A 137,710-nucleotide genomic window follows, 5' to 3' on the forward strand; every position below is an offset into this window, starting at 1 on the left:
ACAGTGTGGCCAGGCGGCCAAGAAGGCCAACACCATCCTGGCCTGCACCAGGAATAGTGTGACCAGCAGGACCAGAGAGGTGATCGTGCCCCTCTGCTCGGCCTTGGTGAGGCTGCACCTCGAGCACTGGGTGCAGGTTTGGGCACCAAAGGATAAGAAAGGACATGGAAGTGCTGGAGAGGGTGCAGAGAAGGGCATTGAGGCTGATGAGGGGTCTGGAGAACAGGTCTGATGAGGAGAGGCTGAGGGAGCTGGGGCTGTTGAGCCTGGAGAAGAGGAGGCTGAGGGGAGACCTCATTGCCTTCTACAGCTTCCTGAGAGGAGGTTGTGGTGAGGTGGGTGTTGGGCTCTTCTCCCTAGTGACCAGTGATAGGACAAGAGAAATGGGGTCAAGTTGCTCTAGGGGAGGTCCAGATTGGGTATTAGGAAAACCTTCTTCACAGAAAGAGTGGTGAGGCCTTGGAACACGCTGCTCAGGGAGGTGGTTGAGGCACCATCCCTGGAGGTGTTAAAAAAATGGGTAGATGTGGTGTTTTGGGAGATGGTTTAGTCAGACTTGATGATCTTGAAGGTCTTTTCCAGCCTTAGTGATTCCAGGATTCTATGAATCTCATATGGATCCCAGAGGAGATTGTGCTTCAATGCTGAAAAAACCCCATTCTTTTATATCTTGCTTGAAGGGTTCTGGGGCTGCTACTCAGGACCTCAAGTAGATAAAGCAGAGGTCAGACTTCAGAAGATGCCTGGGAGGAGTTTCAGGTGGATCCCAGAGGACAGGAGTAGCTTCCTTGGATGTGTCTGGGGCTACTATCTGGAATTCAGGTCCTGATTAGAAGATTTGAAAAGACTCTGGGAGATGCCCAGGAGGAGTCTTGGGTGGATCCAGGATGAGATTTTCCTTAAAGTAGTGGAATAATCTTGGATATGTTGTTTGGAGAAGCTGGTGGTGTCTAGCTAGCATGGGTTCATGTCCCTGAAGCAGATGTCAAAACCCTCTGGGAGATGCCTGGGAGGAGTGTCATGTGGATCCCGGAGGAAAGCGTGTGCTGGTTTGGTTCTGGCATAGTTTTGGTAGCAGGGGAAGGGCCCCAGCAGTGCCTCCTGTAAGAAGCTCCTAAAAGCTCCTCTGGCTCAAGCGGCCAAGGCCAGAGCCATTAGAGAGACAATAGATGCACCTCTGCAATTAACAGATGAAAGAACTGATATAAGACCTGAGAGCAGAGGGGCAGGTAGAAGAGCTGATCTGGAGAGGTGAGAGCAGTGCCAGAGTGGAGATGCCCAAGTTGGTGAAGAAGAAGGGGAAGGATGTGCCTGAGAAGTTCCCCTGCAGCCCATGGTTAGATGGCAACTGTCCCCCTGCAGTCCTGGAGGAACAAGGCAGAGCATCCCCTGAAGGTGCCTGGAGGAGCTGCAGCCCATGGAACTGGGGAACAAAGTGATTTGGACCCAGGAAGAAGGGAGGGGTGGGGTAAGGTATTGAAGGACTGGTCTTTGTTTTCATAGAATCATAGAATGGTTTGAGTTGGAAGGGACCTTATAAATACCATCTAGATCCAACCCCCCCTGCATGGGCAGGGACACCTCCCACTAGACCAGGTTGCTCCAAGCCCCATTCAACCTGCCCTTCAACACTTCCAGGGATGGGGCAGCCACAGCTTCCCTGGGCAACCTGTTCCAGTGTCTCACCACTCTGACACTAAAGAATTTCCTCCAAATGTCCAACCTAAATCTCCCTTCTTCCAGTTTTGATCCATTCCCCCTTGTCCTCTCACTATAGCCCTTGTCAAAAGTTCCTCCCCAGCTTTCCTGGAGCCCCTTCAGGCACTGGAAGGTGGTCTGGCTCCCTGGAGCCTTCTCTTCTCCAGGGTGAACGTCCCAACTCTATCAGCGTGTCCTCATAGGAGAGGTGCTCCAGCCCTCTGATCATCTTCATAGAATCCTCCAGACTTTCTCCATGAGCTCCAGGTCCTTCTTATGTTGGGGGCTCCAGAACTGGACAGAAAACTCCAGGTGGGGTCTCACAAGAACCAAGTAAAGGGGGAGAATCACCTTCCTTGACATGCTGGCCATGCTTTTGATGCAGCCCAGGACACACTTGGCTTTCTGGGCTGCAAGCACACATTGCGGGCTCATGTTGAGCTTCTCGTCCACCATCACTCCTAAGTTGTTTTGTCTGTGTCCTGTTTGCATTTGACTAGTTAAATGGATGTTTTTTTCCCCAAGTTGAGTCTGTTTTGCCTTGGCTGTAATGAGTGAACATCTTTGACCCATGAGCTCCAGGTTTTCCTCCCCATCGCACTGTGTATGGCATGGGTGGGAGAGTGGCCATGTGGCTGGTTTTTATTGTTGGTTAGACCCAAACCATGACAGCGCTTCCCCCAGATGAGGCCCAGCAGCTCAGGCACCTGCCTGGGGGAACCATTGGTGGCTATCTCAGATTGCAGTGACCTGCCAGAGGAAGAAACCTGTCTCAGGTGTCCATGCTGGGAAGGTCCTGAGGTACCTCTAGTGGAGGGAGGAGGTGGGGCAGTGCTGGTGTCCCCTAGAGCTAGGTGAGCCCCAGGGGGCAGGTGGTAACCCTTTTTCACACTCAGATAGCAGCCAATTGCCAGCTCAGGGGGGTCAGTAAGGAATTTTTTTCCCCAGGCAGATTGGCACAGATCCCTGTGGTTTTTTTTTCCACCTTCCTCTGCAGCACTGAGCACAGCCCCTGGCCAGGGCTCTTCAGGGTCACTTCTGAGCAGAGCTCCCTGCTGTTGCAGAACCAGGAGTCCAGCTGTGTCCTCCATCCCTCTGCCCCTCTTCCCTGCACCTGGTTGGCCAGGGAACCTCAAGGTGTTCCATGCATGAGGTCAGCTAGAGGGGACAGGAGTGTCACATGTAGTGGCTGTGTCCCCATCCTTGAGCCCTGCAGTGCCAAGGCAGGCACATGCACAGCTCCCAGCAGTGGTGGGGAGCTGTAGGCACCTGGGGCTGCTAGCCCTGCTGCAGGGATATGGGAATAGGATTGGGTGCTCCCATCCAAAGGGTTCCATCCCTGCCCACAGGCTGTACCTGACACAAGTTGGGGGCTGCTGGGGTGGCATTGTCCCCCCTAAGGGCAGTGCCACTGCAAGAGGTCACCTCTCCTCCCAGCAAGCTGCTGCTGCACCAGGGGCAGCCCCTGGACCTGGGGGTTAAGCCAGTAGGAGCTGCCTGGCTGCACTGCACTGCATCACCTAATGTCAGCTCCTGCTTCCTCAGTAGGGAAGGAGCAGGCACTGACCTCTCTGGTGACCATTGATAGAACCTGAGAGGAGGGTAGGAAGATGTGCAGGGGGAGGCTTAGCTTGGAGATTAGGAAGAGATTCTTCACCCAGAGGGTGGTGGAGCACTGGAATAGGCTTCCCAGGGAAGCAGGAATGACACCAAGCCTGACATTTTCAAGAAGCATTTGGACAATGCCCTCAGGGACACAGTATGAATTTTGGGGTTGTCCTGTTCTGGGGTGGGAGTTGGACTGGGTGATCCAGGCTGTCCAAGGAGGTGGTTGAGCCACCATGCCTGGAGACATCTAAAAAGAAAGATGTGGTGCCAGGGGACAGGGTTTAGTGGTGGATGTGGCAGAGTTAGGGTACTGGTTGGACTCAAACTGAAGGTATTTTTCAACCAGAATGATACTGTGATACTGCAGCCTCCCTGCTCCCAGGCAGACAAGGGAAAATGACACAGCTCAACCACCCCAACTGCAGACATGCTGCTCCCCCCCATCCCCAGGAAGGACATCTGCCTTCTAAAATCCATTTACTTAAGCAACTCAACTTTAAAAGCACAGCTGGGGGTCAGCACTGACCTGTGGGGGTCAGCACTGACCTGTGGGGGTCAGCACTGACCTGTGGGGGTCAGCTCCAGCGCCTCCTGCCTCCAGCCCACTAGGCCAGGCAGCCGGAGCAGGACAGCCCTGGCCCCAGCCCAGGTCCTGCCCTCTCTCCCTCCCTCACTGCAGGAGGGGTGTGCAGCTTCTCAGAGCCAACAGGGTCCATGATCACCCTCCTGTGGACATGAGAGCAGGGCCCCCGTGCCCCCAGTGACAGGTGCAGGCAGAAGGAGGAGCCCCCCGCCTCAGTGGTGGAGCAGGGGGTTGGTGTGCAGCAGCCACTCGGTGGTTTCCAGTAGGTAGGCCATGCCATAGTGTCGGGCGATGTTCTGGAAGACCCTGATGTGCTCCATGAAGGTCTAGGGAGAAGGGGACAGGGAGGGAAGGAGGCTGCCCAAGACCCCGGTGTAGCTGGGCAGGGCTGGGGGGGCAGCACAGCAGGTCCCAGGGCACAAGCAGAGAAGAGAAGCACAGCAGCGCAGGGCTCCTTGTCTTTCCTCTAGGAGCTGCCGGCATGGGGCTGGGCAGGAGGGTGCAGGCCTACCTGGGAGGAGATGGTGAGGGCAAAGTCTCCAGCACAGCTGCAGTACACAGGCATGTGCGTCTCCTTCACACCATGACACTTCTGGCACTCCTGGAGGACAAGGTGGTTGATGTAGGCTGGGAGACAAGGCCAAGTCCCACTGCCAGAGGCAGAGTGAATGTGTCTGGCCCAGGACAGGCAGAGCTGGGCAGCCCTGCACTCACCAGGTCCTGCAGCATGAAGGCCATCAGCTTCTTCTGCAGGGCTTCCACCAGTGCTGCTTCAATGGCATCAGAGTCGTACTGTGCCTGGCAGTTGGAGCAGATCCAGCTGGGTAGCACTGACCCATCCTAAGGGCAAAGAGGAGGGAGGTGAGCACTACGAGGCCCAAGCACTGGGATGGTGAAACTGGTTTCTGGAGAGTACAGAGCATCAAGCCAAGGCCAAGGTATGCTCAGACCTGTCACAAGCTGCTAGAAAAGGAGCTGAACAGAAAATGGCCTTTAGGTGAGGTTGGTCACCAGCAGCAGAGCTGCAAAGGAAAAGGGTTGAGAGAGAAGATGGGGAAATGTGACTGACTGGCTTCCAGCATTGTCATGCTGGGGTCTCTGGTGTCCCCAGGAAAGCAGCTGCACCTGGGAGAGGGCAGGGTCTTTGCACAGGTCCAGGTCCCTGCAGAAGTTGCAGTTCCTGCAGATGACTTCAGGGAGCACGTAGGAGCGGCAAGGGTCCCGAAACTGGGCTTCTTCCGAGAACTCGCCCACCTCAATGAGGCGCAGCAGGTCCCGGCGCAGTTTGTTTACTTGGTTGGTTATGTTGGTGTCCAGGGAGAGGACCTACAAGAATAAGAGCCAGGTGAGCCTACCAGCAGAGAAAAGGAGTGTGTTCACCACAACAGCCAATATCCTTGTGACCTCATATGGATGTATGGCAAGACAAAGTGTTTGTAGATCAGTCCTGGAGAAACGGTGCTGCAAACATGAGCCATTGGAGCCTTAACCACACACCTTCAGAAAAGTGGCCTGGCCCACCCTGCTGACCTTGCAAACACTTTTTATGAACTCCAGAGCTGGGTTGTTGAGTGGCAAGTGGGAACCAGGCAGCACTGGAAACATGTCTGAAGGCTCAGTGGCATTACGAGAACCAGCCATCTTCTTCTGGATCTTCTGTGTGATGGTGAAGAAGCTCTGGGTGAGCTCATTGGCCACATAATCCTGTGAGAAGGTGATCATGCCTAGAGAAATGGAGCAAAGCACACTTAAGGTGTAATGGTGGGATACAGGGACAGCAAGGTGGGTGGCTCTCTGCCTACAGCGGGGCTGCCCTGTGGCTCAGCACTCACCAGGCATGGCCCCCATCTCCCCCAGGGCCTCCTGGAACACCTGGCTGGTGCTCCTCCTCTTGACAGGGGTGCTCCCAGGAGCGTTGCGCCGCAGCTCCTCCTTCATGCTGTGGTACACGGCCACAATGTAGGCTGAGAAGACACGGGCAAGACCCCAGCTCCAGTCAGCACCAGCAGCTGCCACACTGTGGGCTCTCCCTGGTACTGGGGAGGTACAAGCCATCTTATCCCCTCCTGGGACAGCTCACCTGACACGATCATCAGGAAGTAGCTCTGGCAGGAGGCAGCCTGGGGTAGGAACTGCACAATGTTCCAGCTGTTCTCCAGCATCTCCTCCACATTTGGCTCCCCTTCCTCCTCCTCTTCTTCCCCTACAGCTGCTTCCTCCTCCTCCTCATCCTCGCTGGCCTCCTCCTCCAACATCTGCCTCTTGCTGGTGTCCTGCTGGAGAAGCCAGGGGTATTGCAGCAGTTCCTCATGCCCAGCCCCATCCCCAGCTCCCAGGGCACTAAGCTCTTCCCACCTCTTACCTCCCCGTAATGGATGTGAGAATTCACTTTTCCCTTGATACCTCCATAATTTGCTGGATCCATCCAGAGCAGGAACTCCCAGCAGCGGGAGAAGGAGATGGTCAGAGAGTGGAAGATCTCCTTGGAATGGATGCTGGAGGAAACAGAATGCAGTCACCCACACCATGGGCATAATCCCTAGTTCAGAGCCTTCTCTGGGGGAGACTTCAGGGAGGAGGCAGTGCTGGGAAGGAAAAAGGGGGTTCTTCTCTCCCATCAGCCACTGGCAGGGACCCCAGGGGAGCTATGCCCAAGGAGTCATGGGCGAGGGGATCCTCAATCCACCCCACTGCCACCACTTTGAGGCCTCATGGAGGATTTCAACAACCCTGACATCTGCTGGAGAGGCAACAAACACAGCAAGGCACCAGCAATCCAGGAAGTTCCTGGAATGCATTGATGACAACTTCCTCCCCCAAATGGTAGCAGAACCAACAAGAAAAGGTGCTATGCTGGACCTTGTCCTCACCAACAAGGATGGTCTGGTGGATGTGAAGCTTAAGGGCAGCCTTGACTGCAGTGACCATGAAATGATGGAATTCAGGAGCCACAGGGCAACAGAGGGTCCGCAGCAAGCTCATTACCCTGGAATTCAAGAGAGCAGATTCAACCTCTTCAGAGATCTGCTTGGTACAATCTCATGGCATAAAATCCTGGACAGGAGAGGAGCCCAAGAAAGCTGGTCAATAGTCAAAGATTAACTCCTCCAAGCCCAGGAGCAATGAATGCATTCCAAGAGGAAGGCAGGCAAGAATGCCACAAGACCTGCATGGATGAACAAAGAGCTCCTGGACACTCTTAGATGAAAAAAGAAAGTCTTGAGAGGATGGAAGCAAGGACAGGCAGGCTGGGAGAAATACAGAGAAGTTGTCTGAGAAGCCAGGGATAAGGTTAGGAAAGCTGAAGCCCAGATAGAGTTAATCCTGGCCAGGGACATCAAGGGTAATAAAAAGGGCTTCTACAGGTACATCAGTGATGAGAGGCAGAACAGGGAAAACATGGGCCCTCTGCAGAAGGAAACAGGAAACCTCGTCATGCAGGACATGGAGAAGGCTGAGGTACTGGAAGACTTTTTTGCCTCAGTCTTCACCGGTAGGAGCTCTGGTCACACTGTCCAGGTCACAGAAGGCAGAGGCGGAGACTGGGAAAAGGAAGATCTGCCTACTGTAGAAGAGCAGGTTCAAGACCATCTAAAGAACCTGAAAGTGCACATCCTTGGGACCTGACAAGATCCATCTGTGGGTATTAAGGGAGCTGGCAGATGAAGTTGCAAAGCAACTTTCCATCATATTTGGAAAGTCATGGCAGTCTGGTGAAGTTCCCACTCACTGGAAAAGGGGAAACATCACCCCCATTTTCAAAAAGGGAAATACGGAAGACCAGGGAACTACAGGCCAGTCAGTGTCACCTCTGTGCCCAGCAAGATCATGGAGCAGAACCTCCTGAAGGCTCTGCTAAGGCATATAGAAAACATGGAGGTCGTTGGTGGCAACTAACATGGCTTCCCCAAGGGCAAATCCTGCCTGACAAATTTGGTGGCCTTTTATGATGGGATCACAGTGTTGGTAGACAAGGGAAGAGGAAACTGATGTCATCTACCTGGACCTGTGCAGTGTTCGACACTGTCCCACATGACATCCTGGTATCAAAACTGGAAGGATATAGATTTGATAGATGGACCACTTGGTGAATAAGAAATTGGCTGAATGGCTGCACTTGGAGAGTAGTGGTCAACGGCTCAACGTCCAGATGGACACCAGTGATGAGTGGCGTTCCTCAGGGGTTGGTACTGGGACCAGTGCTGTCTAACAACTTTGTCAGCAACATGGACAGTGGGATTGAATGCACCCTCAGCAAGTTTGCTGATGACATAAAGCTGTGTGGTGTGGTTGACACCCTAGAGGGAAGGGATGTCATGCAAAAGGACCTTGACAGGCTTGAGAGGTGGGCCCATGCCAACCTCATGAAGTTCAATAAGGCCAAGTGCAAGGTCCTGCACCTGGGTTGGGGCAATCCCAGGCACAAATACAGGTTGGCCAGAGAATGGATTGAGAACAGCCTCAAGGAGAAGGACCTGGGGGTGTTGGTCAATGAAAAGCTCAACATGAGTCAGCAACATGTACTTGCAACCCAGAAAGGCAACTGTGTCCTGGGCTGCATCAAAAGAAGTGTGGCCAGCAGATCGAGGCAGAAGATCCTGCCTCTCTGCTCTGGTGAGGCCACACCTGGAGCCCTCAGCACAGGAGAGACATAGAGCTCTTGGAGCAAATCCAGAGTAAGTCACAAAGATGATCAGAGGGCTGGAGCAGCTCTCCTATTAAGACAGGCTGAGTGAGCTGGCACTGTTCAGCCTGGATTAAAGGCTCCAAGGAGACCTTACAGTGGTCTTCCAGTATCTGAAGGGGCTACAGGAAAGCTGGGAAGGGGCTTTTTACAAGGACTTGTAGTGAGAGGACAAGGGGTAATGATTTTAAACTGAAAGAGGAGAGATTTAGGTTAGACATTAGGAAGAAAGACTGTAACAGGTTGCCCAAGGAGGTTGTGGATGCCCCGTTCCTGGAGGTCTTCAAGGCCAGGTTGGATGGGGTTTTGCGCAACCTGGTCTAGTGATAGGGTTCCCTGCTTATGGCAGAGGGGGTTGGAACTATATGATCTTCTAAGTCTCTTCCAACCCAAACTTTTCTATGGTTCTCTATTCTGAGTCTTGGCTCCCTGTGCTTGTGTGAAGGTGTCTGTACCATGGCTGGGATGCTGAAAGCCAGCGATGGGATGAGGTGCTGGACACCTTGGGTTTTCCTGAACATCTCTTCTGAATTGAATCCCATGAGTATTCTGGGAGTAATACATAGAGAGGACAGCTAAGGGACTGATCCCTACCCTAGGCATGACAACAAGAGAACTGGGCAGCCTTGTCTCTTCAGTAGCTTTGCCAAAAAAATTGTAATGAACTTCAGTGTTGAGGCCCTCAAAAGGCATAAAACCAGCCTTGTCCTTCCTGGCCCCAAGGCATGCTCAGCTCCATCAGCCAGAAGCCTTGGCTCCAGGCCCAGCTGGGCGAGTGCATCCCCACCTGTTGATGATGTACTCCATGTAGCTGATGGCATCCTCGATGCGCCGCTTCTTGGTGCACAGAATGATGCGGTTGAAGTTTGCGTAAACCACCGAGGAGCCCAGACGCTTGAACTCAGCCACCAACCTGCAGACACAGGAGCAGGAGTCAGCGAGCAGGAAGGTGGAGCCCAAGGAGCAGATGTCAAACATGTCAGCCATGGAACAGCCATGTACAGGAGGTCCACCCTTCTGCCCACCTCTCTGGAGGCTATGGCAGAGAGGAGTGACTGTTGGTGCCAACAGCATCTTAGGCACTACCACCATGCCTGTCCCCTCCCTGTCACCAGCCTGACATGCTCCAGGTATCACTCACTGCAGGAAAAGCTTCTTCATCATGTTGTGGAGTGTGCGGTGCAGCGCTGGGTCATAGAGAAGCGAGGAAGGAGAACGGAGCCAGCGGTAAAAGTGAATGACCTGGTTGTCGGCGTAAATGTTCTGATACTGTGTGATCTCCTTCACCCAGCTCACCACCATGCTCTTCAGGATCCTGACAGGGAACAGAGACCAGCATCACCTCACCAGCCTCGAGTGACCCCCTCCCCCTTGCAGACAGGGACACATTTTCAGATATGCTGGAGGACTGAGAGCAGGAACTCCGCCAGAGCAGATGTGTGAACCCTTGACACATGAGCCACAGGGTAAATATGTGCCTCTCTAGCCTGGTAGAGCACAAAGAAAGGAGAAACAGGAAAGGGCAAAGTTTTCACAAGCATCCCCATGCATCTGCTCACTGAGTCACCAGGCAGTTCTGAGACTAGGACTTTCAAAAGGCTGTTGGGGAAGATGCTCACCCTGCCCTCGAGACCTGAATTCCTGTTTAGAGCACCCCACAAGCCCCATTGCTGGCACAAGTCTGAGCAAGGCTAAAGCCAGGAGGGAATGAGCAGCAGGTCCCCTCCAGGACCTGGGTGGAGACCAGATACTCCACCTCCTGCTGGGTCCTAGAGCCATACCTGAAAGTGTTGGAGCAGAGGGCAGTTTCATCATAGCTGGCCGGGATGTTGGCAGCCTGGTTCCCTGTCACCATGTCTTCTAAGGATGCTTGCTGAATCACATCAAAGCTGATGCACGTGCTGGAGCCTCCTTCCATGTCATTGATGTGGTGGGATTGTAAGACCGTGTTTACAGCCAGGCTCTGGATGTCCAGCTCCAGACACACTAACAGCAAAGACAACCTCTCAGCAGGCAGGCAGGGCAAGGAACCAACAGGGGCACCCTCCCTGCCTCTCTGCCAGAAATACTTCTTCAGTTATAGGGGTGATCTGACTGGGGAAATGCTTTCACAAGCATGACTATCGTGACTGGCACTTGTCTTCCAAGAAGACTTGGACAAACTAACCCTCTGGTGACAACAATTTTTTTCTGGAACCTGGAGCAGAGGAGCTCAGAAGAACTGACTCAAACTGCTTCTGCCTGAGAAAAGCCTGTCCAAGGGTCACCAGGAATGACCAGCTGAGCTAGTCTGTCCTTGGGCCGACACACTGCAGGTCATCTTGAGTTTTGCTGCTGGTGGCCATGAGTTGGGAAAGAATCTGCATTTGGATGCCTGCAGACATTGCAGGCAAGACCTCTCTGCCCCAGGACATGCCCCTTGCACACACCTTGCCCAGATAGCTGCTGAAATGCCAAAGCTGCTGGTGAACAGTCATCACAGAGACTATTTGGAGACCACATCCATACTTCCACAAGCTTTACAGAGCAGGATCCAGCTCTGCCCCTCCTCAGTGCTACCACCCTACTCCCTCCTCACCGGTGGAGTAGCAGCCAGGGTTGTTTATCTCCACAGAGGCTCTCTCATCCAACTCCATGACCAGGCGATTGTCATCGGCCTCCTTACCCCCCAGGTCTGGGCGGGCTGTGGGCGAGAGCCACAGCAGGTGGTTGTGACGACGGAGGTGGCGTGAGAAGAACAGGTCAGAGCCGAAGGTGGAGATGTCATCAGGGAGGTTGCCAATGGGGACATGGTAATACCTGGGGCATAGAGAGGCAAACGGTCATCAGGGTGACAGCAGCTACAGAGAAGACAGGGACCTTGGCCTGCTCCCTCGAGGGAAGAGGCAGCCTCCCGTGGTCCCATCAAGGGCACAGCAGCCCCAGGGACAAGCAGCTACCCCAGGCACCTGCTCATCTCGAATGCTTGGGAGAGGCAGGTGTCCAGGTTGAGGTAGTGGCGGATCATGCGGCGGGCAGCATGGCGCTGCCAGTCCAGGACCGAGTAGCTGATGTCATCTACCAGCCGGATGGGAACCAAGGGGAACTCCTCGATGATGGGGATCCCGCTTGACAGGCGTTTCAAGTCCCAGTTAGACTGCACAGCAATCAGCGTGGGGCCCCGGCGCTCATCCTGCGGGAAGGACACATCCTGGTGCACCTCTCCAGCCAGCACCTCTGCTCAGTGGGAAACCAGCAGTGCCAGATGCCCTGTCCCTGCAGCAGGTCTCCATGTGGGGGACACCACACCCCAGCAGGTTTCCATGGCAGGGACACCACACCCCAGCACTTCAGAAGCACCCACCTCCATGCAACCAGCTCTCCAGCTAAGCACAGGGATGGGGCAGATGCTGGGGTGGCCTCTCTGCTGGCAGTGCCTTAGGCAAGCCACCCCAAGCAAGACAAAGCCCTTGAGCAGCACCCACTTCTACCCTTGACCTTCAGGCCAGCAGCTACATGCAGGCACTGTAGGAAGTGGTGTCACGCCCAGTGCCTTCCACAGCATCCTCCCCTTCCCTTGTGCCTGCATGACAAGGTCCTGCAGGGACCTTCCTGGCAACTGCACCTCACCTTGTAGCCCAGCAGCAGCCGCTGGACAGCCCTGTAGACGGCTTTGGGGTCGGTCTCAGCGCGCACTTCGAAGGTTTGCTTGTCTGGGGGCAGCAGCTCCTTGCCCACCTTTCCCAGCAGTGCCTGACGCTCCACTGAGAAGAGGGTGGTGAGATTTGGCATCTGGTTGCTGCGGACCTGCACCCAAGGGACACTCAGTTGGAGCAGCTGAGAGGGACCCTGGGCTGAGCAGACTTGGGGTGTTCTTCCTTCCACGCATCATGAGGTGCCTTCTACTGAGACCTGACAAAATGCAGCAGGGATGCACGGAGAAACCTCCCGCTGCAGGACCCCATCACAGAAACACAGAATGTTTCAGGGTGGAAGGGACATTTAAAGGCCATCTAGTCCAACCCTCCTGCAGGAGCAGGGACAGCTTCAACTACATCAGGTTGCTCAAGGCCCCATTGAGCCTCACCTCAGAAGTGTTTCCAGGGATGGGGCATCTACCACCTCTCTGGGCAACCTGTGCCACTCTCTCATCCCTCCCATTGTAATAAATTTATTTCTTGTATCTAGTTTCAATCTTCTCTCTTCCAGTTCAACTCCATCACCCCTTGTTCCATTACTACAGGCCCTGCTAGTGAGCCCCTCCCCAACCTTCTTATAGGCCCTTTAAGGACTGAAAGGTTGCTATAAGGTCTCCCTGGAGCCTTCTCTTCTCCAGGCTGAAGAATCCAAAACGTCTCAGCCTGTCTCCAGAGCAGAGTGACTCCAGCCCTCAGATCATCTTCATGGCGCTCCTCTGGACTTCCAATAGCTGTGTCCTTCTTGTGTTGGGGATCCCAGAACTGGATCCAACACTGCAGGGGGGGATCACCAGGGTGGAGTAGAGAGGGACCTGCTGGTCACACTGCTGGTGATGCAACCCTGGAGCTGGTTGGCCTCTGGGCTGTGAGCACACGATGCCAGCTTGTGCTCAACTTTTCATCCCCCAGCACCCCCAATCCCTCCACCCTCCCAAGTCCCACCTCACCTTGTCCAGCACAAAGACAGCAGCTTTGCACTGGGAGGGAATGAAGAGGCCCAGGAGCGCCCTGCTGCCCTGGGAACTGTGGTAGAGGTAGATGTGGCGAATGCTTCCTAGGGACACATCAGAGAGCATCAGTGGGACCATGGGTGCCCAGCCCCAGGTGCCCCCCCAACCCCTCTCCCAGGGGGCCTCACCTGGCTCCAGGTAAGTGAACTGGGCCAGTGAGCGCATCTCCAGGTGCTCGATGTCAAAGGCGTCAGCCTCTCGCCCTGCCAGATGCCTGACCAGCTGCCTGCTAACCATGCACACACAGCCCAGGTGGATCAGGGCACGGAGGAGGAGTGGCACCTGCAGTGACAGGCAGAGACATGGTGGAACAACATTCTGCTGCCAAGCTCCTTTCAGGGGTTCTACACCCAGAACAACCCAGCTTACAATCCACAGGCAGCACATTCCTAAAACGCCTCTGGCATCAGTTTGGTATTATCACCTTTGCCAGTGCTGGAGATACAGAGCAAGTATCTTAATTCTTAACTCACATGTGTTCTTGTCTAGCCCCAGATGCCACCAGGGCAGTAGTGGTTACTTTGGAAGATGTGTGGAGCAGAATGGGCCATTTTACAGCTCTGCACCTTGTGGTTTGGCAGTCCCTTGAGACAAAGGCTTCATCTGAACCATCTGATCATCATCCACCCTGTTTCATTAACCCTACAGCTGTAAACTCCACTGCTGCAGAAGACATCTCCTGAATGCTGCAGGACCTAGTCCCTAAACAGTGTGAGGCAATAAACAATCCTTGCCTAATCCCTCTTCCCTCAAGCCAGTTTTGATTTTACAGACCCCATGTAAATTCCATTTTCTGATCTCTTTAGCATGCCCAAGCATTCCCATGTCCCCAAGTCCTACCCCTGCAAGGAAGCTGTTCCCTCTCTTGAATCCCCTTACTCCTTCTCCTGTGTTAGTCCTGCTACATTTTTTTGGAGACAAGTGCTCGGAATTGCTCTGCAGAATTTTAAAGATCAAGACAGATCTTTCCTTGCCTAGGACTGAGTCTAGCTGGGCTCTTTGTATTTCCAAGGCCAAACTGCACAAACATGTGGGTAACCCACTTGATCACCACAGAATTCGACTGGTTTGGGTTGGAAAGGATCTTAAAGATCACCCAGTCCAACCCCCCTGCCATGGGCAGGGGCACCTCCCACCAGCCCAGGTTGCACCAAGCCCCATTCAACCTGCCCTTCAACACTTCCAGGGATGGAGCAGCCATAGCTTCTCTGGGAAACCTGTTCCAGTGTCTCACCACCCTCACAGCAAAGAATTTCCTCCTAGCATCTCACCTCAATTTCCCCTCTTCCACCTTGAAACCATCCCCTCTTGTCTTATCACTTGACACCCTTGTCTAAAGTCCCTCCCCAGCTTTCCTGGAGCCGCTTCAGGTACTGGAAGGTGCTCTAAGGTTTCCCTGGAGCCTTCTCTTCTCTGGGCTGAACAACCCTAACTCTCTCAGCCTGTCTCAATTGCAGAGCTGCTCCAGCCTTCAGAGAGCATCCTTATGGTCTCCTCTGGACTCGCTCCAACAGCTCTGTGTCCTTCTTGTGTTGGGGACCTCAGAACTGCACCCAGCACTGCACTGGGGGCTCACCAGAGCAGAGGAAAATAATCTCTTCTTTTGACCTGGTGATGCAGCCCAGGACATGGTTGGTTTCTGGTCTCCCTTGCAGGAAAAGTTTTTTCTGATGTTTACCCAGAATTATCTGTTTCACTCTATGCCTGCTGCCTCCTGTTTTATTCCTGGGCTCCTCTCCTTTCCTCCTCCCATTCCTCCTCCAGGCTGAGCAGTCCTAGCTCCCTTAGCATTCCCTTGCATGAGAGATGCTGCCACCCCTTGCTTTCCTCATTTCCTTTTATAACTTTAAAACATCTCCATGCCTCTTGCTTTCCTTCAGTTGCTAATTTTAATTCCCTCTCAGCTAGCTGCCTCTCGATTTTACCCACTCATTAAACACTTTGGTAGTGAAGAGGACCCAGACCTGCCAGCAGAGGATCTCCTGCAGATATGATGAATTTGTGTACACACTAGTCACTTTAGCAGTCATCTGAAATAAATGTTGGGTGATGCTTATGAAACTAAGAGCTGTGTGTGTCTTGCCTTGTGGGACCTTTATTCACATTTTCTAAAAGCAGAAGTTTAAGGTGATTAACATGGTTTCTTTCATTACATTTTCCAGGCTACACCAGTAACTTGGGTAGCTGAAGTCTCCAAAGTTTCTGATACTCTTTTTGGCCCTGCAGCCTCTTGCATTCCATGAGACATTTTTTAGCTAATGGCACCACTCACAATAAGCTAGTCCTACTCAAGCGAAGACATCTGATGCACGGTAATTCTATGTTGCCTTTTTAGTAGCAAACTCACTTGCCTTTATGCTTTAACATACAGCTCAACTTTTATAATGGTACAACCAACTCTGCCTTCTGTATAAGTCAGGTCCTGACACTACAGTGTCTTCTTGATTAAACTCCTGCCACCAGGTTTTGAGCTGCTGGTCGAACCAGTGGCCTCATTAGAAGCGGGCATCCCAGCTTCCCACCTTAATTTTCAGGCTTTCAGCATTAATAGTGCTGGTTAATTTAATTTTGGGTTGATTGTTTTGTACTGACCTTGGTTTAGGTTGTTCTTGCTCTTCCTGAACTTTAAAGCTATATCCTATTCTTCTTCTTCAAGCTTTGATAACCTCACTTCAGAGGACAGGCCAACCAGACTTACATACCACTCCACGCACGTTGGGTTTTTCCCCCACAGAACCACAGAATCATCAAAGTTGGAAAAGACCAAGATCATCAAGTCCAACCATCAGCCCTACACCCCCATGACCACTGAACCATCTGCTGAAGCACCACGTCTACCTGTTTTCTGAACATCTCCAAGGATGGTGCCTCTACCACCTCCCTGAGCAGCCTGTTCCAAGGCCTCACCACTCTTTCTGTGAAGAAGGTTTTCCTAATACCCAATCTGGACCTCCCCTAGTGCAACTTGACCCCATTTCTCTTGTCCTATCACTGGTCACTAGGGAGAAGAGCCCAACACCCACCTCACCACAACCTCCTCTCAGGAAGCTGTAGAAGGCAATGAGGTCTCCCCTCAGCCTCCTCTTCTCCAGGCTCAACAGCCCCAGCTCCCTCAGCCTCTCCTCATCAGACCTGTTCTCCAGACCCCTCATCAGCCTCAATGCCCTTCTCTGCACCCTCTCCAGCACCTCCATGTCCTTTCTTATCCTTTGGTGCCCAAACCTGCACCCAGTGCTCGAGGTGCAGCCTCACCAAGGCCGAGCAGAAGGGCACAATCACCTCTCTGGTCCTGCTGGTCACACTATTCCTGGTGCAGGCCAGGATGGTGTTGGCCTTCTTGGCCGCCTGGCCACACTGTTGGCTCATGTTCAAACAGGTGTCAACCAGCAGCCCCAGGTCCCTCTGCTGGGCAGCTCTCCAGCCACTCCTCCCCAAGCCTGTAGAGCTGCCAGGGGTTGTTGTGGCCAAAGGGCAGGACCCAACATTTGGCCTTATTGAAACTCATACAATTGACCTCAGCCCATCGATCCAGCCTGTCCAGGTCCCTCTGCAGAGCCTCCCTGCCCTCGAGCAGATCAGCACTCCCACTCAACTTTGTGTCCTCTCAGACTTACTGAGGGTGCACTCATGGGTTTTCCCCCATTTTTACTCTCAACTATCCTGCCTCTTTCCTGGTTCTAACACCAGCTGACTGGTTTGATTTAGAGGAATATCACCCTTTCTGCTTCAATGTCTTCTTTCCCCAAAGTTTCCTAACTCTAAATATACTGATCCCCCTTTCCCTGACATGCCTCAGACCATCTGCCGATGCTCAGTACCTCTGACCATTCAAACACGGGTCTATTCCCCAGTAGCTGCTGTGCAGGGTCCTTGGGTTTTGGTGTCTCACCAAGCTGCTGAAGTTCGAAGTGCCAGGTTCCTCCTGTGCCACTTTCACTTGAACTAATGAGCCACCACTCAACAAGCCTTAGAAACAGACACTCAGAGGAGTTACCTGCGTCTCATACACCCCCTCGATGTCCGGGGCGGAGAGGTCTGCATTGATCTCATTGATGTGCTCTTGGTACATGTCTTCAGGGACAGAATATTCATACAGGTTGTACACTACGTTTGAGCGGGGTAGGATCCTGTTCACCTGCCGAGGCAAGGAACCTGCTCAGCAGGGCACGTCACACCACGTGGCTCTGCTGCCAGGAGCTGGGGCACTTCTGGGCCTACTCTCTCCTAAGGAAATCCCTGTCTTGTGCCCATGCATGTTACAAATTCCCACAACAGAGAACCTGCTTTCTGAGCAAGACTGGGCTTAGCAGAGGGACTTCATGGAGTGGAACAGTTATGCTCCACAAGGCAGATACTTGTTGTGGAGGTGAAACACCTCATAGAATCATACAATCGTAGGGGTTGGAAGGGACCTGTGAAGATCATCAAGTCCAGCCCCCCTGCTGCAGCAGGAACACCCAGGGCAGGTCACACAGTAAAGTGTCCAGACAGGTCTTGAAAGTATACAGAGAAGGAGACTTCACCTCTCTGGACAGCCTGTCCCAGGGTTCTCCCACCCTCACAATCAAGAAGTTTCTCCTCATGTTGAAGTGGAACTTCATGTGTTGTCACTTGGTGGCATTTCCTCTCGTTCTATCACAAGGCACCATTGAACAGAGACTGGCTCATCCTTGACATCCACCCTTCAGATATTTGTAGACATTAATAAGGTCCCCCATCAGTCTTCTCTTCTCAAGACCCCATCTCAATGCAAGCAGCTGCTTTCCCTTCCAGAAGGGGCAGGTCCTCACCCTCCTGTAGGCTGTTCCCTCCTCTGGCTTTGGGACACGCTGGTTGACGTAGAAGACGCGGGGGATGTTCAGCCTGATGCCGTGCAGATCGCTCCCGATCAGCGCCCACAGCCTGAACTGCCCAGGCTGGCTGGTCTCGGCGATCTGCAGGACACAGGACACAAAGTTAGAGGAGCAGGGAGATCCATCACGTTGTCAGTGCTTACGTCAGAGCTGTGGAGCTCGAACCATACAATCATGTTGGTTGGAAAAGACCTTTCAGATCATCGAGTCCAGGTGTTAACCCAGCACTGCCAAGGCCACCACTAAACCAAGGCCCTCAGAATCACATCTACACAGCTTTTCAATCTCTCCATGGATGGTGACTCCACCACTCCTCTTATCCCTGGGCCTGACAACCCTTTCCATGAAAAAAAATCCTAATATCTAAACCTCTCCTGGGCAACTTGAGGCTATTTCTCCTGTTTTATCTATATGGCTAGTTGGTGGCCACAAAGGGAGTAGGGGGCTTAGAGTCATGGCTGGAGTCCCTGTGTGCTGCTACTCTCCCAGGGCACCATGGAGAAAACTCTCTGGCTAAGGCTGGCCAACCAATGCAAGTGTACCTTTGATGTCAGCCAAGTCACTCTGAGGGCCTGGACCAGCTGTCCCATCTCAAGATGCCTGGAGCCCTGAAGGCCCTTCTGGAAGATGAGGTGGTGAACAAGGGCTGGGATCAGATGGCTATGCCTGATGGGGATTTGTGAAAACACCTGGATGGCACCAGCACACCTCAGCATTTCTACTTTGGCTGCTTCCAGGAATCACTGGAATCCTGTGTCCATCACAGGCACTCTGTGCCCTGTGCTGGATTCCCCAGTACAGGACACATGGACATACACCCTACAAGGATGAAGAACGAACTGAAGTATTTTTCACACAAGGAAAGGCTGGGAGAGCTGGGACTGTCCAGCCTCCAGCAGTGCCTGCTCAGGAAGATGTCATGGGTGTATAAAAGATCTGAACGGAAAAGGATGAAGCCTGGCTCTTCCCAGTGCTGCCCAGTGGCATTACTAGAGATCATGGACACAAACTGGAATACAGAAGGTTCTCTTGGCATGTCAGGAAATGCTGTGAGAGTGACCAAGCCCTGATACAGGTTGTCTAGAAAAGATGTGGACTCTCCCACCTTGGAGATACTCAAAAGCCATTGGACACTGTCCTGGGAAGCTGGCTGTAGGTGGCCCTGCTTGAGCAGCAGGTGGGATCCCATGGATCCTGGAGTTGCCTCCAACCTCAGCTGGGGCTTTTGTGGTGCTGTGACTACCACACGGTGCTGCCCAGGAGCCGAGCTGGAGCTGCCCCACTGGCAGATCTACATACACATCCCAGATTCACCACCATCACGTGGGCTCCTGTTTCCATACGAACATGGTCTCCCCCAAGGTGGCCAGAGTGCCATGCAGGCGTCAGCAGTCCCTGAACTTTAACCACTGGAGCACAGGCAGTGTCAACTTGAGGCTTCAGCCCCAGGCTGCCCATGGTGGCATGTCCCCTCCCTGGTACCTGCACGATCTGCCAGGGCAGGTCCAGGATGCTGCGGGCGGTCCTGCGCAGGTAGCTGCTCAGCCCTTTGGAGAGGGTGTCACGGACCACTCCTCCACCTGCTCCCACCTCACCGTCCTCCAGACGCCGCCTCTTCTGCCGCTCCCGCCGCTGTCGAGCCTGCAGCTCCCACTTCTTCTGGTGGTAGCGCAGCCAGACCAGCTGCTCCTCCTGCATGGGGTGACTGCTTGCCTGAGCTGGGCCAGGAACCAGCACAGGTATCAAAGCTCCCAACCCCCCAGCCCCACACCATGCCCCTGCCCCAGCTGTGAAGCCACCCCCTCCCCTTTTCTCCATCAGGGGTTGTGTCTCCATCTCCTGGTTCTGTTTCTCCATGTAGCCAGCCCTGAACTGCAGGTATGCAGAGGGCTTCAGGAGACCCACAGCTTGCTCCTGGCAGCTCATAAGCTGCTTGAATGGATGAGCCCACTCCTGCCCACTCTGCTTCACCTACCTTGGTGGTGCCCAGGGGTGGAGGTGGACCCAGGATCTCTCGCCAGGACTGGGATAGCTCCAGGTACTGGGACATCTGTTGGCTTTCCTCTGACGCAGGGACTCGTTTCCGCTTCTTCGTGATGGGAACCAGTGGCTGAAGGGTTTTGGCAGCTCCCAAGTCCTCTATGTCACCAATCTGTGAGCTCGACATTCCTTCTGGGGGCTGGCTGGTGAGGACCTGAGGGAGCGCAAGGACAGCAGGAGGACATGGGTTGCAGAAAAGCCCCACTGGCACAGCCAGAACCTTTCTCCCTCACCCTCTTTACCTGTCTCTTGCCTTCTGAGGTGAAGAGCTCATTGATTTTCTTCTGTTTGTACACATCATTCTTCTCCAGGAGTTTCTTGTGGAGCCAGTCTGGGTGCCGGACCCGTGGCACTGGGTTCTTTACCTGGAGAACATCTTCAAATCACATCAAGTCCCCTGACCAAAACCCTCCTCCTGCTCTCCACCACCCTGTACCTGCTGCAGGGCTGCAGGAATGGTGATGATCTTCTGGATGGTGCTGCCCAGTCTCTCGATGTAGTAGTCCCAGTCCAGGATCTGTGCAGAGGGCAGAGTGGCGAGTAGTGAAGAAAGCTGAGTAGAAGGCCACCAGACACAGGACCAAGAATATGTATCTCCAGGACCCCTGCCCCCCAGCATTCTGCTTTGCCAGCAGAAGTCTGAAGACACGAGCCCTGGTCCCAGGGCAGGGATGACCCACGCACCGCACGGATGTTGAAATCCTGCAGTGAGGGGCTCTTCAGCCATTTTCGGAGGTAGTGTTTGCGCACGCTGGGCTCGGCTTGGAAGATGGCGAGGGGGATGGCCCTGGGGAAGGCAAGGAAGCCCTTACTACCCACCTCGAGCAAGGTCTGGCAGCAACACGATCCCCTCTTCCAGCCTGTAGAGACCATCCAGGCTTCTACCCCCACCTCTGTAAGGCTGCTGCACAGCAGCTGCACGGCATCACCCACTGCTCATCTCACCCACAGTCTAGACCAGCAGCCAGAGGACCACCTGGCACACCACAGCAGCTCCTGCCACCCTGTCTCCTGTTGGTTGCCCCCACACTGTCAAAAGCCCTGGTCCCTCAAGATGGGGCTACCTCTCAGTGACAGGAGACCCTTCAGGTTTCTTGGAAATTATGAACCGGCAGCTCAGCCCTGCATCCTTCACCATCTGGTCCCCCAGGAACTCTGCCAGGCGCTTAGCAGTGCTGATGGAGGTGGACTTCTGCTCCCCATAGTCCTCCAACTTGCGTGACATGGACCGGTTCTCTGCAATCAGCTCAAACAGCTCCGAATCTGGCATGTTGTCAGCCTGAGAGGGAGGGGGAAAATCCCAAAGCTAGCAAACATCTCATGATCAAACCTTGCTGCTATGAGGTCCAGGAAGCACCTAAAGCGAGTTGGTGTGGCTCTATGTGGGGCTCCTGGGCACTGCTCCCTGTTGCAGCTGCCAATGTGACCCACTGAAAAGGAGAGGGTGGGTTTGCAGCTCATGTCAGCTCATGCCATGGCTGGGCTGGGGCTGCAGGGCTCTGTGCTGTGCACACCCAGTAGCTGGGCTACTTCCAAGACCTTGTTGTACAAGGTTGTTGCACAACAGAAGGACTCAGCCAGGCTCTTGGTTCTTCTAACCCCCCAGTTTCTTGCATTTCTCCATGTCCCCGTCACTGTGACTGGTGTCCCTGTGCTCCCCATCAAACACTCCGCAAACAAGTGGCTCTGTCGCTCTCTGCCTCAGCAAATGCTCTTCACCAGCATCCTTGGGGATGAGGGCACTAGAGCAGCTCCGTGAAGGAGATGGCCGGAGAAGGACACCACTCACAGAATCACAGAATCTTAGGGATTGGAAGGGACCTCAAAAGATCATCCAGTCCAACCCCCCTGCCAGAGCAGGGTCACCTGGAGTACATCACACAGGAATGCGTCCAGGCGGGTTTTGAATGTCTCCAGAGAAGGAGACTCCACCTCTCTGGGCAGCCTGTCCCAGTGGTCTGTCACCCTCACAGTAAAGAAGTTTTTCCTCATGTTTATGTGGAACCTCCTATGTTCCAATTTGCACCCACTGTCCCTTGTCCTATCACTGAGAAGAACCTGACTCTGTCCTCCTGACACTCGCCCTTTATGTATTTATAAACGTTGATGAGCTCACCCCTCAGTCTCCTCCAAGCTAAAGAGACCCAGCTCCCTCAGCTTGTCTTTGTAAGGGAGGTGCTCTACTCCATCATCTCTGTGGCTCTGCACTGGACTTACCCATAGTTACAGACAAATGAAGAGCTTTTGCACTGAAAGACACTGAAGAGCAGCCCTAGAGAACCCAAGCAACAGAAATAAGGTGGAAGTGACCATCACCAGACCACCTACTGTGTGCAAGTAAAGTCCACCCTCACCAGTGCTCCACCAAGAGGTGATACTGCTCCAGCTCCACCTTGGGAGCACAAGACACATCTCAGCTGTGCTTACCTTGCTGTAGAGCACATCCAGCCAGTAATCAGCCACCTTGGCCACAGAAGCATAGACCTCCTCCAGGGTGCTGCCTTTCAGAAAGGCTTCAAATACAGAGGACTGGAAGATCTTCACTAGCTGCAGCTCTCCCCGGCGCTTCACCTCAAATCCCTTCAGCTCAGCCAGGGACCCATCTTCGTTGAACACTGCATACCTAGGAGACATTGTGGGCAAAGCCTGGCCTGTGCCAAGGGACATGTCCTCCAGGATCCCGCTGGTGTCCCATCCTCCCTGCACCATGCCACCACATGGCGCGTTCAGCAAAGCCATGGTGCTCAGCACGAGGATGATCTTAGAACATCTACAACTGGTCTGCAAACCATTTCCGCTTGGTCTGCAAAGGCATATCAGCTCGTGCCCTGGCTCATCCTCACTGATTGGGTCTTTATTGCACCTGACTGAAGGGTGGGAGGCAAGTGCCCAGGTGGGGAAAAGGAAGAAGATATTAGGAAAAGGTTTGGTGAGAAGAAGGAAACTTTGTCAGCCCAGAGGCTGGGAAAGGGGTTCAGAGGAAACTGGGTGTAGCCATGACATGACTATAGGAACACTTCTCTCTCTCACCTTTTCTCTTGCATTCTTTTGTATTTCACAGCCCTGCCAATGATTTGTATGTCTCAAGAAAAGCCTTATGGGAACACCAGCCAAGAGGAGAGAGGGCACAATCCAACCTGTACAACTTGCACTGCCCTTCTCCCACCTGACTAGTTCCGGTGGGCACAGCCTTCTCTTCTTCCATTGATGATGGTGCCTGCCAGGCACCTCCAGGCTGTTTCAGTTGGAGAGTGACCAGGAAATAAATGCACTTGCTAACATCTCCACATGACAAGAAACCAAGAAGCCCTTACATAAGAGTAGTAGGAGCAGAGCCTGCTCAGTGCTTGGCATCACTTCGATTCCTGTGCAGACTCACTGTCTGCAGAAAGACCCTGACAGGAGATGGTGGATGCTGGAGCTCATCCAATTAAGCACGAAAGAGCACACAGCTGTGAGGACAGTGGGTGCTGGAGGGCGCTGACAGCATTCCTTGGAGCCAGACCCAGGTCTGTGGGCAACACTCTAGTTGATGGTTGCTACTGCTCTGGCTTGCAGACAGGTCAGTGAAGTTTAACTATTCAGTAATGGCATGACCTTCTTCTAGATGGAGAAGGAAGGGAAAACATTTAAGGGCAGCATTACAGCAGGTCTGTGAACTCCTGAGAGGTGAGAAGGCAGGAACTAGTGAGATTACACAAACTAGACTGGATCAGTCGAGTCACTGAGTGGAGCTGCTCCAAATCAGACCCTCCCTCTGGCAGGGAAACATGAAGGGAAAGGAGTCACAGAGGAGGAGCTGGCAGCTCTCTTGAGACGCTGACCAGACCTGGGCACTGCTGGAGCAATGGCCACCACCCCGCCTGGAACGAGCACCCCTGGGAAGCAGGGTAACCCAAGCGGGCAAACGGGGCAGGAGCGGCAGCTCATGAGGGAGGGAGAGCGCTCCCCTCCCAAGGGAGAGCTCCAAGTGCATCTGCAGGGGTAAGGGGTGCATGTCCTAACAAACAGAGGACAACATGGTGGGCCCTCAGCACAGAGCCAAAGCTGCACCTATGGCTGGGGGGTCTGCACCATCCACCCTGGTGATGACAGATGCCTCCACCCAGAGACAGCGAAGAAGGAGGTAACTACACAGGCTGTAGGAAGCACACAGTCCTCTACCACAGGGCAAAGGCTGGGGGTAATTCTGCATGCAAAGGTGTACACAGGTGGAGGACCTTCTGCAGCAGGTGGCTGAACTGCACGAGATGGTGAGAAGGCTGAGGAATATTAGGGAGGCAGAAAAGGAGAGAACTGGCTCCAGATACACAGCCTAAAGCCACAGAGACAAAAACCTCCCCCATTAACAAACATGGAAAGGAAGTGAGTGAATAAAGCGGAAAAAGAGACAGAAGAATGGAATACTGATAAGTCAAAAAGCCAAAGGAAGAAGAGACTTCCCTCAAAACCTAAGATGCACCTGCAGATTGAAGGGGAAGAACAACCCATGCAAGATAAGCTGCCAGAACCAACTAAGGCATCTTGCTCAGAGCATCATGTAATGAGTGCTCATAAGAAGCAGCAACAAGTAATAGTTGTGGGAGACTCCCTTCTCAGGGGTACTGAGAGAACACTTGCAGACCAGTCCCACTCAATAGAGCTCTGCAGCTTACTGGGGGCTTGAATGAAGGACATAACAAAAAGATCACAAACTGGTACAGCCCACTGACTACTGTCAACTCCTGTTGTTTCATGTGGGCACCAATGATGAAGACAGGAGTAACCTGAAGACTATCAGGAAAGGCTATAGAGCACTGGGAGTGGCAGTGAAGGGCTCAGGAGCACAGGCAGTGTTCTCATCCATCCTTCTGGTCAAAGGGAGAGGGCTGGAAAGTGTTGACTGAATTGGAAAAGTCAACAATTGGTTAAAGGAGTGGTGCCACAGTCAGGGCTTCAATTACCTAGACCACAGGACTCACTTTGAGAAACCTGGTATCTTGTGGGCTGATGGGGTTCACTTGTCTGAGAAAATGGAGAGCATCTTTGGCCAGAGTCTTAGAGAGAGTCTTTGGCTGTCCAATTTAGTTAGGAGGGTTTTAAACTCACAATGCTGGAGGAGGGGACCCTCAACACATCCCACACGCACCACATTGAAGACAGAGCCAGTAACAGACACCCTGGGCCTGCAGGAGGATCTCAGGCCAACAGGAAAGCATCTGACCTGCAAAATGTGATCCCTGCCAGCACAACTGCTTCCAAGGAGGCCCATCTGAAATGCCTCTATGCGAGTGCATGGAACATGGGGAATAAACAAGAGGAACGGCAGATGTGTGCAGCCTGCAGGGCTGTGATGTTATTAGCATCACTGAGACATGGTGGGATGACTCCTACCACTGGAGTGTGGGGATGGTTGGGTAGCTCTTTAGGAAGGACAGGCAGGGCATAAGAGGAGGGGGTGTCACCTCTACATCAATGACCAGCTGGAGTCTGTGGAGGTCCACCTGGGGGTGGAGGAGAAGTCAAACATGACCTTATGGATCAGGGTTAAAGGGAAAAAAGGGGCAGGTGACACCATACTGAGGGTCTGCTACGGGCCACCTGACCAAGACTGAGTGAATGAGGCTTCTACAGGCAGATAGGAGCAGCTTCACGTTCACAGGGCCTGGTCCTCATGGGGGACTTCAACCACTCCAATATCTGCTGGAGGGACAACACAGCAACGCACCAGCAATCCAGGAAGCTCCTGCAGTGCATTGATGACAAGTTCCTCCTCCAAATGGTAGAGGAACCAACAAGAAAAGGTGCTATGCTGGACCTCGTCCTCACCAACAGAGATGGGCTGGTTGATGATGTAAGACTTAATGGGAGACTGGGCTGTAGTGACCACGACATGATTGAATTCAGGATCCTTAGGGCAGTGAGGAAGGAGACAAGCAAGGTTGCTGCTCTTGATTTCAAGACAGCAGTTGGTCTCTTCAAAGGTCTGCTTGGTAGGATACTGGGACAAAGCCCTGGAGGAAAGGGGAGTCCAGAAAAGCTGCTCCACATTCAAGGATCTCCTCCATGCCCAGGAACAATATGTCCCAGTGAAGAGGAAGGCAGGCAGGAGAGCCAGGAGGCCTGAATGGATGACCAAGGAGCTCCTGGACACAGTTAAATGTAAAAACAAGGCTTACAGAGAGTGGAAGCAGAGCCAGGTGTCCTGGGGGGAGTACAGACAAGTGGTCAGAGAAGCAAGGGATCGGATAAGGAAGGCCAAATCATTAGACAGAATCGGATCTGGCCAGGGATGTTAAGGACAACAAGGAAAGTTTCTACAGGTATGTCAGCAATAAGAAGATGAGGCCCACTTCAGAAGGAAACTGGAGACCTGTCCATGCAGGATATAGAGAAGGCTGAGGTGCTCAATGACTCCTTTGCCTCAGTCTTCATCAGCAAAGGCTCTAGTCACACCGTCCAAGTTAGAGAAGGCAAAGTCAGGGACTGGAAAAGGAAGATCTCCCCACTGTAAGAGAAGAGCAGGTTTATGACCATCTGAAGGACCTGAAGGTGCACAAGTCCACGGGACCTGACAGGATTCATCCTCGGTTCCTGAAGGAACTGGCTGATGAAGATGCAAAGCCTCTGTCCTTCATATTTGAAAATACTTGGCCGTCTGGAGAAATTCCCACTGACTGGAAAAGGGGAAACAACTCCCATTTCCAAAAAGGGAACAAAGGAAGACCCAGGGAACTACAGACCAATCAGCCTCACCTCTGTGCCCAGCAAGATCATGGAGCAGATCCTCCTGAAGGCTCTGCTAGGGCATGTGGAAAACAAAGGGGTGACTGGTGACAGCCAACAGGGCTTCCCCAGGGGCAAATCCTGCCTAATTTGGTGCCTTTTACAATTGGGTCATGACATCTGTGGACAAAGGAAGAGCAACTGACATCATCTACCTGCACCTGTGCAAAGCTTTTGACGCTGTCCCAAAAAACATCCTGGTATCAAAACTGGAAGAGTACAGATTCAATGGATGGACCACTTGTTGGGTAAGGGACTGGCTGGATCATCACACTCAAAAGAGTGGTGATCCATGCCTTGATGTCCAGATGGAGACCTGTGATGAGTTGTGCTCCCCAAGGGTCAGTATTTGGACCAGTGCGATTTAAAATCTTTGTCAGAGACGTGGACAGTGGGATTGATGCACCCACAGCAATTTTACTGGTGACAGCAGACTGTGTGGTGAGGTCGACATGCTGGAGGGGAGGGATGCCATCCAGAGGGACCCTGACAGTCTTTAGAGGTGGGCTTGTGCAAACTGTATGAAGTTCAACAAGGCCAAGTGCAAGGTTCTGCACCTGGGTTGGGGCAATCCCAGGCAAAAATACAGGCTGGGTGGAGAATGGATCAAACACAGCCCAGAAGAGAAGGACTAGGGGATGATAGTGGATGAGAAGCTCAACATGAGCCAGCTGCATCCACGTGCACCCCAGAAAGGTAACCATGTCCTGGGCTGCATCAAAAGAAGTGTGGCCAGCAGGTCAAGGGAGGTGATTCTCCCCCTCTGCTCTGCTCTTGTGAGACCTCCCTGCAGGACTCAGTCCAACTCTAAGGTCCTCAAAACAGGAAGGACATGGAGCTCGCAGAGTAAGTCCAGAGGAGAGCCATGAAGATGATTCAAGGGCTGCAGCACCTCTCCTGTGAGGACAGGCTGAGGGATTTGGAGTTGTTCAGCCTGGAGAAGGCTCCAGGGGGGATCTCATAGTGGCCTTCCAGTATCTGAAGGGGGCCTACAAGAAAGCTGAGGAGGGACTTTTTTTTACAAGGGCATGTAGTGAGAGGACAAGGGGTAATGGATCAAAACTGGAAGAGGGGAGATTTAGGTTAGACATCAGGAGGAAAGTCTTTAGTGTGAGGGTGATGAGACACTAGAACAGGTTGCCCAGGGAAGCTGTGGAGCCCCATCCCTGCAAGTGTTCAAGGCCAGGCTGAATGGGGCTTGGAGCAACCTTGTCTAGTGGGAGGTGTCCCTGCCATCCAAGGGGATCGGTACTGGATGGTCTTCAAGGTCCTTTGCAGCCCAAACCATTCTATGACTATGACCTGGTGTTAGGCACTTGCCATTTCAAGCTAACAAATCGAGCATGCTGCCAGCTCCCGGGACAAGGATCAAGATGCCCCACATCCATGAAGTGAAAGAGACCCTCAGCCTCTTACCTGGGGAAGTGATAATATTTCAAACCTTGAAACCTCACCTTTTCTTCAGCTTCTTGCCCTCCTCCTTGGAAGCTGGGAGGATCATGGCCAGGTATGGTCCATCCACTTCAAAAAAGATGCTGTTCTCTGAGCGTGTGACATAGGTGAGAGAGGCTGGGTCCTGCAGCTCCTGGTACTGATCATTTGTGAAACCTTCCTACAGGCACAGCCCCAGGAGAACAGCTTCACACACCAGCCTGGTTACACCAGGAGGTGCCCCTCAGGCACACCATGCCCAGAGGCATCCTTGAACAACCCTCTGAAAGCTACCACAGGATTTAGGGCTCAAAAATCAAAACACCTGTCCTGCCAGTTGAGAAGAAATATGCTTTAGACCCTAAAATTGTGTTCTTTTGTCTTACAGAAGCTGGAGCAAGCGGAGGATGGGCTTGGCCCTTGCTCTAGTCTGGACTCCGAGAGTGCCCAAGTGAGCAGGCACACCCCCACCAGCCCCTTGCCCACCTCCCTCTCTGCTGCAGTGGTGCCTTCCACCCAGATGCCCTTGGGGCACAAAGCAGTCATGCACCAAGCAGAGCTATTAGCCCCCATGTCCTCAACACAGGGAGCAGAGATGGGTGAGAGGCCCTCCTCTTCCCTTCGCAGTCCTCAACCTCCTTTTTCCCAGTCTGCAGAGCTGGCCTGGATGGGTGCAAGCCTCACCTTCACCAGGATGTTCAGCATGGCACCTGGGTAGGAGATTGTCACTTTTGGCTTCTTGGCATTGGTTGATGTGATGACAAAGTTCTCTGGGAAGCTGTTGGGAAGGACACACCAAATCCCATCAGTATCCAGTTCCAGCGGTCTCCTAGGGAAGGAAGGTCACTGTCAGGAGTAGAGTGGATGGTAGGTGAGGATCAGCTCTGTGTCCCCCAGAAAGGCAGAAGCAACCTGTGGCATCCCTTCTGCAAAGCAACCCCTCAAAATAACCCCAGGTCCAAAATCTGACCCTTCAATACTAACTGCTGTGCTTCATGTTCTCCTGCATCTGTCCCAGATGTGAACAGACCTTTTTCCCCAGCTCAGCATACTCACCCGATCTGCTCAATCAGCTCCCTGGCCTGGGTGATAATACTTGCTCCTGTGAAGCAGACGATGCCAGCCATCTCCATGGAGTACCAGCGAGCTCTGCAAGCATGGGGGTCAAAGTGAGGAGCATGAAGTGCTCCCTCCCAAATCCAGCTATGAGGAGGGCAAGAGGACCCTCCAGAGGGAGGGCAAGGAACAGATTAACACTGACCCTCAGCAGATTGTTCTCCTCACCCTAGTTATGCTTCAGAAAAGCTGGAACCCCACTAACAGACTAGATTCCCCTCACTTTATGCCCAACACTTCTGTCTGGCAGGAGTCTCCAGGATGAGAAGTCATCGGTAGAAGCAAGCAGAGTGCTACAGGCAGCACCCACCTCTACCCTGGTGAAGCAGGTGAAGCAGGTGAAACAAGTGACAGCCAACCTAGGAAAATACCAGTCCCCAAGGGTCCTCCAGCATCAGCAGGAGGGACTCACCCTTTCCGCATGACGTAGCCATAGAAAGAGTTGAGGATGCACTTGTGGGCCAACTGCAGGGAGTCATACAGGATTTCCATGTTCTTGCAGCGCTTAACTTCAGAGGCATCTCCTGTCTCCACTGCTGCAGACAGCTTCTTCTTCCACACCTGCAAACAATCAGGATGATCCCACACATCGCTACTGGTGGTATCAACCACTTCCTCCTCAGTCCCAGTACAGCAACATAGCTCTAAAGCAGTGTCTTTGCTAAAGACCAGCAGCATGATAACGATCCTTTTTCTTTTGCAGTAGAGCAGGACTTGGCCAGAGGCACTTTGCACATGTTGGAGGCACCAATCATGCCTCTGAGGGTGACGATCAGAACTGCAGCAGCACCGGCAGCACCGCCCACCCACACCGACCAGGTGCAGGCAGGAGCCACGCACACTGCCTGGGGGTGTTGGGGTGACCACGAGAACCATCTGGATAAAAAAAGCCTCTGGGCCAGCTCTGTGGTTCATGGGGCAAGAGGCAGCTGGAGTAACCACAGAGACAAAGGCTCATTAATTAACTCCGCCAGAGGCAGAATCCCAGGGCGCCACGACTGCCTTCAACACACTCCAAGAATAATGTGCCCTGGTCTCCTCTAGCACCACTCTCAACCAGCAGAGAACTAGAATGTCCTCTTGGAATCAAGTGTTCCTTAAACTGAGATCTAGACCTTGCTTCTCAGCTCGTCTTCATGTAGGAAGAATGCCCCAGGCTGAACACCCCCAAATCAGCCGTATCAGAATACAGACCAGCTGAGGACTTGCTAAACCCCCCGAAAACTGGAGGTAAAGCTTTGGTCCAGACAGCAGCACAGAGGCAGCAAGTGCCACAGCACTGCTGAAGCAGTCACAGCTGTCAGGACCTCCACCAGGCCCTTCTCGAATACAAAGAAGTAACCCTCTAGGGCTCAGATTTTCAGTTTGCCAAGGTCCCCAGCCTTGGCAAGACAAGTTAAGGCAGAAGCTGAGCTGGGTACCTTGTGCAGTCCCTTGAACTCGTAGCGGCGGTCCCGGAAAGCCCGCACTGTGTCCACATAGAAAGAGTTTTCTCGCTGGCAGATGGTGGTGACTCGTTCCTCCACCTTGGTGACATGAATCTTCTTGTATGCCTTGCGGCAGTAATCTTGTTGAGGGAAGAAGCAAGAAGCAGCTTCTCAGGGATGGATGCCCCACTACAGACTAAGGGACAGGCACAGTATGGACAGGGAGACATCTAAGCATCAGGCCTGGGTGAGCAGGGACATTCCTACTGCAGATGGGGGAGGAGGAGGATACCAAGATAGCAGCACCTTGTCACAGAGATGCAGGGACAGGTTAGGGGAATAAACTCATCATGAGGCATGTATGGCCCACCCACAAACCTAGGTTCTGTCCCCAGCCAGCTGGATGGTTCTGCTGAACAGCATCACTCCAGGTGATGGATAATGTCATGTTTTCCTTCCATTAACAGCCTTTAATTAGAAGCCTTCCAAAAACGGAGCTTTTTACATTTCCACTCAAATCCATGGATCTCCACAGGCAAGAGGAGAAAAGCTGACACAGGCACCTGGCCCCTCTTCAGGAAGGACAAGGGAGCCTGCTAGGAGCCTGGAGGTCTCCCAAAACATGGTGTGAGACCAGGCCTAGTCTGAACTAACCCCACAGCCACAAGAGAGGTTATTAATGGTGAGCTATGCTCACAGGCTGGGTCACAAAACACCACTCCAGATCCTGATGCTGATTTATTATACGTTTTTTTACCTGCTAGCCGCTTCTTCTCGTATTTGGCCTGTTCTTCCCGGGAGAGCTCATGGAAGGCACGAGGTGCTCCCTCAGGGGACAGGGGAGGGAACTTCTCTGACTCCAGCTGCTGCTGGATGCGGTGGTACTCACTGCGGCTGGCAGGCACTGTAGGGGAGGGCAGATCTCAGTTTCCAGAGGAGAAGCAGGAATCTGTCCCCTTCTGGGTGGGCCAGCCTGCATAGTCCATCCAACACTTACTGAACTCTCCTCTCCACTGCCACGTCATCCGGCGCTGGCAGTTGGCACCCGGCTTGTTGAAATCACAGGCAGCACACGTGGCCTCATCCACCATGGCTGAGGGCTGGACTCAAGGAGACACATGAGCATTAGAGGGGACAGGTCTCCAGACCATGGCTCATACCAGAAAAGGTGCTGGGTAGCAGAAGAGCTCAGGTGCAAAGAGCAGAGATGGGACCCCGTGAGTTCTTCTCAGAACCCTTTGGGAACACAAAACCCACAAAAACAATAGCTGTTTTTTTGGGAAAAGCCCTTGCTAAAATTGTAGTTCAGCCTCTGCAGACCAGGTGTCCATGGCAGCTTGACTGAATTTCACATCCAGCTTTACCTGCTCCCCCTGCCCTGAGCAGAAAGTTGTTGTTTAAGGGGATCAAATTAAAGGAATCACCAGGATCATCTGAAAGACAAATTAGGAGACACAAGATTGATGTTACCCACCTGCAACCTGTTGGTCAGAATGATGTTGGGGTACATGGCCCCCACATCTAGATGGTAGATAAGGGGACACTCAATTCTGTTCGGAACATCCTTCAGCGAATTCAGTTTGACCTTGATTTCATCACAAACCTGTGGAGACACAAAGAGAAATGAAACTTGGACAGGAAGGAGTTAATGAGTCAAACACTTGTTGAATTTGGTCCTTTCTCCTGCACAGAGACACATGCCACTGACTCTGGAAAGGATTTAAAGGACCAAAGAAGCAGCTTTAGGTACTGGTACTTTAGGTTTTGTTCTGGACCTCCAAAGCTTTATCTCTAGGAGCTCATAGAAGTGAAAGCATCCTGAAGGTTACTTGATCAAGGACCTTTTCAATTAAAATGGGTTAATGAAGACAACAGTAAAGACCAGAAGTCCCCCCCTAACTGATTATGCCCTCCAAGAAACTCTAGACTCTGCTTTGGGGAGAGGCAACATGCACTTTGTTCTCTGCTTCTGATCAGCTAGAAGAGGATCATGAGTATTTGAGATATCTGAGGGGTCTGTCTTCTCACTAAATCCTTTCCCAGCTCCCTCAGAGCTTTGGGCCCTCAGCCAGAGCAGGGACCCTGGAGCCCAGGGCTGGGCTCCAGCAGCCAGGCAGGGGAAGCCTGGCTGGGGCTGCTCATAACACCCCTTAACACCCTCTACTCTGCAGATGCCCATGGATGGGCTGCTTGGTCTCTCTCCGTAGAGCATAAAATGACCCCACACAGGCACTTGAAAAGCTGCAGTCCCAGCCTGGCAGCTCAGTCCTCCCTGCCCAGCCTCTCTGTGATTTACCTCCTGAAAGTTGGTGACCTGCTCCAGTGGCAAGCCCTCCTCTTCCTCGATGGCGTGCCGCAGCGTCTTCTCCACGTGCTGCACCAGGAAGTCGAAGGCAGCTGGATTCTGCAGGGCCATGGGGACAGCACTGAGACCATGGGCTCCAGCCCTGCTGCCCATGTCCCTGCCTGACTCAGGGAGCTCTCAGCATGTCCCCACAGTGCAGGGTGGCATATTGAGGCACAGGTGGGGCCCAGATCACTGACACCACATCAGAAAACAAAACAACAAAGGGAAGAGATGAGGGCAGCTCATGTGCAGTGGCTGCACTTGTTTGGTAGCACAGCACCACTTTCATGGCTGCCTGCTGGCTGGTGCAAGGGTCCAAGATTCAGACATAGCCCAGACCCTTCCATACAGCCAGTGCATGCTCCCCCATCATCATTCACTACATTATATCTACCTCCTGGAGAACAGAAGGCTGAGGGGACACCTTCTCACTCTCTACAACTCCCTGAAAGGAGTTTGGAGCCAGAGGGTGTTGGTGTCTTCTCCCAAGGAACAAGTGATAGAACCAAGAGAAAATGGCCTCATGTTGTGCCAGGGGAGGTTTAGATTGGATACTGGGAACCGCTTCTTCTGTGAAAGGGTTGTCAGGCCCTGGCACAGGCTGCTCAGGGCAGTGGTGGAGTCACCATCCCTGGAGGGATTGAAAAGCCATATGTGGTTCTGAGGGACATGGTTCAGTGGTGGCCTTGGCAGTACTGGGTTAATAGACTTGATGATCTGAAAGATCTTTTCCAACCAAACCAATTCTATGAAAACGTCCCACACTAACTGTGGTGCATCAAACGTCAAGAGTGAAGCCACCTCTGAAAACTGAAGAGTTCATGAGCACAACACAGGCATGAAACACGGCAAGGGAAAGGTGATGGAGATAGCAATGTGAACCAGAAACAGGTTCACAGACACCCAGAAAGGGTTCAGAAGCAGCTTAATATTGGTGGGAGAAGCACAGAGGGAAGACAGGACCCCAAGGAGACCAAGGCCCTGTTCCATGAAGCTTCAAGTGCTCAAGGTCTCCTGCAGCATGATGGGTACTGCCCATGCCCAGCCAGGACCCACAGGAGGTGTTAGCCCCACCAGAGGGGTACTCCTCACCACCATGCTCTGCAAGGACAGGGGCTGGCAGCATGGCCCTCACCATTTTGAAGCGGCATGGGATGTCACTGCGGAACACCCCTGACTCCAGTGCTTCCACGTGGCCTCCCACGTAGGTCTCCGAGTCCAGCACGTGGCCATCTTCTGTGAGCTTGTTGAATTCCTGCTCCTGCTTGTTGGGGAAGATGATATTGGCATGATAGGCCTGAACCATCAGCAGTGCCTCGCACAGTGTCCCAGATCCTTTCCTTAACACCTGCAGGAGAGACATCAAAGCTGATGTTAAACTCAAGAGAAGATTTATATTAGATATATGGAAAAAAATCTTTCCTGTGGGGATGGACATTAGGAAAAAGTTCTTTGCTGTGAGGGTGGTGAGACCCTGGCCCAGATTGCCCAGAAAAGCTGTGGCTGCCCCATCCCTGGCAGTGTTGAAGGGCAGGTTGGATGGGGCTTGGAGCAACCTGGGCTGGTGGGAGGTGTCCCTGACCAAAGCAAGGGGGTTGGGCTAGATCTTTGGAGGTCCTTTTCAATTCAAACCAACCTATCATTCATCAAGAAATCCTGAACCAACACTGCTGGGACTGCACTGGCCTTACAGCCACATCAGTGATCTGGTGGCTTCAGCTGGTGACACACATGACCATGCCATGGGCAGAGCTGTAGCCCATAGCAAGGATGATGGGAGCAAGTGAGAAACGAACTCCACCTTCTTCGTGTTGGCTGGGAAGAGAGCAGGCTACAGACAGAGCAAAGACCTCCAGACCTCTGCTGTCATCATCTCCTGACACTACTCCACTGTCAAGCGCCTTTTGTAAGCTAAACCAGGTGGGGACAGAGGGACAATTCCACAGACAGTTCCTAACCATTGTCCCTGCAGCTGACAACAGCTGTCAGCAGACCCAGCTTTGCATGACCATGACTGCAAGTACACTTGGCTGAGCATGGAGCATTAGCCTCAGCCATGCTTTCTTGCTCCAGCCCTGTCCTGCCAACAACCCAGGGTTGTGAAAAAGAAAGGAAGAGTCTCCAAATCCCGCTTCCTCCCTCCTTGAAATAGCTGGAGAAGTGCCTGAGCAGTGGGACTCAGGTTGTGTGGCCAGAGCATCCTTGAGCATGGGAGACAAAAATCACTATTTCAGGAGTCCACCCACCTCATCAGGCTCCATGGGAATGATGGTGCACAGGGCGAAGATGAAAGGGTGCACGTACTTCATGTACATGTAATAGGTAGCCACTGCGTCAGACACGGAATAGGTGGCCAGGGTCTGCCGAGAAAGTGAGAGGCAACTCAGTCCCAAGCGCAAGGGGACAGAGCGGCTCAGAGACAATCATCTGTCATTGCTGCCTGCTGGACACACATCAGCAGGAAGAAGGGAAGAGTGAATTTCTCCCTATCTGCTGCAAAGAAGAATCAGTTCAGTTCCATGGACATCTTGCTCTAGCTGTCATCGCTCAGTGACACCTCACCTTTGAATGAGGAACAGGGAGGGTGAGCTCACTGCACCGATGTTGCCCTGTCTGGGAACCAGGAGGTGGCTCCAGCAGGAATGCCCTGCCCACTACACCTGGAGCATTAAGCCTATTCCTTGCCCCTCCGGCAAGTCATGGCTCTTGGTGTTTCTGATCTAGGTGGTGCATCTCACTGATGTAAATACATACAGAAAATACACAGTGCAATGCCAGTGCTAGAACCACTTCAAAGAAATCCTGTCCTGTCTCCCCATAGCTCAAGTGCTTCTAAGCATCAGTAGTTTGGGAAGGCAGATTGAGTTACTTTCTCAACCCCCCTCCCCCCTGTTAAAGCAAAACCATTTGATAACACTTTAATGGCAAGAATCATGCTGCAGCAGCTCAAGGCTTGTTTTCCAATTGCTGAGGGGAGATCCAGCACAGGGAGGGAATACCTGGGGCTCCTCTGTAGCCATCCGGCACATGTCTTCAGGGTCCAGCTCCACAGGGTCATAACCCAGTTTTGCTTTAGCTGCTGCTTTCAGGTTGTGACTTCCCACTGGGAGGTAACTGTCTCTCTTCACCCACCTGAACAGAACCACAAAAATAACAATTGGTGCAGGGAAACCAGCCCTGCCCTCCAAAGAGGGTCTCGAGCTTCCAAAGGGGAGCTCAGTTTTAACAGGGACATTGATGGCAATGGGGACTTCTCCCTGAGAGCAACCAAGAGCCATGCATCCAAATACAATGGAGTAAGAGGCTGCTCAGCTTAGGTATCCAACATCTCTACCAATGCCTTTCAATCTCAGCCAGGACAAACCACACCATCCACACCATCACCACTGCTCACAATCACCAACTTCCAGCTCCTGCTGTGGCTTTAGGATAAACATTCAACCACTGGAGGAGGAGGCACCACCAGGACTGCAAGGACAGTCAGCCACTTTCCAACGTCCAGACATGGCTCAAGGGGAGGAAACCCAGAGAAAAAAAACCCAACTTCTCTCTCTCCCATGCAAACAATGTGTCCTTTCCTCTTCTGGCTGTGCCAGGAGGCTGTTGTTCCCCATTCCAATAGCCTGATCTTATCTCACCCCTTCTCTGCTTGCCCAGCTCAGAGCTCAGACAGCCAAGGCCAGGCACCAGGGGACTGCAGGGAGACAGACAGCCTCAACAGCCCTCCCCAGGGAAAGCTTGGCAGCTCCTGGGGCACACAGAGCACCCAGGGGAAGAAGTAGCACAAAGACATGGACTGTCATGCCAGCCTTGAGGGGTGGGACACATGAAAGCTCCAACAGACATGAGGAGGACAGTACTCAAATACAACCGCAGGTATTTGATATAAATTTAAGAGACAAAGATGCAAGTATATGGTAGAATGGCAACACTTGGTACCTTAGACAGTCCATGTGGATGCACTGGGATGCTTTGTACTCTCCCTGGCTGTCCTTCTGAAATCCAATTTCCTGGTACATATCAATTCCATGAGCTGCTGCTCTTGCTTCCACAAAGGGCCTGAGGAAAGAGGCAACATGAGAAAGAGGAACGGAGCAGCTATTTCCCTTCATCTCTGCCTCACAACTGCTTTGTCACAAATTACCTAAAGAACTGTTCTTGCCATTTCTCTGTGCTATCCAGCCATGTCTGGCCATGGGGAGAACTTCCTGCAGGACAGAATTTCAGCATGGCCCAAGACGCAAAGCTGACTACTTACACCCTGCAGCAGGAGTTGAAGGCACATGGTCTCTCTCCCCTTTCTTCCTGAGGGCTTGCCTGTTGCCCCCTCCTCAATATCCTCCAGATCTCTTTTGACCCTCTCCCTGCTCTCCAAGACTGGGTTCACCCACACACCAACAACCCCACACTGATGGGGATTTAGAGCAGCTCAGCCAAGTGGACAGGACTCTACAGGAGTTCATGCTTCCAAGCCAACAACTACAGGACTTGGCAAGGTGCTCAAGCTGGCCAGACAGCCCGCACAGATCACACAGTCACCATGTCCGAGCTATGGAAGGACCTTACCCTGCCCCACAGCTCAGGTGACACCTTGCCAGCTTAGTTCTCATTCCTGATCTTACCAGTCAAAGAAGTCTCCATTGTATGTGACAATGATGGTGGGTTTGGTCTCCTGGACATGTTCAAACCACCTCTGTATTAAATGAGCCTAGGATGAAACAGAAGGGTAGAAAAGGTATCTATATAAAGTAACTTCACCTCTTCCATGGAGAGCTGGTAGATACCACAGTTTTTTCCAGCTTTCCCCTCTGTAGCAGGATGCTCTATCTCAGTGTGCCTGCTTCAGTTTCCCTTTGTGATTCAATTGCTCTGTGTCTCTTGGTTTTACACCCCCTGGCCTGGGGTGGAAAGATTCCCAGGGGAAAGGGCCTAGCAAGCACTGAACTGGTAACAACCTTGAAAGGTACAAACAGAGGCCAACTGACCTTCATAACACCAGCTGCTCTCTGGTGTTGAAGAACACAGAGTCCAGCCTAGACACAACTAGGCCCAAAATGGAGACAAAAGAATGAACAGATAAACAAAAAGAGTTTGCTTGGTGAGAAAAGGGCCTTCTTGGGTTTTTCCTTTTATTCTCCAATGAGAGATTTTAGAGGTATGGTTAAGTAGCTAAATGACAAGACTCAATCACTTTATTCTATAAAAGCCTGGTTCTATCTTTGATTGGGGAGAAACCTGAACACTTTCCCTAGGAGGTGTGCTGGGACTTCTTCCCTCTAGCAGGGACACCTGCTCGAGTGGCTACTCCTCAGAGGTTGTGACAAGGGACACCTGTCTGTAGCCACAAAAGGGTAAGAGATACCAGCTCCCTATTCATCAGTTGGCTTTAAAGAAACTTTTCGCTGTTAAGTTCTAGAATTTTAAGACCTTCAAATCCTGTCAGATAATTGCAACCCTTGTATTATCACCTTACTTAGTTACAATTTTAATAATTGTTTTAGGTCTAGTATAAGACCTACTAGTACCTAAGTTCCTAGCACTCAAATAGTTAACCTTTGTCAACTGACTACTGTGTATTTTATTGTTAAGATACATCCCTGTGTTATTGCTTTAACACTCCCTTTGCTACCCCAATATCCCAACACTCCCACAATCCAACTTGTGCCTTTGTAGTTCAATAGTTAAGACCCTAGTGCTGTTTGCAATTAATCTTGGTTTGTGCACATCCATCTTGTCTGCTCTCTTGCCCCCTTTTGGGACACCCTCTCCACCCCACCTAGCTCAAACCTGACCTCTCATACCCTTATTACCCAGAAATGAAGAATGACCAGCCCCCTGGGGCCCCTGCACTCCCCAGCAAGGAAGCTGACCCAGCTCTCTTTGGTCTCTTTGGCCAACAAGAGCCCCAGGCAGGTCAAAAGTCTGGTGGGGCAGAACTGACTTACTTCATCTGGTTCATTAAAGACACAAAATGGACCCTCGTACTCTGGTTTGGGAGTAAACTCAAAGTCTTCGATATCCTCAGAGACGATCTCCCTGTTTGTTATCAGGTAGCCCTAGGGAGATAACAGGACAACAGTTAGGACTGGGCTTGCAGGTAAACCAAAAATGCTGTCCACACGATGGGATGTTTTCCTCTTGAAAAGCTTCTGTCAAGGGGGAACAACTGTTTGGGAGTTTGCTGGTAGTGCTGGCCATATGCTAATGAGGCCATGGGGAGACAAGGTGGGCCAGCAGAGCTGTCCCTGTGCTCTCTAAGTTACTGCTGCTCCTGTAGAGGAGCTGGAGTAACCTGAGCTGGGCACCATAACACTAAATACCTTGCGTATCATTCTTAGGTTGGGTTCATGTGCACAGCTCCACGCCAAGGCAAGCCAGGAGCGGGTGGGGCTGGAGGCAAAGCACTCACCTGCTCCTGGTTTCCCTGATGGAGCAGGGGGGAAACCACTCTGCTGGCCCTTACCTGCCCATCAATCATGTAGGAGATCATCATGATCTGGTCTGTCTCCGCATCAGGAAACTTCAAAGGGAGTTTGGTAGTTTCAATGTCAAAGGCGAGAACAACAGGATCCTGAGCAGAAACAAATCCATTAGAAAATATTCCAAAGCAGAATTCCAGAGTGACTGCCATTAAGCCCAGCGCTAGCCCAGCAAGTGAATCAGACCCTCCCCAGTAATCATTTAATTGCTTTATCCATCCAAAAATCATGACCCCAGCCCAGAAAAAAAGCACTCCCACCAGCAGCTCCCTGGGGCGATACCCCAGCCCCACATCAGCACTGACACCCCAACCAGTGCTCACCGGTCGCTCCACCAGGTCATCTCGGCGGGTGATTTCAGGGAGGAAGGTGCTGCCCCGATAACGCACATTGTACCAATGAGCCTGGGGAGAGGGGAGGGCAGGCAGGGCCTCACTGCAAGGCCAGGCCCCTGCAGCACTTTGGCTGCTGGGGACAGAGCTGTGCCAGCTCAATGCAGCCCAGAAGAAAGGCTGGAGCAGTGGCTGTGTCAGTCATTTAACTTTTCTGCCTGACCTTCACCAAGGAGAAGGCCCAGAAGCACAGGACTGAGCTTTACACAGGAACTCACCATCACCTCTGCAAAGGGCCTGGAAAGAAAGTGCTCCCTCCCTGCTGGCAAGCCAGGAGTGCAGCAGCAGGGAAGTGAAGCTCTTCTGGATTCCCTAGTCCTCACTCACCACATGGATCTTCAGGTCAATGGAGAGGCGAACATGGTAGGGTACGTCGTACTCCCGCATGTCCACAATGTTGTCCATCTGGCTGGCAACCTTTCGGGAGGGTCCCTCCTCCTCCGTGCTGAGGCTGCCCCCACTCAGTGCGCTGCCAGGAGCAGAGCCAAGCAACCTCCTCAGCCCAATGTGCAGCTCGGCAGGGACAGCCCCACCGCACCGGTGACAGCCCGAGGGACAGCAGGGGACACTGGGGACAGGAAACACTTCCCTGCCACCCACACAGGTGTCCCCAGGGTGTCCAGCACACATAGGCCCTTCATTCCTGCCTAAAGTCCCTTTTCTCATGTTTCTGCCAGAGGTACAGGCATACAAGCCACATGTGCCTGAACACCCAACAGTTCTGCCATTTCTAAGTTGGGTAATGAGTATGGATGACGTGGCAGCCTGGGAAGCACTGTGAGCAGGGACCACATGCCTTCCAGGGGAGCAGAGTGCTCATCTCACTTCATTCTTCTCAAGTTTCAACTGAAACCAGAGTCAGGCAAATTTTTCATGTATGTGTTCTGGGTGACTTTAAAAACAAAGTTGTTTGTTGATTTTTTTTTTTCTGCCTGCAACTGTGTTTCCATCTTGTGAACAAGTGTCTGGCTTCTTATTCCCATAGAAAATGTTTGTTGGGGTTTTCTTCTCCCTTTAGTCACACAGCTAGAAGGTTGCCCAGCTCAGCATCCTTTTACAGGGGACAGGGAATTGATCTGAGAGGCAGGCAGAGGTACCCGCACAGCTCTCCCCATCCCAGAGGAACCACCTTGCAGACAGTTGTCAGAGAGGCACAGCTGGGCTCAGACCCCAGGCAGGACAACATCACTCTGAGGACAGCTAAGATATAATTAAGGGAGCTTAATTATTAACACAAGGTGAGCCCCCACCTTGATAGCATGGCCGTGTAGACATCGCTGGCCTGGTCTCGCTCCCTGTTCTTCCTCACAGCAGGAGAGATCTCCTTCCGCACCTTAACCAAGTCATCCACTGTGTTGAAGGACAGCTTGATGTAGTTCCTCTTCAGGCCTACCAAGTGGTTTGGCTGCAAAGCAGCAAGACAAGGCCAGCTCAGGGGATTGAGTATGGAGGGATGGCCACATGAAGAGAGGGTGGGAAAGGCAGACTAGACTGATGCAAGGTGGAAGAATTGGCCAAAAAAGCAGCATCAATGGGTGAGTGAGCCAAGTGCAAAGAGAAGGCTCTGGTGGGCAGGTCAGGGGAGAGTGCAAGAGCTGCAAACAGAATCACAGAACCACTCTGGTTGGAAAAGACCTTTAAGACCATCAAGTCCAACCCACACAGCAAGGGCCCAGGCAACTCTGCTACCCACACTGGCAGGACCAGGAGTGGGATCCACCTGGGGAAGAGGAGGAGTAGGTCAAGCACAAGCACCCCCTCCTCCTCCAATCATTCATTAATTCCTGCAGCTAAATGCCCTGAACACGTGAGACAGCTGATACGCTCCAGGAGAGAAATATAATTACTACTGATATACAATTAGCTGTAACTAACCCATTTCTGACAGGCACCACCAGTGATACTAGGAGATGGGAGCCAAGCCCACTGTTTCACCTCATGGCTCAGTCTCTTCCTCCCTTGCTAGAGCTGTGCAAAATCCAAACCCAGCCTGTCACTCAAGAGCACAGAGCAGAGGAATACAAACCAGGTCCAAGTCTTCCTTGGGGACAGTCTCCAGCTTTGCAATCTTCCCTTGGAACTTCTTGGAGAGGAATGAGGACACTTCCCGCTCACAGCCCTGCCAAGAGACCCTGGGGCTGAGCAGCGTGGCTCTGTCCCTTTGGAGACCACCCCAAAGTAGTATGCCCATGAGGTCTCCTGCTCCCCAGAGACCTGCTGCCCCCTTCCCTGGGGACCTCAGCCCTCCCAGGGACCCTTTCTCACCTTCTGGGTTGCGATGTAAAAGTAGGGCTTGTAGGGTAGGGCCACCTAGGAGAGAGCAGACAAGTGACAGTGGTGGGTCCCTCTATGTGACCCTGTACCCCGCCTGGCCCCCTCTCCCGGGCACCAACCTTGAAGCGATTCCCGTCCTCCTGGATAAAGTAGTAATCCACAGCGCTCACGGACCGTCGGTCCTCGTCCAGCACTTCCGTCTGCATGCGGGCACCAGGGACTCAGCGGCACCCTCGGGGCCCCTCCAGGGGACCCTCCCCAGGTCCTACCACGGGTCACTCGGAGGGACTCCACCCCCTGCCCGGGCCCTACCGGAAGTATCTCCGCCGGAACCCCCCAGGTGCTGCGGGGGTTTCCCTAGAGGACCCTGCCCCGGCCGCTACCAGAGGTCTCTCCGTGGGACCCTCCTGCCCTTTGCTGGGCCTCCCCGGGGGACACGCCCACGCCCCCTCGCTTGGGTGCTCGCCCCCGTCCCGCCGGTCCGTACCGGGTGCATGTTGATGAGCCAGCCCGTCCGCTCGCCGGGCTCCGCCGGCCGCTCGAAGCCGAACAGCGCGTCCAGCCGATCCGTGCGCTGCGATCGCTCCAGGCGCTTGACAGCGGAGAGCGCGGGGCCATCGTCCCTGCCAGGCACCGCGCCCTCACCCCCCGCCCCTGGCTCCCGGGGCCCGCCCGCCCGCCGCCCTCGCCGCGCTCCCTCGGGGCCGGCACCCGCCGGCTCGGCGCGCCGCGCCCCGGCCCGCAGCGCCATGGCCGCACGGCCCGCAGCGGGTTTCCCGCGCGGCTCCTGGTTCCCGCGGAAGAAGCCTCACGCCCCGCCCCGCGGCCAGAGCGCCAATCAGAGAGCGGCCCCGCCTCCCCGACGAGCACTCTCACCAATGCCGAGCGAGTCCTGTGCCCCGCCCCGCGGCCAGAGCGCCAATCAGAGAGCGGCCCCGCCTCCCGCCTTTGGAGTTTCCCGGTGGATGAGCCGCCCCCGCCGCCCCCGCGGCCGCGCAGCCTCGGGCGGGACGCGTCTGCATCCCCCGCATCCCCCGCCGGGCCCCCCGCGCTCCCCGGCAGCAGGCCTGGGGACACCTCCCGGCCGTGGGCCATCCCAGGCTGCCAGCAGCCCCCGGCACAGCGAGGCGGGGAAGCCAGAAAGCCTTAACAAAACGTTTAATAAGGGAATATAAAAAGACCGGCCGGTTTGGACCAGAAGGGCCTCTGGGATGCACCTTCCAGCCCCCGCTCCATCCCCATAGGCTGCTCCACTCCCCCCTGCTGCGTCGTCCTCCCCCCACTCCACACATCGACCCTCCGGGACCCCAGCCCAGGGCGGTCTGTCCAGCCCGGGCACTCGGCCGTCGCTGGTGGCCGGTCCCCTCCACTGCCCCTGCATCTGGCCACCAGCCCTGTGTCCCTCCATGGTCAGGTTTCCACCTTCCTTCTTCCTGTGTCCTCCTTGGCTGCTCTGAAGGTCCTTTACCCCTAACGGAGCAGGTTCCAGCAGCTATGTGCTCTCCAAGTGTCCAAGAGGAGTAAATATGAGGCAATACTCAAGGCAGCAGTCTCATCTCCACCCTACAAAGCTACAGAGCATGTAGTGGGGCCTGTTCCAGCCCACAGCCCCTGCAACTTCCTTTGAGCTTCCAGAAGTGGGTGTCTCCTTTTGGCAAGTCTGAATTTCACCAAAGCTTGAGCCAAAAAATCTCTCTATGGATACTGAGCATGAGAGCAGACTGCTCCTGCCTGCCTGGCACGTTTGACAGCACAAGGTTGCCATCACTGAACACATCCACAAGCTCCATAAAATGTGAGGACTCTGATTTTAAAATAATCTGCTGCCTTTCTTTCAGAATGTAAAGGGACTGCTATTGGGTCAGACCTTCCCTGAAGATACTTGAACCTGTATCTCTTATCTTTGCTATTTTTCATGGCTTCTTTTATGAGGGGCTTATCCACCTGGCTGCTGGTGGAGCAGGATGGTCAGGATGGTAATTTGATCCTTCAGTGAATTTTGGTCATTCAGGTAAACCAGACTGGAGAGAAACGAGGGGCAGTTTTGATGTTGATATGGGTTCCCATCAACATCTATGGATTGTTGTGGCTTATGCATGAGAACAAGCCTTTGCAACTGGCTCTGTGTGGCAAAGCAGCTCTGTTCTTCCAGCTGTGAGAGTCTGGAAGTGCTCATGGACACTGAGGACGAGGAGGCTGAGCTATAGGTAACTGTTATGATAGGAACTCCTCTTCTAGCAGCTACCTGGAACTTCTGGAGGGGCAAAGGCCCTGTCTCAGGGAGGCAGACAGGTCTGAGGTACTGGCAGTGGATTGGAAACCAAGGTCTTTGTTCCAGCAGGGTCGTGTGAAGGCAAAAAGCTCTGTGTGTGTGCGTGTGACACAGATGTCTGGTGGAGGAGGACCCTCTCATTGAAGTCACAGGATTTCAGTCTACAGCCCCCTCCAACAACCCTCATATACCTCATATACCCTCATATACCTCAACAGCCCTCATAGGTGGGCTGCAGTCTGACATCCCAGAAGGTAACCACCAGTTTATGACTGAAGAATCGGGTGTGTCTGTGTGTACAACCACTTAACAATGTCTGTTCCACTGTCCCCACATGACGCCTGCTAGGAGGATGTGTTCACCAAGTGGCTAATAGGAAGCACTTTGATGGAAATGTGAGGTGATTTATTAAGGCAAGATGTATAATGAATTAAAAATAGCTATGGATAAATGCACTGACTACAACAGTGCTACTAATACAGGTTAATATTGCTAGCTGTCCTTCCAAGAAAGTTAAAACAAAGCACAGTACAAGTTGTGTTTTCCCACACACAGCTTCTCACCAGCAGTTGGTGGCACTGGTTATCCATGGCTGGCAACCAACTCAGCCAAGCAAGGCGGGCCTGCCACCAGGCAGTTCAGAAGGCTCATTGCTGCTTTGCACCATGGGTTTTGCACCAAAAGGTCAATGTTGGGGTGCTGATCAACCTGACTGCCCTTCTGTTGCTGTCCTTACCCAGCAGTGGCAGCAAACACACTCTGCTTTCATAGGCCTAGCTGTACCTGTGCAGGTCTTCGACAAGGTACAGGTCTCTTGTCTGGAGGATCTGGTAGAGCTGCTCCTGTGCCTCCTGCCCTTTCTTCTCAACTATCTCCAGCAAAGCTCGGTTCCTCTTTTGCTTTGTATCTTGACCCTTCACCTCCTCCTCTTCATTACTATTAATGATGTTTGCATCCTTCAAGTGTAGCAGAATTGTGGAGAGCTGCCCCATCCTGGAGCAAAACTTGATCTTGTGCTTCTTCATGAAGGCTGTACCTAGCAGACACCAAGGCCATGTCACTGTGCTGCACGTGGCCAGGCAGCCAAGATGGGAGACCCGATGCGGCACATGGCATCCATCCAGCAGACACCATGGCTGTGCACCCTGCCCCTCCACCAAAAAGGGTGGGCACCTCCTGCTCCAGTGGTAGGAGCAGCAGAGGCCAGGCAAAGAAGGCGGCAGGAAGGTCAAGGTCAGAACTGGGGGAGGTGAGGCTGGTGGCAGCCCCTATCAGCTGCCATCAGCCATTGTCCCCTCTGGGATTCCTACGGGATCTGGGTGTGAAGATACCATCCCACCCCTGCCCAGCATGGTGAGCAGCTCCTAACTCAGAGCACAGGTCACTCAAAGCCCTGGAACCTTGCAGGATCACAAGAGGTTTGTGGAGATGCAGAGCTGGGAAGACAACCAAGACCAGCGACGTGCTGAGCTGTGGGGCAGTGCAGTGGGCAGTACTGTCGGGCTCCTCATCTCAAGCCTCCACCCAGTCCTTTTAGGCAAGGCTGGAGTGGGCACCCACACTGGCCTTTCCTTGGGGATTCACAGGGTGGTTTGGGTTGGGAGGGATGTTAAAGATCACCCAGTCCAAACCCCCTGCAATGGCAGGGACAGCTTCCACTAGATCAGGTTGCTCAGAGCCCAGACCTGCCTGCCCTTGAACACTTCCAGGGATGGGGCAGGCACAGATTTTCTGGCCAACCTGGGCCAGGGTCTCACCACCTTCAGCATAAAAACCATCTTCCTTATGTACAATCTAAACCTGCCCTCTTTCAGTTTAAAACCAGTGCCCCTTGTTCTGTCCTTGCTCTTGTCTGCCACCCCTCTCTCCTGCTGCCCTCAGGCAGCTTGTAGGCCAGTGTGGTGACTCCACCTGCATGGCAAGGAGAAAAAAAGAATAAACCTGTGAAGTCCAAGTTTGTGTCTTAGTGAGGTCTATTGGTCTCAACCTGTGCCTTAGCTGCCTAGTGTTCTGGAAACAGAAGTTTAAGGTGGCAGCTTTCAAGGCTTTTTGCCTAGAAACTATCATAAGGATGGGAAGAGAGGCTGATGCCCACTTTAACCCAGAGGATGGTGAGCTCCAAAGCAATAGATGCACACTCCAGTAGTGCAGCTCTGAAACACTGTACTGACCTGAAAAGCTCTTGGAGACATGGTAGGAGGGTCAAGATCACCTGAAAGAGAGGGGAGAGAGATCATGGAATATGTCATCACATCAATGATGGTGCTTAGTCTTCCACAACATCTCCCTGAGGTGTCTCATCCTCCATGAGCTGTTAGCTATTTCTGCTATGTTCCTGCCTGTCTGTGGAGAACTCAATAAAAGGTCCTGGGCTGTGAATGGTCATAGGTATTACTTTGAGAGGGTGTTGGGTTAGACCAAGAGAGAAGGTTCTCAGGGCATGCTGAACAGTACCATACTCTGTGCCTTCATAATGCTGCTGTCCCCAGCATCTCTGCCAAGCTTTCCCACCAGGGACCCCACAGCTGGGTGTTGCTATGTGAAGATAGCCACATGTGGTGGCTGCTGAGCCAGCAGAGTTGGGCAGAGAGGTATGGGGATGAGGAGCCTGCCTTGTCCTCCCAGGAGACACACGGACACAAGTCTTGGCACCTGCCATTGCCAACCTTGCTCCTTCTGCCTTCATCATCTGCTGTCCTGGCCTAAGCTCTGCACAGGACCCAGGTTGGGACAGTTGGCCCTTAAGAAGAATAGTTGTAAGCAAGGGTCTTTTGATGCCCCAGGAGAGCTGCCCCATTGCTGCATGCTGCCTCGGTGACACTGCTGTGAGCAGAGATGTGGTGTGAGCAGGCTCTGCTCCACCCTCTTCTGACCCTGTGTACTCTGATTGTTGTTTCACCCACTGGTGTCTCACCCAGCAGGTCTGGGAGAGTAGTGCTGGCTGGAACATGGAGCTTTGTAAGATGTTGATCTTCACTAAAAAGCTGGTGCTCTCCTTCCTTCCTCTGCATCACACAGTGGGGTGTCCGTGGTGTTCATTACATTAATAGACTTCTAAAAATAAGTCAGATTTCTATGCAAACAGTAGCCAAGAGAACAGAGATACCAACACTGCATGTCACAAGCCCAGCATCTGCAACTCCACCTTACATCTTAAGGTCTACTGACATCATCTTATCTACTGACACTGGGGTGCCCTTCCAGGTCCCTATTTTTCAGTGGCTAATCGCTGCATACGCAGGGTTTGTTTTCCCTGCAGGACACGTGGATGACTTTCACCACAAAATATGTGAGGCCTGCTTGAGTGGTGCACCTCTGCTCTTGCTAAGGCAAATGAGCACCTGGATGGAACTGCTGTTCCTACCTGGTCTTACTGATGCCCTCCAGACCACAGTGTCACTGCTTTTCTCTGTCATAAGGAGCCCAACTTACTTTGCCATGTTCCTGATGTAGATCTCAACAAAGAACTGCTGTTCCTTTGGACTCTTGTAGAAAAATGGAAAGTCTTCCTGCAATAGTAAGAAGCAAGTTGAGTCTCTCTCACCGTGGGGAGCTGCAGAGTTTTGCATACATCATCCTGTGCTTCCTGGCCATACTAGCATGAAGAAAGACAAGGGAAGATGCATACATCAGGGCTCTGTTATGCTGCCAGCATCATAGATTTTGGTGGAAGAGATCTCTGGAGTGTCTTAAGTGACCTGCTTCTCAAAGATGGACCAATATCAGGTTTAGATCTGCTTAGCCGAGGCTTTGTCTAGCTGAGTACTGAAAAACTCAAAGAGCTGAGATTCACTCACCAATGGGAGTTGGATTTGGTGATCCAGGCTGTCCGAGGAGGTGGTTGAGCCACCATCCCTGGAGACATCTAAAAAGACAGATGTGGTGCCAGGGGACAGGGTTTAGTGGTGGACGTCGCAGAGTTAGGGTAGTGGTTGGACTTGATGATCTTGAAGGTCTTTTCCAACCAGAGTGATACTGTGAACTTTCTCTGATGGCTGCATCTCCACCAAACGATATATTTTTTCCTAAAATTTGGCCTGAGCTTCCCAGATTGCAGCTTACGGCTCTTACTGCTTTGACCTGACACCGTCGAGAGCTCCACTCTGTCATCTTTACAACTGCTCTTCAAGGCAGAGCATGCAGGTACTATCTGGTCGTTCCAGGAAGTGGGAAAACCAAACCTTACTTCATGATTAATGGGTTTAAAACTGTCCCTCCATTACACTGAAGCTGTGGGGGGCTGTGCTCAGCCCAGTAGCAGGGTTGTAGCTTCACAGGGGGATGAAGAATAAGCTGGAGGGGAGGGACATCATCAGGGGAGCCTTGAAGAGCTGGAGAGCTTGGCTGGAAGGAAGCTCATGCAATTAGGCAGAGGCAAATGTCATCCCCTGGGTCTAGGATGGAATAGCCCCACACCAGACAAAAGCCTGGACACTGGGTGGACACAGAGACCAGCTTTTCAGTAACGACCTGACCTATTCACTCCTGTGACCAATGACAGGACTGGGGGAAATGGCAGGAAGCTGAATCAGGGCAGGCTTAGGCTGGATATCAGGAAAAGGTTTTTCACCCAGTGGGTGGTTGAGCACTGGAACAGGCTCCCCGGGGCAGTGGTCACAGCACCAAGCCTGCCTGAGTTCAAGAAGCCTTTGGATGATGCTCTCAGGCACATGGTGTGATTCTTGGGGTGCCCTACACAGGGACAGGAGTTGGACTTGATAATCCTGATGGGTCCCTTCCAACCCAGCATAATCTATGATTTGATGATTCTATGGCCTGCTGGGCACATAAGTTGAGTCAGAGTTGGTGGGCCCTGGCAGAAAAGGCTGGCTGCATCCCAGGTGGTGTCAGCAACACCAGCACAGTGAGGTCAGGGGTTCCTTCATTCTGTTCAGCATTTGTGAGACCACATTTGGCACTGGGTCCAGTTCGGGCCTTCCCAGTAGAAGACAGACATGGACATCCTGGAGCAAGCCCAGCTCCAGGCTGGAGCGCATGATGTGCAAGCACAGGCAGAGGGAGTTGGATTTGTTTGACATGGAGAAGGCAAAGTCATGGGGAGAACAAATCACTGTCTTTAACTATGTGAAGGGGGACCAAAAGAAAGACAGAGTCAGCCTCCTGGAAGTGCACAGTGAGGAGGCAAGAGGCACCAGGCAGCAGCTGCCTGGATGCTGCCTGCATCTTAGGATGTCACAAGCTCCTGCGACAAACAAATAACCACAAGGACTAAATACCCAGATCTTTCCCAGCCATTGCAACCTGATTGCCACAGGGCATGTGCTCAAAATCAGAAACCCTCCAATGGAGTTTCAGTAGGGAAAGAAGTCATGTCACATGGTGGCATTAAGGAGAAGGTCTCTCTCCACTTGTGCTCCTAAACTGAAGGAAACTCACTGCAGAGATTAAGGACTTGGGACCACACCTGAGTCAAGATCTCTGAAATTCTAGATACACAGCTATGGTATGTCCAAGAAGTCCTACATCATTATGGAAAAACAAACACGGCCTGTTCTGGGCTGTGGGGTGGGCTCTGTGCTCTTTCTGGAGATGTCTCATCTCTGTGCCTGAGAAGATCATTGAGCAGATCCTCCTGGAAAGTCTGCTAAGGCACACGGAAATTAATGAGGTGACTGGTGACAGCCAACATGGCTTCACTAGGGGCAAGTCATGCCTGACCAATCTGGTGGCCTTCTACAACAAGGCTACAGAGATGGCGGATGGTGGCAGAGCAACTGATGTCATCTACCTGGATTTCTGCAAGGCGTTTGATACTGTCCCACATGGCATCCTGGTCTCCAGACTGACAAGGCATGGATTTGACAAATGGACCACTCGGTGGATGAGAGGTTGGCTGGATGGCCCCACTCAGAGAGTTGTGGTCAATGGTTCAGTGTCCAAATGGAGGCAGGTGACAAGTGGTGTCCCTCAGGGGTCAGTACTGGGTCCAGTGCTGTTTAACATCTTTGTTGGAGACACAGACAGTGGGATTGAGTGTATCCTCAGCAAGTTTGCTGATGATATCAAGCTGTGTGGTGTGGTGGACACCCTAGAGGGAAGGGATGTCATGCAGAGGGACCTTGACAGGCTGGAGAGGTGAGCCAGTGCCAACCTCATGAAGTTCAACAAGGCCAAGTGCAGGGTCCTGCACCTGGGTCGGCACAAGCCCAGGCACAAATCCAGGCTGGGGGAAGAATGGCTGGAGAGCAGCCCTGAGGAGAAGGACTCAGGGGTGGGAGGAGATGAGAAGCTCAACATGAGCCGCCAGTGAGTGCTGGAGCCCAGAGGGGCAGTTGTGTCCTGGGCTGCATCAAAAGAAGTGTGGCCAGAATGGCCAGGAGGGGATCCTGCCCCTCTGCTCTGCTCTGGTAAGTCCCCACCTGGAATACTGTGTACAGTTCTGGTGCCCTCAGCACAAGAAAGATATAGACCTGTTGGAAAAGGTCCAGAGAAGGGCCACCAAGATGATCAAAGGCCTGGAGCAGCTCTGCTATGAAGACAGGCTGAGAGAGTTGGGGCTGTTCAGCCTAGAGAAGAGAAGGCTCCAAGGAGATCTTAGAGCACCTTCCAGTACTTGAAAGGGGCTGCAGGAAAGCTGAGGAGGGGCTTTTCATCAGAGAAGATAGTGGTAGGACAAGGGGTGATGGTTCTAAACTGAGAGAGGGGAGATTTAGATTAGATATTAGGAAGAAATTCTTCACTCTAAGGGTGGTGAGGAACTGGAATGGGTCACCCAGGGAGTGTGTTGATGCCCCATTCGTGGAGATTTTTAAGATCAGGTTGGATGGGGTTTTGTGCAACCTGGTCTAGTGGTGGGGTTCCCTGCTCATGGCAAGGGGCGTTGGAACTTGATAATCTTTAAGGTCCCTTCCAACCTTAATGATTCTAGGATTCTATGATCCCATGTGTATCATCAAACACCTTTGCCACCGGTAACCACATCCCTGGACCTCTGGCTCTGAGACCCAGTAAGACAGATTCTGGCAGCAGAATATGGCTGAATTTAGAGACTTCTTGTATTTTCTATTTTACTGAAAAAAAATGATGAAAAAAAGAAGAGTCCCACTTACCTCAGGCATTATCACCACAGGCTTTCTGCTGGTCACCTGGAATCTGCTGCCGAAAACCAGAGGCTGAAATGGATGAGGCTTGGGAAGGAGCTTTGAATTCCATTTCATTTCTTGTTTTTCAATGGCCTGTAAACATCAAGCATCGCTCTTGAGAAAGGAAAAAAAAGACACCTGTGAACTGAAGGTAGCCCTTGGAAAGTCAGAAAGACTGAGGCAGCCAGCCCAGGGCACTGAGTGTGTGTTACGGTGCTGTGCTTCAGGGCCCCAGAGATCCTGCTGGGCACAGGCAGGGACCTGCCATGAGCAGGCAGGAACACGAGCAGGATAATGCCCTGTCGCTCTGTGAAGGAGGGGGAGGGCTTCTACACAACAGGACAGAAACTGGAATGCAGCCACAAACTGCTGTGCCTGGCAGTGGCCAGCAAGTCCTACATCTGCTCTGTGTTGCCCTGTGCCACGGCTTCCCTCCTGCTAGGACATGCTGTCCCAGCTGAAAACACGGAGAGCAATTCCTGGAGGCATCTGGGAAAGTGGAGACTGGGCATGTTGGGAGCAAGGATGCTGTCCTGCAGTGGGAGATGGGACACAGGGCTGTGTGTGAACCAGAGGCTGCTGGCAGAAACCTGCGAGGCATCTGCTTATCAAATCCAGTTCCTGCTACTGCAGCCACCCCAGATGTTGTCCTTTCCTAAACTGGTCAAGCTCCATCCCCCTTACCTGCTTCACAGAGCTATCATCTGGGATCAGATAGAGGTGAAGAGTTGTCTTTGCTCACTGAGCTGCTGGAAGATCAGCACCAAGGAGTGACCTAGTGATCAGAGAGATGGTCCTCCAAAGCACCCCAAGCAGAGAGAAGCTGGGCTTCTCCAAGACAGCAGTGGAAGTGGTCAGTCTGGTTGGTCTCTCCACGGTCAATTTCCCAGATTTAAAAGGGGCAATGAAGCATCTGGGTTTCTGTGATTGCTGCAAGAGACAGCAAAGGTGACAAGGTTCTGTTTAGTTGTCCTGGCACTCTCGCAGGCTACCTCCTTCTCTTGAAGGCTTTAGCAGCAGGAAGGAGACATGTGCCCACACCTGAGGAGATGCTTTAGGTCACATACATGCCCCATGCTTTTGGGCTTCAGCAGGGAGTTGCAGGCCTTTGGCAGTCTTAGAAAACTACAACTCTGAAGGTGGCAGCTTGGGACCATGAAAACTGTCAGACTGCATCCACAAAGCATCCTGCATGCAAGTGCCAGACCACCAGGTGCTGGGGTTACTGGGGAGGCAGATGGTCACTGCAGGATGGGTTGCTCTAGTTGTTGATCACCAGAGCAGCCTGAACATCCCGAGGTGACATCCATAGGGATTGCTGGGTCAGAGAGGTCAGTCACTCAGATCATCTCTGGAGCTCTCTTTGCTGTTAAGCTGACAGACTAATATAATGACAGCATTTTGCTCAGCACGTACATGTCAGGCTAGAGAAGAGTGCCTAGAGCCACTTCTCGGCAGATGTGACTGTGCTTGCGGGCCCTGGGCGGGAGATGGAGCCACGCAACAAGAAACCCTTTCACAGCGTGAAGAGGACACGGATTTGCCAGGAAGGGTCGCTGGGCCAGGACAACCAGTGCCTGTGTGAGGACCCCTAGCAAGAGGACTGGAACTCCCCTTGCACGCCCTGCAGCCCAACTGCGGCTGCTGAGTTTCCTGCTCCACTCATTAGCAGCGGCTAGTTAAGAGCACTGCAGGGCAGAGGACCCAGGTCTAAGCCTTGAGGCTCCTCAGGTTGCCTGGGTGAAAATGGACAATTTCATTCCACTTACTCTTCTGATCTGCGGCATCCCACCCCGGGGTGGTCCAGCCTGTGGGTGGGCTCCTGGCCTGCTGGAGCAGCATCAGCCATCGCCATTCCCAGCCACCACAGATGCAAAGAGCTGAGAATGTCTGTGGGGGAGGTGGAGGTTGATCTGCAGCTGGGCTGAGGGAGAGCCTGGGGGTCCTCACAGCAGCTGGGAGGAAAGGATGGGCCAAGAAGGGCTGGTGGGGTGGTGGAGCTGGGGAAGGGCCCCACTGCTTGAGAAAGGCTTGAGAGAAAGGGAGGGCAGGATGAAGGATAGCAAAGCAAAGCAGAGGAATACAAAGAGCTGGGGGACCTCAGTGGGAAGGGAGAATCTGGCCATGTCTGGAGAGAGGTCTCCAAGGAGACAGAGACAACCCCAGGGGATGACAGGCTGAGGGATGGTGCCTTGTGAGGCCCAGGTACCTGCAGCTGCTGTACCTGCTATGCAAATGAAGTGGGGGAAATGCACCACCTGCACAACCTCCTTGATGTGGAAGAGGGGTCCAATGGGCATCCATACTTCCAGGTCAGCCTTGCTCAGGTGCCTGGTCCAGGTGACAAATCTGTAGGTGATGGTCACTGCTGACTTCACCTCAAAGCCAAGGCCTGTAATGGAGCACTGGAAGATTCCTTTACCAGGGAGGTGAGCTCTGCAGGTGGGAAGAACAACAAGCTGTTGTCATCTGGGACAGGGCTTTTGGAAGGTGCTCCCACCTTGCCCACCAGCTCTTACTGGTACATAGTGTGGTCCTTCTCTTGGGTTGACTCTGGCATCACTTCTGGAAGATGCTGCAACATAAGGGTGGCCAGTTTGGGACTGAATGGGATGTTGCACCTGGGTGCTGCTTGCAACAGGCTTGCTGGGATTTACAGTGAAGCACAATGCAGCTTGGCCTGGGAGCTTAGAGCCTCACAAGCAGCAGCAGATCTGAGCAGCTGCTGCCTTGTGCCTAGAAAGGCATCACTCTCATCACTAACTGGCAGCTTCTCTGCCCTGAGATCCAAAACAAGCACTGGCTGTGTCTGAGGCTCACAACCCCTTTAATGTGGATCCCTGTAGTGGTGCCCAAGAGAAACCCTGTGTGCAGGCACAGCAAAGAGGACTTGGCCCCACTTGGGTAGATGCCACAGGGGTGGGGCAGGCATCAAGGTTATTCCATGCATCCCCCATGCATTGGTGGGGAAGATAATGGGTGGACACCCATCTTTGGAACTCCAAAATACATATTTCACCCATGATTTTAGGGTGTATTTTGCAGATGGAAATTGCAGATAGTAAAGTTTCTGTTCCTGAGAGAGAAAGTGTTATTAGCTGCTGGTGTTCTTGTCAGTAAAGCCTGGGCTGTTCCCTCTCTGCTATGGTGAATCAGCAGGGAGGACAGTGGCCACAGGCAGGCAAAATGTTTAGCAGCAAGAATAATCTTGGGATGTGAGCAAGTAGGATTTGCTCTTTCCAGGAACTTGAAAACTGGAGCAGCGCGTGCTGAGTCAGTGTAGCAAAAAGAACCATACTCTTCTGGAGGATGAAATGTTGCTGCAAATAATGGGTTTTGAAGGCTCACCCAACCTCCCAGGTGACAGTCCCTGGATTCCTGCTGTGACATTTCCCTTGGGTGTGACAGTGCCCTGCCAGGACCCTTACCTATCTCTCGCAGCACAAGTTGTTTCCCTGTGGTGGTAAGTCTGGGTTCAGCGATTCATCACTGTCCAGTGGTGGGGAAGGGGATGAGAAGGGAACACAGGGGAGAGCACTCACAACCTGTGTTTCTGCCCTCCAGCCATGCTTGCCTGCTGGAGGCAGGAGCAGAAGTCTTCTGAGAGCAGGGGCAACATCCCCAGTGCAAGGTGTAGTGCTGGCCCTGCTCCCTGCTTCAGCAGGGGCAAATGGGCCGGCACGGGAGCTCTGCCCTGGAGCACCGTCAGGGCCAGGGACCACTCATGGGACCACGTCAGCACCCACAGCTCCTGCCACCCAATGTGGTGCTGGGATGGCCATGGGCAGTGCAGGACACCCCATCTGCAGGGCTGGCTGTGAGCCCACGCTGCAGCCAGGCTTTCCTACCCAGCTCCATGGTGGTCCTCACTTCAGTATCCCTGTCTCAGGCACCCTGAGAGACCTCAACTCTGAGCTCTCTGAGGACTCTGGCAGAGATTTGTGTGGGTGCTCCAACAGCTTCACTGCAGCAAAGTCTGAGACCAGAACAGGAAGAGATGGTCATTTTTGCCTCACATCTGGGAGAAGAAGCCATCCTTAAGCAGCATTCCCTCAGGCTTCCTGATCCCATCAGCCGCACTGATCCCCTCATGTACCAGCACATGCTCCTGCATCTACCGCAACTCCTGCATCCATTATCTTCCCCACCTCCATGAACAGTGGCAGGGACATGCTCACCACCATGCAGTGAGCTGAGGTCCTACACTCACCATTGTGCATCTCCACCAGCCCCTCTGTACCAGGTTGTCAATGAGGACCAGGGCACGGCCTAACCTGGAAGATCAGGCTGGACCACTTCACCACCACCTTGCACTACAACAGCAACACAAAGCAGAGAGCTCAGGTCATGTCCAGAGGAGTACAGAATCATAGAATTGTTTTGGTTGGAAAAGACCTTTCAGATCATCAAGTCCAATCATTAACCCAGCACTGCCAAGGCCACCACTAAACCATGTCTGTCAGCACCACATCTACACATCTTTGAAATCCCTCCAGGGATGATGACTCCATCAGTGTCCTGGGCAGCCTGGGCCAGGGCCTGACAACCCTTTCCATGAAGAAATTGCTCCTAATATCCAATCTAAACCTTCCTGGCACAACTTGAGGCCATTTCCTCTTGTTCTCTCACTTCTTCCTTGGGTGAAGAGACTGACACCCTCTCCCCCCCCAGCTCCAAGCTCTTGTGACATCCCTCAGCTCTGCACACTCTAGGGCAGACAGATTCCTAGACTGAACTCTCCTGGGAAAATGCTGCCACCCAAATATATGGCTGCAGGGTGTGCCCTGCTCCCACCTCCTGGTGGAGGTGTGCCCAGGTGGAGGAACTCCAGGTGATGGAGCTCCAGGAGGAGGTGAGTAGGTTAAGAAGCCTCAGGCACTGCAAGAAAGAGATAGGTCACTGGAGCCAAAACCTGCCTTCCCTGAAACAAGCCCAACAGGTTGACATGGCTCATGACACATTGAGGTCCCTCTCCTCTCCTTGCCTGGATGAACATGGTGACTTAGTGGACAGGGGTAAATGGCAGCAAGGTCCTGCCTGGCACAGCATATGTTGCAGGCATGTAGCTCCAGCAACTCAGCAACTCCAGCAACCTTCCCAGTTGCCCTTGCATAATAGGTATGATGCTTTGCAAGGGGAACTGAACGCTGACAAAAATGATGGTTCACCCAACTTGGAGGTGTCACCAAGACTGAATCAGACTACACCCATCAGACGTCTCCAGTAAATAAAAAAAGGAGAGTGACTGTCATAGGTGACTCAGTTCTAAAGGAAGCAGAAGGTCCCATATACCGACTGGACCTGCTTTATATGGAAGTCTGCTGCCACCCTGGGGCCCAGGTTAAAGATGTTAATGAAAAGCTCCTTCCCTAATAAAGCCTTCAGATTACTACCCTTTGTAAATCTTTCAGGTAGGTAATGATGAAGTAGTAATAAGAAGTCCAAAGGCAATGAAGAGAGACTTCAGGGCCTTAGTGCAAATGGTTAAGAGATCAGAAGCATGAGTGGTGTTCTCTGTCCTTCCAGTTGAATGGATCGATGAGGGAACAAACAGGAGGAGCCAGCAGAAGAGCCAACAGCCAGCTGTTGAACGTGGCTCCAAGACTGGTGTTACCTGCAGGACTTGGGTTTTTTTTACCACAGGTTGATTTACATGACACCAGGCCTGCTGGACACAGATGCAGTGCACTTGTCTCAAAGGGAGAAGAGGATCTTGGCACAAGAGGTAGCAGGGCTTGTCAAGAGGCCCATCCTCTCACTCTTCTTCACACCTTTGCTATGAAACCTCTTCCTGCTGGTTTGTGCCCAGTCACACCAAGCTGTCAGGCACCAGGAATCCCCTCAGGTGCGGGTCCCAGCCAGGCACCACCACAGGGATGATAACACACTCCCAGCCTCCTCCTCACCATCCCTTCCTGCTGCCACACAGAGACCAGATTTCTTGCTCAACTTCCAGGAGCAGAGTCCTTCCTCTCCCTCCCGCATCAGTGCATCCCTCCCCACTTCCAGTGCAGGAGTCCTCTGGCAGCACACACCACATCCACCTTCCCCCTCCCTCCTGCCTGCAGTCCTGGCCAGGGTCCCTCCTCGGGAGACACCCTGATCTGAATCCACTCCCCCTCTTCCACCTCTCCAGGGTCACACAGCACGTAACTATTTTGGAACTAGTGCAAGAAGGAGTTGGGAGTGACTTTCTGGTGTCACAGGGCCAGGTTGTCCCACATCACTGCCATTGCAGACCAGTGTTAGCCATTCGGGTCAGGGAAAGGTCCAACCTGGACTTGAGCTCCTGCATGGTGTCATCCAGAGATACTGGCAGCGTGAAGGTTTCCCTGAAGAAACTCTTAATGAAGACACTGAACTTACAGGGGCTGTCATCCCAGGGCTCCTTCTCCACCATGGCGCTTCTTTCATCTATCCCAGAACATAGCAGGTCTGGCTCTGTCACTTCATGAGAAACCAAAAGCACTGTGTGACATCTGACCTGGCCTGCTGCCAAAGCAGCTTCGAGTGTTGGCTCCTGCCTGCCCCCCAGCTCCCTCCTGCCTGCCCCCAGCTTTCTACCTGCCTGCACTGGGCTTTTTTCCCTGCCCTGCTCCTGTCTCCCCTGCCCTGCTCCATCCACACATCTTATTTCCCTTTCCCCTTCTTCCCCCACCCAGCTCCTATTCTGCCATTTCCTTTCAAGGGCAGACAGCACAGGGATGGGCAGGCAAGGGCAGAGTTTTTCCCAAGGGAACAGAGTAGAGGCTTGGATCCAGCCTGGAAAGCAGGTCTGGGAGTGCCAGAGGGTCCCCCACTGGGTTACAGGGTCACCCCAGCACCTGCCCATCACCCTCCCCGTGCACATCCTTGCCCTCCCTTTCCTGCCAGTCCAGCCAGTGCCTGGGATGGGCAGGACATGCTTTGCCTGCCCCAGGCTGTGGGGGGACATGGGGCATGTCAATTTGGGGGTGGTGGGAGGTGCTGGGCTGTGTGTTGTCATGTCCTCCTTGGCAAGGAGCCAAGGGTAGGCAGCATGGCGGGCAGCTGCCTGACACTCCTGTCCCAGCCCTACCAGCCCCCTGTGAGGCCCTGCTGTCCCCTCAAAAGCAGATACACAGGCCCTGCCCCACAGCACCCACTGCCCCACCAGCAGCCCCAGGATGGCTGAGCACCCCAGGGTGCCTGGGGCAGGCCAGGAGCTAGGCCAGAGGGGCAGGACCTGCTGGCCACAGTCAGGGCTCCCTCTGCCTTGCCAGAGAGGGATCAAGGACATTTTGGTAACCAGCCCTGTGGTCCAGGCAGTGCCCAACGTGGGAGCAACATCAGGGTGATGGAGTCAGCGTCTGGAGCCCAGGGCCACAATGCAAGGGGCAGCAATGACAGGGGCACGTACTGCCCAGCAGGTCTGTGGCATTTATGCGGTAGGGAGGCCCCACAGGCATCCCGCAGAGCTGGGACTATCCCTGCCTGGACCCAGACACCCCATGGCAGGCAGAGATGCATCTCCTGCTGCTCCTGAGGCATTGCTGGGGTCTTGCTGGCCCTTCCCTGCAGCGATACCCTCAGCCCCAGAAGGTGGGGTGAAACAACCCCAAACTGTGTGCTGATAGTGTCAGCTGAGCTGGGCTGCCCACAGCCTGTCAACAGAGCTTCCTGAAGGGATCATCCCCTCAAAAGTGATTTATTTACTCTTTCCAAGGCCCAGTCCTTGCCCTTTGCTTGACAGCTGCATGGGAGTGGTTTTCCATACCAGAGGTCAAAAATCCTGTGTGCTGGTAGGAGTTGGCTGTTGGCTGCCCTGGGTCCCTGCTGCCAGCAGTACCACATCCCATGGGATGAGCTCTGCACCGTGCCCAGCGAGACTCAGCACCACCTGCAGGGATGCTGCTGTTCCATTGCCTGCAGACATGCCCACTGTCCTGGTGTCATTTCATGGCTGCAGCTCCAGAAGGATCCACACTCCCTCTTGCAAAGCTTGGGGACATGTGGCTCCCTGCAGCTCCCACATCTGCAGGCTCCATCTGTGGGAAATTTTTTCAGCTGAACCGCCTGGGTAAGCCTCTTGTCTCATTTGGAGCAGGGAGCAAGGAACTGAAGCTGTGCCTGTGAATGGCCTGGAAAACCTCTGGTAGTCAGGATGCAAGACAAGCAGTGACCCAGTCTGTATTCAGATTTCAGAAAAATCCTTCTGCTGTATACAGGGATGGTCTCAAAAGTCATCAAGGGCCACCCAAGGACGTATTCGGGGCATGCAATATGACACACAGAGAGATGCTGACGCTTCCCAACAGGTTATGGTGGAGAAGGAAAAGAGTTTCTGGGGACAAGAGAGACTTGCCAGGCAGGCAGGAAGGGGAAGGGATGCCTCTCTCCAGGGGAGAACAGAGAAATGGGAATCCAGAAGGAAAATGTGAAAGGAGCGACCTGGGAAAGGACGGGACAGGTTATTGCCAAGGAGCAGGAATAACCGCGCTGGTGGGTGGCGATGCCCGGGACCAGCGCGTCCACGTGGGTCACGGGGGTGGGGGGTGCGGCGGGGACCCCCAGCTCGGTGGCTGCTCCGCCCATCCCTGCTCCGCCCCCCGCCCGCCGGCGCCGGCCGCCGCTGCCCAGGTAAGCGCGGGGGGAGCAGGACCCATCCCGGGGGGGTCCCGGTGTGGGGCTGAATTCGCGCCTGTGGCTGGAGTATGGAGAGAAGACCAGGGGCGGCGGGGAGCAGCACGGGCCCCGAGGGCTTCTCTGCAGCGGGAGCTGCCGGGGAGAGCGGGGCCGGTGTCCGCCGCAGCGGTGCGGGAGCAGCGCTTGTTTCTGCATCTCTCTCCATGCAGCAATTGCTTAAGAAATGAAAGCGGAAAAACAAAAACAAAAACAAACCACAACCCAAAAATCAGGGCTGTGATTGCTGTGGGGGGAAAGCCGCGTTTCTCCTGAACGTCAGGTGATGGGGTCGCTATTCCTCGGGCCAGCGTGTTCCTCAAGTTTGTTTGTCCCTCTTTTGGGGGACCGGAACCCCACCTGGGCAGCAGCCCTGGTGTCACAGCCCAGCAGCGACAGCCCGAGCTGTGCTTGGCAGGTGCAAACTTGCCTTTGCTTGAGGGCGTGGCGACCCGGCGGTGGCCAAAGTGTGGGAGGCTGCACGGGGGGGTGTGGGGGGCTGCACGGGGGGGTGTGGGGGGCTGCACGGGGGGGTGTGGGGGGCTGCACGGTGCGGGGGCCTGCAAGGTCTTCTGCAGGGGAGAACATTTCCTTCCCAGGGCGGTGGGTGGCAGCTGGCATTCGGTGGTGCTGTGCTTCAGCTGTTAGTCTTGGAAAACGTCCTGGTGATAACTCCTTTTGCACTGCTTGCAGTTTCTGCAGGGAACACGGTTTTCTCTTGTGCAATGGTGAGCTGGCCGTTACAGCCAGCAAGAGGAGGACTTGGCTGCCTGTAGCGGAGCAATACAGAATTAAAACTCTGCTGTGTTGTGAAATGTTTTAATTTTTGCATCCAGCAGTCTGCACCTCGGGAGGATTTTCAGCATTTGTGCTTTTTCATTGAGTATCTTTGAGATCTGAACCAAATCTCATTGCTTCATTATTGATTGCAGAGTATTTCCAATCCAGCTGGTGGGGACGTGTTTGGAGGGGTGTCAACGGCTGCGCCGCCGGAATGAGCCTTTAACCTGGAGCCTTTAAATCGCTGCAGCAGCAGCCAGGCAAGCAATTGTGGCTAATTGCAGGCTGACCCCGCTGCGCTGCCTGGGGAGCCAGCGGGACACGTCAAACGGCAGCTTCGTGCCTTTGTGCTGCCGCTGGCACAAGCCCCTGGTGACAAGGTGCCAGGACGCGTCCTCCGGGTGAAAACGGGGCCGTGCAGACCCTCGGCAGGGCTGGGAGCTGCTCTCAGTGCTTTGCAGCGTAAGTTTTGCTTCTGTTTCTTGGGGCCGTCCCAAAGCGAATCACCCGGCTAAGCCAAAGCCGCTCTGTGCTCCGGGTGGGTGCGAAGCAAATGTGGGTCGCAGCCAGGAGGCAGCTGAAGAGGGAAGGGTTTGGTGGGGAGGGGTGTGCTGAGTGGTGGGCTGGGGGCAGCCAGGAAACAATGTGGTAGAAGGAGCAGGAGGGGAAATAGGGAACCGTTGGGGCTGTGATGCTGTCAGAGTAACCGGGGGGCCGCTGGGGCCGGGACCAGGGGGCAGGTTTGGGATGGGTATGGAAGTGGCAGGGAACTGGGAGTAGGAGGGTCGACCAGAGGGAAGGGCGAACTGGCTGGAGGACCAAGGAGGGAAGAAAGGGGGTGAAGATCTGGGGAGGTAAAAGGGGAGGTTGGGGTGCCATGGACAGGAGAGCAGGGGGCTCCTGTGCACCAGCCTGGATTCTGGCTCATCTGCTGTATGAGCAGGGGCCAGGCAGAGGTGCATGGTGTGTCCCTGCTGGCTGTGATCGTCTACTGGGGGCAGCGTCCTTGGGAGACAGCAGTGACACCAATGAGGGTGTTTTCCCCCACTTGGGTGCCCCTTGCTGGGAGGCCAGTCTTCTCTGGGAGCTGGAGGATGTGGGAGCCCCGTGTTCACCTTTGGTAGTGCAATTCCTGAAAAAAAGGGATCACTTCAGGATGGAGAACCACCTATTTTCAGCCCCTATTTTAAAAATACAAGTTGTCCCTGCCCTAAAAAACTGTCCCTTTGGGCTCTCTTTTGTGTGACTTGGTTGTCGTCCCTCTGGCTCTTCCCAGGCTTTTCTTGTGACGGGCAACCCCCCTGCATCTCTCTGTGCTCAGAGCAGGGCTGCTGCCCCTTGCCTTGGGATCATAGAGCACAGCATGGGGCATGAGAAGCCCTAGAGCTCTGGCTGTTCCTGGGCTGTGCTGAGAGTCCCACATCCAGAGGAGGGACCTGCTTTCCTTGGCAGTAGAGCCCAGTTTGTCTTGGAGATGGGGCAATTTGACCTGGCCAAGCCAGATCTTGCAGGGAACTGTAGCTCTTGATGCTGAACTGGGGTGTTTCTCCTCGTGGTTGTGAGCTATGGAAGCTTGGCCATGCCCAGGGTGGTGCAGCGGGTGCAGGACGGACCCCTGAGTGGGTAGAGAGGGAAGCTGTGGGCAGCTCGGGGGGTGAGCAGGGCTTTATGCTGGCAGCTACCTTGGGTTTTGGTGGAGCTGCTCTCTGCAGGGTCGTGGAGATGGCAGGAAGGTGCTTGCAAGCTGGGTGAGGCTGTAGGTGTGGCTGTGCTAGGACAATAACAGGAGCCCAACTGCTGCCTGCCCACCTCCCACTGGGCCCGGCTGTGCTGTGAGGGACTGGGACTGGATGTTGCCAGCTCATGTTGACCTTCTCATCACTCAACACGCCCAGGTCCTTCTCCTCAGGGCTGTTCTCAGTCCATTTTCTGCTTAGCCTGTATTTGTGCTTGGGATTGCCCTGACCCAGGTGCAGGACCTTGCACTTGGCCTTAATGAACTTAATGAGGATGGCATGGTAGGGTGTATATGGTGGGTCATGGGATGTGTATGTGGTGGGATGTGTTTGTGGGGGTCAGAGTGGGTATGAACCTGTCTAAGATGTAGGTGCTCAGGGCAACCTAAGGTGCGATGGTGGGGCTGGGAGACAGGTTCCACTGCTGAGTGCCATCACATGGGGTGAAGAGGTGGGTGGGAAATGAGGGCCCTAGGTTCTGGTGAAGTTCAGGACTGAGTGGGCCCAAGGGCCAGAGCCCTGGCTAGCCCGAGGGATGGGCTGTGCTTTGCTGGACATGCTGGAAAGGCTGTGGTGGGGTCTGCACTTCACTTTGTTTGTAGGGTGTGTCTGAAATTGGTCTGCTGCTGGGACTGCTCCCCAGAGCCCGCTGGGCCTTGTGTTAAAGACAATATTTTGCAGGGATGGAGAACTGGCAAGGAGGCAGCTCTGCGGTAGATGTGATCCGCCTTGGGATCAAGGGCTGTTTTTTTCCACAGCAGGGACTGGAGTCAGATCCAGCTCTTCCCTGCAAGTATGGAGAGTGCCACCAGATGCTCTGAACCTCCAGCTGCCCCTTGATTCTGTGTCCCAGCCTGTGAAACCAGATCTCGCTGGCTGAAAGAGGCACAAGGTCCTCCTCACTCTGCGGAGTGGGCAGAGCTGTTTGGAGATAAGAAACTATTCCAGGAGATGTGAAGCTGCTGGGTGTCCAGGACACCTCTTTCCCTGGCCTGCATGGCATTGCATGCTGTAGGTGAGGAGCCAGGGAACACTGGGCAGCCTGTGTCCAGGCTTATAGACAGGAGAGTTTTCCTTTCTTGGTTTGGAGATCTATTCTGTCCAGAACAGAGAGTTCAGATGGAAAGCCAGCCACATGCAACAACCACGCAGAATCTCTTCCCTGAGCAGTAAGTGTGGTTAAAAAAGGCCATCAGGGACCTTCCTAAAACTCTGGGGCAGTGCCACTAAGTACAGGTGCCTCCATTAACTTTCTTCTCCTGGCCATAGGTCCTTCTGTCAGACCTAGGTGTGTTGTGGTGGTTGGGGAGATCTAAGTATGCCGAGCACAAATGTGTTGGTGAGGCTAATTTTAGGTGTCCTTATGTTATCAGTCACTTATACTGAGCGGGATGGAAATGACTGGGACATGCTGTGACACAGACTCTTCAGAGACATCCAGGAAGGATGTCCTGAGAAGAAACTACTGAGTTCTTCAAAAGGTGATAACATCTCTGTGAGTCCAAAAATTATCTGCAGTAACTGATAATACTTCTGAAGGACAAAGTTCCCAAGGCAGGAGTATGCATTTATTTGCAGACAACAGAACTGAGATACAATAACAAGAAGATGTTATTATATGCAGAGGCAGTTAAAAACTAGCAACTCCTGTTGAGTGTGGAGCTTTAGGATGTTGCCTTAGAAGACTTACACTGGAAATGACTAAAAACTGGAAAAACAAAGCTGCCATGGGGAAGAGGGTTGGAGGACACAGCTGGACTCCTGGTTCTGCAACAGCAGGGAAGCTCTGCTCAGAAATGACCCTGAAGAGCCCTGGCCAGGGGCTGTGCTCAATGCTGCAGAAGAAGGCAAAGAACCTCCGGGGACCTGTGCCAATCTGCCTGTGGAAAATATTCCTTCCCAACCCCCAAACTGAGGATCAAACTGGCTGATCCCTGAGTGTGTGAGCAAGACCTGCCACCTGTCCTCTGGGGCTGCCCTGGCTCCAGGGGACACACTGCCTCACCCCTTCCCTTCTTCCACTGGAGGCACCTCAGGACCTTCCCAGCATGGCAAAATACTCCAGAAGTGATAGACCTGGAAGGAAAGATGTTGTTCCCAGTCCCTGAAGGAGACCATTGGGTGCTTCAAAGTGTTCAGAGAGTTAACATCTTTGAGCATCTCCACTTCCCATTTCTAAGGTGTGCTGGCAATGGAATAGGTGTGGATGGGGAGCTTTGGGGTGGTCTCCAACTGCCAAGAATGGATTTTCTTGTTCTTTGTAGACTGCTGACTCTCAGCCTTTTCCACTGATACCCATTTGAAAAGGCCTGGTACCCTCAGGTCTTCTCATGTCATGAATGGCGTTGGGTCCGTTCTCCAAGGCTTAAAGCAGGATTAAGGTTAGATCCAGATTGGTGTCTCGCCCTACTCAGAGCTAGAATTGGATCAGATGACTACCAGAGACCTTTTCCAGCCTAAATTCTCCATGATCCTGTGGCTACACAATAGCTCCTTCATGCAGTGCTCTCAGGTGTGGCATCTAGCTGGTTGCTCTCAAGGCTGAAGTGTGTGGTGCCTGTCATGGCTGTAGAACTTCCTGCTGCAGGCACCCACAGCTGCTGTCAGCTTCCCAACCTCTCCCAAGTGTCTCAGTGCCCTTGGGGTGAATGCTGGATACAGAGCGTACATGGTGAGGAGGAGACCTTTGAGTGGCAGAGGAGTGAGGTGGAGCTGCCTGGGCAGAAAGTACAGAGCAGCAGGTGCCATCCTGATGGGAGATGAAGGCCAGCATGCTCACCACCACAACTGCACTAGGGCTGCCATGTCCTCCTCCCTGCATTAAAAGCTGCTGAGTGGTGTCATGTCTCTGGTAGGCCCTTTATCCCACTCTTCTTGGGAAACAGGCATCTCAGAGGGATACACTGCCTGCCTTTCTCCTTTGTGGTTTTCTTCAGTCTTCCAAACAGATTTGTTCTTCCTCTGCCATGGGGAAACTCTCTTCCTCATCCCAAGGGAGTGCCTTCCTTAGGAAGTATCTTTTGCTGACCTCTGCTTTGAGATCCTGGTGTGTGTCCTAGAAGAGATCTTCCTTATCCTTACTCATGCAGATCTCGGCTTTCCATGAACATGCAGCCCTTTTCCTCCTGGTGAAGTCAATGAAGAGACAGAAATCTTCTTGGGAACAGCAGGTTCCAGATGTCCCACTTGGTCACTATGAATTCCAGTGGCTCCTCAGAAACTTCCTCAGAGCTCTTCCAGGTGCTCTTCCAGAGCCTCCTGCTGAGCATTGCAAAGAAAGAGTCTAGCTGCAGTGTATCTGTGTGGAGAGGACAAGCCTGCTGATCCCTGCCAGTGCACAGGGCTTGGTGCCTGGTTTGCTGACTCCATGGCAGAGATCACAGGCATTTCCAGCTACAGGAGGGAGCAGTTTGAGGCAGCGCAGCCTGGTGGACCTGTCCTCAGCAGAAATCAAGGGAAGAGCAAGGCTGGCTAAGCACATGATCCTGAACTGCCTGGGAGGTTGGAGGCTGGTTGCTGGTGTTGGCAAGATGCTGCCATTGTTGTCTGGTTACCATCAGATCATGCTCTTGAGTCCTTAGGCCTTGGAAACCTAAAATGTGTTTCCAACAGCTCCAGGGCTGGCTTGAGTCTGGCCCAAGAGGAGGACTGGGCAGCAGAGCAAATGCAACTGCAGGAGGACCAGGACTTGTGCCCCTGCAAAGCCTTGAGGATCTGGGATTATAAGACCCAGAGGTGAGGATGTTCTGGTAGCCACAACCAGGATCCTCGGGAGTTGGCAGCTGCTCAGCATCTTTGGCTCCTCCGTCTTCAGGCACTGTGGGCCCATGGTCCAGCCTCAGCAAAGGCTCTCTGGGAGGAAGCATTGGATCATCAGCCTGTGCCTGCTCTGGCCCCACATCCACCAGTCCCTTTTGTGAGGAGATCACACCAGTTGTCTTCTTGCTGACACTGGGAGCCTCCACATCACTGAGGAGAGGAGTTGGGAGAAGATGTAGGGAAGCATAGTGAGACATGGGGCCAGGACTTGAGGAGTTCAGTGGGTTGGGGAGGGGACGGAGCTTCCCTGGGAGGTGGCAAGACTGCCCTCTCAAGAAAGCCTGGCTGGTGGGGACAGTGATGGGCCAGGTGTGGGGACTTATTCTGGGCAAGTGGGAAAGGCATGAAAGCTGCAGTGAAAATTTGACTTTGCAGCACTGTGGCCTTACTTCCAGGCAATGGAGATGCTGGGGGTGAGTAGCACTGGATGGCTTTCTGCACCACTCTTGTTGGGTTGTTTGTTTTTGTTTCTCCTGTTTGGAACAGGGTGGTTTCTCTGGTGGTGTGCTTTGGGCAGGGGATGCTGGAGCCCTGTGTTGCAGCCAGCTTGTTGCAAGGACAATTACCCACTCTCACCAGAGTTCTAGAGGTGGGGTAGTACATTCTTCAGCACCACAACTGGTCCCTTGTATTGTGATAACCCACTCCTTGTTGCCCGCTTCATGCAGATGCTGAAAGTGTTCCTGTGCAACTATGAAGCACATTGTTTTGTGCAGGGAACAGCTTATGAACTGGTTTAGTGAGGCATGGACATCACCTGCCTGGCCTCAGGTAGGTTGGTGCATTATCCTTCAAAAGCCAGCAAGGTTTGATGGGTGATCCTGCATTCAGTTACATCGTGTTGTATAGGAGCTGTTTTCCCTTTACTAACGGAGAGGAGATTTTGGCCATGGATCCTGCAGGATCCAGCTCCAGATCAGCACCTCTGTATGCTGCTAGCAGAGACACAATCCCATTGTGTCTGGACAGTTGGCCTGGCAGGGTAGACTGATGCCTTGCTGAAAACAACTGGGTCTCAGATAACTTTCTGAAACATTTCTATGTGCTTGCTGGACTGAATCTTCTCCAGTAGTGTCAGCTGAATCCTACCAAGAACCATTTTGCTTTTGCCAGTTCAAGTCCAGGGGTAGAGGAAGGTCACCCAGAAATGTGCACTGTGCTCTGCTCTGACCTGCTCTGGGAGGCTGTGGGTGGCTCAAGCTGTGCTTTGAAGGGCCCAGGGGACCATCAGTAGGGCAATTAGGAGATGTGAAATGAGCCTGAGGGGATGGCTTCAGATTTCGGTCTTTTAGGTCCAAACAAAGCAAAGGAATCTCAGACAAATGGTTGATACTCAGGGGCAGAACCCCTGACATCCCTCCAGAGTACCTTGTAAAACCAGCCAGACCAGCTGGAAACCAGTCCCACGGCCTCTGGACTGGTATCAGCATTTCTGGGGGAGAGGATGGGGGTCTGGAGAAGATGGAGGCATCCTCTGACAAGGCAGACTTGGAAGCCACCCTTCTGCCACGTACCCCACTGCCTGCCTGGTGGTTGGGGATCCCTGCTGGGATCCCCCAGATCTGCAGCATCTCAAGGGCTTCAGTGGTGCTGCCCAGGCACTGCCAGCCTGGGGCGCAGCCCCATCCTGCCAGCAAGCAGCAGCTGGGGTGAGCAGGGGGCTGGTTTGCTGCTGAGTCAGCTGTGGGAATCATCAAGGACCTCAGAACAAGCTGATGGCCTTCCAGAAGAAAGCCCAGCCTTTGTAGGTGATGGTGTCTTTGCTTCAGCTTGCACTTTGCTCTCCTTTGCTTGGCTCGGTTTGGTATGACCTCAGTTAGGTACAGATTTACTTTCCCTTCTGTCTTGATGCTGGATGTCCTGTATCTCCCGTCCGGCTCATCCCTCAGCACCATGGCACTCCCCTCCCGCCTCCTTTTTGGCCAGCTTTGGCATGGTATTTTATTATGTTTAACACTAAATTCTTGTCCTGCACCACTGATACACCAATGCCTTGAGACTGTTCCTCTAATACAAGCCGTCTTCCCTTCCAGCAGTTTTGGCAAGGGTCTCTACAGCAGTTCCTGCACAGGATTTCCCCACTGCACTTTTCCCCAGCGTCCCCAGATCTTGCTCTGCGTTTGTGCATGTTCTTGCACATCATCATGTTTGCATTTGCTCCTGGAGAAATGTTGTTATGCTGCTTTCCTTGAATTCTGTTGCAAGAAGAACTCTTGGCTCTTCCTGGCTCTGTTGAACGTTCCCCCTTTGTTGGGAGGCTCCGCATAGGGCTGAAGGCTCTGGGCAGTCTGCAGGAGAGCTCCTGAGCTTCTCATGAGCTTCTTGTCCCATTCATAGCCTTTCCCAAAGCGGTGCCCCTTGGTGCCTGTTATCAAGTGGCACGTGCCTGCTTGGCACCACGTGGCAAGTGTCCTCTGTGCCCTGGATTAGTTATTCAAAGTGCTTCAGGCTTTGAAGGTGCAACACTCTTGGGATGTGGTGGAGCTCATGCCATGCACAGCAGAAAGGGAGTTTGATTGTGGGCTGGAGTGTGTGTGTTTTGGAAGGATACATCTGGATCTTTGAAGTTGGTGCTCAAGTGAAGGGGAGAAATTGCAGTGCTCAGCATCTGTCTTCTGGCACTTCTATATTTTGTTCTCATTGGAAAGACCTTGAGGCACTTTCTGAGCTACAGAAAATAATACTTTGCATGTGAGAAAATATCCTTTGGAAGTGGTTTGAACTTGCTCACGTCAGAAGGCTTTGTGAAAAATATATGACAAACCCATAGAAAATCAGTATAAGTACAGGTATGAATGGATAGAATTAATGAAATGTTCTAATTTATTGTCAGTTCTGTTATATGAATCTTTGCTGGTTTCAGTCAAGGAATGCAGCCAAAAAGCTCTATCCTAATTCTCAGTCTGTAACAAATTGGAGGACACTTTCCATCAAAACTAATGAGATAAACACAACTTGAAGTGGACCATTTGCCTGTCCAACTTAAACATAAAATATCATGTCTTAATAGTATAAAAAATCAAGTTTTGGTGCAAATGGGCCTGATGTTGAAAACCCTTTCTCAAATAAGGCCTGTTTCAAGGCAAATGGGATTTCTGCAGGAATGAGCGTTACTAGAAAGGGGGAACTTGCAGGACTGGGCAGTGAAGTAGATTTCTTTTTTCCATCACTTAATAATAGAAGAAAAAAATCTGACTGAAATGTATTAGTGGTTTAATAATTTTATTTGGGCTGTGACCTATCTGCTCAGAGATTCAATTCCCAAAGGCAGGGCTTTGGAAAATTATCAAAGTCTGAATGTAAGTGATACAGGTTTTTTAGTAATTTTAACTTTTGAAAAATGGTTGAATTTATAAACTTAGCAACTGAATTTGCTAGTGGGTCCCAGCAGGGTGACCCCAGTGTCACATTTTCACCTTGTCACTTGGGTCACAGGGGGTAGGTGGGGCTCTGTGGGACTCACCCTGTGCTCCATGTGTTGGTTGTACTGGTGCTGCCTGGCACCTGCCTTCCCAGGACTGCTTCTCACTGAGCTTCTCTGCCCTGTGCAGGTGGTGGATGATGCCTGGACCCAGGATGGTGTGAGCAGAAGGTTGATCATGCCAGAATGTGCCTGTTGCCCTGCTGACCTGCCCGCTGTCCCTGTCCCTGCTGCCTATCCTGCCTGGCGCCATGGGAGGATGCTTCTCCAAGCCCAAACCAGGTGCCGTGCCCCCATCCCACCATCCTCATGGGGAGAAGTAGGTCAGTGGTGGATGCTGGCTGGGGGAATGTTAATTCTTTGCTCCTGCAGGGAGGATTACCGGCCCATTAATCCCCCACAATTCCTTGGCACTCTGGCTCCCTGGCAGGGAGCCATGCAGGGGCTGCAGCGGGGTGGGGGGCTGGAGGAGAGCCAAGCTTGTGCCCCTCACCCCCATCCAAACAGCAGCTCTTCTCTGTCCTTTCTTGTCTCCTCTACCCCAACCCCTCTCCCTGCCTCTGTCTCATGCCGAGCTGCCCCCTCCTGCCCCTGAGGGGCTTTGTGTGACTGCTGTCCCCACACCAACAAGGGGTCTCCAACACCAACATGGGGTCTCCAGAACCTTTTCTGCTGCCACGGCTTTGGCCGTCTCTTAGTTTTGTCTCCCTGGAAGGGGACACCCAGGGAAGAACAAGGACCTACTGCTTAATTTTGTGATGCCTTCTCAGTCCCACCACCCAGGCCAGTTACTGGGGCTGCTCTGTTTTCTGGATTTTATTTTCTTGGTGAAGCTTGTCCATGCAAGCTCCCTCCAGCAGGGAAAGCAGCTGTAGGCACCTGACCACAAGGAATGTTCTGTGGTCTGGCTGGGTGGGCTTTCTGCGCTGTGGGGCTGGCAAAGGCAGGTGCGTGTGGGAGAGGAAGGGGCTGCATGGGCAAACCGGCTGCTTGAGGGAGGCGTGGAGTGGAAGTGTCAATGTTCAGCCTTGTCCTGAGTCCCTGCAGGAAACGTGGCCATCAGCAGGCACCATGTGGTGGCTGGGCTTGTCATAGCTGGCAGCACCCACATTGTCCCAGCACTGGTCCCCAGAGCCGAGGCTGGTGCAGGGGTGGGGCTGGTGCAGCCAGCATCGCTGAAGCTGCCTTCAAGGAGAGGTCCTGTCCTGCAGCTCAGTTTGGGAACCTAAGAGGGGGCTGAAGGACTGCCCTGCCCACATTATCTTCTTGTGCCCCAGGACAAGGGGAATCAGATAGTGGCACTGATCCATCAGGTCAGTCAGTATCTGGCATCCACATGTAGCTTTTGTGGGTGGAAAAATGTCTTTTGGGGACCTGTTACTGGCAATTTGTCTTCATTGCCTCAGGTCAGAGGTGGAATACAAGTTGTGCCTGCAAGCCACTGAGCATCCACTGAGTGAGGTCCTCTGCTTTTGCTTTGCAGAGAGAGAGAAAATAAAGGTGATTTTTCTGCCCTTGACCTGTCCTGTGATGCTTTTGCAGTGCCAAGGTCATATGGCATTGGGCACTGTGCACTGTCAGTTTTCCTTGATGAAAACCCAGGCTGTTTATATCCTTCCGTTAAATGTTTAAGGAGTGAAAAAGCATCCAGGAATAAAGGCCTTTGTTGACTAAAGTTGGAACAGACTCTGCTGGCAGTCCCATTTTATTTTGTATACTATCAGCAAAACTGGGTTTAATAATGGAATAAAAGCACTCTGAGGGTGGATTTCCTGCCCTGCAGCTCTTCATCTAGGGCTGTATTTGCATAGCAGGGCCAAATGCATGACAGTGCCATCCTGTCCCCTGCAGGTCTCGTTTTGATCAGCAGAGTTCAAAGGCATCTGACAAGCCTTCCCCCAGCCCCTAGTTAGCAGAGCTCTGGGTGCCAGGCCTCATGCTGCTGGATATAAAACCTGCAAATGCAGCAAGTGAAACAGAGGCATTTGCAGGTACTGACTGCTCTGGCAAAGAGGTTTCACAACCTTTCTATGAAGTTTGTCATTCCTGTTTCTTGTGGGAACTGTGCACTATCAAAGCTCAGTAGTGGACTTGCCTGTTTCTAAAAATCCACCTATCCCCTGTACAAATGAGAAGTAAATCATACAGAGCTATTTTCTCCATCATTGCTGTGTTGACATGAAGGGAATAGCTCAGATGCAGCCAGAACTCAATAGAATATATTTAGATACTTCTGAGTGATGTGTACAAAGCCCTTATCTGCTCCAGCTTCTTATATCTGAGAGACCCTCAATCCCCTGAGCACCCTCAGCATTTCTCAAGATAACCTTGACATGGCACACACCTTGCTGGGTGCCAGGAGGACCTTTTGATGAGCAGACCATGGGTGCAAGAACTTTGGGGAGTGGGGTCCTTCAACAGCACATAACTTTGCTGTACCAGAGGCCAGCCCACAAGTCCATTTGCTTCTGCAGGCCCCAACCCCATCCCATTGTATAGATGTTTAATTAAGAGCTAATGTCCAAGCAGCGAAGTAATCTTCTGTTATCTCTAGTGCTGCAATCCTGGATGCTTTTCTGAAGGCCCAGTTCTCAATCTCTGCGTTATTTTTTTTCTCCAGTTGTGCTCCTGCTCCAGGACAGCGGCTGGTGCAGGGCAATGGGGAAAGGGACCAAGCAGCTGCCAGGTGTGAGCTGCAGCTGCCCCGTCTGCACTGAGCCCCTTGCAAAGCCTCTAAAGCTGGGATTGCCTTGCCCCACAAGGCTGTGATAAGTGATGGAGAAGGAACAGGTTTGCAGGAGATGTAGTGGAGTATTAATGACTGACTGCCACATGGTCATGACATGAGGCAAAGCACTAGAGCATTGTGGCCAAAAAAAAACAAACAAACCCTGAGCAACTGTGATAAAAGGGCTTGGGAGGTGGTTCCTGGGAGTGTGCCTGGGGGGTCCCAGCAGTGCTTCAACCTATGGGCTGAAAACCTGGAAGAAAACAAACACAAAAAGAGTCCGAATTTATAGTGTTGACAAGAGTCTGTATTTTAAGCAATTCTATGATTTTGATGAACTGACTCAGAGTATTTGAATACTACAATCTGGGGTAGTACACTGACAGTGCTGGGGTGTACATGGATCTGTAGTATGAGCACCTGCTAATGCTCAACTGTTTCATCTGCTTTTTTGTATTTTCTTATAATTCCAGCTTTGGCCTCCTGGTCTTTAATATATATGTGTGTATATATAGACAGAGATTAAAAAAAAATACAGATAAAAAATGTACATGAACACATAAAAGTACATGCATACACATACATTATATAAGTGATGCTGATGGCACAGGGCAAGCAGACATATCGCTATCATTGCTATCATCTCTATCTTTGTTGTCTCTGTCTATTTCTCTGTCTCTAAATGTGTACATAGACATTCTGTGAGAGCAGCAGTTGCTCTACTCTGGAAGCTACTGCTGTTGCCCTTGTTGCCACCAGCTCTGGCTGGGCTGTGCTGGTCCCTGAGGAGCTGACAACCGAACAGATTTGTAGGTGCATACCTAAAACTTCCCCAAAAATTTTGCTTTGAGGTCAGGAAGCTCTTGTAGCAGTTACAGAAGATGACTGTGAAGGGGATGGAGTGTGCTGGACCAGCCACACCATGCCAATCGGATTTCAGAATTAAACTTGGTTTTTATAAACATTTCATTTAAATGTCATTTTCTCTGATGGCAATTGAAACAAGTTTGCTGGATCAGACCCAGATTCCTGGAGGGATCATCCCCAGGAATTCAAGTCTCTGGCCAGATGGACACCCCACACAGGGCCAGGAGGAATGAGGAGGGGAAGAAGGGGGATAAAGGGTGGAGGAGAGATGAGTGGCAACTGCCCCTGCTGGGCTAGTGGTGAAATATGGGCCTTGAAATTGGAGGGGGGAAGACATGATTCCTGTTTTTCTTTTTCTCTGGACATTTGTTCAGCAGTGTTGGTGAGGGCCAAGCGGGGACAGCTGGAAATGCTGTCATGTACTCATGCCAGAGCCCTGCTGCTTTTTGCATATGTTTTTTCTGACCAAGGAAGAAGTGAAGATCTCAAAGCTGAACATCCATTTGCATCCCCGCAGGCTCGTGCGTCCATGGACTGGCAAATGCTCAGGGAGCTTGTTGTCCCATAAGATAAACATCAAGCTCACCTGACCCAAACACAACTTGGAAAATAAAGTTATGGGGCAGAGTGAGAGGAGGGGTTTGTTCCCTGCAGGGTGAATTTGGGCAGGCAATGTGTGCTTGCACGCTAGAGAGCCTGGGCTGCATCAAAAGAATTGTGGCCAGCAGGTCAAGGGAGGGGATTCTGCCCCTTTACTTGGCTCTCGTGAGACCCCATCTGGAGTTGTGTGTCCAGTTCTGGAGCCCCCAACATAAGGACATTTTGATCCTGCAGTGAGGAAGAGGGAAAATTTAGGTTAGACATTAGGAGGAAATGCTTCATTATGGGTATGGTGAGACACTGGAACTGGTTGCTTAGAGAAGCTGTGGATATCCCCTCCATGGAAGCATTCAAAGGCAGTTTGGATGAGGCTTGGAGCAACCTGGTCTAGTGGGAGGTGCCCCTGCCCATTCTGGGGGTTGGATCTAGATGATCTTTAGGGTCTCTTCCAACAAAAGCGATTCCATGATTCTATGAATTCACTGGCACCAATGTCACCATGCAAGCTTGGTGGTACCAGCCTGGTCTCACCTGGTGCCTCACTTGGCAGCTTTGCTGCCTGACTTTGGGCTCTGCTGGGGGATGTGCAGCCACATTTGCTCCAGATAAATTTCTGATCAACTGTGAAATTGTATTAAATGAACCTTTTCTTTCTTTCACACAATCACAGAATAGTAGGTGTTGGAAGGGACCTCTAGAGATTATCTAGTCCAACTCCCCCCTAATGCAGGATCTCCTTCATCATGTTACTCAGGGCTGAATCCAGGCAGGTCTTTAATATCTCCAGAGATGGAGACTCCACAACCTACCAGTGCAGCCTGTCCCAGGGCTCTGTTACCCTCTCTGTAAAGAAGTTTTTCCTCATATTTAAATGACACTTCCAGTGTTCCATCTTCTGTCCGTTGCCTCTCATTCTGACACTGGGAACTACTGAGAAAAGCCTGTCTCCATCCTCCTTGCACTCACCCTTTAGATACTTCTATACATTGGTAAAGTCTCCCTCAGCCTTTTCATCTCCAGGCTGAACAGTCCCAGCTCTCTCAGCCTTTCATCATAAGGGAGATGCTCCAATCCCCCAGTCATCTTTGTCACTCTCCTCTGGACTCCCTCCAGCATTTCCCAGTCTCTCTTGAACTGGGGAGCCCAGAACTGGTCCCAGTTCTCCAGCTGTGGCCTCACCAGGGCAGACTAGAGGGGGAGAATGACCTCCCTCTACCTACTGGCCACACTCTTCCTTATGCAGCCCAGGATTCCGTTGGCCTTCTTGGGACATGCTGCTGGCTTATGGATAATTAACTCTACCAGAACTCCCACATCCTTCTCCTCAGAAGGAGGAGAAGCAGCAGGTCCACCCCTAGCCTATATGGGTTCAATGTATTTCAAAAGTATTTTCAGGGGCTGGCATGAATGGATGTTTGTTGTGTTTTCTAACTCTGTCTTGGAAAATCTGCATCTGCTTTTCCAAATGCCAAGGAAAATGGTACCTGTGGAAAACAGCCTCTTTGCTGGGTACCTGCAGGGACCTGGGCTGCTCCTGTAGAGCTCCAGGAATAATTTGCTCATAGCAACATATTTATTTTTTAATGCATGGTGCTGGGCCTATTTTGTCTGGGGAGGTGGTTGAGCCACCATCCCTGGTGACATCTAAAAAGACTGATGTGGTACCAGGGGACAGGGTTTAGTGGTGGACATGGCAGAGTTAGGGTAGTGGTTGGACTCGATGATCTTGAAGGTCTTTTCCAACCAGAGTGACACTGTGATATCAGTTTGCAGTAAGCCCTGCAGCTGGCAGCTGCAACTCAACAAAAGGTCCCATTTTCTGTTGCTTCAGCGTGGATATGCAGAAAATTGCTGCCCTGGATCTGTGAGAGCCTTGGTGATGTGGAGCATCACCAGTTGAGTGCCAGGATTTGGCAGGTTGGTGAAAGATGCCCCATCCCCTGACCAGCTGATCTGGCACAAAAGCAGAAATAGGCAGGACTCCTGAAGCAACTACCTGCCTCAAGCTCTATGGTCAGTCCTGGGCTGCTCACTACAAGAAGAACATAGAATTGCTGGAGCAAATGCAGAGAAGGGCAATCAAGCTGGTGAAAGGTCTGGAGAACAAGACGCTGAGGCAACAGGGATTGTTTAGTTTGAAAAAGAGGAGGCTGAAGGGAGACCTCATGCCTCTCTACGACTACCTGAAAAGTAGTGAGGCAGGTGTTGACCTCTTCTCCCAAATGAATAACCACAGGACTAGAGGAAAGGGCCTGAAGTTGCACCAGGGGAGGTTCAGACTAGATATTGGGAAGAGTTTCTTTACTGAAAGAGTGGCTAGGCACTGGAATGGGCTGCCCAGGGAGGTGATGGAGTCACCATCCCTGAAAGTATTATAAAAAAATGTGTAGATGTCCACTGTAGGGCATGCTCTAGGTGTGTTGTTGTTTGTTTGTGGTGTTTGTTTTTTTCCCTCCTGGGTGGACAATTGGACTCTGTGATCTTAGAGTTCTTTTCCAACCATGACAATTCTGTGATTCTGTGACAGCCACAGCCACTTGCTTTTCTCTCTTCCTAAAGGAGTGACCTTCCCCTGATCCTTTCTTCTACTGTTCTCTCAGTGGCTGTACAGGGATGGGCATGAGGCAGGAGGTGACACTGGGAAGAGCCAGTTTCCGTCTCCTTAGGCAGGCTTGTCCAGCTCCTTGGGCCACGTTGTTCCCCTCCCTTTCCCTGTCCTTCACCTGTTCAGGTTGTGAGTTTTAATTTTTATGTCCTGCATAGCTCTTCCTTTTATGACCTTTATGAGCTAGGGAAAGCTCAGCAACCTCCTGTTGGCTTGAGACACTTCTTCAGTCTCTGGCATCTCCCCCCTGGCTTGCTATGGGACTCTCTGGGGTTTATTATAAATATTAGTGGCTTTCGGTTCATCAAGTCCCTAGGAGCTGAAGTGGTGTTTTTCACTTGATGATGTGATGATGATGGTGATACTCATCAGCAGCTTCCTCTGATGGGCCAGTGTCCTGCCTGCTCCCCCTGGGCAGGGGGCAGTGGGAGGGTGCCGGATGAAACTGGGGGAGGACCACCTGCATGTCCTCCCCTGGGTGGCAGTGGAGAGTCCTTGGGTCCCCCTCCATCGCTGCCCAGGGGGAAGGACCAGCAGCACATCTCGGTGGGGGCAGCACGATGTGGGGGGGAAGGATGCAATGGACACACAGAGAGGGCTGTGCTGCACCAAGGGCTGCCTGGCTTCATCATTGACTGTGACAGCACCAGGGTGGTGGTGGGACCCAGGACACCCGCTGGCTCCTGTGTCCCCTCTGGGTGGGGGGGCAGACGATGCGCTGGCACAAGCAGCTCCTGTCTGTCCCTGGGTCCCCAGGCCAGGGATGCTTTTACTGTCAAACCTGTTCCATGATGTGCACCTACATCAAAGGTAGGTGCTTTTCCTGATGCTGAAGATTCAATCTACACTGAAAACCTCCTGCAGAAATTATTTTGGTTATTTCTAGTTCCTTATTAATTGGTCTTCACCTGATGAAGCAGCTTTACACACCCTGCAGCGATGGCTTTCTCCTTCAGTTAATGTTACGTACAAACAATTAAAGGCTTTTTTTGAAGTTTGTCTGAGCTCTAGAGGCCTTGTCATGCCTCGAGTTTAGCTGCCTGAGGCTGTTTTCCATTAACCAGGACAGGAACTGTGGCTTTGTAGCAATATGTACCGTAGGCATGCCTAGGTGCTCCATGGAGAACAAGCAGAGGGACAATGGGCTTGGGTCATGGAGCCGAGTTTGAGATTAAATGTTTTATCTTCCCAGGCAAACTAGCAAAAACTGTCCGTTCTGATGTCTGTCAGTGTCTTCCATTTTCATTTTAATGCAGATTTCTGTTTGCTCCTGCAGTTGAAGTGAAAATTGAAGTTGTGATACCCGAGAAGGAAAGAAGCAAGGAGGAGATGTCACCCAACGGGAAAGCCAGCCCCTTGATCTACAAAGTGAATGGGACTGCCCGGCATTATCATCTCGAGGAGCATCCCGTTGCCAGCAACCCCTACCACCACCCAAAGGATTTGGTAGAAGCATCTGTGTGCCACGTGAAGGACCTGGAGAACGGACAGTAAGTGCCTAGAAGTTTTGCAGGTAAAATCTGAAGAGACCTTATAATCCAAACTGAACCCCTCTGTTGTTCTTTAGAGTGTCTGGAGATGATAAATTAACTTGGTCAAATTATCTTTTTATTTTCTTAAATAAATTACAACACAGACAAATGACAAGTATTATTTACCAGAAGATCTGTTCCCTACACAGTCCACCCTGGGACCCATCTTAGAAAGATGTGATGTTCTGTAGCAGAATTTCTCAGCAGGCTCTGCTCAGCTTGCTCCATCACTCTGTGGTGCCAGGCCCTTTAAGCCAAGCTAGTCTCTTTCACTAAGGATGCAATTTTCCATTTTGTTTTGCTAATGGCACCAGACTTCAGCTGTGTACAGATTCTCTACCCTGATTTAAGAGTTTTCTGAAGTCTAAAAAGTGCCTCTCCTCGTTGGTGCTTTACAGGGGGGTGTTTCTTTTCTGAGGTGGATGTGCCTTTTCTGCTGATGGCCAACATCTCAGCAAACTCTGTCCTGTGGGAAAGAAAACACAGATTAAAACAGCTTTTATCCAGTGAGGGTGGGATGTCAGGCATGTGGGACACAGCAGGAGTCTGGCAGCTCTTTGCTTTACACTGAACTATTGCTTGTGAGAATATTCTAGAATAATCATAGAATCTTAGAGTCATAGAATGGTTTGAGTTGGAAGGGACCTTAAAGATCATCCAGTTCCACCCCTGCATGGGCAGGGACACCTCCCACTAGACCAGACTGCTCCAAGCCCCATCCAACCTGCCCTTCAGTACTTCCAGGGATGGGGCAGCCACAGCTTCTCTGGGAAACCTGTTCCAGGGTCTCACCACCCTCACAGCAAAGAATTTATACCGGTTAAGAAGATTCGAAGAGCTCTGGGGGTGGAGTGGAGGTGAGGAGGGAGCTGGCTGCAGTCCATGAGAACATACCTGCCTGGAGCAGAGAGCTCCTCAGCCAAAGCCAGGGCTAGAAACAGGCATTGGTCAGGAAACTGGGCTCACACTTCAGCCCTGGGTGCATTCCATCACCACGGATGACTTCCCATTGTTGGGCATTTTAAATTCAGAATAGCATTTTTTTCTCCCAGGCCTAGTCTAGCTCAAAGGAGAGGTGCTGCCAGGATGTCCCACGGCTCCTGTAAGCAATGGGTCAGACCAAAGCAGTCTCTTCTCACTCTGATACCCAGAGGGATTTTCTCTGATGCTTCTCCCAAGGCAGGTGCTGGGCAGGGATGTGCATGGGTGCAGCAGCAGCAGGACACAAGGACTCAGGCACCTCCACATTGTGTTACAGAATCACAGCATGTCAGGGGTTGGAAGGGACCTCTGAAGATCATCGAGTCCAACCCCTCTGCCAGAGCAGGACCAAAACTAGGGCAGATCACTCAGAAAGGCATCCAGACAGGTCTTGAAAGTCTCCAGAGAAGGAGATTCCACAACCTTTCTGGGAGCCTGTGCCACGGCTCTGTAACCCTCACAGTAAAGAAATTCTTCCTCATGTTGAGGTAGAACTTCCTGTGCTTGAATTTGAATCCATTGCCCCTTGTCCTATCACAGGGCACAAGTGAAAAGAGGTTGTCCCTGCCTTCTTGATGCCCAGTATTCATGTATTTATAGACATTAATTAGATCCCCCCTCAGTCTTCTCTCTGCAAGCACAGAGTGCTCCTTCTGCCCACCCTTTCTACCTTCTGGTACCGAGATGGTCTCAGCAGACTCAGTGAAGCATACTGGAGGATAAACTCTGCACCCAGCCTTCCAGCAAGGCTGACTGGGGTAGGTCACTGAGCTGCAGAAAACAACCCCCTCTGCTCCCTCAGCTCCTGAGCAAAGGTCCTTCACAGGCCAGAGGTCAGCTTCAGCTGGGACTTGCCAGGTGAGGAGTAGAGTGGGCAACAGGACAAACTCCCAACTGAACAAAAGCTCAGTGGGAGCAGTGCAGTGTACATCATCCTCCTGCTTGTGTTGGAGTGGGAGCCTGGCGGGTGGCTGTGTCCTGCCATGGAGACACCAGGTCTTGTTTTTGACTCTCATATCACACAGTTCCTTGGGTAGGTTGTGAACTCTTTCACTTATCTTATCTTTATCTTATCTTCCCATAGAGTTATGGTTCTCATTTAACTGTAGGGTTTATGTCCTGCTTAGCTGAGGAATGCAGCAGAACTTGCACTGCTCTGTTCCCCTCATGCACCTCCATGTGCCAAGTGTCCCACATGGGCAGGGAGCAGAGCTGTGTATCCCAGAAGTGAGGCTGCCAATTTACTTGGACAAAATGGCTCCTGAAGGCATGACAAGCTCTGCAGCTTTTTTCACCCGAGGTGGCATGGAAGCAGAATGCTGGCTATTACTCTGGTGGGACAGCTGATGCAGGTGGAGCAGGCACCTGCACAAAGACTTGTCCAAAGTGGTTCTGCAAGTGTTACAGAGGAGCTGGTGGACTGAACCCTGGTATCATCCTTGTGGCTGTGACGCAGACAGCAGGACAAGTGTCTCCGTTGTCTCTGGTTTCCAGTGATGGGACAGAGTTGGGATGGCATCTGAAGAGGAATGAGCTTGCAAAGTGAATCCCATCCTTCTGAGACCCTGGGACCCATTCTGAGAAGCCAGCATGCAGAGACCACATATAGCCAGTGGCTTTCTTGAGCACATGGCGTTTGCTGTGTCCCCAGGGCTGTATTTAAAAGCTATGTAGATGTGGTGCTGATGGACATGGCTTAGTGGTGGTCTCGGCAGTGCTGGGTTAGCAGTTGGACTTGATGATGTTAAAGGTCCTTTCCAGCCAAACTGATCCTGTGATTCAAAGTTTCCAGGGAACAGCAGCTCTTCTCTTTGTGCCCAGCTCTCTGTCGCATCTCTCCACCTTCCTTCATGTTGGTGGGAAGGTTCTGCTGGGCAGGAGAGGAAGCAGCTGCTGATAAAGGCGCTGGGCAGAGGTCCAGTGCCTCACACAGGGACACAGGTGACATAGGGTGTGTCAGGGCTGTTGGTTGGAAATGAGTAATGAGAGGAGAAAAGGTGAGGACAGGACATGTTGGGATGAAGATCTAATGGAGAGCGCAGAGGGTAACCATCTACTCAGTGAGAAGAAACATCAGTCTCACTCAGGGATGCTTGGACAGGCTGTGCTGCCCTGGTGGCTGGGAGGGGCAGAAACCCCCTTGGCAAAGACCTGGGCAGCTGGAGGAGTCTCAGGGCTGGAGCCTCCAGAATTCCAACTGCCAGACTCTGCAGGAGGAGCAAGAGCAGCCTTCTGGAAGTGATGGGTGGTTGCAAGACTCATTTTTCAGTGGACAGTGCAACTTCCCAAATGCAGCCTGGTGCTGTGCATGATTTGCAGGACTTGGAAGCTCTTGCAAATAAAAGCACGTGTTGCAGCTGCATTGCAAACAGTGTGCCCTGCAGCCATCAGTGCTGGGGATGCAGGTGAGCAGAGCTGGGGACACAGCTAGCTAGTTACCACTGGGCACAGGAGGAGGGTCCCCATCCCGGGAGACCCAGAGTTGGCAGCTGCTCGGGCCATCTAGGGGGGCTGCCCTGCAGGGACCCTGCAGAGGGTGCAGCGCTGGGCGCAGCCTCGAGGGGCTGCAGCTCCACCCGCAGTCGAGCCCAGGTAGCTAAAATGCAGCTTTCCAGCGCTAATGGTGCCACCTCAAGCAGCAGGTGGGGATGCTCAGTAGCTCTTCATGTCTTTGTGGACACGGTGGTCAGCAAAGCCATGCTTTTGGCCACTACAGGGGTGGCTGGAACCTCAGCCCACCTTGGTGGCCAAGGAACAGGTAACTCCAGCTGGAGAGGTGTGAGCCGGAGAGCCCAGAAGTTGCAAAGCTCTGTGCGTAAAGGATTCCTGCTGTGCTAGTGAGCCTTTTGTCCAGGATACCACACAACTGGTCTTTCAAAGAGCACCCAGATCTCTTTGGGGCATGGCTGGGGGTTAAGTTGGCTCCTATGGCAATGGGGCTGAGTGCCAGCAGGTCCAGCAAGACAAAGCCCCCAAGATGTAGAGCTGGGGCTGGAGCCCAGAGCAGGGAGCAGGTCTTGTGTGAGCTTTACTAAACAAAAACAGCTGAGGGAACCAGCAAAGATGTCACACGAAGGTTTTTGCTGTTCTGAGGGCTTTACCAGGAAAAGGTGACCCACTTTGTTGATGCTGGTATGTGGCCAAGACCACAACCCCCTGATGCACAAGGCCAGAGAATGCAGAGGGTCAGAATCACCTCTTCTGGCTTTCAAGCCTCAGAATGTTGTGTTTGCTTTGGGTGAATGAACACAAGCCTGGCACGGACCTGCTGAGCTGCTGGGGCCAGGAGAGGAGGCAATGTCACAGTAAAACCACTTTGGTTTCTTGCTGAAAAAGCAAGAAAAGTGTGCTGAAAAGCTTTATTCTGACCCGCTTGGCTCGGGTGGAGGAAACCGGCTGCATTCTGAGCAGCTGGGGAGATGCTTTGGGTCATGTCTTGGCATGCTGATGGATGAAGAAGCTGCCATTCAATGTCCCAGCTTGGATCTGTCCCAAGCTGGGAGCAGTGGAGCCACTTCCAAAGCCAGCCTGGTGACAGGAGTCACCCACAGCTGTAAGTCACCTGGAGCTGACAGTGAACTGGTTGAAGTAGGGGGAGGAGCAGTGCTGGTGGGACCAGGGCTGGAGTGCAGGGCAATGGGGTGGTGTCTGCTGCCAGTTGGATGTTCTGCCACGTGTTTTTCCTCCTCCCCAGGATGCGGGAAGTGGACCTGGGCTGCGGGAAGGCTCTGCTCATCAAGGAGGGTGGTGAGTTCCATGCTGTGGGACACAAGTGTCCCCACTATGGGGCTCCACTGGTCAAAGGTCAGTTGACATCACACCCTCAGAGACTAACCAAGGGCATCAAAATGTGGGCAAAGACATCCTGGCATTCACCCAGCTGGGCATGGGTGAGTGCCATGCTTGGTGCTTGGCATCATCTTGGGGTCTCCTTACTGGGGGAGAGCCTGGACAGAAAGATGGGGTGCACAAACCTCCTGGGAGCACTTTGCCTCAGGTATGGGTTGCTGGTGACCCCATCTTGTCACTGCTGGTCACAGGGCTGGGGCTTCCTTGGGTGACTTTGGAGAGCAAATGGCACAGGCAACATTAAATTTGGCTCCTGTTTCATTCTCCAGCTGGAGCTGAACCTCTCTTGGATGGTGTGAAGCACCTGCAACTCACTGTCCCTACCCAAAATCTGGTTTCATGGGGCTTTTTATATTGTTCTGTTTATCGGTTCCCAGCCACGCAGAGTTAAAAAAATGTCTTAAAGGAAAGAGAATAAATCACCTTCAAATTTTTCAGACAACTCAGTCTTAAAAAACCCCATAAAACCAGAGCTCTGTATAAATCAGAAACCTGTTTGGGAGGTAAAGAGAAAAGTCTGAGGGCTGATGGGATCCCTTCTGTAGCAAAAAGAAATGTTACTGGTGTCCCTGACTAACATGGGCTGAGGGACAGTGGGTTCCCATCTCAGCACCTCAAACAGGCATCCTGGCATGTTTTCAGCAGGGGCTTCAAGCAGAGTCTGATTAAGGGCAGTGGGCACATCTGGCCTGGCTGCATGCTGGAGAAGTGCTCACTCAGGCTGGGGGTGGAGGTGGGATCCTGGAGAAGGCAGTGGAGCATCCTGCTGGATGTCCTCGGGGCCCTTTGGCCCTTCCTGGGGCTAGCCTCCTGAGCACCTGAGGTGGAAGCCTGTCTGCATCCCTGAGACTGGCTCTGGCACCAGGATCTTGCTGGGGAATACAGGATCTGCCGCAAGAGGGAGGGCAGGGGCTGTCCTTGTGTTCCCACAGATGGTGAGATGTGGCACTGCTGTGCCTTGGCAGGCCAAGGTAACGTATCTGGCCTGGCCAGATTGTAGCCACTGGTTCTGACCCAGTGTGGAAGCCAGCTCCTTCAGGCAGGGAGAGCCTACATCCAAGGTACCAGTCTCTGAGCTTGTCAGGAGGCACCTCATGGGCTTGGGCATGGCCCCTCCTGTCCCAGCCGTGCACAGACTCCTTGCTGTGCCAGGGTCTGCTCTGGAATGTGTTTCCTCTAGATAAGTGATGCTCTGCTTGAGGGTCTCCTTGAGGTGCTGTGGGGGCTGGTGGAAATGACTATGAGACCTGGAGACTGCAGCCCCAGGCCCTGCTGGAGAGTGAGATCCTGTTTCAGGCAGAGCAGCCAGCCTTGGAGCTGTGCTCAGAGGAACTGGAAGAGCACTGGCAGCAGGGACATTTTAGAAGGGATCCCACATGCAGGATCCAGATGGTAACTGGGTTCACTCTCAGTCCCAAATGGTTGGACCACATGCAAGTTACTCCACATCAAGTAGCCAAGATGCTTTGAACCATCCAGGTCCACAATAGCTGCCATGTGTCCTGTAGGAGTGGTGCCACCTCTGGGTAAAGACGGAGTGTCACAGGGACACGGTAGCAGAGTCTGATCTTTGAAGCTGCTCTGTGTGGAGCAGCACAGCTCCTGCTCCCACAGGAGGTCCTGGGCCTGCAGCCTTCAGGAGGTCAGCTTTGTTCGGCAGTTGTAAAGAAGTCAAGGAGTCCATCATCACTGTGACAGCAGGAGGGAGACCTGACCTCTGCCACCCCTGCCCTGGCCAGGTCACAGCAGCTTGAGATGCAGGCAGGGATGGGAGGCAGTGTCAGGCAGCACCAACTATGCTCTGTCCTGTGTCCTGCAGGGGTTTTGTCCAAAGGAAGAGTCCGCTGTCCCTGGCATGGAGCTTGCTTCAACATCAGTACAGGTGACATAGAGGACTTTCCTGGATTGGACAGCTTACCCAGGTTCCAGGTGAGACCTTTGTTCTTGCAGCTGCAGAGGAAATCACAGAATCCCAGACTGGTTTGGGTTGGTAGGGACCTTAAAGATCATCCATTCCCAATCCCCTGCCATGGCCAGGGGCTCCTCCCACCATACCAGGTTGCTCCAAGCCCCATCCAACCTGCTCTTGAACACTTCCATCCCCTGGTACCCCCAAGTCCTTCATAGCCTGTGTTGATACTGGGGGTAGCCCCACCCAGGTGCAGAACCCTTCCCTTGGTCTTGCTCCCGAGCTTCGCATGAACACACTTCACCTGCCTGTTCAGGTCCCTCTGGATGGCATCCCGTCGATGCCTCAGGTGTGTCAGCTGCACCACTCAGCCTGCTGTCATCCCCAACATGGCTGCTGGCATTGGGATAAGTGTGCTCTCCACCATCAGTGCATAGTTGGTACGAGACAGGAAACATCCCACAGCCTCGTGCTGGGGCCAGCCCTGCCATGGCCTGAGCTGCTCTGGCAGGAGACCTGGTGAGATGGCTGCTCTGACCCTTGGTGGGTGCACAGAGGAGTAATCACCCTCTGCATGCTGGAGGCACTTGCTGTCCTGCAAACTGCTGCTGTTCTCTCACCCTCAGGTGAAGATTGAGAAGGAGAAGGTGTACATCCGAGCAAGCAAGCAGGTGAGGGGCCACTGGCATCCAAAAGTTGAGGCCCGTGCTTCTGCTTTTTGACCTGTGCACAGGGGGGTGAGGGGGAAATGCTGTTCCCTGGCCAGGGGAAGTGGTGTCTGCACAGATACATGAGCATCCAGCGTGGCAAACCAAAGGTCCACCTAGCCCAGTCCTTCATCGAGCAACATCCCAAAATTCATACTGAAGCATGAGTGGAGCAGGGCAGAGTTATTGTGTCCTCTCCTGCCTTGCCTGTGGTCCCCCAGTCTCCCTGTGGCTGCTGGGCACCCGAGCTGGGGTATCCATGGATTCAGAAGGTCTTACCAGGTGTTTGCCCTGAACTTGTCCTGTGTTTCCGTAAGCTCACAGCAACTTTTAATTTACTTGGCCCATGGAAGCAGGCCTCTTCCACCAACCTTTTGGCCTTGTTTGCTGAGTTTGAATGTGGCACATCCATGACAGAGGTCATCTGTTTCTCCCTCTTGCGCCCAGACATCAGCTCCTTTGGCTGGAGGGGAAGCTGCGGTGTGGACAGGGAGGGCTCGCACACACCCAGACAAGGTGCAGAATGGAGCTCATTCAGGCCAGTGCCACCTGCCTTTCCATTAAAAACCTTCTGATACGCATTTATACATGTGAATTCAGCAGCTCAGAACCAGCCAGATCTGTGCAATCCAGAGAGGTCACCTGAGTGGCAGCATTTCTACTGCACCTTATTGGGTGGGATGTGCTGAGGAGGGTTAACCCTGTTCCCTCTAACAGAAATGGATTGTGGCCTCTGATGGCTGGGAACAAGGATCTGAGCAGCGGGGCTGCCATGGCATTGGTCCTTGGGTGTGCTCTGGTAAGTTGGAGAAGTCCATCAGCTCCTTTGGACATCAGAGGTACACAAGCTGTGCTCAGATGCAGGATGAAGTTCCTGATGGGACTTACGCATTTCCATCTCACCTGTTGGTTGCAGAATTGCACAGTGACACACCTGGGCTGCTTTTTCTAGATTTTTTTTCCAAGCTCTGTGAACCTGTGTACTTATTTTTCTTTTGTACCTTGTAAGGGGGCAGTGCAGTGTTTGGTGGAAAGGTATTTGGATGAGCATGTTTGTAGTCCTTGTTGGGTACAAGGGTGTAGTTGTTCCCTTTCTCTCCAAGCTGTTCTTTGACAATAGTGTAGTGTGTCCGTTCTTGCCTGGCCCCCCAGGTTGAAGCTGCGATAAGATAATGACTTTTCTTCTTGGTGGTGATGGCATAGGCTCTTCAGACACAGAGGAGGACAAAGATGATGGCAAAGTGCATCTCCTTGAGCAACTACAGCCTGAGCAGTACCAACGTGCTGATCATTGGTGCAGGTACTTGGGGGCATGTTGCTGGGCTTGCCGTATGTCTCCCCTCCTGGACAGGGTGTCTGTGTGCCAGACACCTTCTGTCACCCCTCCTGTGTCCCTCCCTGTGTGAAGGGCCAGACCAGAGGGTCTTCCTGAGCCTTTTTGTCCTACATGCTAATCATCCAAAGGTGCCTAGTGCCTCTGAGCCTTGTGGTTCCCTGTCACAGTCCGCTCTTAGTGGTGCCCTGAACCCTCTTCCCTCTGCACCCCCCCATCAGTAACCCGATTTCCACAACTGTTACATAGAAAGTCCTCTCAGGTGTCCCTGTGATGTGGATACACGTTTTCCTCCTGGAGCCTGCACGTCTCTGTCTCATCCCATTGCAGCTGCCTGCAGCTCCAAAGTTCTCACGTCAGGGTGCTCCTCTGAAGATAAATTCTTCCATCTTCCCAGAAAATATAAAATCCCTTCATGAAACATCAGAACTGCTGATCTATCTTTTTTATCTCTTGTTCCAGCTCCACGTATGTCATGCAATTTCTGTAGATTTTTTTTTGATGGAGTGAATTTCATCCACTGGGTTCACCTATTCTGGAATGGGTTGGATGCAAGGCTGGACCATGTTGTGGTGAAGGGAAGAGGACACAGTGTTGGACCTGGAGCTGGGAGGGAACAGCTGCTCCTGGCACATGGGTTGTTCTGACTTGATTACAGCTCCCAGGTCACCAGGTCCAAGCTATGGAAATGGGGAACTTGCTGCCATCTCCTTCTCCTGCCATCTGAGTTGCAGGTTGCGACCTGAGCAGAGGGGAAATCCAGCCTGGCTGGCTTGTCCCTTCCTGCTGGGCAACATTTTTCCCTTCCCTGTGTCCCTGCTGTTGACTGAAAGCCAGAGTGTGATGCTGCTGGTCCCCGAGGTCAGCTGAGCTGTCCTGGTGTGCAGCAGGGCTGAACAGTCATCAAAATCCTCAGCAAGGTCAACCCACAGGAGTTGCTCATTCCTGAAGGAATTTTCTCAGGCTTAGCCAGCTAAATTAACAGGTCTATCAAAGATGAAGGTCTTATTCTAGTGAACAGGAAAGGAGGTTTCAAAGCTGGGGTAGTAAGGAAGAAGTGTTAGGAAGAGATTACCCATCCAGCCCTGCTTCAAGGACCAAGACCCAGCCATGCCCAGCAGATCTGAGGGCAAGTGACCCCAGCCCCTTGCTCATGTGAGGGTCATGCTGGCACCAGGGCAGCATCAGTGCTGGTTCAGCATGTTCCAGGCAGTGGGCATGGGATGTCCACCCACCTGTCTCTTCTTCCACTGCCTCCCACCTCCATCAACAGGTGTGTTTTGTCCAGATCCCTCTCATTTCATTGGTATTACAGAAACTGTGGCCCTTGTAACACATAATTGAGTGAAACTTCCTGGGTTGAGAAGAGACTCAGGACTTCTCACCTGAGCTCTCAAGTCTCACCAATTTGGCTAGGGAAGATAAGGCATGCCAGGAGAGGTTTAGATTGGATATTAGGAAGTTTCTTCACCCATAGTGTTGTCAGGCCCTAGCAGAGGCTGCCTAGGGCAGTGGTGGAGTCTCCATCCCTGGAGGGATTGAAAAGCATGTAGATGTGGTGCTGAGGGACATGGTTTAGTGGTGGCCTTGGCAGTGCTGGGTTAACGGTTGGACTCAATGATCTTAAAGGTCTTTTCCAACCAACACGATTCACTGCCCACCAGGCACACCCCAAGGCAGCTTTTTGTTTGATTTAGCCTTTTTTTCTATGTTTACAAACAAGCAAACAAAAAACCCTCAAAGACCATCCACTACAGTGATGATCCACAACTAGCCCTTCAGGACAGGAGGGCTCTCAACCCTCTGCATCCAGCTGTGAACCCACCAGGAGCTGCGTGTGCTGGACCCTTCTCTGACCAGGGCAGTGCAAGAGGCTGGGCAGACCTGAGCCTGGGGAGCTGTGTAGGTGTTGACAGCACCCCTCAGATGGGCTCCTGGTTGGTTTGAGTTTAGGGACAGAAAAGTCCTGCGGAGGATTCATGTTCCTCTTCCTGCCTGGTGCATCCACCCTGACCAGCCTCCTGTAGAAACTCTTGGGGCAGGCCCTGAAGGAAGGCCAGGGCTAGTGGAGATGGTGATTTTGGAGTCAGCCTCAGTGGGGTTTAGGAGCACAAAGACCTTCACATGCCCAATACACACAACTGGCGCTGATCTTCTCCCTTAGGGGCAGCTGGACTGGTCTGTGCAGAGACCTTACGCCAGGAGGGTTTCTCAGACAGGATCGTGATGTGCACCATGGATAGACACTTGCCCTACGACAGACCAAAGCTCAGTAAGGTTTGTATCACTTTGGCAATGTCACATTCCTCCCCAGTTTCAAAATTTGCCCTAGGACCTTTCCCCACTCTTATTCATTGCATGTTTCTTCTTCCTTATTCATGTCTCTGTTTTCCCTTGAATTTTCTTTCCTGTCAGTGACTGAAATAAGAAACACAGAAGAGGAGTTGTTCAAACTCTGGCCAAAGAGTACTGCAGCACATCAACTAGCACATAGAATCATAGACTCATAGAATGGTTTGGGTTGGAAGGGACCTAGAAGATCATCTAGTTCCAACACCCCTGCATGGGCAGGGACACCTCCCACTAGACCAGGCTGCTCCAAGCCCCATCCAACCTGCCCTTCAACACTTCCAGGGATGGGGCAGCCACAGCTTCTCTGGGAAACCTGTTCCAGTGTCTCACCAAATAATTTCTTCCTAACATCTAACCTAAATCTCCCCACTTTCAGCTTGAAACCATCCCCCCTTGTCCTATTACTCCCTGCCCTTGTCTAAACTCCCTCCCCAGCTTTCCTGTAGCCCTTCAGATACTGCAAGGCCACTAGAAGGTCTCCCTGGAACCTTCTCTTCTCCAGGCTGAACAGCCCCAACTCCCTCAGCCTGTCTTTATAAGAGAGCTGCTCCAGCCCTTGGATCATCTTCATGGCCCTCCTTTTCTTCAGAGGACTAGCAATAGCTGTCCTGCCCAGCTCATGCCTGAATGGATCTTATTATTAATTATATTATTAATTCCGGATCAAAATATTTAGGGCAATGAAATGGGGCAACCACAGCATCAGCTCTGCTTCCAGCCCCAAGGCAAAGACGTTTTCAAAGCAGGCAAATAAATATGTGTGTGACTTCTGGAGACCCCTGTGCTGGGCACCAGTGAGGTCACATGTCGAATTCTGAGGTCAGTTCTGGGTCCCTCACAACAAGAAAGACATTGAGGGGCTGGAGCATGTCCAGGGAAGGGCAAGGGAGCTGGGGAAGGGGCTGGATCACAAGTCTGAGCAGGAGCAGCTGAGGGAGCTGGGGGTGTCCAGCCTGGAGACCAGGAGGTGAGGGGAGACCTGCTGGCTCTGCAGCTGCCTGAGAGGAGGTTGGAGCCAGGGGGGGTCGGTCTCTTTTCCCAAGGAACAAGTGACAGGACAAGAGGAAACAGCTTCAAGTTGCCTAGGGGAAGTTCAGATTGGATACTGGGAACAGTTTCTTCTTGGAAAGGGTTTTCAGGCTCTGGCCGAGGCTGCCCAGGGCAGAGGTGGAGTCACCATCCCTGGAGGGGTTGAAAAGCCCTGTAGAGGTGGTGCTGAGGGACATGGTTTATCATAGGGGTTGGAAGGGACCTCTGAAGATCATTGAGTCCAATCCCCCTGCTGCAGCAGGAACATCTAGGATGGATCACACAGGAACATGTCCTGACAGGTCTTTAAAGTCTCCAGAGAAAGAGACTCCACAACCTCTCTGGGCAGCCTGTCCCAGGGCTCCATCAGCCTCACAGGAAAGAAGTTTCTCCTCATGTTGAGGTGGAACTTCCTGTGTTGTCACTTGGTGCCGTTTCCCGTCGTCCTGTCACAGGCACCACTGAACAGAGACTGGCCCATTCTTGACATCCACCCTGCAGATATTTGTAGACATTAATCAGGCCCTCTCTTAGTCTTCTTTTCTCAAGACTGAACAGCTCCAAGTCCCTTAGCCCTCCCTTGTATGTCAGATGTTCCGGTCCCTTCATCATCCATTGGGCTCTTCCCAGCATATCCCTGTCTGCCTTGAACTGGGGAGCCCAGAACTGGACACAGTGCTCCAGATGTGGTCTTATAAGAGCAGAGTAGAGGGGGAGGAGAACCTCCCATGACCTGCTGGCCACACTGTTCTTAATACATCCCAAGATACTAATGGCTTTCTTGGCCACAAGGGCACATTGCTATCCCATGGATAACTTGTTGTCCAACAGGACCTCAAGGTCCTTCTCCATGGGGATACTTTCTAGCAGTCCAACCCCTAATATGTATCAGTGCATGGTGTTTTTTCTCCCAAGGTGCAGGACTCTACACTTATTCTTGTTGAACCTCACTAGGTTCCTCTTTGCCCTGCTCTCCAGCCTGTCTAAATCTCTCTGAATGGCTGCACAGCCTTTAGGTGGATCAGCCAATCCTCCCAGCTTCATATCATCAGTAAACTTGCTGAGGACACACTCCACCCCTCATCCAGGTCACTTATGAAGATGTTTAATAAGTCTGGGCCCAGTATTGTCCCCTGGGGGATACCACTAGTCACAGGTCTCCAACTGGACTCTGCACTGTTGATCACACCCCTTTGGGCTCTGTTGTTTACCCAGTCTTGATCCATCTCACTGTCCACTCTTCTTACTCACATATTCTGAGCTTATTCACAAGGATGTTATGGGAGACAGTGTCAAAAGCCTTGCTGAAGTTGAGGAAGACACATCCACTGCACTCCCTGTATCTATCCATTCTGTCACACCCTCAATGAAGGCCATCAGATTAGTCAGACATGATTTCCCCTTGGTGAATCCATGCTGGCTGCTCCTGATAACCTTCTTGTCTTCCACGTGCTTAGAGATGACCTTCAGAATGAGCTGTTCATCATCTTTCCAGGGATGGAGTTGAGGCTGACTGGTCTGTAGTTACCCAGGTCCTGTTTAGTGATGGCCTTGGCAGTGCTGGGTTAATGGTTGGACTTGATGATCTGAAAGGTCTTTTCGAAACCAACGTGATTCTATGATTTCTGTGCTTGCACAAGACCTGCTTGGGGTGAGGAGCAGCTGACTGAAATCTGCATCCAAGAGCCACTGAGGCTGTGGCTGGAGAGCCTGGGGAAGCTGGCAGTCCCCGTCCCAGTCAGGCAGCTCCCCAAAATACTTTTCCTCACTATGTGAGTCTCAGGCTTCCTTTTTCACTTCCCATTGAATAGTAATAACATCTCAATTGCCAGGGATGTTATGTGAGGTTTGTTAAACCCTCCACTAGACACCTCTGGCTCCAGTTGCTTTTGGAAGGTATACAAAGCCCATGGAAGAGAAGGCAGCATTTTTGGGAACAAGACAGGAAAAAATGGGATTTTTCTGAATCCTACTGGGAGTGGGACTAACCCTGGAAAGAGTCACTGGAGGAGGAGCACGTAAAGCTGTAAGCAGCAGACCTCTTACTTCCTGAAGCTGCAGCCTTGCCCTTCTTCTGCCTTGCCTGTTATCAGTCTGCCCTGAGGTGCCATTTCACTTTTCCTCTGTTCCCTTTGGCCCATGACTTGCTCCCTGGTGTGCTGCAACATCCTCAATGCTGTCCCCAGAGCCCTGAGCAGCAGAAACCTGGTGGTGGCTATGCCCTGCCCCACACTGCCCTCCCTGCACTCCATTCCTCAGTGTGGCCAGACCTGCCTCTGGAAGTGCTGGGCAGTAGAACCTGCAGGATTCTGCACCCACCTCAGGCCCTCAGATCTTATGAGCACAGTGTTTTCTGGAGTCTCAGTGAGGGAATGTCCTGCTGGGCTCAGCCCAGCCCCTGACCCAGCCACCTCTTGGAGGAAGGACCTTGTGCATCCATCCTGGGGGCAGATCAAGAAGCCCTTGACTCCTGCATCCCCTGTCCCTCTTGGGTCAAGACCCAGCATCATGCCTGTGTGGCATGGGTTGGTGCTTTGTTCTGTGGGACACGGCACGTGTGTGGCCATGTTGGTCCCCACTCTGCTGCAGGCAGGGAGGGCTGGGGCACTTGGTGCTCAGCTTGTCATCAGCCTATGTCTGAGCTTGTGTCTACAGAGTTCGGAGGACAGGTGAACTCAGGCTCAAGTGTGAGCTCAGCCCTGTGTTTAAAGGGGATGGTGGTCTCACCCAAGTGACCAGGGAAGGCTGGGAAGAGCAAGAACGAAGAATCTTGCAGCTAAAGTTGAGCAGACACAGGCTACGTGCCCCTGCTTCAACTTATGAGTAAATTTCTGCTGTGTAACTTGGGTGCTTTTGAAGTGTTGATGCTGATTGTTCTTATTGCTCTTTAGCTTCCACTTCCTCTGGCAACTGGTTGTTTTCCAAATAATGAGGCTTTTCTTTTGCTCCTATGACCTTGTGTGTGTTACGAGGAGCTGCAGCTAGAGCCACTTTGCAGACACTTGGATACGGTTGCTGTGGTCCTGCCCTCATGCTGAGCAGCCAGAGCAGGAACCAGAGCCCAGCCCAGGATCTTTTGATGGCTTTTACTTGAGTAGGCTCTGATTCCAGCCCCTATAGAACAACTCTGCTAACCCAAGCCATGAAGACTGCCTTCAGACTCCCTCTGCCTTGTGCCGGTAACAGGCATCTCTCTGCTTGCCTGTCCCACCCACAGCAGCTAACAGAAAAATGGCTTTATTTGCAGTCCATGGATTCCCACCCAGAGCAGATTGCCCTGCGCCCCAAGGAGTTCTTCTGCACCTACGACATTGAAGTCCTGACTGAAATGCAGGTGAGCAGAGTCCTGTGTGTACCTGCAGGTGCTGGCTTGTGAGGGCTTTGCCTAGGAGATGTGGCCACTGTCCCTGTTCTTGGCTCACTGGATGCCATTGCTACAATGCTGGGTTTACTGCAGCCCCTGTTCTGTGCCCCAGGGTGCAGGTTGCCTGTGGTTGATTAAAAACAGTTCCTCCCATGGCTGGAAGGGCCCACTGCAAAATCTGTCGTGACCGTGATGTCCTACCTGCCATTTGCACGTGTCCTCACGTGGCTCTGGGGTGGCCTCTGATTAGGATGGTCAGCCTGCAAGCAGTGCAGACAGTGATAGTTTTAAACATTTATCCCCCAGTATTTTATTTATACTTGGAGATCTTCAGGGATTTGTGAAAAGGCAGCTCAAAAGCTTTTTGGTCTGGGTTGACTAAACTGTGGACAGGAACACAGGAGACAAAAATCTCACAGATAAATGGGATGGGCTGGGAGCTAAGTGAATGTCTGGGATTTCAACCCTTAACACAATTCAGGAATAATTTCAGGTTGCAGCTGTGGATGTCAAGAATAAGGTAGCCATGTTCAAGGATGGATTTAAGATGGAATACAACAAGCTGCTGGTAGCAACTGGAAACACGTAAGCTATGAACATTGTAAGAATCAAGAGAAGCTATTTTATCTGAGAATGATAGGAGCTTGTGTCTGTCAATAAGAGGTCAAATATGGCCATCGAATTTGGACACTGAATTTGTTTGCAAGAGTGTTTGCAGAAAAGACGAGGAACACCAACTGGAAACATCTATCTCTATCTCTCTATATCTCTATCTCTATCTCTATCTCTATCTCTATCTCTATCTCTATCTCTATCTCTCTATATCTCTATCTCTATCTCTATCTCTATCTCTATCTCTCCATCTCTATCTCTAAATCTAATCTACATCTAATCTATATCTCTATCCGTATCTGTATCTCTATCTGTATCTAGATCTGGATCATGTATCTCTATATAAAATAATCATGGAATAGTTTGGGTTGGAATGGACCCTGAAGGTCACTCAGTCCAACCCCTGCATAGGCAGGGGCACCTCCCATCATCCCAAGTTGCTCCAAGCCCCACCCAACCTGTCCTTGGACACTTCTGGGGATGGGACAGTCACAGCTTCTTTGGGCAACTTGGGCCAGGGTCTCACCACCCTCACAGCAAATAATTCCTTCCTAGTATTTAATCTAAATCTCCCCTCTTCCAGTTTTAAGCCATCACCCCTTGCCCCATCACTCCATGCTTCTGTAAAAAGTCCCTCCCCAGCTTTCCTGGAGCCCCTTCAGGCACTGGAAGCTGCTCTAAGGTCTCCCTGGAGCCTTCTCTTCTCCAGGCTGAACACCCCAACTCTCCCAGCCTGTCTCCAGAGCAGAACTGCTCCAGACCTTGGATCATCTTCATGGCCTCTTCTGGACTGTCTCCAACAGCTCCATGTCCTTCTTGTGTTGGGCACCCCAGCACTGGACCCAGCCCTGCAGGGGGTTCTCACGTCTCACCAGAGGAGAAGGGACAATCCCTTCCCTGGCCCTGCTGGTCATGCTGCTGGAGATGCAGCCCAGGACATGGGTGATTTATTGGCTGCCAGCACACAGTGCTGGCTTGTGTTGAGCTTCTCATCACCCAACACCCCCAGTTCTGCACCTGGGATGGGGCAGCCCTGGTGGTCAGTACAGACTAGGAAATGAGTGACTGGAGAGCATTGTGGTGCAGAGGCACCTGGGGTCCTGGTTGATGGCAACTGCAGATGAGCCAGCAGTGTGCCTGGCAGCCAGGAAGGCCAACCGTGTCCTGGGGTGCATCAAGCAGAGTGTTGCCAGCTGGTCAAGGGAGGTGATTGTTCCACTTTGCTCTGCTCTGGTGTGGCGTCACCTTGAGCACTGCCTGCAGGTTTGGACACCACGATATCAAAAGGACATCAAGTTATTGGAGAACATCCAAAGGAGAGCCACGAGGATGGTGAAGGATCTGGATGGGATGACTTATGAGGAGCTGCTGAGGTCACTTGGATTGTTCAGCCTGGAGAAGAGGAGGTGGAGGGGTGACCTCATTGCAGCCTGTGGTTCCTCACCAGAGGAAGAGTTGGGGCAGGTCCTGATCTCTTCACTCCTGTGACCAGTGACAGGACTGGGGGAAATGGCAGGAAGCTGAGTCAGGGGAGGCTTAGGTTGGTTATCAGGAAAAGGATTTTCGCACTAAGCGTGGTTTAGCACTGGAACAAGCTCCCCAGGGCAGTGGTCACAGCACCAAGCCTTCCTGAGTTCAAGAAGTGTTTGGATGATGAACTCAGGCACATGGTGTGATTCTTGGGGTTCCCTACACAGGGACAGGAGTTGGACTTGATGATCCCGATGGGTCCCTTCCAACTCAGCATATTCTCTGATTCTATGATTCTGTGATTCTAAGTCCTTCTCCTCAGGGCAGCTGCCAATCCATTCATGCTCAGCCCGTGTTGGTGCCTGTGATGCTGCAGGACAGTCAGAACGGGCAGTCCTGTTGCAGCCCTTTGTGCCACCACTGGTGGCCTCAGCCCCACGGAGTGCTGGCGGCTGGTGCTGGGGCCTGCAGCCAAGATGCCTCTGCACCAGCCACCTAATCAGGTCCTAAAGAGGATTAAGCCTTTGGCAGGAATTTCAAAAATCCTTATGCACAAGCTCTGGGTCCACTTGTTAAGATGCCTGAATTATTTAGGATTTTCTGTCCCATTTCCAGCTGTGAGGAGGGTGCTCAGGGGCCAGATATTTTAAAATATATGGGATGGGCTGCAGAAAGTGCTCAGGGAGAACATGATTAAACTGCTGCAGCACCAGCCATGTGCCCCCAGGAGCCAAGAGTGAAACCTGCGTCTGCAGAGCCTTGGGAAACCTTCAGTATCTGGCTCTAAAGCATCTGCTGGAGGACAGAGCGAGTTTTTTGTGTCCCACTAAGTTTCTGGAAATGTTACAGGAAGCCAGCAGTGAAGCCCATGGTTATGACATGGTGTCCATCCTGCACTGTGCTGCAGTGCCCCAGCAGGGAGCTCATCCCCCTGGCCCATGGATGAGGTTGGAGGCTGCTATGAAGCTTCTGCTGCACCTGTGGTTTGGCTCTGTCTGTTGTCCACCAGCATTTGTTTTTTCCCATGTCATGTTTCCAGCCCAGAGAAGGGCAGAAAAGGAAAAGGTTGAGGTGTTGCTGCAGCTCTGGAAAGGGGGTTGGTGATCCCGATTGCCACCTCAGGGTCAAGAAAAGCCCCTGTATCATAGAATCCCGGGGTGGTTTGGGTTGGAAGGGACCTTAAAGATCATCCAGTCCCAATGCCCTGCATGGGCAGGGACACCTCCCACTAGACCAGGCTGCTCCAAGCCCCATCCAACCTGCCCTTGGACATTTCCAGGGATGGGGCAGCCACAGCTTCTCTGGGCAACCTGTTCCAGGGTCTCACCACCCTCACAGCAAATAATTTCTTCATCTCATCTCAATCTCCCCTCTTCCAGTTCAAAGCCATTGCCCCTTGTCCTATCACTACATGCCCTTGTTGAAAGTCCCTCCCCAGCTTTTCTGCAGGCCGCCTCACCCTCCAGGTGTGTTTTTCAGGCCCAAAGCTCTCAGCTGCAAAGGCAAAGAGGTGGAAAACGTTTTCAACATCCGGACACCTGAAGATGCCAACCGTGTGGTGAAGCTGGCCACGAGCAAGAACGTGATTATCGTGGGAGCATCCTTCCTGGGTAAGTGCTCACTCTGCAGGTCTCTGCTTCCCCGATGTCCTTGTTGTCCTGCAGACAGGCCCATTCCCTCATCCAGTTGGTCACTGCCCAGTCAGAGGTAACCTTCCCTAAATTCAATATTAGGGGATTCCAACCTCCAGCTCCAGGTGTGTGGCAAGGACATCTTGCTAAAGAAATTGGTTTGGCTGAAGAGGCTGGGCCACCCAGCTTGCATGGCCACAGATAGTGCTGTCCCAGGCTGAAAAGCAGAAGACAAGTCCAGCACTTGTGCTTGAAGGGTTTCAGATCTGGTTTGTCTAGATTTGACTTCAGTTGAGAGCGTCTAGTTGGTAGGTGGAAGCCTGTAGGTTTATTTCTCTTTTCAGCAGGGTGGTGAATTCTTAAAACAGACACAAAAAACCTTACAGTGTCTTTGGTGGTTCTTCTTTTTTGCTTGATACGGTTCTAACAAAATGATTGTGGGTCTCTACAAGCCTTAAGCATGAATGGTTATTATTAAGGGAAGTTATTCTAAATTGTTTGATATTTGGTTTTCTTTTTTTAAAATAAATTCCTGTTTTAATGGTTCAATCAACCCTATTGACAGAAGGCCTGGGGATGGGGGCAGGGGGCAATTGCAAACTCTGCAGGTCATTGGAAAGATCCAGTTCCAAAAATCCCATAGAAAATGACTTGGTTAAGGTTCCCATGCAATTGTCAGCATGAAATTGTCCCATTCTGATCAGAGAAAACAGCTGGTGGTGGGGGCTGTTTTCCACCCACAGCCCATGACCTCTGCTGAGACAGTCCCAGCTGCAGGAGGAAGGTTTCCCTCCTCTCTGGTCCATTGCACCAAGTGCTGCATCTTCCCTGGAGCACTTTGGGATTTCATCATGGTTGGTTCCTCCCTTTGTTCTTTGAAACCTGCATCTAAAAAATTGCCATAAATCATAAATCTGAAATGGGGTGACCCCTGTAGCCACCAGGTCTGGTGGCACCCCAGATCTCCCAGTAGAGCAGCTTCAACCTCCCCAGCCAGGAGCAGGAAGGCTGCTCTTGCAGTGCTGCCAGTGCCAGAGGGATCCCTCCAGCTGCTCCCACCTGCTTCTGTTCCCCAGGGATGGAAGTGGCCGCCTACCTTGCAGAGAGGGCCCACTCTGTGTCCCTGGTGGAGCTGGAGGAAGTCCCCTTCAAGAAGTTCTTTGGGGAGAGAGTTGGCCGTGCTGTCATGAAGGTGACCTCACTTTCCCATCTGGGGGGTGGTTTTGGTGGTAGAGTGGATTCTGCTTGCTTCACTTATTGCACTAATTAGGTTGTTATTTGATGTTTAATGATTAAGCTGTGGTGGTAGGAGTCACTAGAAGAAAAGGAGGGGCTGGGTCTCCCCTCTTGTGGTCCATGTGCTGTAGAGCACCTTCTGGACACAGGATGGCAGTGGGTCCAACCTCCTTTGCAGTACAGGTCAAGGGTAGCCAACGGGGGGCAAGGCAGTGTGGGTGGCAAAAGGACACCAGCAGTGGGGGTGGTTCAGGGTCTTGATGTCCCCTTCTCTGTCCCATGTCCCCCCTCCAGATGTTCGAGAGCAACAGGGTGAAGTTCTACATGCAGACAGAGGTGTCAGAGCTGCGGGAGCAAGAGGGCAAGGTAGGGAGGGGACTGCTTGGGGCAACCCCTGCAGGGCCCCCTGGGCTGCCTTTCCCTTCGCTGCTGGGTCTTGCCCTCTACTCTCTCTTAACCCCTGGAGCGAGTCCAGAGGAGACCATGAAGATGCTTCAAGGGGCTGGAGCAGCTCTGCTCTGGAGACAGGCTGAGTTGGGGGTGTTCAGCCTGGAGAAGAGAAGGCTCCAGGGAGACCTTAGAGCACCTTCCAGTGCCTGAAGGGGCTCCAGGAAAGCTCGGGAGGGAGTTTAGACAAGGGCAGGGAGTAATAGCACAAGGGGGGATGGTTTCAAAGTGAAAGTGGGGAGATTGAGATGAGATACTAGGAAGAAATTCTTGGCTGTGAGGATGCTGAGATCCTGGCACAGGGTTCCCAGAGAAGCTGTGGCTGTTCCATCCCTGGAAGTGTTGAAGGGCAGGTTGGATGGGGCTTGGAGCACCTGGTCTAATGGGATGTGTCCAGGCCCATAGCAGGGTGGGGTGGAAGTAGCTGGTTTTTAAGATCCCTTCCAACCCAAAGCAGCCTGGAATTCTATGACTCTATGGAATTCAAATCCATGGATGTAGCTCCAGGAGCAGACACGCTCCAGCATGGTGTGTGGGTGCTCCCACCCTCCTCCTGCCCTTTTCAGGAATTATGGTCACCCTGCCTGTCAAAATTGAGCGGCCACCTTGGCTTCCTGCTCCCACACGGACTTTTTGTCCCTAAACTAACCACAATATCCCCATGTGTCCCATGCAGTTGAAGGAGGTTGTGCTGAAGAGTGGGAAGGTCCTGCGTGCTGATGTCTGCGTGGTTGGTGTAGGTAAGGGGGAGTCCCTGCCAGTGTGGGGCTGGCACCTGGGCAGCGTGGGAGAGGCTGCAGGGGACATGGCAGTGACACGGGCGGCTGGGGGAGCTGGATGGGATGTGCCACACGTGAGTCTGTGCAGCATATCTGAAAAAGGCCTTTCTGCTAGAGCCTCCACCCCAAAATGCAACTGGAAATTTATTAGCAAAATAGTGATGGTTTCTGTTATTCCAAACAAAACCAAAAAAACCACAATCAAACCAATTTCATCCTCTTGAGTTGTTGGTTGTTTTCTTTCTAAGCCTTCCCAATCTGAATTTTTTTCCTCTTTTATTATGGCTGCCACTGACACAGAAGAGGGTGTTTTTCCTCCTTGACACTTCATAGGGAAAAAAAAAAAAGAATCTCTTTCTTGCTCTGAAACTTTTCCAAATGTTTTGGCCTGGTCAAATCACAGAATTAGTTCTGCTTTTGTTGCTTTATTGACTAGTCTGATTTATGAAGGTTAGAGGAGAAAAAAGATGAAAAAAAGGAAAATGAAAGCTGAAGAAAAGGTATAGACTATGGGGGAGGAAACCTGGAAAGCCCAGGGCTCCCTTTTAAATATTTTGGTTTTAAGTATCATCTATAAAAGAGATTTGGAATGAAAATCATCTGTCAGCCTTAGGAAGAGGTGCTGGGCAGATGACAGGGGTTTCCTGAGGGCTTGCACGAAGCTGGGGAGAGGAGGGGGATGCAGGGGGGCTCCAAGGGGTGCCTGGCCCTGCTTCTGGAGCCTCGCGACTGTGCAGGCAGGGGGAGACCCCTGACCTCAGGGTCATCCTCCAGGGGCTGCGGGGGCCTGACCACACCAGGAGCCTTCTCCTTCTTCTGCAGGTGCAGTCCCAGCCACTGGCTTCCTCAAGCAGAGCGGCATCAACATCGATTCCAAAGGCTTCATTGTGGTCAACAAGGTGAGGAGGTTGGCAGCCCCTGTCGAGGGGGCAGGAGGAGCTGCGTCTGCTTCCCTGGGGCTTCCCTGGGGCTCCAAAAGGCCATCACTGTGGAGCCAGTGATGTTTCATCCACCAGGATGCTGGAAGCATCACGCTGGATTGCCTGGGCACCCCCCTGCAAGGAGGGGGTTTGCCAACCCCAGCCCAGGATGCTGTGGCTTGAGTCCTGCTCTGAGCTGCCCTGGAATGGGGTGAACGTTCTAGGGGGAAAGAAATGGAGAAAGATCCACCTTTTCCAGGATCCCAAAGGATCTATTCTTTCCTCCTACCACCAGTGACTCCAGTGGAAGTGGTGTTGGTGCTAAGGGGTGGTGTGTGCCATGAGGAATGTGTGGGTGGGCTCCTTGTTGCTCACTCCCATGCTTACCATGATCCAAAGCAGGATAGACCCAAACAGTCTTTTCCAGTAGGTTCCTTTCACACACAACAGAGGCTTATCCCACTGTATGGAAAAGGTCCTACTGGGCAGGCCTGGCTCGGGTGGTAGTTCCCCTGGTGTTAACTAGCCAAGTAGCTTCTGCCAAATGCTTATCCCAGTTTTTGAAAGTCCCACCACCCATTGCTTTCAGGGTGGTTTTCAGCAGACCATTGTAGTGTTCCATTTTTCCAGATGCTGGTGCATGACAGGAGATATGGTGCATCCACGCCATACCATACTCTTTGGCCCAATTATTAGGTTGTTCCTGAAATGAGTCATTGTCTGACTCAATTCTCTCAGGGGTACCATGTCTCCACAGGTTTTACCTTCTGAGGCCCAGAATAGTGTTCTGATCAGTGGCATGAGGCACAGCCACCCAGTGCTTGCTTCCACCATTGTAAGCACATGGGGCTTACCATGGGCTTCTAAACTTTTGGGCCTTTTTCCCTCCATTCTGGGGCCTTTTCTCCCAATTTGGGGGCCTTTTTTCTAAATTTTGGGGTCTTTTTTTTCTATCTGCAAACACTGACAGACCCTGGTCTGAGGGGCTCCAGGACACCTGTCTGTGTCTGGTTACCAGGTACCATGCTGGCAGGGGATGCTGGAGGGCCCTCCTGCCTGCTCTGCTCTGAATTCTGCTAAATAAATCCCTCCTGGATTGTCTCAGCCCAGCAGGGGTGTGTTACCATGTGTTCCCAGGGCAGCCCCAGAGCAGTTCCTATTCCTGTTGATGTAGGGTACAAATCCCCCAACTCCCACTCCTGCTTCTTGCCAACAGATGATGCAAACCAACATCCCTGGGGTCTTTGCAGCTGGTGACGCTGTCACCTTCCCACTGGCCTTGAGGAATAATAAGAAGGTGAATGTCCCTCACTGGCAGATGGCCCATATGCACGGTAGGTCCCTTCAGTGCCTTCACTTTGCAGCAGCAAATGCCTTATGGAAAAGACCCTTTTCCAGATCTCTGGAAATTTCCAAGTCCTCTATGAAGAGATTGAGACAGTTGCCAACAGGGGAACCTGAGTATTTGTGTTAAACATTTTGAAGTGTGTGTATTTTATCCTTCCCACCATATCTTCCCTTGTCAGCCCTCTTGACATGCATGGCTTGACAATGCCCAGGTACAGACAGAGGTGCCCAGGGACAGACTTTTCCCCTATGCCATGTGCTCCCTGGAGTCTGCGGTCACTGCAAGAGCCTGATCCCCTTGCGCCAGGGTGCTTAGGAGCTGACATCCTCATTAACTTGGGTTCACCTCCCCAGCTGGGCTGCCCATGCTGCTGGGCTGGCCCAGGAGTGTGTTGAAGAGCAGAGACCTTTCTCCCCTTTGCACCAGCAAGCCTGGAAACCCTGGTGAGATCACTGCCCATTGGCCTCTGGTGCCATGAGTGAGAGGTTTTGGAACCACACCTCCAAAGTCAGCCTTTGGACACAGCCCCCTGGTGTGAGCCCCGACATGCCTCTGCAGCAGAGATTGTACCCCACCAGTCTCCATGTCCCCAGGGGTTTATCCATCCCATCCCATCGCATCCCATCGCATCCCATCCCATCTCATCATCTGTGGTGGGACCTCTGTGGGCTCTCAGCTCTGCCATTGTTGAAGGTGGGGTGGATCAGGCTCTTGAGCATGTCGCTCTTGCCAGTGGAGGTGACGGGTCAGCAGGAGCTGCTTGGCTGGGGAGAGGCACAAGCCCGGTCTAGACAATATGACATGTCTCCTTGCCAGTGCTGCCTTCCATGTGTTGGGAGTTTTGCCTAAGCAGAAGTCTTGGTTTTGCTATACTCTAGGACTAGAGATGTTGGTGCTGTGCTGTGACCTGAGGGCAGACACAATGTTTGTCCCTGCTCTGAGCTGTCTTTCTTATCCCGCTGCTTCTCCCTTCCAGGCAGGGTCGCTGCACAGAACATGCTGGCCCATGGCATGGAGATCAACACAGTCCCCTATCTCTGGACTGCAATGTTTGGGAAGAGCATCCGATACGCAGGTAAGGGGCTCCTCAGGGCTGCTGGAGAGCTTGTGCTGGTGGAGGTACCCCAGGATAGAGAAGCCACCTCCCGTGCTGGGGACCTTCCATTCCAACCTTGGGTCTGCTTCCCTTCTTGGCTCCTAAGGGGTTTGGTACCCCTTCCAAAACCTGACTGCTTCTGGCCATGGAGTGTGGGGCCAGAGGAATGGCTGTGGTCATGAGAGATGGCCCAGCATGAACAGAGATGGTCTCCCTGAACTTGCTCTTCTTTAATTTTTGGTGCCCTCATCTTCTGGTGCTGGTCTCTTGGTGATTGCAGGATGCTCTTTGTGTAGCTCTGGATTGAAACACTCTGTCCTAGGGCTAGAGCTGGATCCAGGGGAACTGTTGCTGAATTCACTTCTTCTCTGCCTTCCAGGCCATGGGGAAGGATTTGATGATGTTGTCATTCAGGGAGATTTAGATGAACTGAAGTTTGTCGCATTTTATACCAAGTAAGTGTTTCTCTTCACATCCTTACACAAGCATTAATCTAAGCTCATTTTTCTCTGATGGAAAGTATTTTTTCCAGAGGTTCTGTCAGTCAGATTTGTTCCTCTCTGGACACTGAGGTTGCAGAACATTAATAAAAGGCCCTAGAGAAACAATGTGCTAAGCATGGCCCTCACTAGAAGAGGGATGGCGAGTTGCTAGAGCATGTCCAGAGAAGAGCTAGCAAGCTGGTGAAAGGTCTGGAGAATAAGCCCTATGAGGAGAGGCTGAGGGAACTGGGATTGTTTAGTTTGAAGAAGAGGAGGCTGAGAGGAAACCTCATTGCTCTCTACAACTGCCTGAAAAGAGGTTGTAGAGAGGTGGGAGTTGGGCTCTTCTCTCAAGTGAATAATGACAGGACCAGAGGAAATGGCCTGAAGCTGCACCAGGGGAGGGTTAGACTGGATATTAGAAAGAATTTCTTTACCCAAAGAGTGGTTGGACAGTGGAACAGGCTGCCCAGGGAGGTGGTGGAGTCACCAGCCCTGAAAGTGTTTAAAAGAAATACAGATGTGGTGCTTAGGGACATGATTTAAGCACTGAATGGGTAGATTAGGTTATGGTTGGTGGATTTAGGTTATGATTGGACTTGATGATCTTCAAGGTCCCTTCCAACCAGGATGATTCCATGATTGTATGATTCTATGATAAAGCAAGTTAAACTGGTATTTGGGACTAATGTCTCTGCCATATGTCAGCGCTTTTTCTGCTCACATAGGATCTGAGAGTAGATACTGGCTTCTGTTCATTTGTTGCTGGCAATTCCCGTCAAAGATTTCCTTCCCATCTCATCACTGTGTTAACAATTTGTGACCAGGGCTGCACTGGGAGCTGAGGCATCACCTTTTCTGCTTCTAATTTGAAAAATTAAGTTTAAACAGCTCTTCAGTCTGTGAGCAAGTTGTGAAGGTTAGCAAGAGTTCAGGAGCTTTTGCTGCACCTTCAGTGAAACCAAGATTCCCCCAAGCTGGGGCCTCTCTGGGAATATTTTCCTAAGATGTGGTGACACCAGGATGCCTTGGCTGTTCTTGAGCCTTGCTGGCTGTTAGACTGGCAATGAATTTATCCCCAAAATATTTGCTGCTGTTTATTCTTTTATTGCTTTGTCCCATCCCCATCTGAATTCAGTGGCCATGGAGCCTCCTTACGCCTGGAGATGGGGGTGGGATTTCATGGAAGCATGGAATTGTTAAGAGTTGGAAGGGACCTCTAGAGATCATCTAGTCCAACTCCCTGGCTAAAGCAGGATCCCCTGGAGCACGTTGCTCAGGGCTGCTTCCAGGGGGTCTTTAATATCTCCAGAGAAGGAGACTCCACACCCTCCCTTGGCCTGTCCCAGTGCTGTCTAATAGCAAGGAGGGAGAGAGTGAAACCGTGGGAATGAAGGTCTGCCAGCTCAGCAATACAGAAGTGTTCAGGCAGGGGCAGGAGGGAGCTCTGGGCAGGAGCCATCTCCTGCTCTGCAGAGATCATCTCACCAGGGTTCGCTACCCCTCTGTCCCCTGCCCAGTGTCCCTCATGGCCTCCCCTCTATGTCCCCTGCCCAAGGGTAGCCACTTGCCCCATCACTCCTGGATGGAACCTGGCAGCTGGATGTCTCCATTGGGCTTGGAGACCTGCAGGGATCACTTTATGACCCTGTGGCATGATTCAGCCAGGTCCCCAGCACTCACCCTTCTTCTCCTGGTTCCTACACAAGTCAGATAAAAATGACAGGGCTCCAGCACCCACCAGTAACCAGTAGCCCTTTGCATCTGGACATGCCTCTGAGCTCTGGGTTTGCTGGCACCTTCGCCACAATTGCCTAAAAGGGTGGGTTTGTGCCAAGGCAGCCCCTGTGCTGGAGAGAGCAGCTGCAAGGGGACAGTCCCCTTACACAGCCCCAGGGCTGTCAGCCCTCATGCCCCAGACCGAGGTGCATTTCAATCATGGAACACCAGAGCAGCATTTTAAAATGTACCGTTTGCTCACTGAGTGTGAGCCAGGGGAAGACTGGAGCCTGCTTCTAGCAGTTTTGCTGCAGGGTTTGCAGAGCCAGGTGTTCTTTGCTGCTGCATCCCCTGGGGAGCAGCTCCACAGCCTCCCTGGTGTCTCCCACCCCTGCTGGCAGCTCCCTATGTGCCACAGACACAGCATGGGGGCCAGGCACACTGGAGTCCCTTCCAGCATGTTGTGTTTGAGACCAGTGTTCCTCCTTTCCATACTATTTAGCTATTTATCCCCACCCTATTTAGAAAGAAAAGGTCAGATGGCTTTAATTAAACATCTGTAGGGCCAGTTGAAAGGGAAAGCCCTGAGCAAAGGGGGATAATCCCTGCTCTGTGCAAGAGCTCCGCACCTCATCCAGTGCTGCTGAGGACCTGCTGGGCTTGATGGGCAGCAGCTCCCTGCTGGCAGGGGGACTGGCTGCTGAGTCCTGTGATGTTCTGCCACCCAGGAGGGGCCCCCGGAGATGGCTTTTGGGCACCAAGGCAGCACCTTGTGCAGAGAGCTGGAGGTATGGGGGAAGCACTGGCTGACGGGGCCACGGGTGCATCTCCTGGTGCTTTGTGTCCCTGTCTCTGCTCTGTGAGATGCCACTGGGAGCATTTCTTCTTCTCTTTCTCCATCGGTGATAGTTCTGCTGGTTGGTGCTGCTGCTTTTGGACTGAGGATGCTGTCCCAAATAATCCATCACATCGTTCCTTCTGCCATGGCCCCCAGTGGCTGGGACTCTTCTCCTCCTGGTGCAGGCTGTCTTGGTTGGTGCATGAACTGCTGGTGGTTCCCCTTCCCAGAGCCTGCCTTCAGCATTATCTTTCACAATAAGATTCTTTTTCACTCCAGAATTTGGAGATTAAAGCTGTTCACTAACCCCTTCTCAGAGCAGAGTGAGCCATGGAGGAGTCAGCAGGAGGCTTGTGCCAGGAACTGGACAGGATGGTGCTCCACAGGTGACCCCATGAGATCAGCCACAACAGACCGATGTCATCCCTCTAAAACCTTGAAGATCTTGGGAGATCCAGGGAATTGCTGTGGTTGTCATCATCATGGTTCCCCATTTCCATTGCATTGAACCCTGCAGGGGAAGGAAAGACCCTGCAGAGAGGGTGCTCATCCTCAGTGCTCTGTCTTCCCTTTATGCCAAGCCTTCCCTTGCTCCAAATCCCAGTTTCAGGAAGGGCACCCTTGTTGCCTCCAAAAAACCTCCTCAAAAAGAGGGATCCCTGTCTGCCAGACAAAATGTTTAAAAGCCATTGCTGATCTGGGGTGCTCTAACCAACCTCATGAGTTATTTCCCACACAGACCAGCTGCCCCCTGTCTTGCTGCTGGAAATGTATGGGTTGCATCTGCCTTCCCAGCTGGTTGGGTAAGGCCCTGGCTGGGCTTGAGGCTGCCTTGGTAAACAGCTGGTGGGATTAAGGCTTCTTTTTTTCTGCCTTGCACACCTTGGTTATTCCTTCCTTTGGGACAGCACATCTCCCCCTGGTTTTAACAGATAGGTCTCTTCAGCCACTTCTTGTTTCCCAGCTGGGAGCTGGCTTCACTCAGGAAACCAAATGTAGAGGAACCCACTGAAGTTTCAGTACTGTATGGTGTGGTGTGGAGGTGGTGAAGAGCCTCCCAGGAGGCCTGAAGCCTCAGCCCCCATTGTTTGCTGAGCACCAGAGGAATCAAGCAGAGGTGAAGCAGCTGAGGCCCAGACCACGTGTGATGGGAACAACTGCATGTAGCCTCTCCTCAGACTGGGATTCATGGTGGCTTGGAGTTCTCACTGGCAGTTTGTGTTTCTGAACTTGGAGCAACAAGAGAAGAAGGAATCTGGACTTCTGTGCCATCAGGTCTTGGTGCAAGGGTCTTGGAAGGAGACTGGCTGTCTTCTGTAAAGAAAACTCATGGATCCCTGCACGTGTAATTGGAGTTACATCCCTAGGGAGGGCTGTCCTGTCCTGGGGAGATTGGAGGACCTCCTTTGCATCAGGTGGGACATTGAGCATCATAGCAGTGAAGCTGCAGTCTCAGAAAGCAGAGAGCTCTTCTAAATCAGCAGTGACCCTAGATATGACAGCCCAGCAGGCTCAGCTGAACACATGTACACACTTCACGATGTCCTTGGATGGTTCATCATCCTTGCTGCCTGCCATGGACATGTGTCTTCTGGTGTGAATGTATTGCTTATCCATGTCTGTTCAGCACTCTTTATTCACACATCAAGTGGAAGAGCTACGGGCTGTGAGAAGTCCCCTCTGCTGTAGGTACACATCTCTTCAGTCAGCTAAGGAGGTCCAGGATGAGATTCCAGCAGCATCCAAGCTGCTCCAGAGCTCCTGGTAATGCAGTGGCTCCCCCTTCCCCAGCACCCTGTGCCGGAGCCTGGCCAGTGTTGGTCTGTTTGGGTCTGGCTGATGTGGACAAGCTTCCAAGTTAAGATTTTGGGCTCCTGGTCTGCTCTGCACACCTGTGCTCATCCGTGGGATGGAGAAGCCACTGCTCTGTTTCTGACCAGGCTCCCTTATTTGCAATGAGCTTGTTTAGGAAGCAGGGCCTTTTGAAACAGTATTCTGTGATGAAGCTACTCTGTGGCTTTGTGGGACAGCTATGAGAGATTACTTCAACTGCCATGGCTCTGTGGAGATGAAGTGTCCTCTGAAACACCCAGGAATCTCCATGTCCCTGCCTTCCAGCTTCTCTTTGCTTTGTTGGATCATGGACTCTTTGGCAGTGGATTGAAGAGGTCTGGATTTGTTGGGTGTTTAATATCTTACCCACAGACTTTATCTGGTCTTTACACTATTTATCTCTTCAGTTATCCAAGTCATCTCCTCAGTTCAGTCTCTGAAGATTTATGCTCAGGTTGACCTCTGCAAGCCCCAAGGCAGAAGAATCCTTCTTGTTTGCCTTGTGACTTTTAGCCAAAGCTCATCCAGCATTTTACATCCTTGTTCCTTCCACTTTGTTTGTTTCCCCCTTAGCCTTTGAGGTTGCATTGAGCCACTAGCACTGGCATCCTGGGGGTGACGATCAGCCAGGCTGGGGGGTGCTGCTGGACATCCCATCTACTCAGGGTTTTGTCACCGGGGCTGGTGGGATGCTGTTGTTGGCCACACCAGCTGTCTTGGTTCTTTGGGAGGAGCATTCCTGTGGAGCAGCTCAGAGGTGGGAGCTCTGCCAACTTGGAGGTGGGGATCAGAAGGAGGATGTGGAGCCGTAGAACTGAGTGTCCCACAGAGAAATCCTGACCACCTCCTTCTCCACTCCCTCAGCACAGAGCAGCAGCACTTGGTTTGCCCACCCAGACAGCAGCAGCCATTGGGCATCCTTGCTGACTTCCAGGTTTGTATCCACCACCAGATTCGCCTTTGCTGGTTGTTTTCCCACTGATGCCAGGTTGCCCAGAGCTGTCTCCATCTCCTGGGCACCCCAGTGATACTCACCATGCCAGGAGGAGAGCATTGGTGAGACCTTGGTGGAGCCAGCCTGCAGTGCCAGCTCTGAGCCCTCTTCTGTCCCTTTTCCCACCCTGCTTGCACGGTCCCTCTGGTGCTTCTGTCTCAGGACAGATCCTGGCCCTGGAGCAGTGGTGTTTCTCTTTGCTTCCCACTTCTCTTCAGCATGGTGCTTTTTGGGTGGTGGAGCCATGGCCAGCTGGGGCTACCCTAACTTTTCTGTTCTGCCTGGCCCTAGGAGTGATGAGGTGGTGGCTGTGGCCAGCATGAACTACGACCCTATTGTGTCCAAGGTGGCTGAGGTCCTGGCTGCTGGCAGAACCATCCGGAAGCGTGATGTGGAGTAAGTAGGTGTGATGTGGGAACCAGTGAAGCTGGGACAGGGGCTGAGCACAGCCATGGAGTGCAACCAGGGCTGAGCACCCTGAGGAAGGATTCACTGGGCAGCTCTTTCCTGCTGCTCCCCACTCCACATCCTGCTCCCATCTCCCTACCCTTCTCACTCCATCCCCCCATGCCACCTCCAGCTCTGGCATCCCTCACACAGGGGGTGTGTCTTCAACACTAGAATCCAAACCTTTGCTGACACTTGATGGGACAGTGGTGCTCAGCGCCACTGGGTGCTGGCTTGTCACTGAGGCAGCACTGCCTGGTGCTGGAGTGCCCCTGGGCACCTGCTCAGCCAAGGAGACCCTCAGAGAGGGGCTGGGTGTGCTGCCCCGGCACAGCTTCTGCAAGAGCAAAGCCTGGAGAATTTGTGGAGCTGGGGCACTAGCCCTTGGTGTCTTGGCCTCCACTTCATTAGGGTGTAGCTCAGAGGCGAAGTGCATTTTTCTCCATTCACCTTGTTTTTAAGACTTTTATCCAGGTAAGAGCATATCCCTGCGTGCAGAGCCTGGGGGCAGGACGTGCTGCTGTAAGGCCAATGCCAGGGAGCTTGTAACAGTCAGGATGAAGCTCTTAGAGTGGGATTCAAAGATGAGGGGGGAGTGTGGGTCCCTCTCCCTGTTTCCACAAGTTCAAAATATTCCTGTTCCACATCTGGAATAAAAGCAAACTCTTTCAAAAGCTCGTAAGGAGAAGCACTCCCAGCCCTGGGCAGTCCCAAGCCAGCTGAGATACAACAGGCACCCCTGGGATGGGTCTCCACCCTTGTTGGGGCAGAGATGTGTTTGTCACCTCCACTACATTGGGAAACAGCCATTGGGTGCCCAGTTTGCAGATGGGAGGAAGGTGGCATTTCATGGGCAGTCTGGCACAGCAGGAGCTGCTGGCCCTGTGGTGGGGCTCAGTGAGCCTGGAGGAAGCTGGACGCCCTAACCCTGACTGTTCTCTCTCTGTCTCCTGCTGCTTTCGCACCTTTCAGGCTGTTTGTCCGACACAGCAAGTACGTTCGGTTTGGGGTGCTGGGTGCACTGGGCATGAAGGGCTGGTAGGAGGGACAGCTGGACCCCTGCTTGGGCCATGTCCCCAATTCCTGTATGGGAACACTGGTTACAGCTGTGTTTTGCAGCCCCCCTTGTCCTAGGGGCGATGACAGTGGGTGGGGAGCTGGGAGAGGCAGGAGCCAGGCCAGGGTCAGGGGGCACGGCTGCTCTGTTCCCTTTGCAGGGTGCCAGAGCATGGACCTGCCAGGATCAGGCAGTGCTGCCTGTCTGCTGGGATCCCCTCAGCTGGGCCATGAGGGTCAGTCTCCAGCTGAATGCCAGGAGGGCTTGTCTAAAGTTTAAAAACTACCCTTTGAACTCAGTTTTACATGGAATTGAGGATCTGCGCATGATTTTTTGGATGGTTTTAGTGACATGTGAGGGCAGAAGGGGCACTGCTGTCCTGCCCAGGCTGTGCCTCTGAGCAGATCAGCACGGGTGCCAGGATGGGGGCCCATGACCGATGCCTGATGCTCCTGCACGTTTGTTTGTGCACACTGGGAAACATCTCACAGCACTGCCTTTTTTTTCCTCTTTTTCAGAACTGGAGATATGTCCTGGCTAACTGGGAAGGGCTCCTAATGCTGCTGTGGGCTGTGCTCTCCTGCAGCTGTGCTGTGGGGAGACGGGAGAGCAGCTCCACAGACCAGCTGGAACCCTGTGGCTGATCATTTTCTTGGAGACCTGGATGAACCCAGAGCCTCTCACTGTGCACTCTCCTTCTCAGCATGACTCCTCTGCCCTGGTGCCTACTGGGCTGGGGCTCTGCTGGTGCAGTTCCCATCGGATGCTGGGAAAGCACTGTCAGTGGGCATGGGCATTGCAGGGCTGCAGATGCTGCTGGTGGGCTGGGGGTCCCCAGGCAGTTCTGGCCCAAGCAGGCCCCTCAGCCCCATAACAGCACAAATTACTTCTGTTGCTCCCTGTGTTTTCCAGCATGTTGCCCCTTCCCAAATCCTGGCAGAGCTCCAAGATGCATCCCCTTTGAGCCTGACACCTCCTCCCTCTCTGCCTGGCTCTCCCCACGCCCACCACCCTGGGGAGCACCCAGGCAGGGAGATGGGTCACGCCAGATGGTCTCGATCCCACCTGTGTTGGTCTTGCACCCTTCCTCCTCCAAGTTGGTCACCCCTTCCAGCCCCCCCCACCAGGGGTGAGTCCCTGTCAAAGTTCTGGAGCTCATTTGTCCCCATCCCAGGTCCCAGCATTTCCCCATCCCGGGGCAGAGGAGTGGCTGGACATGGCTGTTGCCATCTCCTGGGGCTTGGTTTGGGCTTGGGCACTGGCGGCTCTTGGTCAGTCCTCAGGGTGCAGAGCAGGGGCTCACCCAAGGGGTGTGACAGCCCGATTTGCAGCCCCCTGGCTTGGTGGCCACCCTTCCAGCCAGCCTCTGATGTTTCTCTCCTTAATGATTACTGCAGGATCAGTGCTGCTGCTGAGATGTTACTCATTAAGTAGCCCAAGGAGTATTTCTCTCTGTCCTTCAGCCTTCATTACTCCTTCCTCCTCTCACCTGGTGACATGGCTGCATTTTTCATCTCAGCTATCTATGTTGATGCCCTGCTGTCTTGTTTTCTGACCTTGCTGGAAGAAGAGCCTTATTTTCAGCTCAGGGGTGGACTTGGCCAGCCCATACCCCTGTGTCCATCAGCCTAGAAGAGCCAGAGGAGGCAAGAAGCCCTCTTGGAGAGCCTCCAGGTCTCCCCTCCATCAATCAGTGATGAGCCCAAAGCAAAAGGATTTATATTTTTAGTTTGATTCACCCCCTGTGAATTAAAGCAGTGCTATTCTTGGGATCTGGGTCATCTCTGGTTCCTTCCAAAGCCTTGGGTCACCTCTGCAGGTTGGCCAGGTGGTGCCTGCACCTCTTCTGTTGGGGCTTCCCACTTGTGTCCAGCCTACCTGTATTCATCTCCAGACTTTCTGATCTTTGCTGGGTAGAAACATCATTGGTTGCCTGTCACATCTCTGGCTGGATCCTTTCTGGTTTCACTGCAGGGCTTTTCCCAGGCATCATGTCCAGAGGGGACAACAGGCAGGGATGTGCATGCTCCAGCAGGCAGCAATGAACAGGGTCCTTTTCTTGCACCATTACAGATCTGGTTCCACGAAGGGATGTGAACTTGTAAGTCTCATCCTCAGTCCCAAAAGGGAAATGTTGAGGTACCCATCCCCAGTGCAGTGCGAGTGAGGGCTTTCTCTGGTGCACAGGCCTGCCCTGGTGCCACGGGCAGGGCTCTTGCAGGAGGGCTGTGGCTGAGCATTCTGTCCAGGTGGAGGCAGGTGTCGGCAGCACCCCTGCACCTGCTGGGAGATGTAGCTTTGTATCCCAGGTTTTGCTGGTGGAGTAGTTGGACTCTGCTTCAGCAGCTCACCAGGGGACCTGGTTGGGACCACCTGGGGATGCCACTGGAACTCCTGAGTAGGTGGTTTCCTAGACATTAATTGTGGCCTCACCCTTTGTCCATCTCTGCCCTTTTGCACGTTCCTTGAGTGAACGTTGCCTCTTTGCATGCTGGCATTTGTTCCTCATGTTGCTCCTTCTTTAGTAGGAGCTAGAGCTGGTCTGAGCTGAACAGTAGTGGCCAACCATACGAGTCCTCCCAGTGTCACTTCTGAGGTTGGGAGGTGTTTGTTGTTACAAGCTGTGGTTAAACACCCTCCCCGATGCAGTGGAGACTGCCCTCTCCCCAGTGGCATCTTTAGATGTCTGGTCCAGGCACAGCCAAACAGACCAGCAGGACCTCAAGGGCCTTGCTCCTTATCCACTGTCTGCCCTTAGCTCAGTGTCTGTATCTAGGATCATAGAATCCCAGACTGGTTTGGGTTGGCAGGGAGTTTACAGATCATCCAGTTCCAAACCCCACGCATGGGCAGGGACACCTCCCACTAGACCAGGTTGCTCCAAGCCCCATCCAGCCTGCCCTTGAACACTTCCAGGGATGGAGCTTCCACAACTTCCCTGGGCCAGGGTCTCACCACCCTCACACTACAAAATTTCTTCCTGATCTCTAACCTAAATTTCTCTTCCTTCAGTTTAAAATCGTCCCCCACCTTATTCTCTCACTACAAGCCCTTGTAACAAGTCTCTCCCAGCTTTCCTGAAGCCCCTTCAGGCATTGGAAGGCTGCTATGAGGTCCTCCCAAAGCCTTTTCTTCTCCAGGTTGAACAGCCCCAACTCCCTCAGCCTGTCCTCATGACAGAGCTGCTCCAGCCCTCAGATCATTTTCGTGACCTCCTCTGGACACGCTCCCACAGCTCCACATCTTTCTTGTGTTGGGGGCACCAGAGCTGGACACAGTATTGCAGGTGAGGTCTCACCAGGGCAGAGTAGAGGGGTAGAATCACCTCTCTCCATCTGCTAGTGATGTCATCTATCAGTATCAGGCCACAGAAACACAATGTTGGAGGTTGGAAAGGACCTTCAAAGATCATCGACTCCAACCCCTCTGCCAGAGCAGGAAAAAAAACTAGGGCAGATCACTCAGAAAGGCATCCAGACAGGTCTTGAAAGTCGCCAGAGAAGGAGACCACAACCTCTCTGGGCAGCCTGTGCCAGGGCTCTGTCATACTCACAGGCAAGAAGTTCTTCTCATGTTGAGGTGGAACTTCCTGTGCTCGAGGTTGACTCCATTGCCCCTCGTCCTATCCCAGGGCACAAGTGAAGAGAGGTTGTCCCTGCCTTCTTGACACCCAACCCTCATGTATTCATAGACATTAATTATATCCCCTTTATTGCAGGGTGTATTTTGTCCAAACTCAGATTTTCTGTGAAATTCACTTTGTGTAGATTTGGGTTTTTTTACCAGTAATGTGAGGACGGAGGAGCAGCTGCCCAGAGCTGGGTGAAGGGGGCCAAGCTGTGGTTTCACAGCTGCCCAGGGGAGCTGGAGAAAGGAGACACACACACACACACACACACACACACCACACACACACACACACCCACACACACCCACCCACCCTGGGCTGTGCTCACAGCATGAACCTGCTTGGAGGGGCTGGGGCCTTGTGCATGGAAGCACTTGATGGACTCCAGCCAGGCACACATTTCAGCCATGGCTTGTGGGTTTTTTTGGCAGCATGTGGCAATGAGCTCTGCAGCTTCATTTTGGCTTTATCAAATAGAAGACTCCTCCTTTTATTTGATTTCTCATGTCCCCTGCCAATGCCTGGCCCTGGAGGACCACATTTACAATATTGACCCCCAACATTTGCAGCAGCTGCTCTGATGCACCTTTTGGGATGGGTTGGGGGCTGAAGATCATGAGATGAGACCATGTCTGTTGGGTAGGGTCTAACCCTGAAGGCCCCAGAGCACCATTCCTTTTCCTTGCCATTCACCTCCAGCTCATCCACCCTCCTGTACACACTGCCCTCCCCAGGACCCCTAAGCCTCGATGGGGTTGGGGACACTGAACAGCATGGAGACCCGCGGGGGGGGCTGTTAGCTGGGTAGATCGCCGAGATGGGTAAAATGCATCATGAGTCTGGAAGCTTTGAAGAAGCATTTCTGGCAAAAGGCACCACCCACTCACTCCCCACCCCGGGCATCCTGGTCTGCCAGGGAGTTTTGGGCAATAATTATGTTACAGAGTTACAGAGTCACAGAGTGGTCAGGGTTGGAAGATCTGAAGATCATCTAACCCACCCCCCTGCTATAGCAGATGACGCAGGAACACCTCCAGATGGGTTTGCAAAGTCTCCAGAGAAGGACGCTCCACAACCTCTCTGGGCAGCCTGTCCTAGGACTCTGTTACCCTCACAGGAAAGTTTTTCCTCAAGTTTAACTTGACCCTCCTGTGCTCCAGTTTGTGCCCTTTGCCCCTTGTCCTGTCACTGGACACTGCTGAGAAGAGAGTGGCCCCATCCCCCTGATACCCCTCTTAGATACTTATCAGCGCTGATGAGATCCCCCCTCAGTCTCCCCCAGCTGAACAGCCCCAACTCTTTCAGCTTCTCCTCACGGGGCAGCTGCTCCGTTTCTCTGACAGTCCTGGTGGCCCCTGGCTGTGGCCGTTGACCCAGCCCGGCCGGCAGAGGCTGCCGGGGAGCAGCGCTCGGGCTGCGGACACCGCTGCGTCCCTGGCGCGGCGATGGGCACAACCCGCTGCGAGCTGCTGCGTAGGGGTGACACTGCATCCTTCGGGCTCCTGCCTGGGCTTGCTGTGCTGGCGCAGAATTTTCCTGCCCCACATGCTCCTCCTGGCTCAGCAGCCCTGTCCGCAGGAGCCAATGGCTGGGTGGCCCCGAGCATTAGCCTGACCTGTCATCCCATTAATTACCTTCTGGCTAATCCCGCCTGAGCCTGGCCGGGGCGAGTGGGGCTCTGCTGCTGGCCATGGCTGCACACACCCCTCTGCCCCACAACCTGCGCCGGGGCCTGGTGGCCTTCAGCAGCTCCCTCTTCGTTGACAACAAGACGTGGGACAGCAGCACTGCCCACCCCTACCGGCCAGGTATGACAGTGGGGCTTGGGCAGAGGGGTTTGGGGGGGTTTGCTGTTGCTTCATCATCAGAACACAGCACAGAACCAAAGCACTCGGATGCCTCTGAGCCAGGAGCACCCGAAGGGTCCCTGCACCCACCCACCAACCAATGAGGGAGAGAAAAAAGAAGGGCATTTGCTGTAAACACTCCTGCTACCCAACCAACCCTCAAAGCATGGCTGGGACCTTTGCTCACCCCTCTGTGAGCTGTGAGGCTTGGGATTGCCCTGGGGGTGCTGGGTAGCCCTGCCCACCCTGCCTGCTCTACCTAGCCCACGAGGTGCTGGCCAGCCTGCCCCTCCAGATGATGCTGTACTTCAATGCTTACTACTTCCCAGTCTGGTGCCTGGCCCAGGGGATGATGCTGCAGCTGAAGGTACCGTCCCGTGGGGCATGTGGTGGGGGGTGACCCTGCTCCTGGGTATGCAAGGGCCATGCTGAGCTGGGGAAGGGGGGGAGGCCCTCTTCAAAGTTAATGTGTGCCCCACCCCCCCCAGACATGAGCAAAACACCCTGTCCCCCATGAGGCAAGATGGCTCCTCTCCTGCTCCCAGAAATGAAAACTGTGAGAAAAACCACCAAACTTTCTAGGCAGGGAAGGTGAAACTGGGAGGGCAGTGTGAGCAGGACTGGGCACCAGCACGGGTGAGAGCTGGCAGACCATGGGGAGGAGGGCAAGGGGAGCTGGGCACAGGACACAGAGCTTGGGGAACTGGGCACAGGGAGCTGGGCAAGGGCATAGTGGCCAGGGCAAAGGGGACAAGGAGGTGGGCACAGGAAGATGGGCATGGAGTACAAGGGATGGTGCACAGGGGATGGGAAACTGGGCATAGGGCATGGGGCTGGCTGGGACAAGGCCATGCTACCATTACAGTACCACCTGCTGCCCCAGCACTACCAGTTCCTGCTGGTCACAGCCTTCCTCATCCTCTCACTGGCTGAGGTCTCCCGCCTCTACCTGGGCTATGTGGGAAACCTGCAGGAGAAGGTAAGCACTCTGCCTCCACCCTGGCCACCAGTCCCCTGTGCTCAGTGTGGCTCTGCTGCCAGAGCTATGGCTATGCTGGATGTCTCCTCACCGAGAACCTGAGGGCCTGTCACCACATGTTCCTTCTGGAGTCCTGCCTGGAGGTGACCTGGGAGAGAACTGCAGGTGCAGGCAGCACCTGGAGGCAGGGGATGAAGGGAACCCACTCCTTCTCCTGCTGTGTCTCTCCCTGTGCTGCAGGTGTGATGCTCCAGCACTTGGCAGCATCCAACCACATCCAGGCACAGCTCCACACGGCCAGGACATCCCTGCTATCCAGGTGCCGAGGCCAGCAGAATGCCTGAGGCAGGAAGCTCCTGGGTGGAGAGGGTCCACCCACCTCCCTGCTAGCCTCTTCTTCCCACAGGTGCCTGAGCTGGCTGGGTTCCTCCTCCTCTCCTTCCTGATCCAGCTCCCACTCCTGCTCTTCCTGCTGACAGACAGCAACATCATTTGCCTGCCCCTGGAGATGATCATGAACAGCCTTCTTCTGGCCTTCCTTCTTGCTGAGATTGCAGCCGCCTTCCTTGCTCTGAAGACCATGACCAAGCAGCTGGCAGCACAGTTCTACCTGGGGCAGTTCCAGGGAGGTGACAGGGGCCAGCCGAGGCAGGGGGGGAGAAGGAGGGAGGCAGCTGAGGAGAGGTGATGCAGCAGGACCCCTCCAGCCCACAGTGAGTCCCATTAAACTCCAGAGCATTAACCAGGGCTGGGGCCCCTTGCTGTGCCTCCACACACGGTTTGGGAGCCGGGTGGCTTGTGGAGTTCTCAGACCACTCCACAGGCATGGATCTGGTTGGTCCCTGCCCTGCACCAGGCTGACAGCCCTGGAAGGTGGGAGCACAGGGTTCAGCACCTCCAAAATGCTCAGGCTCACCCTAGGGCTGCACTTGTCCTCATTGAGCATCAGCTCTGGCAGGAGGCAGGAACTAGGGGCACAGGAGCCACTGCACCCCCTGCAAGTACCAGCCTGGGGCTGCTGCCTCCAGCTCAGTTCATAAACCCTCCCTGAGCAGAGCTGAAATAAGGGCAGGGACAGGGACACACATGACCCAGCCCTGCTGATCCCCGGGGAGAGCCCGAGGATCTGGGGGTGCTCCTGTGAAGCCATCCCAGCTGGAAGTGTGCAGGGTGCTGCGAGGTGCAAGAGTGGCATGAGGAAACCTTCACGGCCACTCCCAGGGACAGAGACAGCATAGAGCCACCTCCCTCTTTCTGGACAGCTTTATTTTGTTGCATCCCAGTTTTTCATGGGAAATCAAAGCCCAAAGCCATAAGTGCAAAGTGCTCTAAGCCTCTGGTGCTAAGCATGGTCCAGCTGCTTTCCAGCAAGCTCCAGTTCCCAAAGGAGCTCTACAGCACAGCTCTGCTCCATCACTGGCTGGTCGGTGGGAGCTGTACGTGGGGTGGCTTTGTGCTCCAGAAGCCAACTTCTGCTGATGCCAGTGTTCCTCCAGGAAGGGCAGACCCCTAACCCAAACAGCACACACTCAGGCCAGGAGAACTGTGCCACTTCCACCTGGACCACAGCCATCCCCCCAGCCATGCCCCCATCCTACCTACCTGGAGGTTGCTCCAGAGTGAAGGATGCTTGTGGTGGAGCATTTCCAATGTCCCTAAGCTGCAGCCTCCATCTTACCTTCAGGGGGTTTTGCCTGTGAAATGAACAGGGACATCTTAGTACATCAGAGACAAGATGATGGCCCAGGCAGGTGGTCCTGCTCTGCTCTGCTCAGTCCCATGTGACCAGATTCATTGGTTGAGACCCTCACTCATGATTTGAGATCAGGCATTAGGAACAAACTTTTTCCCTCAGCAGATCAATGCAGCCCTTTGGGCAGTTCACCAGGAGCTGGAAGATCTTTGCGCTCAGAGGACTGGGCCAGATAAAGATGACCCGAGCTGAGGCTGGCAGCTTTCCTGCTCTTCTGGGGTCTCCCTGCCATCCCCCAGTTGAGCAGGCTGGGCAGTGCCAAAGTGGGATCTTGCATGGCAAGAAAACCTGTCACTGAACTGCAGTGTCAGCACTGACCCAGTGCCAGGGCGCTCTGGAGAGCTGCCCTCTCCCCATGTGGAGTTTGGTCACATTCAGTTTGGAAGAGTGTGAATAAATATGAGCTGGGTCAGGTTTCTGCAGTAGGGTCCCCTCAGGGACTCCTTGTCCAAGAGGTAAAGCTTTCCCTGTACTCCAGGCACCAGCCAGCTCCCTATGCCACCTCTTGGCACAAAACTTGTAAGAGTTTCATCTCTGCCAGGCTCAGTTCAAACCAGCCACCAAGCCCAAGAGTTGAAGACTAAGAACTGCTCCACTTGGGTTTTCCCAGATATTGTTAATTCAGTTTTAATTAAGGGGTGGAAAATAATTACATCTGCTTGCAAAACTTCACTCCAATCTATCTCTCCGAAGTGGCCCCACACTTACCTCCTCAAACTTCTCCTTCCAATACAAGTGAGCCTTTGTGTCCAGGTAGAGTAGAACCAGGTCACAGACCACCGTGGCCTGGAGACAGACAAAGGCCATGGGCAGTCAGCAGCGAAGCTTCTTGCAGAAGCACCAGACCCCTGCCCTGGCTTCCACCCAGCCCTGCTGCTGTGGGACCAACTTCAGCACCTGGCCAGGGGTCAGCAAGCCTGACTTGCCTCCAGCTCAGGCCATCCAGGCAGCTTCACCAGGTCCTCTTTGACCCAACCTGCTCCCACGAGCTGCACAGGACGTTAGATGTGGTCATCTGGACTGAAATGCACAGCCACAGGGCAAGGGGCTGGTCCAGCTACCATCACAGCCACATAAAGGGCTGGGATGAGCACATCTGGGAGGAAAGAGGGAGCTGGTGGGGGATCCCAGGGTTCCTGTTACTCTGCTGAAGGGGAAGAGCCATGGAAGAGCTCTACAAGGTGCTGCCCCACCTCGATGACCACATTGCCGTGTCCATGCTGGAGCTGGATGCAGCTCCCTTCAGAGTTAGGGAAGGAACAGAGCAGAGCTGCTCTCTCCTGCTGGAACAGCCCAGCCAGCAATGCCCCAGCAGTGCACCTTCCCAGGGCCAACACAAACCCTGGCCTCCATGAGATGTGCCCAACAATGCCCAGGATCCTTGATCCAGAAGTCATTACTGCCAATGACCACAAAGAGGAAAACAGGAGCTAACTTCCTGCCAGACCATCTCCCCCCTGGGTGGCAGGTGCCCAGGATGCCTTGTGCACAGGCAGGGAGGGGAGATGGCAGGGGAGTGGTAAATCTCAACCCATTGATTGGAGGAAAAGAGTGTATCTGGAGTACTCACAGCACCAAAGAAGGCGATGCCGGTGCCAAAGCTCACAGCAGCAGGAATTATGCTGAACTTCCCAGCCTGGTGAGAAACAGTGAGTGGGTGAAGAGTGGTCAAAGGGCTGTGGGACAAGCCCCGTTGGGCAGCATGCTTAAAGCCAGAGAAGTGCTGGAGGAAACTGGGGTCATTTCTCTGTGCCCAGCTGGAGGAACCTGACTGCTATTGCCTTGACTCAAACCCCTTCATCTGTCAAAGAAGGGACCAAGGAAGCTCATGACTCAATGGCAGCAGACATTACTGTGACCCCCCTGCTCCTGCAGGCGTGGCACGGAGCCTCCCTCTGGCTGTGGGACCCCAGCAGCTGCCACCCACAGCACTACATCCAAGCAACCAGCAAACACAGCCACGATGTGATGTGTCCCTCTCTGCTCAAAGGAGTCTGGTATCTCTGAGGAAAGAGAGTTTCAGGTTCCTTTCTCCTGGCTGTCCTCTCCTGCTCCACACCTCTGGAGCTGGTCTCCCTGCTCAGAAGTGCCACACCCTGTCCTGAACTGAGTGCTTTGCCTCCTTCAGGAAAAAAGGCCCCTGCTAAGCATGACAGACCAGCTGTGGACATCTCATGGGATGACAAATACTCTCAGCACAGGCTCCATCTTCCACAGTTCAGTACTGAGTTTGTCAGTGATGCTGCACGGAGTAGCATCAGCCATGATCATGCCCATGTCTTTTCTCCCCAAGGGTACAATTAATCAGGAAGGGATTAATTGTCCAGGTTTAGAAAAGTTCAGGTTGATTTTTGCCAGGGTTCTCCCAGCACAAGCTCCTTAGAGACGCCCAAAGACCATCCACTCAGACAAGCTCACCTTGCCTAAAGGGCCCAGCACTTGACAACACCCATGTCAGATCCTCACTGAGGGAAGCCTCCCCTCTCAGTACATTACCAAGACCTTCCTCGTCAAAAGGGTGAGACCATGTTTTCCTGCTCTGCTTGGAAAACTCTGGAAAGAGGTGAAGAGCTCACCAGCGTGGGGAGAAGCAACACCAGCAGGAAGGTGTGGGGCTGGCTGCTGAAGAGAGCAGCAGGGAGCAGTGTGAGGAGCCAGCCCCAGTGACAAGGCAGCCAGGACTTTGCACGTGGGGTCTGCAGAGGAGACGGTACCTGGCCGTGCACGGAGACGTCAAAGCGGATGCCGTAGAGCTTCAGCAGGTTCCTGTAGAGCTGCCGCTGGGAGTCCCAGTAGTAGGAGGCAGTTCTGCAGGAGACATTGGACACAGCTCAGAAAGCCATGGCAGCTCTGTGCAGGCAGTGAGGGCAGATAGTTGCCAGTGCTGTATAATTGCTGGGGCTACCACGTGCCTGTGCAGTGTCCTCCAGCGGCCTGTGACACAGGTAATGCACATGATGCAAGGACTTGGCACTGGCAGGGGGGGCATCGGTGTCTGCTCAGCACCCAGACTGCGGGGACAAGGAGTGCGCAGCTCCCAGTGCCTCCAGTTCAGGGTCAGCACAGGGTGGTCAGCCACAGGACCCTGCCCTCAGGCAGGCGATGTCTTGCACAGCTCCACACAGGTGCAGGAACCACCAGGGCAATCCGGTCCCGAGAGGCCCCGTGCTGCGTGACCACATCCTGTTGTCCCTGCTGCTCCGTTCAGACCATTGACCAGGAACACTGAGATCTCTAGCCATTGCCATGTGCTCAACCCACAGGCCTCTGTGGCCACTGTCCCAGCACCCTCACCTGAAATTGTACTTCCTGTTCTGCAGGCTGAAGGAGTACTGAGGCTGGCACTGGGCAGCAGCGCGATCCAGGTCACAGTCCCACTCGATGCGAACTCTGATGCTGCCCCCCTGCAAAACACATTTTATCCCAGGAGAAGAAGAGGATCAGAGACCTGCCGAGTTCTTTGCTGTTCAGATGCTAACAGATCACACATTCCCTTAGCATTTCAGGTGTGAGTCCTGTCCCTCACCCCCTGCCCACATCCTTGGGGAACTCGGGAGTCCTCTTCCACACTTTTAAAAAAACAAGTACCAGCAGAGCGAGGTCTCCAAAGGTCTCTCCAGCCGCCTCCACCATGTCACGGACACGGAAGACAGGGCAGGATGGGTGGAAGATTGGATCATACGTGCAGGTCTTGAAATAGATGGGGTCATTGGTTTGCAAAGTATTGCACCTGAGACAGCAGAGAGAGGACAGAGCTGTCAGGGATGGAGTGAGGTTGGGAGGTCAGGGAACCTTGCTGCAGGGCTGAAGGAAACCCTCCCCATGGTGTGGGACCACCAATGCTTCTGCTTCAGTGTGAGATAGTTACTGCCTCACCTAAAGCCTCAGTTGGAAAGAGGATGGAGGGAAAGCAGCTCAGAGAATTCACACGTGGTGTTACCATCCTTTACATCACCTGGCATGGTCCTTCCTCTCCCAGCTCCTCTCCTCCACCTCTCTAAAGTAACATTTGTGCTTCTCAAGTGACTTCATCAAGCAACAAGTGATAGAACAAGAGGGAATGGCCTTACATTGTTCTGGGGAGGTTTAGATTGGAGATTCGGAATAATTTCTTCATGGAACAGGTTGTCAGGCCCTGGCACAGGCTGCCCAGGGAACTGGTGGAGTCCCCACCCTTGGAGGGTGTGTAGGGACATGGTTTAGAGGTGGTCTTGGCAGTGCTTGGTTAATGGTTGGACTCAATGATCTTAAAGATCGTTTCCAACCAAAAGGGTCTGATGATTCTCCTTTCTTCCTCAGCACCCAGCTCTCACCACTTGAGAGAGGCACTGACCCAGCTGCCCCAGGCCATGTCTTCTCCATGCTGGAGTAAGGCAGCACAGCCAGCACGCCTGGGGCTGCGAGCCCAGCACAGCCCTTCACTGGGCCTCTATCCAACCACTTTGCAGGGACTAACCTGCAAAAATCTATATACAGGGTAAAATGAGACCTTGGGAATGACTGGCCTTGTCCAGCTCTGTCTGTGGCGCTCTAGACAGGCAGGCTCTGCCACCAGTCCCTCCCTGAGGACTCCCATCTCACTGCTCTCACACCTGCACACCAGGTGCCACTGGAGCTACCCACGTTCTCCTGAGCACACCATCCTGAACCAGAACTGCCCATCAGTGCAGGGGCTGACATGGCTGCCTGCACAGTCCAGCTGGAGGAGCATCATACTTACTTGGAGAAGTTAAATTTGGTGAAGTGGACAGTATTTTTTATAAAAAGAGTGAAATTCTCTGCCTCAGCCAGAAGAGGTTTCCTGGAAAACAGCCATCAATTAACTCAAATTTTGTACCACAGCAAAGGCACATCCCCACTCCCCTTGCTCTGCAGTCTCTTTCACGACCCTGGGACTTTGGCTACAATCAACAGTTGCAAGAAATGCTCTTCATGATGTTCTCTGGGCTTAACTGATCAGTAGGTCAATGTCAAAGATCTCCCTGCCCCTCGGGCAAGTACGACCCGGCCTCTGGTTGTACAGAGCACAGAGGGATGAATCTAAGCTCTGAAAGCCTGCTGTCCCCTCATCCTGTGCCTCACCTGGACAGGGTGCTGTTCTCCACAGGACACCAGCCATAGATCTCACAGGTGGAATGGGAGGTGTTGAACATCACACATTTCCCAGTTTTTATCCCTGGAAATCAGACAACGTATGTCAGCTACTATTCCTTTTCAAAATGTCTTCTCCACAGCTCCCCTCCTGCACTAGTGCCCTGGCCACAGGCTTCTTCTGGCCTTCTCAAAAGCTGTGCCACAAAGACAACCCTGGGACAATCAAAGACAACATCTTCAGTGTTTTTTCCCCAAAACAACTTGTCCTTGAAACCTTCCCTTGAAGCTGAACGCCAGGAGCTGTTTTACAAAGAAGCCTTTGCCACTGCCAGGGCCTGACTGCCCAGTGCAGCCTCTCCTGCTGAAACCACCCACTCCCCGGCTGGGAACACCACCAGCAAAACCCCCAGTACCATTGCCATGAACCACTGTGATTCCCACGGGACAGTCTGCATCTTCTGTGCACGTTGCATCGAGAACAGAGGGGCTCTGAGGGAGACAGAGATGTGCTGTCACTGCACTGGGCAGCACCTCAGGCCACCCGCTCACTCACCCACCTGTCCGAGCTGCTGCTCCTGCTTCTCCAAGCACGTTCCAAACATCTACAGATGACACACACCACATCCAGGGTGTGGGCAGCTTCCAGGCAGTGAGGAGAGAGGCATCTCTGAGGGACAGTCCCCATGCTCTCTGTGGCACTCACCTCCCCTGCCATGGTGGCACAAGAAACTTCATAAGGTGGCTTGGACCTTTTGATTGGGACTGGGAACAAGCAGAGTTTGGGAAGGCCATAATGGCAGGGACCACAGAGCACCTTGTAAAGCACCAGCACAACTCAGAAAGGGCCTACGAGACCCCAAATACAGCATAACACAAATTTTACAAGAGACACAGGGAAAGCTTCACCCTCACTCTGGATCCACCTGAGTGCCAGAAGCAGTAAAAACAGAGAGGATGGCAGGTGGGGGAACATGAGCAACACCCTCCCCTAGCTACTCCCAGGCCATGGCAGCAGCCTCTAGCCCATCAGAAACCCACTTCCCCAAGCCCAGGGAGGGCCAGCACACCAAAGGCAGGTGGGGAAACCCCAATTATGCAGTCAGGGGGGGAGATTCTGTCCAGGCTCCCCTACGACAGCCTCAGCCCCTTGGTTCAGGTGTGAAACCCACCACAATGATCTGAGAGGAACAGCTCTGAAGCACTTTATGGCTGGGGGAAGGGGTGCACTGTCTAGAGGTATGAGAATCATTATGGGATGCAGGAGAAGAGCATTTTGGGATCACACAGGACATTTACGGGACGGAATGTTTAGGGAAGGAAGAAAAGACATGGTATGGGAGGAATTTAGGTGAGCTGAGAAGGAACAAACATTGGAAAATAGAGGGGCAAAAGCATGCAAAAGGCTGGTTGCATGTGAAGAGCTGCTCTGCAGCACAGTCTGTCCTGTCTTTGTAATAAGCTCCATTTCTAGCTATTCCCCTGGACCAGGGGCTCTGCTCTATGTGCTCACGTGTGCATGGGGAGCTGAGTGCCACCAGCTGGACTGGCACCACCAGTCACAGGTGCCTGTGTGCCACCAGCAGGCATGTACACAAACACCTGATTCTCAGCAAATGTCAGGCTGGGTGAGCCAGCAAGGAGGTGGCCTGGGGGCAAAGAGGGGTGTCTAAGGGGAAGCCTGCAGGAGCTGATTGCTGGAGGGACCCAGGAGTCCTGCCTGACCCAGAGAGGTGCCTGCCAGGTTCATACCTGATGGATTTGAATCAGGAGCCACTGATGGGCCCCTCATGTCTTGCAGGACCCATCTGCAATGCTGTTACTACAGCTCTTATGAGAGCACTTTGCCAGCCTGGATCACAGCACATCAGAGATTCAACCTCCAGAAGTACCCAGACAACAGATATTTGCAGATGAATGTGACAAATATATGCAGATGAGTTACTCTTCCCCAGTCCAGGCAACAAGACACATGACAAGTGCCACTTGACAGACAGACCCTTTGGAGTGTTTAGGGCAGGCAAGCCACAAAGCTTAGGAGAAATTAGTGTACTGAAGTCTGTGATGGTATTACAGAAAACCTAAAACCTGGCCAAGAAGGTTTTGATCTCCCCTACCAGCTTTTAGTGGAAATGAGCCTTGAAAAATCTGTTGGTGCTGACATTCTCCAGAGGGAGGATCCAAACCAGGTCACATGTGCCACAAATGCCTTGTGAGAGAAGCAAAGAGATAGACTCAGGTAAAAGCCATCACAGGGCCCTGGATCTGTGCTCCTAAGGCTCTCTCAACCATTGTTGCAGCTTGGTTGTGTCAGGGTCTAAAAATTTGGGAAAGTTAGGAGTAACAATTTTTTCTAGGAACCTACCCAAGAACTGCAGGCTTAGGACAGGAATATGAGCACACCAGCATTTAGAAGGTTTCTTGACAAGCAGGTGCACTACTACATATTTTCAGAAGACACCTCCCAATGTGCTCACAGCAGAGCTCAGATGCTGCTCCGAAGAGTTTGGAGCATTCGTGTTCCTAGGACAGGGGTTATTTCAGAAAGGGGCAGCACAGATGTGTTTGTGTTGACAGTAAAGACAAGTGCACAAACTCTTGGAACCTAAGGGCTGAAAGGTTTATATTTACTTTCTGTAATCAGAAATACATGGGTAGAGAATTACTTCAATCTTAGAAAAAACTGCTGATTGCTAGCCCTTGACAGCTATCCAGCCATCTACCATGGGCCAGGGAGCAAAACTCACCAGCAGCATCTGGACCTAGAAGAGCTGAGCACAGATGGAGGTGCTAAAGACCATAATTTAAGATAAATGATCTCTTAGCCCAGAGCTGAGGCACTGGCTGACTTCTGCTTTCTGGCTTGAAGTTTATTTTTATAATCTTCTTTAACCTTCAGAGTGTCTTGCAGAGGGTTTCTAACCACTCAAAGAATTTGAGATCAACACTGGAAGGTCTCCCTAAGAGATACACCACAGCTCAGCCACAGATCTCAGCTCAACACAGACATCAGCTGCTGAAGCAACCTGGCCTGTGTTTGGTTGCTGCCTCTGGCCCCAGCTGGACTTTCTCCTGCTCTGCTAGAATACTTTGAGAATATTCAGAACTTCCTGCAAAGTCAAAAGCTGTCACTGAGAAATCTTCAAAGTTTTCCCAACATGTATGTTCCTCAAAGCCCGGAACTGAGAAACTACTGGAGAGCGGGACAGGGCGAAGACTGACAGCACCAAGACACACCACGGCACTGTCATGGGATTAAATGCTCCCCCCTCTCTGTATCCATGGCTTGCACACTTTAAAATTAAGCACCTGGAGATGTCAGTGACCGCCTGTGAGAAAGTCCTGAAATGCTTTACAGCATGAGCCTTCCCCTGGGGAGGTTCCTGCAGCCATCAGTACTTTAGGAGTTTTCAACATTTAAAATAGGGATCGTTAGTAGCATTTTGCCTAATTCAAAACCAGGATTGCACCTCTGCAGCCTTTGGGCTGTATTTGGAGAGCCACCCAGCCCAGCCCCTGCAGAACAGGGTGAGTTGGTGCCAGGGTCAGGCTGGGCACAGCCCAGCTGGCCACAGCCAAAGGGACTATTAGGACAAACAGTGCCTGGCTCAGGCAGAAGGTGACAGCCATGGCTCAGCTTAAAAGGCACTTGCTCCTGTCTGCCAAGCAGGGTACAGCACTGGGGGGGTTCAGCTGAGGAGCTGGCCCGAATCCAGCCTTAAGAGAAAGAGAACGTATACAACAAAGTGCTGGCTGACTCAGAAACCACTTAGACCTTGTGCTCAGTTCCTCCTAAAAATAGGACACTAAGATGGGGAGGATACTGGTCCTGCAGCAGAGTTATAAAGGCAACATGACACAGGTATCCATGGAGCATGCATAAAAGCGTCGGGAACAATGGCAGAACAAAGGTAAAATAATGGAGCAGCAAGCCAAGAAACCATGAATACGTGTGAGACTCAAGAAGGAACACAGGAAACAGGGATGGCAGGGACACGGCAGCGCTGATGCCAGCTGCAGGGGTGGGACAGTGGTGGGGCAGCACAGCTCAGCCTCCCCAGAGCAGCCCTCACCCAAAGGCAGAGAAAGCAAGCCTGCAAAGATCACAGTGTCACCATCCCTCAAGAACCCCCGAGAGCTGGCAAGGACTCAAAAGACATGTCCTATGTCCTGGTCACCACAAGTGACTCCAGACGAACCACTTGGAAACACATCTTGGTTCATGCAGGGTCAGAGCAAGTGCAAATGACTAAGGTGTGTGGAGCAATGTGAATGAAGGAATCAGCTTTGTTCGAAATAAAAAAAAAACAACAGCATTATTTCCTTCTGTCTGGCCTTGAACTGGGTTTTTCCAGGTTCCTGCACAGCTCACAGAGCAGCAGCACTGCCTGCCTTTATAAACCTAACGCAGGGAACAGCGCAGCTCACTTACCTCGGGACAGGTGCCCTGGGCTTGCTTGGCTGTGGCAATGAAATTGGTCACCAGAAAGAGCCCATTTCCTCCCTAGGAGACAAGAAGGCACCTTCAGCACCCTGACACTCCCCAGCAGCAGAACGAACAACATTTCTTTGTTTCTTTTTTTGGCTTTGCAGCTCGCTTTCCCAAAGGGTTTTCCCTCAGGTTTTGCCACCCCCCCCCCGTCCCCGGCGAGCCGGGCTCCGGCCGTACCTGCGGGGGCCGCGCCTGGTCCACCGCGTCCCACAGCCGCCGCCCCGCGCCCCCCGCCTCGGCCACCGCCGTCCCCTTCAGCTTGGTGACCAGGGCGGCGCGGGGGGAGGCGTCGGTGTCCTGGTAGCCCTTCCGCAGCAGGAGCACCCACCTGCGGGGGGCAGGGGGCGAGGGGCGCTCAGGAGCGGGCCGGAGGCAGCTCGGGGAGGGCCGGGGCCGGGGGGGGGGCGGCCCTACCCGAGCAGGTAGCCCAGCACGCCGAGCTGCAGCAGCCGGTGCAGCAGCCCGATCCGCCGGTTCCGCGTCAGCGCGAACTTCGCCGTCTTGTAGTCGAGCAGCCCGGCGCAGAGCCCGCCCGCCGCCGCGCCCGCCATGGCCACCGGAGCAACCGGGCCGCCTGAGGAGGGGCTGGCGGCCGGCCCGCGCCTGCGGTGTGCGGAGGGGGAGCGGAGGGGACTGCGGGGAGCGGAGGAGGGGCTGGCGGTGACTGCGGCGCCGGCCCCTCCCCGCGCAGCCCCGCCCGGGGCAGCCCCCGGTCGCCACGGCGGCAGCTCCGGCCCGGGCCGGAGGTGGCGGCGGGTTCCCTGGGAGCGGCGGGAGCGGTTGTGAGCGGGGCTCGGGTGCGGGGCTCGGGTCCCGCCCCTGGGGTTGCCTCCGGCGCGGTCCCGCGGGCGGGGTCCCCGGGACGAGTGCAGGGCCCGGCCCGCGGCCCCGCTCTGCCGGCGGGGGAGCCGCGGCGGGCGCCGGGCTCGGTGGCAGCGCTCGGTGAAGCTCTCCCAGCGCCGCCGGTGGCAGCGCCGGTACCTGGCGGCGTGCGGGCTGGCGCTCGACCGCGGCCTCCCGGCGGCACCGAGCCGGGGCACCCGCAGCAGGGGCTGCGGCAGCGAACCCCGCAGCCGGCGCCAGAGACCTCTGCAGACACCGCCGGGGGCTTGTCTGCCCCACCAACACCAGTGCTGCTCCACCCCTCTGCATGTCAGAGCGATTCAAGTTTTATGTCAAGAACATGACATAAACCCCCCTCTAACCCTGGGGTTGCAAATTTTGCCTCAGTCGGTTTGTCTCCCCTGGAGTACTCCGCTTTAAAAAAAACCCAATATTTTTTAGGAAGAAATCATAAACCTTTTCTATGGTCACACGTTGGTTTGTGTCGGGTGGTCCCACCCATTAAAGTATTTTGAAAAAGTGTCATCTGGACAATGAAAAGGGTGCAGCCTTTCATACTAATTTTAATGATAAACCCTTTAGTTCAGTTCATTTTATCTGGAATAGTTCTCTGAGGTCCCTTCCAGTTCATTTTTCTGTGTCTGACATCCAAGGCCGGAGAAAATAATTTGATTTTGCAGTATCGAGTAATCACAAGGTCATTGCCGTACTTCTGTTTACTTCTAAATATTTTTGAAAGAATTGCCAATGAAACAGACCAGGACCAGAACCTTTCCCTTTTCCTCTACATCATGAATATTGACAGAAGAAGTATTTTTTTCATTGCTTTTAGGGAAGAAGACATTTTTTTAATAATGTAAGCAAAATTAAATCTCTTTAACTGTATTCGAGGTTTGCTTTTCCAGCCTAGCTTTGTATGATTTTGGAAGGGGAGTCTTTTTGTCTGATTTTGCTGATTGCTTGTGACCCCCCCCCCACCGAGTCCTGCCAGGCTAAAGGGGGGCTGAAGCAGAAACATTCACAAAGACTTAGTGAATCCACAAAGGATGACACGAACTGAAGTCAGACCAGTGCTGCTATTCCTGTTAAGCTGCTGGAAAGCCAAGAGAAAGAGCAAGTTTCTGCTTTGCTTTTAACATCCACCTGAAACTCAAGACTGTTCAGAGGATGCGGTTAATAATGGTTAAGGTTTTGCAATGCAGGATTTGCATCTAGGAAAACCAGGCTTCTGTGTAGGCACAGGTGGAAGAGAAACCTGTCAAGAGTGAATCTGCAAACTTGTGTTCTAGCAGCAGCACGGCTCCTCTTCCCAGGGGCATTTAATGACATTCAATACCTCTACAGATAGTACAGGTAGAGGGAGCAGAAGCAGAGCAGCTCTTCCTCAATGCAGGTCTCAGGCAGGGAGTGTTGTGGCTAGAGATGGTGGATTTTAGTCCCTTTTCCATCACAGGGTCCTGCGCTGGCTCCACAGAGCTGAGGTTCAGCAGAGGCAGTTTGGATGCTTCTGAGTACAGCTGGTGGTGCCAGCACCCACCCAGAAGCACTAACCAGCTCTGTCAAACTAGAGGCTGTTACATGCAGAGACAGTCCAGGAGTCCCTGTGTGATGCTTCTGTGTGAAGGGCACAGAGCAGAGGCCCAGGACAGGTCTGTCTGGAGCCCTGGTCATGTCTCTGCCACATTTTCTGGCACTTGAATTAACCTCCCATGTCAGTGTGTGAATCTCTGGATCCCTGTGAGGATGCAGCCAGAACTCACTATAAACCACACGGGTTGCTGCACTGAAGGGTGTATTTTATCCACAAAAAACAAGGTCAGTTTAGACAGCTGAGAACACAAATCTCATATAACTAAGACCGCCCAGAGGCTTTGATGGGAAGTCATCATGGCTGAAGGGGACAGTTTCAGTGCTGTGAAACCCGGGATTTCCTTCTTTTTGGTCTCTAGTGGTTGGATTTGGTATTAGAGGCTTGGGATCTGTTACTTCTGTGCTAGGAAAATTGGTCCTGTATGTAGGTGGGCAGAGAATTTAATGCATTTCTATTTGGGTCCCAGGGTGTGTCTTCACATCCATTCCTGTCTTGGATTCACCTTTGCTTCCTCTCCATGCCTACACTCTTTTTTCAGGCCATGGTGAGGAACCAGGAAACCTGGTATGACTTAGCTGAGCGTAGGCTGGGCCTGGAGTGGGAAGCACAGATGTAACAAGGAGCACTTTTGTCTCATGTCCCATATTCATGTGGCAAAATGTGAACGAGCTAATCTTGTGGGGCAAGCCTTGAATTAGGGCAGGTCTCTCCTTCTCTTTCTCCTTCTTTCTATCTCTTTCTCTCTTTCCATGCTGTTATTTAATCATAGAATCATTTGGGTTGGAAAAGACCTTTCAGATCACCAAATCCAGCTGTTACCCCAGCCCTGCCAAGGCCATCACTAACCCATGTCCCTCAGCACCACATCTATACAGCTTTTCAGTACCTCCAGGGGTGGTGACTCCACCTCTGCCCTGAGCAGCCTGGGCCAGGGCCTGACAACCCTTTCCATGAAGAAACTGTTCCCAATATCCAGCAGCCGGTTACTGCTCTCCGTGCCTCATTCTGTACTGGTTTCACCAGGCACACTGGTGTTGTCCCATCCTTTCTTCCCAATTGTCCACTTCTGCAGAACACTCCTCATGATGTCTTTGCTAATCCCTGCCTGGTCAACCTTTATGCTCATGTCCCTTTTGGACCTTTCTGGCATATGCTCCATCTTCTCCATCTGTGGGTCTCCTTGGGCAGTCCTAGCCATGTGTTCCACTACTGTCTCCAGCCTGAAGAGTCACAAATCTTGTCCCTACTCCTAGTCTCACCCTACAGCTGTGTTCCAAATGCCTCTACTTCCAACACTGTCTATAATGGGTACACACTTAAAAAGGGAGATACTCAATTTTTTCTCCCCCATGCTGCATCCCATGCTGTCTGTCAGATCCACCTTCTCCCCTGGCTGTGTCTTTCATGAAAAATCTACCATCTTCTCTCCATCCACTGCTTTACAACCCTTAATCATCACACATCTCACCTGCTACAGCTTCCTCCTTAAAGATCCTCTGTGTTTTCAGTGGGCTTTCACTTGCTTCCTTCCTAGTTCTGTTCTGCTTTTTTCCTCATCCCCCCTTGTCCTGCTCACTTCTGGCCATCTTCCCAAACAGCTTTCTCCCATCTTCTGGTCTGGTGATGGCTTCCTTTTCTTCTGTGCCTGCTGACAACCTCATTTCTTTCCTGGCCCTTTGGAAACTTGAACACTTGCTGAGGAAACCAATTCAGGTTTTAGGATGGCACAGGAGCTGTGGGAGGGGTTAAAGGGAGAGCAGATCTGGCTTCTCTGCCAGCTGGCTGGGGGCCAGACCTGGGGGTGAGACACTGTGGGAGCTACCTGGTTGCTTGGTGTCAGTTTTCAGAGTTGGTCAGGCAGAAGGAGCCTGTGCAGTCAGATCTCCATGCATGATCTCCAAACTCTGGCTTTGTGATACGGTGGTTGGGTTTTCTCTCCCTCTCCAATACGTTTGCAACCTGTGGTCAGAGAAGACATAGACTGTATTGTCTGGCAGCTTCTGCTTTGTGTTTGTGGTTGCAGCATGTGCTGCTTAAGACAGGGACCTAGTATCCAGCAGTTTCCTCAATGAACAGACTTTTCTGTGAACTGCAGCCTGTCCTGCTGTGTCTTGCAGTGCAGGTAGCATCTATTCCTGCAGCAGTGGTGTCCAGCTCAGCATGGTGGGTGGCACTAGGATGGTGACTTGAGAGCCCTTGGCCACTGTTACTGGCAGGAAAGCCCTTCTGATTTCTGTGCTGCTTCCCCATCACTTTAGCTCTTCCCTCTGCTTCTTGCAGAGGGAGCAGTAAGCTGCTGCTTGTTGAATCTCATATCCCCAGTGACATGGTGGTGTTGGCTAACAGCCCTCAATCTCATAACCTTGGGTCAGAATTCTCTGGTTTTACAGAGCACAGAATATATCGTGATATATGTTTTCTGAGGGAGCATAAATCATACCATGTTCACTCACCTGTAGTGATTTTCCCCTCTAGGACATGCCTCTGAGCAAAGAGCTTGCAGAGATGTGTGATGCTGTGAAAACACTTTTTCCAAATCTCAGACATGGTGGGAACAGAAAGTTGCAGAGGAAATGTCAGTCAAAGGTTGAGCTTTGGACTCAGCCTGAAGTGATGGGTGGTTCCCAGAACAGGGTGGCTCAACCCAAGTTGCTCTGGGGCTGCTTCTTCTGCACCTCAGCCTAACACCCCAGTACCACTCACCAAGCTTGAGACATGAAGATGCACCAGGACAGTCCTGAAGGTAGAACCTGTGGAAATGTTGGTTACTTCATCTCTGCTGATGCTTGGAAATGTTTCCATGTTTTTGCTTTACTATTTCTTCTACAACCAGCTCTGAGTCTGTTCCAGCGCATGAAAGAGCATCCCCATGGGTGAGGGTCCAGAGGCTCCTTTTTAACCATCATTTTTCTGTGTAGGGACATTTGTCTGGTGGAACACCATGTGCTGTAGCTGCTTAAATCCACCTTCTTCTATTACGTCAAAAGCAAAGTCCTACCCAGAGCTGTGCTGTGCGCAAATGCTTTCTGTCTTGGGCTTGTCCTGCTGCTGCACAGCAGTATTGCCTTTGATCCATTGCCTGGCGACCCATTTCCAGCTGCTTCCCACCACCATTCCTCAGCCTTCGCGGAGCACATACTCTCCAGAGTCGAGTCCCCGTCATGGCTCATGGCTGATGCTGTTCTTTCTTAGGTACATGCTCTTGCTTTGGTCGGTGTTACATAGGATGCCCAAAGCTCACTTCAGCCAGCCTCCTGCATCCCCAGGCTGCCTTTGAGCTTTTGATTTCCTCTGTCAGGGGCACACACACTGACAAGGTCTGGGGCAATCCAGGCAGTGCTCTCCAGTGGTGATACCTCTCTGAGGGCAGCTTGGGAAAGCAGGGGCCAAAATTCAAGACAGCTTCTGCCAGTCTCCTTCCAGAGTAGCTGGGTGGTGCCCGGTGTTTTGCCTTAAGCTTTTTTTCCCTGGAACAGAAGCATCATAATCCCCTTACCCACTTCTGTATTTCATTTTTTAATGAAATATGTCCCTACCAGTGACATTGCACATCATAGAAGTTGAGATTTAGCCTCATTTTTGAAAGTAACTCTATGCAGTTATGATTTACCTGATGGAGTCTGTCCTATAAATGTGCAGTTTATTTTCCAGTTATGTATCTAATAAATAATGTCTGTGCCTTGGACTCACACCTCTCTGTTCATACCAGTGAAGGTCTCTTCCATGTTGCAAGGTCTCTATATCTGGGTTGTTTCTAGACATCTCAGAACCATCCTAACACCACTTCAGTCTCTAGATGAAAAACGAGCAGGTTGAACACAGAAGCTGTCGTGGGCCTTGATTTAAATCAGTACTTATATTTAAAATTACTCATATTACTCATAAGTACTTATATTTTAAAGTGTTTAGTCAACATTTATTGTTTCTGTTATGTCGTTTGCCCCTAGCCCCTCCCATGCTCTCCAAAGATGAGATGCAAATTAAAATAATATTAAAAAATAAGGTGGATAAAGAATTCTTACACACCAAGTCTGTTCTTATTCACAAGCTGGTTTCACTAGAGAAAGTCCACTTTGACACATATTGATTAGTTTAGTCCCTGGAGTCGAGCTGGGTGTTTTTAAGCTCAATAAATCCATCAGTGCATCATTTGGGAATCTAAAGACACCAGGTGAGGCATCAGCAGAGTAATGGATCTGGGATACATATGTTGAACCTTCAGTTGTCTAGGGGGTGTGATGAGAGTAGGAGGTGACTGTGGAGCAACGGCCTGCTCCGTGTGCATGCAGGATTTGTGTTCCCAGGGGGCTGCAAGGAGAAGGGGGAAGTAGAAGAAGGACTGAAGAAGGCTTGGTGTGAGAAGTTGTAGGGATTTGCTACAAAGGGTGCTGAGGAATTAACATGTGGAGGGGTACAGTGAGAGCTGTATTTATGTTTTACTGAAATACCAGTGATTGCAAATTTACCTGGCAATCTTCCCCTGCATGTAATGCTGTTCCTCTTTCCTCCAAATTCAGTTGTGTTCTCTTTCAGGTTGGGAACTAATCTTGCAATAACTCACCAAAATATTTGTTGAGTCTCTGTGCACGATGTGATTTCCAGTACTGAGACATTCTTGTGTGTCTGAGGGATACTTCAATATTGTTCCTCTGTTTTTTTCACAAACCTGCCAGGTAACAATTGGATGCATCGTGGAAGGTACAATGGCACCGCTGCCTCTTTCCAACCTCTTGCTTCCATCAAAGCACAAATCCATATTAATTGCCACTAATGATATTTTTTTTCTTAATTCTTGAGCAGCTCTCAGTTTGATCAGTGCCCTTTTGAGGCCTTGAGTTTCCCCACACCCCTTCACCTTTTTGATGGATCAGCCAGTTTGTTTTCCTGCAGAGCTCTGGGACTTTTCCAGCTGCATTGCTGTTCCTGGGAAGCTCACTGCCCAGTCCAACATGAAACACGCTGGAAGTTCTATGGAGTCAGATAATTGTTTTGGTTGGAAAAGACCTTTCAGATCATCCAAGTCCAACTGTTAACCCAGCACTGCCAAGGCCACCACTAAACAATGTGACTTCACCACCGCCCTGGGCAGCCTGGGCCAGGGCCTGACAAACCCTTTTGGGGAAGAAACTGTTTCCAATATCTAATCTAAACTTCCCCTGGCACAACTTGAGGCCATTTCCTCTTGTCCTGTCACTTGGTCCTTGGGAGAAGAGACCAACCCCTCTGGCTCCAACCTCCTCTCAGGCAGCTGCAGAGGCAGAAGTTCTCCCCTCAGCCTCCTTGTCTCCAGGCTGAACCCCCGGCTCCCTCAGCAGCTCAATGTCAGACTTGTGCTCCAGCCCCTTCCCGAGCTCTGTTGCCCTTCACTGAACACGCTCCAGTCCCTCAATGTCCTTCTTGTCATAAGGAGCCCAGAACTGTCCCCAGGATTTCCTGACCCCAGCCAGGATGCTGGTGGCTTTCTTGGCCACCTAGGCACACACTGGTTCATATTCAGCCGCTGTCAACACCCTGATGCACTTTTCTGCAGGACACTTTCCAGCCACAATTCCCCAAGCCTGCGGCCTTGCCTGGGGTTGTTGTGGCCCAGGTGATCAGGACCCAGCACTTGGCCTCGCTGAACCTCATACAATTGGCCTTGGCCAATCCATCCAGCCTGTCCAGATCCCTCTGCAGGGCCTTCCTACCCTTAGGCAGATCAACACTCCCACCCAAAAGGTAATAAAAAAAGGTGATATGGGTGATGAAAAAAGGCTTAGTTCTAGTAGCTACTAAGAAGCATGATTTGGAGGCAGGGCAGGGGACAGAGTGGGCTTCAACATGACTTGTAGCTTCTCTACTGGTGCAGAAGTCTTCTTGTGAACACTGTCATCCGCTTTACAACATTGAGTGTGCTGCTGTGCATGATGGTGCCTCAGCTCTTGTCCCAGTGGGGATCAGGGTCTGTGGTATTTGGTGCTGCCCTTAAGTGCTTCCAGTCTGATAAGGAAAGCCTGGGGAGGTGGGATCAGGAGAAACCAGCTATTCTTGCTCCAGAGGAGGAGCAGCTCACTGAAGCCTGTCCCTGACACCACCTGACTGACATTTCATAACCTCCCCAAAGTGTTCCTGGTCTCCTGCCTAAATCCCCCTTGTGACAGTTTCAGTCCATTGCTTCTTGCCTTGTCTCTTGTGCACATGCTGAAGATTTGTTCTTACTTTTGTGGCTGCACGGTTGGAGACTGGGCTGCCTGCTGCTGGAGACGAGGCTCTGCTGCTGGCATGGAACCACATTGTTTCTGCACACAACCTGTTAGAAAACGTCTGCACAGTGAGAAAGGAAGAGCTGTGGCCCCAAGCAGCCTGGTCACAGGGAATGCTGAAATTCTTTGGTAACAGGAGCACAAGCTCCTGTAATGCTTTGGGTATCCCCATGTTCAGCATCCCAGCTGTGGGCCCGACCACTGGCACATGGTAGAGGGACAAGGGGATGAGAGGCCCTAGGGTATGTGCCATCTTTTCATGTCCTGCTGGTGCAAGGAGCAGACGCTGCTGCAGGCAGCCTGGGGCTGAAGGGTAGTGCTTCC

General features: G+C 52.6%; 5 protein-coding genes across 12 annotated transcripts; 2 read left to right on the forward strand and 3 right to left on the reverse strand.

Annotated features, from left to right (window-relative positions):
• Positions 1–3,766: 3,766 nt before the first annotated feature.
• Positions 3,767–43,135, reverse strand: POLE (DNA polymerase epsilon, catalytic subunit). Its single transcript, XM_051634268.1, has 48 exons — positions 42,872–43,135; positions 42,504–42,584; positions 42,376–42,420; positions 42,137–42,229; positions 41,361–41,515; positions 40,438–40,579; positions 40,042–40,122; positions 39,703–39,810; positions 39,185–39,295; positions 37,862–37,947; positions 37,179–37,298; positions 36,239–36,371; positions 35,486–35,599; positions 34,375–34,587; positions 33,189–33,296; positions 32,367–32,495; positions 31,890–31,992; positions 31,650–31,796; positions 30,887–31,032; positions 29,878–30,026; positions 29,406–29,498; positions 29,034–29,178; positions 28,373–28,530; positions 22,581–22,776; positions 21,218–21,432; positions 20,838–20,940; positions 20,590–20,670; positions 20,396–20,518; positions 20,089–20,307; positions 19,596–19,805; positions 18,051–18,194; positions 17,255–17,395; positions 13,389–13,542; positions 13,198–13,304; positions 12,183–12,359; positions 11,522–11,745; positions 11,152–11,372; positions 10,355–10,559; positions 9,715–9,888; positions 9,361–9,486; positions 6,252–6,384; positions 5,970–6,162; positions 5,722–5,853; positions 5,420–5,613; positions 5,015–5,215; positions 4,604–4,729; positions 4,401–4,490; positions 3,767–4,215 (listed from the first exon to the last, which is right to left on the reverse strand). Exons 1-48 carry the CDS (start codon positions 43,133–43,135, stop codon positions 4,102–4,104), a joined length of 6,927 nt encoding a protein of 2,308 aa, XP_051490228.1. The 3' UTR covers positions 3,767–4,101.
• A 2,162-nt stretch (positions 43,136–45,297) lies between these two features.
• On the reverse strand, positions 45,298–58,159 carry LOC127391470 (caspase recruitment domain-containing protein 8-like). Its single transcript, XM_051634269.1, is given in 9 exon segments — positions 45,298–45,692; positions 47,970–48,165; positions 51,727–51,852; positions 52,444–52,499; positions 52,502–52,533; positions 52,535–52,689; positions 53,552–53,649; positions 53,984–54,195; positions 58,035–58,159. Coding segments are annotated over 9 exon segments (1,263 nt in total). The 3' UTR covers positions 45,298–45,429.
• Positions 58,160–60,329: 2,170 nt separating this feature from the next.
• AIFM3 (apoptosis inducing factor mitochondria associated 3) lies at positions 60,330–112,690 on the forward strand. Of its 8 annotated transcripts, none has more exons than XM_051634445.1 (21): positions 60,330–60,357; positions 61,332–61,641; positions 70,286–70,437; positions 78,232–78,445; positions 83,163–83,272; positions 85,137–85,246; positions 85,853–85,897; positions 87,137–87,233; positions 89,431–89,543; positions 93,895–93,981; positions 94,505–94,596; positions 97,573–97,703; positions 98,801–98,916; positions 99,255–99,326; positions 100,084–100,147; positions 101,009–101,085; positions 102,323–102,440; positions 103,431–103,529; positions 103,930–104,005; positions 109,708–109,812; positions 110,836–111,419. In XM_051634445.1, exons 3-21 carry the CDS (start codon positions 70,407–70,409, stop codon positions 110,903–110,905), a joined length of 1,827 nt encoding a protein of 608 aa, XP_051490405.1. In that variant the 5' UTR covers positions 60,330–60,357; positions 61,332–61,641; positions 70,286–70,406; the 3' UTR covers positions 110,906–111,419. The 8 variants fall into 8 exon arrangements, with proteins under 8 accessions (XP_051490405.1, XP_051490408.1, XP_051490407.1 ...); XM_051634447.1 differs by lacking the exon at positions 60,330–60,357 and adding an exon at positions 60,619–60,682; XM_051634448.1 differs by lacking the exon at positions 61,332–61,641 and having other exon boundaries at positions 60,343–60,357.
• A 3,540-nt stretch (positions 112,691–116,230) lies between these two features.
• On the forward strand, positions 116,231–118,062 carry LOC127391471 (transmembrane protein 17B-like). The gene is made up of 4 exons (XM_051634270.1): positions 116,231–116,356; positions 116,659–116,762; positions 117,261–117,374; positions 117,781–118,062. Exons 1-4 carry the CDS (start codon positions 116,239–116,241, stop codon positions 118,060–118,062), a joined length of 618 nt encoding a protein of 205 aa, XP_051490230.1. The 5' UTR covers positions 116,231–116,238.
• Positions 118,063–119,075: 1,013 nt separating this feature from the next.
• On the reverse strand, positions 119,076–129,299 carry LOC127391566 (P2X purinoceptor 6-like). The gene is given in 13 exon segments (XM_051634453.1): positions 119,076–119,385; positions 119,388–119,415; positions 119,836–119,913; positions 120,698–120,763; positions 121,842–121,935; positions 122,422–122,531; positions 122,716–122,857; positions 123,848–123,928; positions 124,210–124,303; positions 124,635–124,710; positions 128,651–128,722; positions 128,888–129,038; positions 129,125–129,299. Coding segments are annotated over 13 exon segments (1,281 nt in total). The 5' UTR covers positions 129,262–129,299; the 3' UTR covers positions 119,076–119,233.
• Positions 129,300–137,710: the final 8,411 nt, after the last annotated feature.

Source organism: Apus apus, chromosome 16, assembly GCF_020740795.1.
Source record: "Apus apus isolate bApuApu2 chromosome 16, bApuApu2.pri.cur, whole genome shotgun sequence".
NCBI classification, from domain to species: Eukaryota; Metazoa; Chordata; class Aves; order Apodiformes; family Apodidae; genus Apus; species Apus apus.

Coding starts and splice junctions, on each gene's coding strand:
- POLE (XM_051634268.1), bottom strand. CDS start 43,135: ATGGCGCTGCGGGCCGGGGCGCGGCGCGCCGAGCCGGCGGGTGCCGGC. Junction 40,580..41,360: donor TACACGGCCATGCTATCAAG/GTGGGGGCTCAC, acceptor TGCTCCTGGCAG/CGCACTGAGTGGGGGCAGCC. Junction 37,948..39,184: donor TCTTTAATGAACCAGATGAA/GTAAGTCAGTTC, acceptor GTTTCATCCTAG/GCTCATTTAATACAGAGGTG.
- AIFM3 (XM_051634445.1), top strand. CDS start 70,407: ATGGGAGGATGCTTCTCCAAGCCCAAACCAG. Junction 85,247..85,852: donor ACAGCTTACCCAGGTTCCAG/GTGAGACCTTTG, acceptor TCTCACCCTCAG/GTGAAGATTGAGAAGGAGAA. Junction 87,234..89,430: donor CGTGCTGATCATTGGTGCAG/GTACTTGGGGGC, acceptor CTTCTCCCTTAG/GGGCAGCTGGACTGGTCTGT.
- LOC127391471 (XM_051634270.1), top strand. CDS start 116,239: ATGGCTGCACACACCCCTCTGCCCCACAACCTGCGCCGGGGCCTGGTG. Junction 116,357..116,658: donor TGCCCACCCCTACCGGCCAG/GTATGACAGTGG, acceptor TGCTCTACCTAG/CCCACGAGGTGCTGGCCAGC. Junction 116,763..117,260: donor GGATGATGCTGCAGCTGAAG/GTACCGTCCCGT, acceptor CTACCATTACAG/TACCACCTGCTGCCCCAGCA.